General features: G+C 39.4%; 4 protein-coding genes and 1 pseudogene across 13 annotated transcripts; 3 read left to right on the forward strand and 2 right to left on the reverse strand.

Annotated features, from left to right (window-relative positions):
* The first annotated feature begins 2,737 nt into the window (after nt 1-2,737).
* Nucleotides 2,738-18,287, forward strand: CD160 (CD160 molecule). 6 transcript variants are annotated; one of them, XM_038562021.1, is made up of 7 exons: nt 2,747-2,879; nt 3,011-3,156; nt 4,747-4,787; nt 10,623-10,767; nt 11,862-12,188; nt 15,862-15,999; nt 17,889-18,287. In XM_038562021.1, the coding sequence occupies exons 4-7, from the start codon at nt 10,686-10,688 to the stop codon at nt 17,915-17,917; spliced, it is 576 nt and encodes a 191-aa protein (XP_038417949.1). In that variant the 5' UTR covers nt 2,747-2,879; nt 3,011-3,156; nt 4,747-4,787; nt 10,623-10,685; the 3' UTR covers nt 17,918-18,287. The 6 variants fall into 6 exon arrangements, with proteins under 6 accessions (XP_038417948.1, XP_038417947.1, XP_038417949.1 ...); XM_038562019.1 differs by lacking the exon at nt 3,011-3,156 and having other exon boundaries at nt 2,742-2,879; XM_038562022.1 differs by lacking the exon at nt 4,747-4,787.
* Nucleotides 18,288-19,183: 896 nt separating this feature from the next.
* Nucleotides 19,184-89,525, reverse strand: RNF115 (ring finger protein 115). Of its 2 annotated transcripts, none has more exons than XM_038562016.1 (9): nt 89,335-89,525; nt 63,917-63,975; nt 60,263-60,320; nt 45,281-45,492; nt 32,380-32,451; nt 31,135-31,207; nt 30,099-30,192; nt 27,075-27,190; nt 19,184-26,402 (listed from the first exon to the last, which is right to left on the reverse strand). In XM_038562016.1, the coding sequence occupies exons 1-9, from the start codon at nt 89,434-89,436 to the stop codon at nt 26,271-26,273; spliced, it is 918 nt and encodes a 305-aa protein (XP_038417944.1). In that variant the 5' UTR covers nt 89,437-89,525; the 3' UTR covers nt 19,184-26,270. The 2 variants fall into 2 exon arrangements, with proteins under 2 accessions (XP_038417944.1, XP_038417945.1); XM_038562017.1 differs by lacking the exon at nt 89,335-89,525 and adding an exon at nt 63,020-63,071.
* Nucleotides 64,505-65,274, reverse strand: LOC119863981 (annotated as a pseudogene).
* LOC106559922 (40S ribosomal protein S15a-like) lies at nt 74,659-75,112 on the forward strand. The gene has a single exon (XM_038562024.1). The coding sequence runs from the start codon at nt 74,686-74,688 to the stop codon at nt 75,100-75,102; it is 417 nt and encodes a 138-aa protein (XP_038417952.1). The 5' UTR covers nt 74,659-74,685; the 3' UTR covers nt 75,103-75,112.
* Nucleotides 88,877-100,534, forward strand: POLR3C (RNA polymerase III subunit C). Of its 4 annotated transcripts, none has more exons than XM_038561989.1 (15): nt 88,877-89,007; nt 90,930-91,096; nt 92,015-92,270; nt 92,381-92,566; nt 93,612-93,700; nt 94,708-94,812; nt 94,946-95,038; nt 96,597-96,677; nt 96,961-97,012; nt 97,268-97,328; nt 97,757-97,907; nt 99,117-99,218; nt 99,344-99,393; nt 99,782-99,931; nt 100,375-100,534. In XM_038561989.1, the coding sequence occupies exons 2-15, from the start codon at nt 90,950-90,952 to the stop codon at nt 100,454-100,456; spliced, it is 1,605 nt and encodes a 534-aa protein (XP_038417917.1). In that variant the 5' UTR covers nt 88,877-89,007; nt 90,930-90,949; the 3' UTR covers nt 100,457-100,534. The 4 variants fall into 4 exon arrangements, with proteins under 4 accessions (XP_038417917.1, XP_038417916.1, XP_038417918.1 ...); XM_038561988.1 differs by lacking the exon at nt 88,877-89,007 and adding an exon at nt 89,775-89,908; XM_038561990.1 differs by lacking the exons at nt 88,877-89,007; nt 94,946-95,038 and adding an exon at nt 89,775-89,908.
* The last annotated feature ends 1,408 nt before the right edge of the window (nt 100,535-101,942 follow it).

Genomic DNA, 101,942 nt, shown 5'->3' on the forward strand with positions numbered 1-101,942 from the left:
CCCATTCCACAGAGGAGGAAATTAAGAAAAGTTGCATGACTTGCCCAAGGCCATCTACTAAACAGTGGAGTCAGAAGATGAATCTCGCAGTCTGACTCCTGTGCCTATGACTTAACCACCATCCAGACACACGTTCTGTGTGGAGCCCTCAGAAGAATGGGGAGCAATGGTTAGAAGTTAATGGGAGGCAAATCTGAAGGCAACATGAGGAAGAATTTTTAAACTGGAGGTGTTCAAAAAGAATACTGGGTGGGTGCTCTGGGTGGTAATGAGCCACACACCACTAGAGAGATGAAAGCAGAGTCGGCAAGAGGTATTGCATAAAGCAGTTTGCAATGAGCAACTCAATAACAGTAGCACCTAGGAACTTGTTAGAGACACAAATTCTTGGACTCCACTGCCAACCTACTGAATCAGAAACTCTGGGGCAGGGCCTAGCCATCTGCATTTTAACAACTACCTGGTGATTTTAATATACACTCAAATTTGAGAACCACTGGCATAGAAGTTTCTGCACCCTGCCAGGGACTGAACTAGACCTCACAATTCTACAGAAGCAAGATAGGATTTAACATCCAACCTGATCTTCTTTTAATGTTGAGCACTTACTAGTAATACCTTAAACATAATGTCCTAGTTGCTATGCTGTGTAATTCGCTTCATGTGCCTTAGATATCTAAAGGCTGAGAGGATAAATATGTGGGAGGCTGTGGGCCAGGGGCTGCCCCTGAAGCCTCCCAATGGGAGGCAGCCTATATTCCAGCCACTTCAGTTGCTTCACTGGTTTCCAAACAAGCCTGTCAAGTTATTCCTATAACTGAAAAATGTTTACCCCTTCCTTTGAAATCCTACCCTCTGTAAAAGTCCAATTCAAATGTTACTTCGTCCACTAAAGTGCCTAACAGTGTCTGGCACAGGGGCAGTCTCCATTTCCTCCTCCTCTCCTTCTCTTCTTCTGGGCTTCCTCTCACTTGTGGGTGCTTATGGCACATTCGGTCTCATCCCGCACTTTGTTCCTTTCAACAAAGCATGCTCTCTTTGAGAACAGGCCAGCTGGTGCTCAGTCATGTCAACCCCACAGAGCCTAAGACACAATAACATTCAGTGACGAGGGAACAGAGGCAGCATTTTATAGAAATCATGTTCACAGATATTTGCACGATGGACAGACACACTCTGACTGGTGAGAAGGAAGTCCTCTGCCATTCAGTTTCAAGACTGAGGTCTTTGCAGAATTTTGAGGGTTTTGCAAACAACCAGTGTGAACACATAGGTGTCTGCTGGTGCTCAAGGGGCCCCAACCTTGCAGATCCACAGTTTTATCTTCGACTCCTCTTCACATTCAACATCCTCTTCATTGTTGCATAGCCTCTGGCTAATGAGAAAGACTGGCTGTCATGGTCAAACTTGTGGGTGTCCACAAGTGTGAACAAATCTCTATTTCAAAGAACAGAGAAGCCATAAATTGATCACTGTTGTAGGGACTGGGTTAGCAAATACAAGGCCCTGTTCAGCAGTTCATGTCTGTGGGGCCAAGTGTCCTATGGCTGTGATGGACTAGTTCTGTGCCCAGGATGATGGTGAGAGACCTGTAGATGGGAAGAGAGTCTCCCCACACCCTCAGCAAACACTTGACAGTGGTTTCCATCCCCCAGGAATCCACACATTCTATTGCAAAAGCTGAGAAGTCTAACAGAATAAGGAGATGGGGGCTGATGCCCATCTCACCTGATAACACGATGACAGCTTTGGTGGGGCCCTTGAAAGGACCTCAAACACTTACCACTCTGTGGTCCTTAGGCCTCAAACTGGTGGAGCCCTTGAAAGGATCTCAAACCCTAAAGCACTTTACTGGTCTAAGGACCACAGAGTACTAAAAGCAGGAATTCCCTGTCCACATATGAGTGAAAGTGACTCCAGATTAGTCATGAAAAATTTCCCCAACCTCACTTCTTATGACACCCCTTGGGCTCTTGGGCTCCATTGGTTGACAATCATGCTGGGTGTTCGTTTCAGAACCATGGGGCTTCCTGTTGTGCTGAGTCCCCTCTGACATGGGGCCTGTCCCAGCCTTGCAGAAGTTAGAACCCAAAGCTTTTCATTCTTAGACCAATGCTCTTTCCACCAAAGTGCATGACACTAGAATTCAGGAGTAATCACTGTAATCTCCCTAGTCACCAGTGACCAAGGAGGAACAGAACAGAACAGAATGGAAATGGATCGAGGTGCGGTCAGAGGTGCGGAAACAAGGTCAGCAATCCACCCGCTTATCCCTCCATACAGGACCATTTGGACTGCCCCCCGCTCCATCTCCCATGCCTCCCCAGCCTCCCTCACAGCCCCACCATTCTCCGCCTTCAGCCTGGAGCTGCTCTCTATTCTGTCCTGTCCTTAAGCAAAGCCTGCTCTCAGGAAAAGACTTGACACCCTTCTTCATACTTGAGAGCACATGCTGTCCTTATATCTTCTAGTCATTCTATCATCAGTCTTACCCTTATTATGAATTACCAAGTAAAAAATCTGTCACCCAAGGTGAAGAAAACAATTTTAAAGGGTGCTTTTTCTCAGCCCTCTCAGCAGATAGTCAGATAGAGTCTGTCTCTATTACACAAAATAAAGTAAAAAGAGAAGGCAGCAGAGGATAAGGTGGAGAAGAAAAAAAATTCACAGTGGGGGTGGAGGAAAGAGAGGCAGGAAGACCCTTGACTGCTACAAAAACCCATGCTGTGGTTTTCAAAGAACATATATACCAGTAATGAAGGTGTGAGCAGTGACGGAAGTGGGAGATGACCGAAGAATAAGTCAGAGGCTGAGAGCTCATTCAAAGTGCCTTCACCAGAGCCCCCAGCCTGAGAGCAAGAAAGAACTTCTGTTCTGAGGTAATGAGGCCCCCTGGGGACCTGGGATCTGGGAGCAGGGATGGGACAGTTGACAGAACCACTCAGGTAAGGACAGGCTTCCAGTGAGGTCCCTGAGAAACTCTGATTTTTGAAATGACCTTTACCCTCAGGAGCCTGGGAAAGAGAAGTGTTACTGTGCCAGCTGGGCTGCCATGCTCGTTCTTCCCCAGTAGGCTTTCAGGGATACAGGTACCATTCTGACACTTATCTTACATGGGAAAGAACCGTACTGTGCATTCATAGGAGGGAAATCCAGGTGAGTTTCTTCAAGTAACATACTTGATGGAGCATAAATCTCTTATGTTGTTCTAAGTTCTCCAGGCCACTTTTTTGGTTCAGTGTTCATGGGGGATGAATGACAAATGGTCATTCTTCTCAATAAAAAGGAGATAGTCACTAGAGGACAATTACCAAGTTTTGGATCAGCTCTCCTCTGGATCCCTCAAAGCCTGTCCTGGGCTCCATGGAGCTTCAGGCTGGTCCTGTGAGGCATGCCTGAGGGAAGTTTACATCCTAGATGTATGCTCTGGGGGTGATGCCAACAAGAGAGGCTTTGGGCCAACTGGCATGTTTTGGCAGAGTAAATGTGAGAATTCTAGGATGAAAATAATGGTTTAGAAATAGTTTTCCATGGGGTACCTGGGGGGCACAGTTAGTTGAGCATCTAACTCTTGGTTTCAGCTCCGTCATGATCTGAGGGTGGTAGGATCTGCTCGCATCAGCTCTGCGCTCATTGCAGAGTCTGCTTAAGATTCTTTCTCCCTCTTCCCCTGTCTCTATCCCTCCCCCTTACTTTCTCTCTCACTCTCTTTCTAAAATGAATGTGTAAATCTTTAGAAGAAGAAGAGGAAAAGGAAGAAGAAGAAGGAAGAGAAGGAAGAAAGGAAGGAAGATAGATTTTTTTTTTCCTATGAGTTTCAGAGTTATGCACCTTAGTGGAAGATCTTTCATCTAGAAATCAGGAGATCTGGTTGCCTCAGTTTCCCTATTTGCAAAACAAGGAAACTATTCTACAGGTTCTTAACTGGGGGTCCATTCATGGGATTTGTGAATCTGGGGGAAACATTGTATCTTTATTTCCACCAGTCTCTAGCTGAAAGTTAGCATTTGCTTCAATTATGAATGTAGGCAACAAACTACAATAGAATTTGCCATCAGTAGAAATCAGAAATGTTTTCAAATCTCATTACAGTTGTTACAAATTTCTCAAAATGTCACCTATGCTCATCACTACTATGAAGTTATGACAATTACTGATGTTAGATCTAAAGAAGCACTTATACTATTCTATCACATGTTCTTCTAATGTTTGAACAACTGTTTTGATATAATTTGTTTCCTTTGTTATCCTTTGTATTTTATTTTATTAATTCATAAATATTAATGAGAGAGGATCCACAGGCTTCACCAGACAGCCAAAGGTGGCTGTGGTGCATTTATGCTATGGTTCAGAAACCCGGCTCTGTATGTCAAGGGGTTTAAGAGCCACAAGTCTGAGAAAGCAGTCAAGAGCTCCAAGGGCCTCCTGAGGCTAACTTCAGTTTACTTACTAATCTGATTCTATTAAGGAAGCTGGGGTTGTAGTGGTTGGTGAAATCTCATCTTTGGGTCCGGGGTGTCTTTTTTCAGCTTGGTGGGAGATTTGCAAACAAGTATCTGCAAACAAATATTTGTGAAGCTGATTGCAAACCTTCCAGCTCCTCTGAGAGGCTAGATCTGGGCTTTAGTAGCAAAAAGAATAGCCTCTTCCTTACCATCTTGTACCTGCCAGAGATGATCCACACTCCCCAGAAAACTCTGGGCACAGATTCATGTTTCATTTAACTATCACAATATTTATTCACAGGAGCAAGCTTTAAACACAAGAGGAACGTGAGGCTGAGCAAGGTTAGTAACATGCCTGAGATCACATGAAGCTTGGATCTGAATCTGGGACTCCGGGTGCCTCCCACATATAAGGTCAGGAGAAGGAGGGTATTTATCTCCAGAGGCACATCCTCAGAGTCCATAGGTCCTGGGCACCAAGCACAGTTCAGGGGCCCCGAGGAACGCTGAAAGATGAGGATGCCAACCTAATCTGGATCCTCATTCTTGCCAGCCCTGGGGCTCACCACATCTCATGAGGAAGAGGAGACCTGCTTCTAGCTTGTGGGCCCCCCAAACCCCACACTTCCCTCCACAACACTTCTTCCCGCTATGGAGGGCCAGTTGCGACTCTAGCACAGGCTGTGTCCCCAGGACCCACCAGACCTGATCGTGCATCCCTCACACCTCCAATACTACTAGTTCAGGCTTTCCCCTGCAGCCGGCCTGCCCGCCCTGCCCCAGCACCGGGCGGGCTTCTCCAGGGCGTCTCCGGCTTCAACTGGAAGGCAGCGCCCTCTAGCGGTCAGGATGCAGAAGCCGCGGTGCCTGCTCTAACGGGCCCTGTCTGCATCAGGTCAGGGAGCTACCCCTCCAGGCTCCAAGGTCACCTACTCCAAAAGCACCTTTTCCCCCATTGCCACCACCTGCCCCGGGCCTCCTGAACGTCCTACGATCAACTTACACGCACAGCTCGGCCCCGGGTACCGCGAAGCCCGGCCACTCCTGCCTCAGCAACAGTGAGCCTGACCGCCACCGTGCAGCTCTCTTCTTGGAAGCAGTCCTTACCCCGCCCCCTCCCATCCCGCTGCACCAGTCCCTCAGAAGACACGCCTGGAGAAGGAACATGACCTTCCCAACATCTCACAGCTAGCTACTGCATAGCCGGGGCTGGAAGCCAAATCTCCCCAGCCCATTCCCCACCTCACCTCACCACAGGCTAGGAAACATCTGTCAAGGCCCAACTGCACCCCCGTCTTGCAAACTTCAGAATTTCTCTTTTCCTATTCCTCGATATGCTGTATGACTTTATTATTGTTATCACAGCCCTCCTTGAATTGCAAGTGTTCCTGAATAGCTGGATGGCTGTGAGAAATGAGGGACAAAAGACATGCATCTCCAAGAGAAAGACCTGCATAACTTGGGAGTTAGAATCCTAGCTCCTTCACTTAGAAGCTGTGATTTTAAGCTACTCACAATGTCTAAGCTTCCATATGCTTGGGAAAAGTGACAGTTTTTAAAATAACTCTAGTAGCTGTGTTTTATAAGAACTAAACACAATTGTGGATATGGATGTGTTTGGAACACCACAAATTGCCTCAAATATGAGGAAGCATAAAAATAATCATAGCTAACATTCACTGAGCTCTTACTCTACACCAGCCACTATATTGACATTATATCATGTAAGTAGTTTATATAGGTTGCCTCCTTTAACCCAAAGAACCCTGGAAAGAGAATATTATCATCATTTTATAGCTCAGTAAACTGCTTTTCAGAGAGGTTGAGAAACTTGCTTAACATTAAGCAGCTAGTAAGTGCCAAAGCCAGATTACATACCTGTCCTTCTGACCTAGAGGCTGCAGAGAACCACTGAGATAGTCTGCCTCTATTTTAGTCACCTTTCTGTGCACTATGGTGCCTGACACATCATAGTTGTTCAGTGTTTGTCAAATATACCCATTTATTAAGGGCTGAGCATAGTTCCTGCCCCAGGAGCCTAAGAAACTTGTCTGTCACACAACTAGTAAGTTTCAGGACCAGGTTAGACACAAGTAGTCTGCCTCCAGAATCCATGCTTTTAACCACAAATCTAGGCTAAATGAATAATTGCAATTCTTCACTATCTTACTTTTCAAACCAGATAATACTTTGTAGCTAGACACAAAAGGTATCACTAAACATTCAATGTTTCATTTCAAGAGTCAGCAGGATATTCTGGTGGAGACACGGAATAGCATGAAAGTATGACAACACAGGAGAGGAAACAAGAGGTCAAGATGGCTAGAGCAGCAGCACGAGGGGTCAGATCACTGGGATTTTTCATTAGGATTTAACAAATTTATAGATAATACAGGGAAAATTAACAATTTTCTTTATATTTTCTTTTATGTTCTTTAATAGCACTTCAAAGGTTTTATCCTATAGATCCTAATAGAAATCTTGTTACATTTTAAATTCCTGGGCATTTTATGGGAATTTATTGTTATTGTCACTATCAGTGGGATTTTTTTCTTCTATCATATTTTCTAACAGTTATATCTAGGAAAATTAACAATTTCACATGTTTATAAGTGAGTACCTGATTAATTTTTATGTTGTGTTTTCTATATTTATCATTTATATAAATTATAAATACAATTTTATAATTATAAATTTATTATTTTATATAAATATTCCATACTATGGATATGCCATAATTTATTCAACCATTCTCTAATGGGTCTTCACCTTTTTCTAGTTTTTTGGTATTATAAATACTGTTGCAGTAGATATTCTTGTACATATATTCCAGCACACTCATGTTTTTATTTCTGTAATATAGAGCCAAAGTTATAGGGCATATTTTCACCTAGAGTGAACTATTGTACCTATTTCCTCAGATCCTCAGCTTTTCTAACTCTTTAGCTTAAGGTAACAAAAAATATGTTATCATTTTTAGTTCTACTTACATTTATGATATTTCTTCTTTCTTGTTCATAATTTTCACTTTCTTCTTTTTTCCCTATATTCCACTAGTTTATTTTTTTTAAGATTTATTTATTTATTTGAGAGGCAGAGAGAAAGATAGTGTGAGTTGAGGGAGGGGCAGAGGGAGAGAATCTTTCAAGCAGACTCCACTCAGTGGAGGGGCTCGATCTCATAGCCCATGAGACCATGACCTGAGCTGAAACCAGGAATCGGGGCTTAACCAACTAAGTCACCCATGCACCTCTATTTTATTTTATTGTGGTTTCCTCTTACAGTGCTGTGAGTTGGAATTTAAAGGATGAATAGTTTATCAGGCAGAGACAGAAGTCATCTCTGGAAGAGTAGACAACATGGGCTGAAATTGGCACCTGTGAAATAGCTTGGGAGTATTCGGTGAATTGTGTCTTGGATTGGCTAAAACAATGATTGGGGGGTACAGGGAGGAAGCACTAGACTATGAAGGAATCCCACCAGGGAGTATCATTCTACCACCACCTCATCTTTGCAGCATGTCCTCAAGATACAAAGGCCTGATGAAAACATCTCATTAACCCCACCCCAGCTTTCAGAGCATAGGAAGAAAGTGTATCTGGTCCTTTGAGTTCCTGAAGACAGTATCAGCCTTCTGCTTTCTACCAGTACTCACAGAGAGGTACTGAAGAGAAAGAAGAGTGGGGCTGGTTCTACCAAAAGATATTAGTGGTTAGCCAGTAGGAAAGACAAATACCAACTACATGAAGTCACTGAAATCTTTTAAGTGGGGAGAATGTCAGATTCAGATCTGTATTGTTGAAGGTTTGCTTTTTCAATATTCTGAAGTAGACAGCCTCCCCATCCTACAGATAAGGAAAAGGCCAGGTGAGGACCTGAGACAAGCCCAAGAAAACAGAATCATCAAAAGTTGGAATCAGAGTTTCCCCAGGTTTTCTAGGTTTAGGAAAATTTAAGAAATACTATGGAGGAAAGGAATGCAAAGTATCCTTCCCTGAAAAGAGGAGATATCTGTGAAGATTAAATGATTTAATGCATATAAAGTACCTGATATGTAATAGGCCACTACAATTACAGTGGCTTTCTCCCTGTCCTCAATCTCATTTCTAAAATTTTTCTTTTATAGATTACACTCTTGCATATAAATCTATAATTTGAAAAGATTATTTCAAATTAAAATACTTTCATAGGGTAAAATAAATCAAGCAAAAGAGTAATGAAATGAGAAAAAAAAAAGGGCTCCTTATATTTATCTGCCTCCCAATCCACAGGAACCACTCTTCCCCCTCAAATTTCATCACTTTTAATATTTTCCACTTAACTCATGGATACAAGAACAGAATGGTGGTTGCCAGAGGAAAGGGGCCTGAGGGGTGGGTAAAATGGATAAAGGGGGTCTGGAGGTACAGACTTCCAATTGTGAAATGAACAGGTCATGGGGATGTGGTGTGCAGCATGGTGACTACAATGAATGATATTGTAGTGCACATTTGAAGGTTGCCAGGAGAGTGGATCTTGAAAGTTCTCATCAAAAGAAAAAATTTTTTTGGTAAATTTCCATGTGATGGATGGTGACTAGACTTACCGTGGTGATCATTTCACAGTGTATACAAGTGTCAAATCATTACTTGTATACCTGAAACTCATATGATGTATGTCAAATTATACCTCAATGAGAAAATTAGAAATAACCAAAATGCTCACTGGTTGGAATCCATGAGAATAAATACACATAATTATTAATACTGTGCAGCAGTTTTTATAAAGGGAAAGCTGTTTATGTTCTGAAATGGAATGGTCTCCACAGGACAAACTGGTAAATTAAAAAAGCAAAATGTAGAACATAGCACATTGTATACTATCATTCATGTTGTTATTGATGTTTTTCACAAAAGGAAAAATATGTAATCTCTTAAATATGCAGAGAATATCTCTAGAAGCATCCACAATAAGGCAACACTGGTTGACTCTGGGAAAGGGCAATAGATCACTGGGGGTGAGAGTAAGAAGGAAACTTTTAACTGTACACCTCTACTCTTTGAACTCCATGAATGTAATTACCTACCCCCAAATTTATAAACTACAAAAGTGTTTGTTTTTAAAACACTTAGAGAGGATTTTTAAAAATAAAAATATTTATTTTATATGCATAGCTCTGCAATTTGCCTTTTTTGACATAGAATTCTATATTATTGATCTGATCCCCCTTCAGGCTCATATTTAGAGAACTCATTCTTTTTAATATATACTATTCTACTGTATGAAGGAATTATGTAACCATTTCCAACTGATGAAAATTCAGGTGTTATCTTGATTTTGCTTTGGGTTCAGTTTGGGGTTTTGGACATAAGAATTTTTCTTAGCTAGGATTAGAAGATATAAAAGGTAAAACAATAAAAACATTGGAAGAGAAGCAGAACTCCAGCTTGAGGGAGACTTTCTTAAGCAATACAGAGAACACAGGTGACTTAAAAGAAACGATAGATGCACTGTATTTAACTACATACAAATGCGAATTTTCCTGATGGAAAGAAACATCATTCAAGAGACAAACAATGAATCGAGAGAAAGTATTTATTAAAAAAAAAGTCTGACAGGGTAATATCTCTAAATAGAGGAAAAGTGATTTTTTAAAAAGTTGACTTTGAAAAAAAGTGCAAAGAATATGAACAGGCAATTCACAGAAGAGGAAATACTAATGACCAATAAATGTATGAAGAGATCCCCACCCTCACTAATCATGGAAATGCAAAATAAGACAACAGTGAGACCTAATTTTTTATTCATCAAATTGGCAAAAATGTAAGACAATATTCAGTGCTGACAGTGCATTCTTGTTGAACATCTGAATCTCAACCGTATTTCTGGAAAGCAATGTGATTATACATATAGAAAAAAAATTTACTGTTCATATTCTTTGATCCAGTAATCCAACTTAATTTGGAAAAAAATATGTGAAAAAATAGGCTTTAGTGTCTCCCTATGTCTCTTCCCTCTTTTCTCCTTTCTTCTCTCCAGTACACCTCACTTATTAACTGTCTCACTTCCATGCCAGCTGGGCTCTCAGGCTCAAGCCTTCTTCCACCTCACTCTAGCCAACTTGAGCTAGTACCGGGAATGTGGAGATGGTCTTGGAGCCCTGGAAAGCCTTGTCTAGGAGTCCCCATGTGCTTTCAGGAACGTGAGGCCAAGGACATCACTGGAGTCAACATTTCCTGCAAGTTCCTGTGTCTGCTGACAATGTACAGGACACTGATGGCAACTGGCAGAGGCTCCTTGGCCCTGGCCATTCTGCTGGCAACTATGGACATCCAGCTTGGTGGTGAGGACAGGCCGCCCATCCACATATCCCTATGGCAGGGACAGCCGTTAGGGAAAATCCTGAACTCATGAGGAGGAATGGATCCCAAGGTTTTTTTCTCTGCTGGGGAAGAAAGGGATCCACTCCCTCTTGACACTAACAAAAAGGGTGAAAAAGATAGCTTTCCTCTTTTTGTTAAAACTAATACTATTGCCCTCCCCCATGAGACATTCTGCTTCTGCTATGTGTTGCTAAGAGCCTGGTAATCTGCCCTCAGTCTAAGATTCTTTCAGGACCTTATACATTCAAAATTTATGAAATCTAGGCCTGAGATCCACACACTGCAATATGTATCGACTTGGGATGCCTGGGTGGCTCAGTCAGTTAAGAGTCCAACTCTTGATTTTGATTCAGGTCATGATCTCAGGGTCATGAGTTCAAGGCCCGCATCAGGCTCCATGCTAGATGTGGGGCCTGCTTAGGATTCTCGCTGTCTCCCTCTGGCCCTCCCCTCTCCTCTTTCTCTCTCAAAAAACAAAAAAAGAATTATATATATATCTTTAGCAACCCATTTAACCACTATGTACCTCAGTTTATAAAATAAAAACAATAGTACGTGTTTCTAGGGCTATACCAAGGATTAGATGTAGATAAAAGCACTTTAATAAAGGTCCTATACAAGTTCCATTTGGAGAGTAGAAATAAAATATAAACCTTCTCTGAATTGGGGCGCCTGGGTGGCTGTCGGTTGACCACCTACCTCTACGCAGGTCATGGCCTCAAGGTCCTGGGACCGAGCCCTGCGTTGGGTCCCCCACTCTGCTGGGAGTCTGCTTCTCCCTCTCTCCTTACCCCTCCTCCCAACTCTCCCTCTCTCTCTCAAATACATAAATAACATCTTTAAAAAAATAAAACATTTCTGAATTAATGAATAACTGGGATTGCAAGGTCTCCCTCAGACATGGGTATAGCCAACAGACCACTCTTCTAAAAGGTTGGTGTTTAATGTCTATTGGGCAGCCCCCACTTCTGCCTTGACATTTCTACATGAGTGAATTTAGTCTGCCATAGATACCCAGCTTTTCATGGCTAATTCTTCCCCCTTCCCATTCTAGGGTGCATCCACATCCACAGCTCAATGTACCAGAAAGGGAAACAACTAAGCCTGACCTGTACTTTGTGGTATAAGGCAGAAGAGGCTGAGGGGGTTATAGTGTTTTTGTGCAAGGACAGGTCTTCGGACTGTTCCCCTGAGACCAGCTTGAAGCAACTGAGACTTAAACGGGACCCTGGGAGAGATGGTGTCAGTGAAGTATCATCTCATTTGGTGTTCACCATAAACCAAGCCACACCATCAGACAGTGGGACCTACCAGTGTTGTGCCAGAAGCCAGAAGCCAGATATCCGCCTTCAGGGTCACTTTTTTTCTGTTTCAGTCACAGGTGAGCTCTGACATCCCACATGCCACTAGATGAGATAGTAAGCAGGGTTGATAGCTGGAGACAGAAATAGTTACTTCAGGTCCTGGATAGGCAGTCTCCTTGAGGGAAGAGTCCCTCCTATTACTCAATCATTTCCCACCAGTCCCATGGGCAAATGCTCACAGCATGAATACAAAAGCAATCTTGTTTTGTCTTTTATTTTAAAAATCTTACTGAGGTAAGTCATTCCATTTTTGTTGACACTGAGACTGGGTTACATGGAGGTAAAGTGATTTGTTCAATTTGTCTCACTGACCAGTAAAGCATATAGAAGTCTGGAATTTAGGCTTCCTGATTCTAAATCAGAGATCTCTCAGAAATATGGTTCTATTTCTAAATATAGACACTGAGACAGAGATGGATTTGAGATAAAATGGATGTTGTCTTAAAGAGCATTTAGTTGTAAGAAAGAGAAAACCAATCAAGCTGCCATAGGTTAAAAGGAACAAATAATAAAGCAGGAATAAAAGAATAAAGCCCTCATGAGATCCAGGTTCTGGCATCAGAAACTAGAAAGCCAACAGAACCTCAATCTTTCTAGGGCAACAAGGCCTCTCATCTCTGCATATTTCCTTTATTTTGTCCATACTCCCCTACTCTGTTAACCACTTTGACAAAACCTAAATATAATCACTCCAGCCTCAGCTTTATAAATGACTTCCTCATATACCCAGCAGTGACTCCTGTGTTTCTATATTTCTATATTTCCAAAGGAGCAAGGCTTCAAAACAGAGAACTATATTCTAATTGGAATTCTATACCCAACCAAACTACCAATCAAATGTATGTGAAGAAAGAATAAAGACAACAAACATGCAATAACTTAAAAAAAAAAAATTGCCCTCCGTGTGATCTTAAGAAGCCACCAGAAATGCTTGAGAAAAACAGGAAAGCGAATAGATAGAGTGGCTAAAATGGGATCCAGGAAAGTAAGGACTCTAATAGGGGATGGGATATAAGGAAATTCTAGAATGAAAAAATAGGCAATTAGTCCAAAAGGAACAAGAGAAAGAGGGCTCTGGAAGATCTCAAGGAGGTAAAAACAAAATTGATAAATCATCTTTCTAAAGACCTCTGACACACTGGATAAAGATTTAAAGATATGGCTATGGAAAATTCTGCTTGGTTAAAAAAAAAAAAAAGGTGGTTATCATCTCTAAAGAAAACACTAAATTTTGCAAAAGGAAACCTGATCATGGCACACAACTTGGCTCTGTAATAGGTAACATTTACAGAATCCGAATTACATTAAGCATTAATTTAACTAAAATGTGTAATACAATGATTTATTTGTGAAAGATGAAGAGAAGGGGAAGCGGATAGAGGTTTAAGAGAAACATATAAAAAAAATTTAAAAAAAAAAAAGAGAAACATATCCTTATTTTTAACAGATAATGTCTAAACTTTATCATCAAGAAGTGGTAATATAAGCATACTATTTAGGAATACCAGTGAAACATCTCAGAGTTGACAGGGGTTATTTCTGGGGAATAAGCCTAGGAGGAAAAAAAGGAGACTGCTATTATTCTTCATGAACTTTCAAATACTATTGTATATTTTAAGAAAACTAGAAATAAATTACATTCCCTCCCAAATAAAAACTTAGCCCAGAGCCTTTTAACAGATGTTGTAATCATCTCCTGTGCTTAGCCATTAATCCACATTTTCTATGTCAGTCTAGATTGATTTCATTTTCTTCCTTGCTACCTGGGTCTTCTCCTCTGACCTCGTTACAGCATCTAGCACTTCCATTCTCTCCTTTATCAAACTCCCATCTCTGTTGGCTTCTGCAACTCTCTACTTCCCTGGGTTTTCCCACCTTTCTAGCTGTTCTTTCTCTCCTTCTCTGCCTCCATTTCCTCCTCCCACTTCTCAAACATGAGAGAATTCATTTCCCCAAGACTCATTGCTTACTTCTCCAATCTTTTCCCTACCGTTTCTCCTAAGTTCTCACTTACCTTCATGATTTTTAACCAGCATCTTCTTGCAAACTGACCCACAAATCAACTTTTCCAGCCCTAACCCGTTTCCTAAGTTTCAATTTAATATTTTCACTGATGACTGAACTCCTAGCTTCTGACTGCCTTGCCATCTCCTCAAACCTATCCTGAGACCCGTACCTCTGCCCATGATTTACAGTTGAAATCTTGGTGTTTTTCTTTTCCCCATCCAGTCAGTTACTAAGTACAACTAGTTCTCTCCACTTTCATTCCTTTCTTTCCAAAGGGGTTTTCCAAGTCTTCATCATCTCACACTTAAAATATTCCAACAGTCTCCTGACAAGCCCCTTGAGATCTGACTGGGTCTTGTTCATCTTTATATCTCCCCCCACACCTACCTCACAGCCTGGCACTGAGCTGTTGCCTTAAAAATGATCCATCAACTCTAAATATTATTTCTCCAAACCAAGAAGCCACCTGACCTCTTTCTAAAATGCTACTTTGTACACGCCACACTACCATTCAATTTTAAAGGCTTTTCACTATGGGACAGTCTAACTAAATTGCTTTTGCCGAGCATGAGAAGCTCTATAAAATTTCATTCCATTTATGTGAATACTGTTTCAGTTGATCTCACCAGTGGAAACTCTTCTATCATTCTTCTCACACTTCTTATATTGATTGTGCATGCCATAGGCACAGTCCTAAACTTGGAGAATAGAACGGGCGGAGCAGTAAAACCCTTACTCCTTATAAGCTAATCTATACATAGTCTATAATCTAATCACATTCTCTTAATATGCCCTAAGCATTTCTACTTGTGATGGCTCTCCCTAAAATTCCTATCTCATCCTCTCAGTATATTTAAGTATTAGAGTCAGCACATATGGATGCTCACCAAATGCAGAGATGACAAGTCTCCTCTTGGAAGATGAAACTAACAAAGCCGGACAGGTAACATATAATACCAGTAAACGTCTACCATTTACTAAGTGCTTACCGTGTGCCAAGTATAGTGCTCAATGATATATAATTTCATTTAATCTTCATGGCCTTTTTGAGGTTGCCGCCGTTGTTGTCAAGTGAAAAGTTAGCTCTAAGGTAATTTGGGGTAAGTTTATTCAGCTAGTAAATGGTGGATAAAAATCCAAAGCCTGAAGTTGTTGTTGTTGGGGTTTTTTTTTTTTTAGATTTTATTTATTTATTCATGAGAGACCCAGAGATGCAAGCAGAGGGAGAAGCAGGCTCCCCATGGGGTACCTGGTGTGGGACTTGATCCTAGGACCCTGGGATTAGGACCTGAGCCAAAGGCAGATAGATGTTCAACCACTGAGCCACCCAGGTGCCCTTAAAGCCTGAGATTTTAACTAATGCTAAACTTGACACACTCCAGAAGATGGTTTTTAAATGAGGGGGCACCCAAGTCTGAAGTGACCATTTCAGCTGTCTAACAAGACTTTAATGTTCCCTCAAGGTAAGCCTGCTTGCATCTCCAGCATGACACAGATTCTTTAAATATTTTTTGCTGCTTAAATACCTCATCATCACTACCCATAAATGTAAAAAATACTTGGACAATAAATTGTGCTGAGAGCTATCCCTGGATATCAAAAAAGGTATTCTGGGATGATGCAAAAGGAAGTGTTATGATTTCTGAAACCCTCCTCTGATCAACTGATTTTCTTTTGACTCAGAGACAGGGAACTACACAGAGGAAGGACTGAAACATACAGGACAGCCCGAGTTCAATCACAATAAAGGCACTCTCAGTTCAGGCTTCCTGCAAGAAAAAATCTGGGTGATGCTGGTCACCAGCCTAGTGGCCCTTCAAGGTACGTTCAGAAGACACTTAAGCACCTCAGGCAATGAGGCTACTACACCTCTGACATCTTGATTATCCTTCAGGAAGAGAGGGGTAGAATGGAGGCCTGGAGTGGGAGAGGGAAGTGCTGTTCGAGCCCTGGCTGTCTACAGGAAAACATTAAATCAACATGAGGGCAGGGCTGGTCCAAAGGGATTTGAGAATTTATACTAACTAGAGGAAGATGGATGAAACACATTTCTACTGGATAAGGAGGTTAGACCTATTAGGAAAGAAAGCTTTTAGAAGAGGGAAATAAATACAGCTGCCTCTACTCACTGGGTAACAGATGTTTGCCTATTACATGAAGATGAACAAGGCAAGAGACAGACTAAGTCTGGAGGTGGGTTTTAAACATGCAACTCCTGGGCAAAGGGTGATGGTCAGATTGAGTAAAAAACACTTGTAGGTGAGTCCTCTGAGTATTAATATAGATCATGGTTTTCCCTAACAGATAACAGAGATTGAACTTACAATGATTTACCACTACATTTTTGCATAATCAGTAACTAATGCAGCTTTTTACCTGTCCTTGGTATTAATTCCATTTTTTAAGCTTTCCTCTAATCAATAACCACCACTGTTTGCATGCCACCAGAATGTAAGCTCTATAAAAGCAGACAAAGCAGGGACTTTGTCTCATTTACCCCAACAGGCACATAGTAAGTTCTCTTAAGCTCTTAATAAATTTATTATAGAATTTGTATGATGGGCTAGGTTTTACATATGGTGATTCTAACCCTATATAATCCTTCCAGAGAAACATTCCTGATTACTCATCAGGAAACAAGCACAAAAAGCTTACATGCTGCTCCAGTTCACAGGAAATAACACAGGACCTTCTCACTCTAAACTGTCTGCTCTCAGTAATTACCTACTATCTGCTAAGTACCCTTTCTTTCAACCTCTTCACTACCCTCCTCATTATGAGATTGCTTCCTCCCCTTTCCAGAAACAGGACCACCTGACACTCCCTTATTGCAGCTTCTTTCTTAACTGCAAACAATCAAAAGAAAACAGACCTTATTTGTGATCCTTGGCAAAACCTGCCACATGTAAGCCTATGACAATTGTCAGGAGGAAACTGGTAAATACCAAGCAGTCTGACCCTTTAGACCTAATTCTTTATTGAATCTAAATTCCCTCAGATGGTTAGCTACTCTGTTAGAAAAATAAATTGTATTTCTTCATAGAGAAATAACAACTCTGAAAAAGGAAATTGAATCTAACCATGCAATCTGACCACTTACTACCTGACTCCTAAGTTATGCGAGAGCAAAAAAATTCCTCAGCTCGTTCCCCTTTCCAATCAGGTGAAGAGAATGAACTTTTGATAGTTGATGCTTTTTATCCTTCTCCCCCCAACTCCAGGCTTAGCAGAACTATAGAAGAGGTAATGTTCAGTAGAACAAAAGGTGACACATTTTGTCAGGCACAAAGAGATCACGTAGATCAAGTTATGATGCTTACAGGTGATCAAAAGGATGAGGGAATTTCCTGGTTCTCTGGGCTTCCCTCAGCTCATGAAAGCACCTTGAGTGAGTACCCTTGTCCTATCACTGTGTCAGCCTCCAGTGCTACACATGGAAAATCTACCTGGAATGTTTTGGATGGCATCTATTTCTTGTTTGATTGTCCTACCTTCCCACAAGAAGACAACAAAGGTTGGCTTCCTCCCCTCTTCCACCAGGACCAGTCAGATTTACTAGAGGTCACAACTGCAACTTTAGCAGTAAGATACAACTCATACAACCCCTTCCTTTTCCCCATTCCCTCCCTAGTCATCAGGGTCAAATGACGAATTACATCAGGTATCTAAATTGTATGGCAGTAATACAACTTTCCTTTTTCTCTCTACAGCTTTTGTAAGCCTCGTGCCAGAACTTTAAAGAAAAGTTACAGCAAGATAAACTTGACTCTTTAGCTTGCTACCTTTCACATTACAACATACACAGAGAAGAAAACAGCACAGAGGAAGAGATGCTAAATATGCCAAGAATCTGGGGAATATAAGGTGGGACAAATGAATGTATTCCTTGAACTCTCCTTCTCACTGCCACAGCAAGCCTGTCCTTCTTCTCACCTCTGTCACCAGTTGGGGAAAAAAAAATAAACAAACAAACCTGCTTTTCACAAAAGTGGCTGGTGGACAGTTCTCATTCAAATATTGGATAAGTATGTGTTTTTGTACCCAAGAAAAAGTTTTCCCCCCTCCTCCCCCACACAGTAAAATAAAGCCAAACAAAATAAGAACACCAATTTTTTTGGAAGAAATTTTTATTTAACATTATAAAGAAGAGAGAAGAAACCAGCAAAGATAGGTATGCTAGGAAAAGACAGCCAGAGCCAGTGACTGACCTGGCATGAAAATGAAGAAATGGGGATCCCTGGGTGGAGCAGCAGTTTAGCGCCTGCCTTCGGCTCAGGGCGTGATCCTGGAGACCTGGGATCAAGTCCCACATCGGGCTCCCTGCATGGAGCCTGCTTCTCCCCCTCTGCCTGTGTCTCTGCCTCTCTCTCTCTCTCTCTTTCTGTGTCTCTCATGAATAAATAAAATCTTTAGAAAGAAAGAAAGAAAATGAAGAAATGGAGAGACCTTGGCATTCAAGAGCTTCCTCACAATGGCTGGACAAAGAGGAAGCTCTGTGTGCCCAGGTGCACAGAGCATAATCAGCTTCAACCAAGTACTTGTCAGCCTCTTTGGTCATATCTCTTTCCTTTTAAATAAATGCCCAGGGCGGTATCTGCAGCCTTTACTTTTCTCCTAAATTAATAAATCCTCTTCTTTCTATTTGGACAGATGACCTCTTGTCATAGTGAAATGCAGGCAGCAGGGGAACTACATGAATAAAGAAGTTAAGACCACAGACAATTTAACTGCACCTACAGGGCAAGCCATCAAAAGAAACAGACACCTTACCTGTGATACTTGGCCAGAACCTGCCAAATGTGGGAGCTAAGGTTTGTGGGAAGAGAGAGAGAAAAGGCTGAAAAAGATGGGTTAAGACCCCTATTAGTGATGGCACTGACCCTCAAACTAAGGACTTTTTGGGTTTTCTGCCTTATGGAGGTAAAAAAAGACTAGGTATAGAGTCAAAAAACACCTGGATTCAGTTCTGTGTCCTTGGACAAATGAAGTTTTGAGATGGTGTTTCTGTCTACTTATCTTTAAATGGTATCTTGACTACTCTATCTTCTGTTTCCCCAGGGTCACTCTAAGGATCCAATCTAAGACTCTAGATTTTAAACCCACAGCCATTTGAATTCCGACTCCAAAGTCTCCAAAGCTTTCTCCATTAAATTATGTTCACTTTAATCTTTCTCTGTTTTATGTATGTTTTGTGTTTCCAACTAAATTTTAAGCTCATATGGGTGGAGATGTCTTTTGCTTTTTACTATTCAAAGAATCTTCTGAAATTTCTCAACATTACACAATCACTGGAAGTCTCACAAAGAAGCCACATCCTACTATAGAAAAGGTTTCGTCCATTGTGCTACACTAATTATAGTTCACACATAAAAATTTGCAAAAGGATACATGATCACTGTTCAAGCTTATTAAGACATTCAAGAGCATTAGACTATTAGCTCTGACTTGAACTAAGCAGAATAAACAAAGCAACAGTTAGTCAGAAGTCCCATTTCTAAAGAATTTGTTTTATGTATTCTGCTTATCTCAAGACTTGGTTAAGCAGAAATGTGAAATACTTATATCCCGGCTTTAAAAATTATTGATACCACTGATTTCAAATAAGCCTACAAATTTCCATGCAGGTAAGTTTTCTGAACACATGTCTTAACCTTAACCCATATGAGTGATTCACAACTCACACATGGAATTTGAACCTCTGTGGCATGGAGTTATCACAAGGAATCTGTATAAGCACTATTGTTAATCTAAATAAATATATCAATATTTCTTACAAATATTTATATACTATATTTCAACTGGATGCAGATTATGGTGTTCCTGGATAAAGACAAATTGATTTAAAAGCATTACTGAAGGATGCCTAGCTGGCTAATTTGGAAAAGCATGCGACTCTTGATCTTGGGATCATGAGTTCTTGGGCTCCAGGTGGGGTGTAGAGATCACTTAAAAAAAAAAAATTCCTGAAATCACAGCAGCTTTCTGTTGTGTATTTTTTCATCAAAAGATACTAAAAATATACCTATCATCCTATTGTGAGGAGTCTAGTAATTTTTGGACCTTGAAAACAGTACACCTTATTAGAAAAAGTAAAGGACCACACGCCTACATCCCATGAGTCACAGATATCCAGCTGAAAGAAGAAAGACAATAAACGCAGATTCTACTTCTGTGGACACCAACTAAGTGCAATTTGGCAAAACTTCATAAAGTTTATATGCATATAATCTTACAGTTGAATGCCTATAATTCCATATATCTGGCAGGTATGAGAGATCAAAACCTCATGTCCTTTGGTTAAAACAAGGGATCTACCTGGATCCTAGATAATATCTCCAGTTGTACACATTGTATTCTATACATTGTACTTTAAACCCCTGGAGCAGTCCTGTGGTTCCCAGCCTGGGTGCTAAGATGCTGACATTACTGTTTCCTACAATTTCAGCCCACAGGATGGCCACTTGGGATATGTTCTCTTAACTTCCTGCCTCAGAACTTATGTGAGACTCATTCTGGAAACTCTCATTAATAGTACACTCACCAAACTCCCAAATCTCTGTTGGTTTATTCTGATGAACAGCACTTTTATCCTCCAATCTCCCCATCTCAGAGACTAAAGAGGGCTTTCCCTCTCATGCTACTATCTGCTTCTGTGGTATAATTAGTTGACCATAAATACAATTATCTATTTACATATTTTCTAGATAAGTGGAATTATAGGCATTCCACTCTTAGATTATATACACATAATATTTGATTATATACATATATATTTATATATAATTATTAGACCTCTCACAACATGATAGTTGTATTTTTGGTACCTTTGGATAAAAAAATGCGTAACAAAAAGCTGCTGTGATTTCAGGAATGCTTTTTTTTTTAAGTAAGTTTTTCTTTTTTTAAGTAATCTCAAACTCATGACCCCGAGATCAAGAGTAGCATCACCCCTGCTCCTCCTTCTCCTAAAATCTGTCTTCCTTCACAAATGTCAGTGGCCTGCCTAGATCAGCTCTAAAAACCAACTCTGAAGAGCTCCTCCTTTCCAAAAGCCCCAAAGGCTGTTCTGCTGTTGTTTAAAACAGATACAAATTAGGATTCCCTCCTCATTCGTTTTTAAGACTGACATATTTAATTTGTATTCCTTGAGGAAAGAGCATGTAGACACTAGAGTGAAAGAAAATGAAACATGCAGGTCAAGAGAGAAGTTAATTTGATAACAATAATTTATAAAAAAAATTAAAAAGCAATACATAGTTGTATTTATGTTCAACTAATTATACTACAAAAGCAGAGGATGATGGTTATCCTCAAAACCATTTTTTTTCTCAACACTTAGAAATGACTAGGCTTTTACCTCCAGTGAATCCCTTAGCCACACACCATATAGCAGGGTGTCTAGTTGGCAGCAAAGCCAACAATGCCTCATAACAGACAATTATGGAAACATAAGGGTCTGAGGTATATACAGTAAGAGACTCAGACTGAGACTCCAGCCCTCTGCTGTACCTACTAACTTCATCTCAGTGGCTACTATATCTTTCTTCCTCTACTGTGAAATATGCATATGTGTTGTGTCCCTGGACACATACATATTCACACACATGAATGTGGAATACAAAGACACAAACGGGAATTTTTTTTTCCTATTAGCTATTAAACCAAAGTGAGAGCTGTTAGGAAAAAGAAACAATTTCTTCCCCAGAAAACTTTCTTCTAACTTGAAAATTAATTATTGGACCAGTGAGAGTACTGTTCAAAGAAAACAACTAATAAGCACTTGCTCAACTGTTGAAAATGTTGACAACTAATATTTATAGTAAGCTAAGGAAACTATTTAATTTACAGCCATCCCTACATCTCCTATCTAGAGTAATTCCTTTTTCTTACAAATTAGAACATTGTAAGGAAAAGTCCAGGAGCTACAGCAACAGGGACAAAATGCCATTTTGGATTTTCCATGTTTCCCAGCTTTTCAGAGAACTGGCAGTAGGAACTTTGAGGGAAAATGAATTTTTAAGGCCAGAATTATTCTTTCTCTCTGCTCCCGATTCAGTAGCTTAGAAATTTTAAAGATGTTGGAAATCTCAGCTTCACCACTCTGTTCTTTCCACCTAATACCCCAGTCTGTCCAGCTGGATTACCCATATGAACCTGAGTTAGACTAATCTGAAACTACCTGAGAAGCAATGGTCACTTGGAAGCCAGCAACAAGTTGCCCTATATCACTTTCCCCAACTTCTAAATTTACCAATCTCTAGGAGGTTTCTCCTAGTTACGTGCTAACAAAATAGTTTTCTTCCCTCTAATTTCAAATTATAGTGGACAAAGGGAAGATAAGACAAGACATTCATGAATAAGAAAACAATCTGTTGGGGAATCCGGGTTGTTCATTCAGTTAAGCGCCCAACTCTTGATTTCAGCTCAGGTTGTGATCTCAGGGTCATGAGATTGAGCCCCACATTGGGCTCCATGCTGCATGCCTGCTTGAGAGGTCTCTATCTCCCTCTCCCTCTGCCCCTACCCCTGCTCCTATGTGTGTGCTCTTTCTGTAAAAAAAAAAAAAAAAAGAAAGAAAGAAAGAAAAAAAAAGAAAGCAATCTGTTTAGCTCTGCATACCCAAAGGCCTTTTATTTTGAATGTAAAGGCCTCAAGTATAAGGGCTCAAGATCTGAAATTGCAATTGTTTCTTATCCTCTTTGACAATCAGGGAGAGTTAAATCATCTCTCTTTTGAATCCTGTTAAGGCTCCAGATTCCTGAGTCTGTAAACCTTCCAACTCTAAAGGAATGAACACCTGAAAAAATCCAGGCTATGCAGACCTTTGCCTTGAGCGCTATATCTAAAACTTTGAAACATTTAAAAGCAAGACATTCCTAGAAATAAACTCAGCCATGTTCTGATGTTAGGTCAATGAATCTGCAATGTTTCCTCCTAGAATGGGAGGCATCTCAGACTTCCAGGTTAATATAGGTTAATTAAAGAAGAAATATAGGTATATTCCACACAGCAAATTGGACCTCGTTCCCGTATACATTTCTCCAACCTTTTAACCCTAGTACTAAGGTCTCTAAGCAGAGCAGACATTTCTCATAGAGACACACTGTTTATTTGGCAAAACTTAAGTGGAATGGGTATCACTCTGCTGTATGCATTTCTATTTCTTCTCCTGTATTGATTAATTTTATGTGTCAACTTGGCTGGACTAAGGAGCACCTAAATATTTGGTCACAGATTATTTTAGATGTCTGTGATATGAGGATATGTTTGATAAGATTAACATCTGAATAGGTAGACAAATTAGAGCAGATTGCTCTCTGCAATGTCAGTGGGCCTCATCCAATCAGGTAAAGGCCCAACTAGGAAAAAATATGACACTCCAGCTACCAAGGGAGAACTCCTTTTGCCTGGTTGAGTTAGGACATTAGTCTTTTCTTGCCTTTGGACTCAAACTAAAACACTGGCTTTTCAGGGCACCTGAGTGTCTCAGTCAGTTAAGCATCTGCCTTTGGCTGAGGTCATGGTCCCAGGGTCCTGGGATCAAGCCTTGCATCTGGCCTCCTGCTCAGTGGGGAGTCTGCTTCTCCTGCTCTCTAATGCTCTCTTTCTCACTCAAATAAATAAAATATGTATTTTTAAAATACTGGTTTTTCTTGGGTCTCAAAACTTCTACCAGTTTTTGGATTGGAATTTATACCACTGGCTCTCCTAGTGCTCAGGCCTTTGGAATCAGACTAGAACTACACCATAAAGCTCTACTGGCTGGTTGACTGAAAAATCTTGAAACTTCTTAGCCTCCATAATAACACAAGTTAATTCCTTATAGTAAGTCTCTTTACACAGACAGACACACACACACACACACACACACACACACACACACACACACACTCTCTCTCTCTCTCACCTTATTGCCTTATGGATTCTGTTTCTCTGGAGAACCCTACTATATTCTTTAACTTAAATTAAAACCTGGAACTCCCAAGATGCCTCCTAGGAAGAAACACTATAGAATCATTATGTGGAAAGGGTACAGGAAACAGCAAAAGGAGCCTCATGTCCTCTATTAGAGCACAAAAAAGTGAAGAAAATTTCAAATAACTGAGACTGACACTATTTGCCATTCTGTGTATTGAAAAGGTAACTCCCTATCTAGTACTTTGCTTCTGACCTTTTGTGAAGCTATTCAGATCTGTTCTAGTTCTCTAGCTTTCTAGTTGTAGTAAAAATACAACCGTTTGTCCTGACATCTCCAGACTCTAACAGGGAGGGAATAATTTCCAGCTGTCGTAATTTTCTGAGACAGTAGACACCCTTCTACTTGAAAACTATAATGTGCTCCAACTTCAGCACGGCCTTTCGCCATTTATGTAGTGGCCACTAAATATTCAGAATATACCTCTCACTCTTCCCAAGCTTCTTGATCTCACCCCACCCCCACTCCCACTAAAAACCAATGTGTAGTTTTGGGCTACACATCAATACCCATAGTAAATAGCTCACCTTCTCCTAAGAAACAATCTCTGTGGAGGTATAACATGAGAGGCAGAGGAGAAAACATCCTTTATTCCCTCTGGTGCCAACATGAATCACACCTTATGGTCACAACTTTAGAGGCAGGCTGTTAATTCAGCAAGCCACTCTCCCCTTTCTTTCTTCCCTCCCCTATTCCTTTATCCTCTACCAAAATACAAAGATATCTCTAACCCCTTTCCTCACCCCCAAAACCTGTATGATAGTCAACAAAAACTGAGGAAAGACTCCTAGTCAAGAAAGAGACTCACCAAAGAGTGGCCTTTTTGTTCTAATCATTCCAAACTATGAAGGGCTGATGTGACCAGAAAAATGGTGTCCCCTGTTACCCTCTATGGTACGCTGACAGTGGTTATGTGTCCCCATCATTTCCTTTTGAGACTTTGAAGTTCCAACAACATTCTTGATCTTCTTCATTTATTCAACTTTAAACACTTAAATGCTTCAAAGAGCATGTGCATGTGCAATGAGACACTGTTAGGCTGAAAATAGAAGGCCCACCTCTCCAAGGCCAAGCTGTTTCAGGCATGATCACAAATAATCAATTTGATTCCAAGTACAACCAGAACCAAGCAGAACAGAAAGATTTCAGAGATGATAAAAGGGCTTAAAAAATTAAAATGAGACAATGTGAAATCTCAATTCCCGAAGATGAATGAATTACTAAAAACAGTAAACTAAATTGGCTGTAGAAGCAGTAATGAAGTAATTCTATTTCTAAGGGAAATTATTTTAAGGTCTCCATGACAAAAGGCAGTAAACAATGAGTCGGGGGTCATTAAAAAAACTTCAGAACCAAAGAATTCAAATATCTATCCTTCTGTGCCTGTATGCTCCCCAACTCATTTCTAAAAAGGAACCAGAATCAGATTCCCACCAACATAAGATTCCTAAGATGTGTCATGTTAGCTTCTGCAGAAAATGCACCTTGTGAAGTAGTCTTTAAAAATTAAAATGAGAAAACCAAAGAGTACAATGATCAGCCACTTTCTCCTCCCCATTGTAATTTTTCTTTGATTTTCTGAGGATTCAAACAAAACAAAATCATTAGTTTCGGATTTCTGAATTAATCTGATCTTGCTTTGTGGCTAATGTGGCCAAGAGTAGATGCTTTTGTACAATTAAAACAGAAAGACTTTAAACAGCAGGACTTTAGGGCTGTGGTTCCACTGCATCTACTATAAAATACACAAATGGTAGGCTGGAGGTTAGAGAAGGAGGTGGAAACATCCACTACAAGAGAACATGACAGATAGTGGGACCCTAGCTAGACTTTAAGGTAAAGTGATTCTATTCTGGCAGGGGAAACCCACATAATCAAGTTTCACACTTATAAAAGTATCACTCTGAATTCAGGAATAAGAGGCATTTGGTTGTAGATACAATTCCATCTGCAGATACTAACTTTAAATTTAGAGAAGAAAAACACTCACTGCATTAATATTATGGGTTGGGGTTTCTTATGCAATTCCTAAATCCACCTACTATTTTTTTGTTTTGAAACAATTGACAGCTGTGATAAGACTACCACAGCCCTGGCTCAGATGCAGGCTTTAGCTTCAGAAAGTCCATCGGTCATGTAGCTGGCTGTCACTGCTATATCTGTTGCTTGCAGAGGCCTCAGAGCTCTGGGTTTGCCGAGTAGAGTCCTCACCATTTAAGCTCTTCCTACATACAGGACATGTGTCATGCTGAAACAGAAAGATATCAGTCTATATAATTAGCCTGACCTGAGACCTGTAGGAGCTAAACACTTAAGAAACTCTGAGAGCTGGCAGGTGGAAAAACAAAAAGGGCACATATTCTCACACAGTGCACACTGGGCTCAAAGGTGTAACATTAGGACATCTTCCAAACAGAACTTTAAACAGAAATGACAGAAAGAATTCTAGGCCAGCAACTTAACAACAGCTACCACACATCACCAAATAGAACTAATCAGAAACAGTGACCTGAGATGGTCTATAGTAGTGGTCAGCAAACTTTCTATGAAGAGACTGGTAATAAATATTTTAGACTTCACAGGCCATACCACCTGTGTTGCAACCACTCAACTCTGATGACACAGCACAAAAGTTGCCACAAACAACTGTAAACAAATGACCATAGCTGCGTTCCAAGAAAACTTCATTTACAAAAACAAGCGGCAGGCCCAAGACCTGTAGGCTATGCTTTTGTAACCTCTTGTTAGAGAAGTTCCAAACATACAGTGATGATCTAAAAACTGTTAATGGTGCCAGTAGGAATTAGCCAGGAACTAAAATCTGCTCTGCTTGTCTCTATTAACCCCAAACCATCCCCACACTGCCGAAGCTGTGACTGGCAGAGATGGCCTATCACACATGACAGCTGTCTATACTCACCAGTTCTAACCATGGTACGATACAACTGCTGTGGAAGAAGTGGTTGCAGGGTAACTGCCGGACTTCCTCTTCAACTGTGTAATCTTCTTTGCACACTGGACACTCTAAACCCATATCTGTTGGAGGAGGAAATGCCTTCTAAAGTGAGTGAGCAAAAAAGGAAGAAAAAACCAGTCCAGTGTCTTTAACTTAAGTAACATGTAAAGAAAAAACAGAAAGCGCATCCTAGGTGGAAGAGGTAGAAAGCACAAATTTTATTTCAAAATGGGGGAGGAGGTGATAGCAGACAGGGACATGAATGGGCTTTAATTCATTAAGGCCTACACAGAAACTACGTAAGGCCTACTTTTCAATGTCAAGACTTGGAAAAAAAAATAAATTGGGGCTTAGATATCTATTAAGTAAAACAGGAAAAACATCTTCTCAGACATGTGATAGCCTTTTGGCAGTTTCTACATAGAGTAAATACAGGCAATCCATCCACCACAACCAAGGGACACTTCATGGCAATCTTAGCAGTTCCCAATCAGCGTCTCAAGCCACTTTTACCCTGCTATTTTCCCCATTTCACCTCCTCTTTCAGTGTGGTTATCCTAAAGCCCTCTGTACAAGTTAATTAAAAGCTGTACCAGGGGGATCCCTGGGTGGTGCAGCGGTTTAGCGCCTGCCTTTGGCCCAGGGTGCGATCCTGGAGACCTGGGATCGAATCCCACGTCGGGCTCCCGGTGCATGGAGCCTGCTTCTCCCTCTGCCTGTGTCTCTGCCCCTCTCTCTCTCTCTCTCTCTCTCTCTCTCTCTGTGACTATCATTAAAAAAAAAACAAAAAGCTGTACCAGGAGGTGGTGCTATAGAACTGCAAGCTCAAGGATAGCTTAGGCTCCAAGTCCAGAGACAAGAAACACTCTGTGAGGAAATGGCTACAAATTAAATTGGGAGTATGAGGCAGCAAAGTCTGGTTTCCCAAATCTGGCTAATACCAGCTAGTGTCTGTCTCCAGTGGCCAGGACATGCTATGTACCCACAGCAGTCAAGGACTTGGAGTAGGGCTATACTTAATAGATTTACTCCTTCCTCTCCACTTTTCCCTGACACCTTTACCTAAATTCTAGCTTTTATTTCTTATGTCTGGTCTACTGGAATAGCCTTCTAGGTAGTATTCTTGACCTTAGCCTTCAGCCCTCCAAATTTACCTAAGCTTTGAAACCAGCTAATTCTCCCTAATATTGGCTTTACAGAAATCCTCAGCTCATCTTTACTTGGATTCCCAGCTGGTACCTCAAAATCAAAAGTTCAAATTTAAAATAACACATCACTTCTGTACACAAACCAGGGCCCACTCACAATTCCCCAACCCCTGATAGATGGCAGCACAAGCGCTGTAATTCCCAACTGTGAAACCTTAGAGTCCTCTTTGACCCTTTTCCCTCCTTTATCCTATTATGCAATCAATGACAAAAGCCTTTCTTCAAAGCGACATTGAGCCTACACTTCCCTGTTAGCACTGCCACCATCACCTGCGCCCCACCTGGATACTGTAGCAGCCCCTTAAATCTCTGTTTCGGCTTTTTTTGCCTTCCAATCCATTTCAGGCACTACCTCCAAACTAATGTTCCCTAAAGACCAACTAAATTCCCTCAATCCTCCACTTGGGGAGCTATGAAACTTGCCTCCTATCTAAAATATCCAGCCCTAACTACTGTGCCAATTTCAAGGTCCACTCAGACAAGGCCCAACCCTTCCTAACCAGTCATACCTCCCACTACTCCTAAACCAGATTCTATTTCAGGGCTAATAAAGTCACTCTCCTTATACCTGATTCAGATACCATGTCCATGCTGGTATACCATGATACCAGCTCCAAAGGGTGAGCATGTCAGCTCACATTGGTTCATACTTACCCTTGAATAGAATGACCTAAGATGGCTTATCTTGTCTTTAAAATCTTCTCTAACTTAAACTGGAATTTGTGGGGGAAGAAACTCTTAGTTCAAAATAATGTTCCTTGTTATTAAATTCCTTCAATGCTTAAAAATAAGATAATATCTATATCTAAAGTACCTAACTGTATCTGACAGAGTAAATATGAGACAAATTCCCAGCCTCCTACTTTTTCTCTTTCTCTGTATCACCTGCTCAATACTTTTTTAAATACTGTTTTCTCTAATCATCTAGTTGAGTTTTGCTTCCCCTGGTAAGATCTTCAAGAAATCAAGTCTTATCTTGTACCTCTTTGTTTCCTGCATGGCACCTAGAAAAAGGACATGGTGGCTGTTGAGGAAATAACTTACTTGCTGATAAAAGAAATTCTCAGCTTTTAACATCTGCAGGCCCCTAGACCCCCAGGGAATCTATATACTTTAACATTTACCAAGATCAAAATGACCACAAAACCTCAAAGCATGAGCTCTATTTCTGCTCTGAGCATATACTGTACATCTGCTTTGTTAAAAATAATAATAATAATAATAATAATAATAACCAAAAAGGAGCATCCCAAACATAAGGATAAGGAAAAAAAATTCCCTTGTTCCCGTAAGCTTCAAGTCATATAGAGATAAAGTATGTAACTTTCTGAACTGTCCTTTGCTATATTTAAAAAACAGGGGTGTCTGGCTGGCTAAGTCAGTACAACATGCAACTCCTAATATCAGGATCATAAATTCAAGCCCTATGTTGGGCATGCAGCCTATTTTAAAACCAACAAACAAAACATATATAACCCTTCACCAAATGGTCTTTCCCTGGAGCTCTTTCTTCTTTATGAAGATTGTGCAACCTGGCAACTGTCTTAACTTAGGCTTGAATAAAACTCTCTTCCTTTCTCTTTGCAATTTAAAAAAAGGTTTATCCACTTTGCATCAACATGACTAACCCTAATGAAAAGGTAGACACCTTCCATATATGACATCTAGGTAGAATTTTAGGAGTGCTAAAGCTTCACTTGAAGATCTGCAGTATAGGAAGGTGCTGGAATTTTTGAATAGAGATCAGAAGTTAACAGAGTAAGAATAGAAATGAACTTACCAACTTGTTCCTGAGTTACTGTCACTGTTGGAAGAGATGTGATCTTTTCCTTGTCAGCTGGGGGAGGCCCTGTGTTTTCCAGTTGTCCTAAAAGCTACAAAAAAGGAAACAGAAAAAGAAGAAGTGGCAGATATCCCACTATCCCTGGGGAGGGAGCTGCTCCAGCTGAGAACAAACAATGCATATATTAGAAAATGTTAGTTGCTCTTACTTCTGCAAAGCTCTGAGAGGCTTGGGTTTCCCCTTTCCTGCTGCCACAACTCTCATAATTCCTTTACAATTTCAGAGTGACATTCGTAAAAGTCTACAGACAAACCTATCATTGCAAGGCCCACCTCCAGGCATAAAGCAACTTCAGAGGCAGCAAAAAGGTTGTGATGTCAGGAATAAAACTACAACCGAACAAAAGGTAATACTTAATTGGTCTAAAAACTTCATTCTGCTAGAAGAAAAAAAAAGGTGGAAGTATGGAAAGTAGCATAAAGTAAGCCAAGAAATAGGTAAATTACTGCCTACGAGAAGATTTGGATATAAATGACATGCTTTCTATTCTCAGCATTCCACAAGGGAAATGAAAAACCAATTAAATTAAAATAAACATAAATATGTGGAAGCAATTATATATGGCATGGGAATACCTTTTTCTCTGCTTCCTTCCCCTACTTTGCTCCATCTAGCAGAAATCCCTGCTTCAACATGTGAGGAGACCCTCCTTTTTTGTGTAGCATCTATTAATAGGATCCTCATAGGACTGAACAAGAGGTCAAAAATACAAAATACTGTTTGTTATAGGAGAAGTCTTCCCTTCTCTGGAGGTGAAGCCGTCTCCTAGAAAGTCCCTAGGACCTAAAAGGTACACGGATGCTGAACTAAACCCCATAAACCGTTTATCCCCTCAGTAAAATCGAAACCCACAAGCTCAAAATATTAGAGAAAGCAGAGTGACTGCCATTTTAGAAAGTAGCAGAAGGAAAGCAGGAAGCCTGTGGAGCCATGAGACACACTGAACAGACACCCTCAAAAGGCAGCTCCTCACCTGGGTTACAATGGCATCAAGCCCTGTCTGACCCCAGGCATAGTCCCCAGGGTTGGAGTGCAGCATCCCGCTCCTATACATGAGATGAGACAGACAGCATTAGATAGAGTGATCAGGCTCTGCCTTACACCACAGAAAAAACTGGCAGATCCTGTTCTCTCTCAGAGCTGGAAAGTCACTAGTTCCCTAAAACCAAGTAGCAAAGAATTAAGGTCAAACAGTCTCTTATCCAGAAGCAGTCTCTTATTCTCTTAAGTAAGGAATTTTTACTTAATCGAATAGAACATAAAATGTGAAGCTACCTAAAATACCACATGACACACCAGAGCAAAAAGAGTGACTCATTGCCTATTGGCTAAGAAAAGTTTGTCTTCTCTGTGCCCACTTACAGTAAACATAGATGGAGCTGCTTTTTAAGGAGAGTTTTCCCTTTGTGACTGGCCAAAATCTACAGCAGACTTCCCTCATTCTAAGAGGCTGCCCATAGTCCTGGACAATGAGGAGCTTTCAAGTAGAGAAATAGCCACAGAAGTCTGATAGCAACTTAGAGCAATTACAAAAGGGACTTGGCAATGTCACTTTCTGGAGCTGCCGGTGCACTACCCTGGATGACAGATGTCCAGACTCTTTGGCTGGAATATGTTAAAAAGAAACAAGAGGCTGGAAAATAGGGTAACTGTGTGGGAGGACTGAGGTCCCTGTGAGCAAAGGAGACTTCTGGGGCAGAGTCAGAAGTGGCATGTAATTGTTCAGACAAGAGGAAATTCCATCTTAACCCCTTCCCTACTTAAGTGTCACTCTGATACTGAATTACAGCCTTTGTTTCTTCTGACAAACCTTCTTACTTTGAGAAAAGGAAGTTAAGCAATATGTTTTTAATTTCAGAAATTCTTAAGGAATACAATCTTCCCATATGATCTACAGAAGAAACCTGCAAGTCCAGATACCAGGCGTGGTGGGGACCATCTCATTCCCCTCTCAACACAACTCTCAGACCAGAATATGAACCAAAACCAACACATCCAGTGCCGAGACATCCTGTGGGACTAGGATGGCCCTCAGGAGACTGAACAATAAAAGATAAGTTCTGATTAAGTTTGGGCTCAGCAAATAAAGACAATCTAACACTCTGCCAATCAAACTGTTATACTCACCTATGTAGCTCTTGTTCTTTCTTGCAATGGTACAGATACCTAAAATGCTGCTACTCCAGCAAAGTAAGACAGAGGGTAATTAGTTACTTACCAGGAAAAAGGATGTGAGGATCCAGGAATTGCAGAATTTGCAAAGAATCCTGCAAAGATCTGTTGAATTATTCTGTTGGAGGAAAAAACAATTAGGTAAGACAACAGACCAATGACAGTATTCTACAGATATATACAGCTGGCCAATCACCAACTCCTTCTCCAAACCATCCATGGGTTTTCAATGACCATTATACAGTAGATAACACCAGAAATCAGTCAGCTACCTGGTAAAGTGCTATTTTGCTATTATGGCTATCTTCTGAGCTCTGTGATCTTATGTATTAATAGATTTTTTGGCTTGAAAGGGACCTGATTACATGGTGTAGTTTTCAAACTATGTTCCTTGGATCTCTGGCAGCAACACGAGGCTGCGATCTGAGCCCATCCTGTAACAACAGTAGTTCCATTTTCATGTGTTTTACACATTGGGTTTCTGTGTAAGATACTATTCAAAGAGCCCTTTAAAAAATATTTTTTGAGAATAATTCCATTTTACTCACATTCATCAACGTGCTCTATTGGCCCTCAAAAGATGTTTCAAATGCCTATAACACAAACTCATTCAAACACATACACACCTGACACTTGTCACTCTGAACACTTAGGATGGCACATCTACCCAGTCCTTTATATTAGGAAGTTGATCTTTGTTACCCAAAGAGATAATGGGCAAAAGAAAAAGACTGAAGAGGGTGCCTGGGTGGCTTGGTTGGTTAAGCTTCTGCCTTTGGCTTAGGTTATGATCCCAGGGTCCTGGGATTGAGCCCTGCTCAGTGGGAAGTCTGCTTCTCCCTCTCCCTCTGCCTCTCTCTCTTGTTCATACTCACTTTCTCAAGTAAAAAAAAAAAAAAATTTTAAAAAGGACTCTTTGTAAAAAAGAAAAAAAAAAGACAAAAAATGTTTCTCCTAGATCTCTTTGTTTTGTGAATGATAGGCATTTTCTCCAGCTTTATTGAGATATAATTGACATGATACATACTTTTAACCCCCTGGTTCCCACTTATCAGGCCAAGCAATAGAATAGTGGCAGTAGCCAATATTAGACTCTCTCTATTCCTAAAATTCAACAGTAGCTAACTAGACTGTGTGTTTTAAAATATGTCCACAGGGATGCCTGGGTGGCTCAGAGGTTAAGCGTCTGCCTTTGGTCTGGGGCCTGATCCTGGAGACCTGGGATTGAGTCCCACATCGGGCTCCCTGCATGGAGCCTGCTTCTCTCTCTGCCTGTGTCTCTGCCTCTCTGTGTGTCTCTCATGAATAAATAAATAAAATCTTAAAAAAAAAATAAAAAAAAATATGTCCACAAATTATTTTATGATCCTCCTTTGAGTATAGGCTGGCCTTAATGACTTTTTTTTTTTAATTGAGGTATAATTCACATGAACATTAGATTAGTTTCAGGTGTACAACATGATTTGACATTCATATATAATTGTAAATACCACCACAATAAGACCAGTTAACATTCATCCTACATGCTTATAAAATTTTATTTTCTTGTGATTTTAACTCTTTTAAGATCTACTGTCTTAGCAACTTGCCAATATGTAACATTAACTATAATACTGTAGTTACCTATAATTAACTGTAATGAACTATAATATCTTTGCAGTTTTAGTTTGCATTTCTCTGATGCTGTGGTCACCATGCTGCACATTACATCTCCACTATTTATTTATAACTACAAGTCTGTACCTTTTGGACCCCTTCATCTATTTTGCCTACACCCTACTCCCTACCTCTGGCAACCACAATCTATTCTCTTTATCAATGAGCTTTTTTTTTTTTTTTTTTTTTAAGATTCCACATATAAGTGAGATCACATGGTACTTGTCTTTCTCCATCTGACATACTTCACGTATTACAACGCCTCAAGGTCCATCCATGTTGTTGCAAATGGCAAGATTTCATTTCTTTTGGCCAAGTAATATATGTGTGTGCGTGTATCTGGTGTATATTCATACAAATCACATTTTCTTTATTCATTATCCATCAATGGACACTTAGGCTGTCTCCATTATTATAAATAATACTGTATTAACATAGGGGTGTATATATCTTTTTGAATTAAGGTTTTCAATTTCTTTAGATAAATACCCAGAAGTGGAATTGTTGGATCATAGTTTTATTTTTAATTTCTTGAGGAATCTCCATACTGTTTTCCACAGTGGGTGTACCAACTTACATTCCCATCAGCAGTTCACAAGGGTTTCCTTTTCTTCACATCCTCGCTAACACTTATTATTTCTTGTCTCTTTGACAAGAGCCATTCTAACAGGTGTGAGGTGACATTTCACTGTGGTTTTGATTTGTATTTCCCTGCTTAGTGATGTTAAGCACATTTTCGTGTACATTTTGGCCATCTGTTTGTTTTCTTCAGAAAAATAGCTATTCAGATCTTCTGATTCATTTTTTAATCAAAACAGTTTTCTTAAAAAAAAAAAAGGTTTTCTTTTTTTGGTATCACATTATATGAGTCCTTTCTATATTTTGGCTACTAACCCCTTATCAGATCTGCAAACTCTCCTATTCAGCAGGTTGCCTTTTCATTCTGTTGATGGCTTCCTTTGTTGTGCAGAAGCTCTTTAGTTTGTTAACTTGTCTATTTTTGCTTTTGTTGCCTTTGAAGTCAGATCCAAAAAATCATTACCAGACAGTCAAAGAGCTTACTGCTTATGTTTCCCTCTAAAAGGTTTATGGTTTCAGGTCTTACATTCAGTCCATTCTGAGTTAATTTTTATGTATGGTGTAAGAAAGTGGTCCAGTTTTCCCAATGTCACTTAAAGAAATTGCCCTTTCCCCATTGTATATTCTTGACTCCTTTGAGTTTATTTCTAAGTTCTCTATTCTGTTCCATTGATTTAGGTGTCTGTTTTTATGCCAATACCATACTGTGACTTACTTCTTAACAATGGAATATGGCACGATAACCTGTGACTTCCAAGATTAAGTCATAAAGAGCACTGTGGCTTACTCCTTGCACTCTCTCTCCAATCATTTTTTGGAAAAGTGGCATGGCACGCAATTCTGCAAAGTTCCATATGATAGGGTACTGAAGCTTCCTCCCAACAGAACAAACTTGCCAGAATATGAGTAAATCTCAGCTGATCCTTCATGTTACTGCAGTAATAACCAATGTATTGACTATAAGCTAATAAGACACTGGGCCAGAACCATCCAGCTGAACTGCCCCCAAATTCCTGACCCAATGAACTTATGAGATGATTAATGTTTGTTATTTTCAGCTACTAAGCTCTAGTGTAATTGTTACATAGCAATGGAGGTGTGTTTGATACCTGGAGGTGTGTTCTAACAAAAACCTAAAATGTGGGAGTAGATTTAGAACCCAATAGAGTTGGAGGGACTTTGAGGAAAATATCAGCGGAAGTCTGGGAGCTTTGACGAAATAGACGCATGAAGGCCTTTGAGGAATTTATGGGTGAGAGCTTAAGTGAGAAAAATCTTCTTGGAAACCAGAGGGAAAGGGATCCTTGTTATGTAATTGCAAAAGCTGCTGCCTGCCATAATATGTAAAGTAGAAGGTGTGGCTCATGAACTGGGTGATAGTCTAGCTAACAAGATGTACAGACAAGAATGCTAAAGGTACCTCTAGGCTTCTTCTTGCTGCTTACATTAAAATGGAAGGAAAGAGGAATAAATTAAAGGATAGTTAAATTTTATTTTTTTTTCAATTTTTTTTAAAGTAATCTCTACACCCAACACAGGGCTCAAACTCACAATACCAAGATTAAGGGTCACGTAACTCTTCCAAGTGAGCCAGGCAGGTGCCCCAAAAGGGAAGGATAAACAAAAGGGGAGTTAAGACGAAATAATTCTGAAAATTCTCAGCTTCTCAAGATGGTAAACGATACTAAAATTAAGAAATGGGTTCCAAGGAAAGATTAAACAAATCCAGGGCACTCACGAAAGAAAGTGGTTAATGAGGAACCTGGAATACAGCTTAAAAATTATTTGTTAAGACTTCAGAAAGATCTGTATAGCCTAAAGAACTACTGAGTTAAACAACTGGGCTTCCAAGAAGCTTAAGGGTGTTGTCTTAGTCCCCATGGGCTGCCGTAACAAATTCCCACAAACCATATAGTTTAAAAAGAAAGGAATTTATTCTTCTATTGTTTTGGAAGCCAGAGTCTGAAATCAAGATATTGTTAGGGTTAGTTCCTTCTGGAGGCTCTGAGGGAAAATCTGTTCCATGCCCCTCTTCTAGCTTCCCAGCAATATTTGTGTTTTTTGGCTTGTGGACACATTAACCTCTGCCTTGGTCTTCATGTGACTTTATTTCTTGTGTCTACTGTGTCCAAATTTCTCTATTCTAAGAATACTAGCCATTGCAATTGGGCCCACTCTAACCCAACAGGATCGCACCTTAACTTGATTACATCTGTAAAGACCTTATGACAAATAAGGTCACACTCACAGGTAGTGGGGGTTAGGACCTAAACATAACTTTTTGAAGGATACAGTTCTACCCATTGCAAGTACTGCCCCTCAGCAATCCCAGCAGAAGCCCAAGGGAGAAAGGAGATTATCTGGAAGAGATTTGTGGGTGCGGCTTTTGCTTATGGTATGAATCTCAGTAACATCCATGAGACTCTGAATTTTAAAAAGAAACACTGCCAGATTAAACTGAAAGGTACAGAGGTAAAACAAAATGAAAAGAAGTCTCTTGGCCCTCAAAATTCTACTGGCAAGAAGCAAAGGAAACTGCGCAGCTGCAAATCTGGACTACTTTTCATGGAAAGAAAAAAAAAAAAAAGATAACTCACAGGGTGAAACCAAGAGCCTAGAATGAGGAAACAAGAGCCACAGAGCAACATTTCCGTGCCAAAAGAAAACAAAGTCCTAATCAAGAAACTTCCACTATTTATCCAGATAACATCAGAATTGCTATGAATCAGTGACTTCTTTGTGTCTCCCATCTTCTCCCTTTTTAAATAGGAATTTCTATACCTATTTAGTATACACTTCCCATCACTCTATGTTGGGTGAGTGAGGGGCTGAAAACTTGTTTCTTTAATTTGTAAGTATTCATATCAAAAGAAGTAGTACTTGAGGAACTATACCCAAGGAGCCTCATCAACACTTGGACCTAACAACTGGATTTCAAGTTGATGCTATAAAGGGACAAGGCTTTAGGTGGGTGTTGGGAAGATGTGAGTATATTTTGCACATGAGAGAACCGTAAGTAATTTGTGGCCAGAGGGTGAAATAAGGTAGTTTAAAACATGTCTACAAATTTTTTTAATACTTCTCCCTTCAAGGAGTGGAGTTTAATTCTTCTCCCCTTGACTGTGGACTGGACCTAGTGTCTCACTTCTTACTGACAAAATATGGCCGAAATGACAGTGTTTGGCTTCCAAGATCAGGATATAAAAGGCATTATGGTTTCTTCCCTTTTCCTTTCTCTCTTAGATCACTTTATTCTGGGGAAGACAGTGGTCAAGTCACAGGGACACTGAAGGAACCCTATGCAGAGATCCACATGGTAAGGAACTAAGGCCTCCTGCCAACAGCTATGTGAGTGACTTATCTCGGAAATAGATCCTCTAGCCCCAGTCCAATGTTCAGGTGCCTGCAACCACAGCTGACATTTTGATTACAACAAACTCTTTACCAGAACCACCTACCTAAGCTGCTCCCAAATTTCTGACCCTTAGAAACTGTAATAGATGTCTGTTGCTTTATGCTGCTTAATTTTGGGGTAATCTGTTACACAGCAATAAATAATATACCTTCTTGCTTGCTAATAACTGGAAAAGCAAAATTACCACATGCTTGAACTAACCAATAAGTAAATGGTAATAAACAACTTTGAGAGAGAGCCTAGTTCCTGACTCTGTAGCTGACCCTACATAAATAAATGCTTAGGGAGTTGCCAGGGACACCTTGGCTAATGAGCTGCTGATTCCCCTCTCTTGGCTGCTTACTTCCTGGAAGTCAGATGCTGGTTCCATACCTCTGCAGCAGAAACAAAGAGAGGCTGCTCAGGGTGGACTCAGTAAGTGTAAGAGATGTTGTGAGGAGACTGTCTTCAGCTGATAAATGCAGTACTTACAATGAATTTTCTTGTTGTTAAAAACATAAAATATTGTCTTGTCAAAGCAATAGGTAGCTAAAATGGGAGTGGGTGGGAGGGTGATGTGTGTATTTAACCCACAGGAGAGAAAAACCAATCCATACAGTCTAGAGGGGAAAATACAAGTTAAGATGAGATAAAAGACTTTATGAGTTTCCAGAGATGTTCTCTCTCTAGGTTTTCTTCCTTGTTCCTTGGTTGTCCTTTCTGTCTCCTCTGTTTATTCATCTTTATCTTCCAAACTTCTAATAATCAGGGCCTATGGCTCAATTCTCTGATCTCTTCTACTTTCTATATTGACTCTTCTAGCAATTTCACCCAGTTTTATAATTTTAAATCCATATACAAAGCCACATTTCCAAATTTTATCTCACCCAAGATCTCTGCCTACTCAATACCACCACTTGAATGTATAATAAGCAGCTCAAACTTATTATGTCCCAAACTGAACTCTTGTATTGTCTCCCCCATATCTGTTCCTTCTAGTGTTCATTTCAGCTGATGGTGACTCCATTTTTCAAGCCGCTCAAACCAAAAACCTTAGTGCATTCTTAACTTTTTTTTCATCCATAGCTTTTCTTTCTGTTATATCTCATATCCAATCTGTCAGCAAATCCAATTATGCCCACTGTCAAACTGTATCTAGAATCCACCCATTTTTCCCTACCTCGTCCAAGCCACTGGCATCTCTAGTTTAGATTAATGCAACAGCCTCTTAAATAGTTTCTCTGTTTCTGCCCTTGCCCCTGTACTCCTTGCAGCCCCCCATTCTATTCTCAACATAGCAAATAGAATGATCTTTTTTTTTTTAAGATTTTATTTATTTATGCATGAGAGACACAGAGAGAGAGAGAGAGAGAGAGAGAGAGAGAGGCAGAGACACAGGTAGAGGGAGAAGCAGACTCCATGCAGGGAGCCCGACGTGGGACTTGATCCCAGGTCTCCAGGATTACACCCTAGGCTGAAGGCAGCACTAAACCACTGAGCCACCTGGGCTGCCCTAGAATGATCATTTGAAAACTGAAATTAGACCATGTCATTTCTCTGCCCTAAACTTTCCACTGGGTTTCTATCTGCATTCAGAATTTAAAGCCCTTACAGTAATCTACCAGGTTCTACCCAATCTGATATTCTCCTCCCCATCCCCACACCCTGCCAACTTCTCAGTGACCTTATCTCCTATTATTCCCCCTCTCTTACTCTGCTCTAACTGGCCTCTCCTTGTTGGCACATTCCTGGCTCATTCCCTCACTTCATTTATGCCTATTCAATCAAGCCTTTGCTGATGACACTTTTTGAAAGTTCACTTCTCCCACACTCCCCAATCTTCCTTCTCTACCTTTTTTCCCCATAGCATTTACTACTGCTTAACAGTTTATTGATTTAACTTATTTTGCTTATCTGATGTCCCCCCCTTATTTTTTTTTTAGTTTGTCCCCCCCTTATTAAGCTTCACAAGGGTAATCAACTTTTAACTATTTTGTTCCCTACCATACAGTCAATACCTGGAATAACACCTGGCAAAGTAATATACAAATGTCTGTTGAATTAATTAAAAGACCCCAAGACAGGGCCCAGAAATACACTGAAAGGTATATAATCTATTAAGATAAAAAAGGGGGATGACAAAATAAGTATGATTCCATTTCAATTATATATATGAAGGAATCGTATGTTAAAAGTTTCACAAAATTATACATTAAAGTTTAACTGGCTTTTCTTGTTGCCTTTTTAATTTAAAGAAAAAAACTAATATTTTTAAATAATCAAAGAAGTCAATTCTCAAAATGTGAGTAGTGATCAGTGGTCAGAAAACTATGGTCTCAGAATCTCCTTCAGGGGAACATATTTTAGGAAGCAAACCTCAGATGTACCCTGTCCTACAAAAGTGATTCAGAGACAGCTGATCAAAACACCAGGCTAAAACATAAAAATAAAAAACAAATGTTAAAGGAGTTAAACACACTAAAATAAAGGCAGGTCTTAATGTAATAAGTGCAAAGTAATGGGTAATAACCTCTATGAAGTCTGGAAAGTATGATTGTGTTGGTGTTCATCCAATATAGACAACTGACAAATATAAATATTTTGCCATCCTAAAAAAAACATTGTTTAAGGTGAAATATGAATAATTCCTTAGACTTGTCACAATTCTACTGAAATTGCTCCTAAAGACTATACAATCTGTTTATTCTATACATACCAAGCAACCATCGGATTGCTTTTAATTTCTTGTTATCTGGGAAATTCAAAGATAGCATTATGTAACAAGCAGAAATGAGCTTTCCAGTCACTAAAACAGAATACCCCCAGTTGCAAATTAATAAATTAGTCTTCTGGCACAGGTCAGATTCATTTAAGGTTAGATAAGATGAGCTAGTCTATTCAGGACCTGATTACATCTGGAGAAACTATCATTTGAAAGCTGCAGATTAGAGGACAGAGTGCACACTTTAGGCATGCCTACAAGTATTTGCAGAATGAATGAACAATGTGAGGCTTACCTTTCTTTACATTTGCAAAGAGGTTTCATTCATGTCATTAAAAAAGCCAAAGAAAATAGATCTCATTTCAGGGTAACTCCCTAAATTGGTGTGAGGACACATTAATAATCCCACAAAGGTAATTAATCTCTGACATCTGATTTTTTTAAATGACAAAGTACTCTGTTTATAGTGGAATCAGTGGAATGAACAGGAGCCTGAGATGTAGCCCAGGGAACCACCAGTTGAAAGCCTGATGAGCAAAATAAAAAGCTACACTCCTCAAATCAATAGGACAAACTATCATTAGGAAGAAAACAAGATAAAATCTAATCAAAAAGCAATCTATAGGGCATCGGGGTGGCTCAGTGGTTGAGTGTCTGCCTTTGGCTCAGGTCATGATCCCGGGATCCTGGGATGGAGTCCTGCAGCAGGCTCACCACAGAAAGCCTGCTTCTCCCTCTAACTATGTCTCTGTCTCTCATGAATAAATAAATTAAAAAAAAAAAAAAAGAAATCTATAAAATAGAACTTGTAATGTGCTTTCAAAACACTGGGTGACACATAATGACAACTACTGTAAGGGAGTAAGTATCACATGGAAGAATCAGGGTAGACCTACTAAAGCAGGCAGAATAATATGATCCATAGAGAATATGACTAACAAAGAGATGTTGTGCTCCATTACATGAGGGAAAGGGAAAGGAAAGTGAACTAAAAACTTGTAAGTACTACTTCCTGACATAATGTGCTTTGGAAGGAAAGTTTTTGAGAAAATTAGGGAAATGTTTAGTTCTTTTTTTTTTTAATTGGGAAGATTATATGATACTGTTAGACTGATTTAAAATATTTGAAACATATATAATCCTACCAAATAAAAATATCATTAGTGTGACATCCTATATTTAACTGGCTCCAATATTTAACTGGCTTTATAATCTCAAACAAAATACCTAACGATTCTATACCTCAGTTTCTACTGTAAAATGGAGATTCACAGTAACTTCTCCATAGGGTTATAGTGAGATTAAACAAATTAACATCTGTAATACACTCAGAGTAGGGCCTGGCACAAACTCTTAGCTATAATTACCACTAATACATATATTCCATATACCACTTAGAAACATGATTACAATTATCCATTCATTCAACACAAATATATTCAGTATCCACTAAAACAGACACTACCAGAAGCTGGGAATAGAAATGAATACAACAGCACTCCAGACCATTAACCCCAGAAGTAACTTTAAAGGTTGTAAGTGATCTGGTCCATCAAAAGATGGCAGGCCCAGACATGTAATTTTTTTTAAGATTTTATTTATTTATTAGAGATACAGAGAGAGAGAGAGAGAGAGAGAGAGAGGCAGAGGGTTAGAAGCTGGCTCCATGCAGGGAGTCCGACGTGGGACCTGATCCCGGGTGTCCAAGATCACGCCCTCGGCTGAAGGTGGCGCTAAACCACCGGGGCTGCCCCCAGACATGTAATTTTTATCAAATCTTTAAGGAATAGATAATTCCTGTGTTACTGAAACTGTTAAGTGTAAAAAACAAAACAAACAAACAAAAAACCCCAAAACAGCAAAATTTCCCAGTTCGTTTTATCAAACTAACATAATCCTGATACTAAAATGTGATAAAGACAACATAGCTCAGCCCCGGTGGCGCGGCGGTTTAACGCCGCCTGCAGCCTGGGGTGTGATCCTGGAAACTCGGGATCGAGTCCCACATCGGGCTTCCTGTGTGGAGCCTGCTTCTCCCTCTGCCTGTGTCTCTGCCTCTCTCTGTGTGTGTCTCTATGAATAATTAAAAAAAAAAAAAAAAAAGGCAACATAAAAAAAATTACCCTTATGAACAGATGTGAAAAAAAAAAGATTGGGAACAAATCAATGCCAAGAATATATTAAGTTTAATGCTTCTTGACAATGTGTTTTTATTTTTATTTCTTTTAAAGATTTTTTTTTAAGATTTTATTTATTTATTCATGAGACACACACACACAGAGAGGGGCAGAGACACAGGCAAAGGGAAAAGCAGGCTCCACGCAAGGAGCCCAATGCGAGACTCGATCCCGGATCTCCAGGATCACACCCTGGGCTGCAAGCAGCGCTAAACCGCTGCGCCACCGGGGCTGCCCTATTTTTATTTCTTCTTTTTTTTTTTTTTTTATTTTTATTTATTTATGATAGTCACAGAGAGAGAGAGAGAGAGGCAGAGACACAGGCAGAGGGAGAAGCAGGCTCCATGAACCGGGGGCCTGATGTGGGATTCGATCCCGAGTCTCCAGGATCGCGCCCTGGGCCAAAGGCAGGCGCCAAACCACTGCGCCACCCAGGGATCCCCTGAGGCCCCAATTTTCAAAATGAAGAATACAAGTCAGCTGCCGAGAATTAGCTACCAGATTGGAAATTTGGAGTGAATTTTGGCAGAAGTTCAAAATATGTCCTGAGGGGAATTGCAAATTAAAAGACTAATCAAACGCATTGACAGTCTAATGGAGATTAAATACACTTTGCCAGCTCCATGGGCATCAATAAGCATATTTAATGATTTTCCTCCAGCAGTACTCAGCCATCCCTTAGGGGAGGAGCAAGGAAAAGCAGACCACAGCACTGATCCAAAATTGGTAGTTTAGTGAGTGGGAGAAAACAAGTGCACAAAAGGTAAAATTTTAGATGAACTGTAGCTGAGGAGTTCAACAATGGGGTCCATGTCAGATAGAGAAAGGAAAGTAATTTTCATGCAGTTTAACTGGCAGAGGTTTGCCTCTGAGCATCAGATATTGTTATAATTGTCTAAGATTTTTTGGCTTTTGTCCTGGACAATCCTATTAAATCATATTTCCTATATCCTATTATTGTCCTAAGAAGAAATGTTTACAACTACTTTTGAAATTCATAAGACATGATATGAACTAATGGACAAATAGATCGACAGATATGTGATAAAGCAAGTACAGTAAGCTATTAACAGTAAAATCTAGAAGCTTTATGTATGTGAAGGAGTGTAGGCTCTAGAACAGTACTGTTCAATAGGCCCTGCTAAGATAATGGAAATGTTCTATAATCTGTGCTATAAAATATGGTAACTACCAGCTATCTGTGGTTACTGAACCTTTGAAATGTGGCTACTGTGATTAAAGAATTTTGAGTTTTATTAACTTTTAATTAATTTAAATTGATATAATCCCGTGGCTAGTGACTGCCCTATAGCACTAGATTCATATATCCCTGGATTCAAACAAATCCTGGATCTACCACTGATCCAAGTTATTTTATTTCTCTCTCAGTTTATTCTTATATAAAATGAGAATAGCAGGGGCACCTCGGTGGCTCAGTCAGTGAAGCATCTATCTTTGGCTCAGGTCATGATCCCAGGTTCCAGGGGACCCATATCAGGCTCCTCAATGGGAAGCCTGCTTCTCCCTCTCCATCTGCCCTTCCCCTGCTTGTGCACGCGCCTCTCTCTCTCTCTTTCTCTCAAATAAATAAAATCTTCACTTGATCTTAGCCAAGAGGCCAAGAAGCAATTCAAATAAATAAAATCTTAAAAAAAAAAAAAAGGATAGCAATAGCAAAAAAAAAAAAATAGCAACTACTAATTTATATGTATTAAATAAGATAAGCTGATAAAGAATGAAGTACCATCCTATGCTTATGGCAAACATTTTTAAAAATTAATGTTTACGGGGGGTGGGAGTGAATGGGTGACGGGCACTGGGGGTTATTCTGTATGTTAGTAAATTGAACACCAATAAAAAATAAATTAAAAAAAATTAATGTTTATTATTCCTACAAAATGGGCTCTATGAGATCAAAAGCCAGCATCTATTTTGCCCACCACTGTATCCCTAATGTCTAATACAAGTCTTCCAGCATAAAAGACACTGAATAAACATTTGTTGCATGAATGTTTTTACAGTCACACGACTCTGTATTTATTCCTATTAAATTTTGTACTAACTCCATTGCTCCAATCTGCTGAGGTCTTTTTGAATCCTAATGACATCCCATATATTGGATTTCCCTTTTAGTATCTTCTGAAATATTGAAAAACAAATGTATAACCTATATATTAATCTGAGACAATAAAATTAACCAGAGACCTGTATCATTAGTTTTAGCATCCTTTAATTTATCATCAATTCTTAACTAGTCGCAGTTAAGAAACATTCAGTTTAACTTCACCTTCATTCTGTTTATATGTATCTCTATCTTGTCCATAAAGGTAACAAGTATGAGAACCTTATAGAGATTACATCATGCCAATATGTCCTTTGCTGACACTACCCTTAAAGAGAACTTAAAGAAAAAACTCACCCTTCAATAGCTGGGGATCTATCGGGACGAGTACTTCCTCGCGATCTGTATCTTCGAGTCATTGGCAGCCGCGGAGGCCGACTTGGTCCCCAGAAGTCAGTGTGAGTTTGGTGACCCCTCTCATTGGTTCTATTATCTTGGTCCAGTGGATTGCTACTTAGAAATGGTCTAAAATCTGGAAAAAACATCGTGTGGTCCAAATGCTCCCAGAGCTAGTAAAAACCAGAAATAAACAACATGTTACTGGTTTAAAGATCAGAAGAAAGAGGAAATGGTAAGAATAAATACTGAAAAAAGAGAGGAAAAATTTCTGGAACAATTTTTAACACTTTGAAATTCAGAAGCTCCAAACTTAAGAAGTATACATTTCCCCAATTTCATGGAGGAGAAAATAGAGGTCTTTCAAGTGCAGGCATCGTGTGTGTGTGTGTGTGTGTACACATGTGGAGGAGGGGCACTTACATACTGAGAAACTTAATTTCCTTCATACAGAAACAAGCCAACAGCTGGATCCTTTCCTTAACACTGAGCTCATATCCACATGCTTCTGAGCAGTTTCCCCTTCTGAAGTAAAAATGTGAGCCAGACATGATCACGGATTTCTGTCCTAAGCACAATCATTTGGATCTTCATATTCTTGTGCTTTGTCACAAATAACATCCACATTTTTACTATATAAAATCTAAGATTTAAGTAAAATGGATGTATTTACACACTTTTTAAAAAGCATAATTACCACAAAGTGGAGACAGAGATCTACAAAATACTTCTATCGACCTAGAAGCTGCATCAGAAAGGGGCACTGTCAAAGTGCTGCCAAAGCAGTACAGGAATGTCTGGTAAGATTATTCAGTTGTATGTATTTTATTTTATCATTAAAAGGGTGTTGTTGGGGGGACACCTGGGTGGCTCAGCACTTTGAGCATCTGCCTTTGGCTCAAGTCATGATCCTGGGATCTGGGATCGAGTCCTGCATTGGGCTCCCTGCATGGAGCCTGCTTCTCCCTCTGCCTGTGTCTCTCATTGAATGAATGAATGAATAAATTAATTAATTTTAAAAAGGGTGTTGTTAGGGATGTGGGGAGAAGAATGGGGATTTGTGTGTTTGGAATTATTTAACAGGGGCACCTGGGTGGCTCAGTCGGTTAAACATCTGCCTTTGGCTCAGGTCATGGTCCCAGGGCTCTGGGATCGAGCCCCACATTGGGCTCCCTGCTTAGCGGGATCCTGATCCTCTGATCCTCCTCCCTACTTGTGCTCTCTTTCTCTGTCTCAAATAAATCAATAAAATCTTTAAAAAAAATTTTTTTAAAAAGGAATTATTTAACAAAGGATGAATGGAAAAAAACCAACCACCACTAAAATAATTTAAATTTTATTTATCAGTACACCAGGTATTTTAAGAGTTCCATAGAACACTACTTATTTCACTTGGTCCAACCAAGAACATAATCCTGGTCACATCCTGGTCTTTTTGTTTTGTTTCATTTCAAAGTTTTAAGTCAAACAGAAAAAGGTTTTATGTGTATATAATAACAGGGACACAAAACTGCTCAGCATATTATCTTAGGTCTTAAAATCCTCATAGCCTCTCTGCTCCAAACTGATCGTTTCTTCCAGAGACCCAAACTAACAACAGTCTCCTCTAGAAACACGCAGGGAAGGGGTCAGTTGCTAGCTACATGTTAAAGTTGAGCCCACTATGGTCTCAACTCTAACATCCAATACTTTGTCAAATAGAATTCTTGAAATTAAGAACTTTGTTTAGTTTTGTCAATAACGTTGTTTTTTCCAGTTTACATTTTGATTTTTGATTTTCAAGGATGTTTCCTCCCTTTTTAACTAAAAAATACACAGTAAACATATTACAAAAATGTGAACACAATATAAAATAGGAAATGCAATACAGTCTCGATTCATTCAGCCATGACCAATCTCTACCCCTAATCTACCCTCCTATCCAGGGGTTAATTTGGTGTGTAGAATTCCAATCTTTAACACACACACATACATTCTTTCATTCAACACATGCTTATTTAGCATGTACTGTGTTCCAATCACTTTCTGGGAACTGTTTAAGATATAACAGTGAATAAGATGTTACCAAAAACAAAAAACAAACTTTGCCCCAAAGGATTTCATTTTTAAGTGGGAAAAGATACTATCCCTTCCCTCAAAGGGAAGGCAAAGGAAACTGTAGATATTAGGGATAAAAGCCATACAGGAAAAAAGGCTTGCACTGACTCAGAACACACAAAATCCTATCATTCTTTTCAATAGCAGCATAATATGGATGTTTTATATTCTATGTTGTCTTCAACATCTTTATTATATCTAGTATTTGATACATGTAAAACATAATAATTGAGGCATAAGAAAATAAAATATAGGGATGTCTGGGTGGCTCAGCGGTTGAGTGTCTGCCTTCAACTTGGGGTGTGATCTGGATATTCCAGGATCGAGTCCCATATCAGGTTCCCTGCATGGAGCCTGCTTCTCCCCTCTGCCTGTCTCTTTCTGTATCTCAAATGAATAAACAAATAAAATCTTAAAAAAAAAAAAAACATATACCCATGTAACCATCTCTTAGTTCACATCATTAAAGCCACTGAAACACTGTGTGTCCCTCCGTGCCCCAACCTCCAAAGTTAACCACTACTCACAATTTTTCATCATCCCCTTGCTTTCCTTTATAGTTTTATTAGAAATGTATATATCCCTAATAAGATGTGACTTGTGAATTACGGAAGTGCCTTTTGAAAGCACTTTCTTTTTTGGTTGCACGTACTGGTGCATTCATTTTCACATGCATTTTTATACTGCACTTTTTAAAATATTTTCTTCTCTCAATAAATATCTAGATTGAAAAATAAATAAATAAATAAATAAATATCTAGACTGTTTCCAGGTTTTTGCTATCACAGCCAGTATGAACATTCATATATGTGTCATTCTGCTGTAAAGATAGAAGAGTCTCTCCATTTAGCGGTCTGTACAACTTTATATGGTTTATGTATCTTCAACTTTACTAGGTAATGCCAAATTGTTTTGCAAAGTAATTATCAATTCACACATCCACCAAGAGTTGCCATTGTACCAAATCCTGGCAAGCACTAGATGTTACAGGGCTTTTGTTTTTGCTTTTAGTTTTTACCAATCTGCTAGCCAGAAAATGGTATCTCATTGTAAGGTTTTTGTTTCTGGTGTATAAGAATAACTAGGAGGGTTTATTTAAAATGCATATTCTTTAGCCCTACTCCAGAAAGTAAATTCAATAGGTCTGCAGTCAGTCTGAAAGATTCCCTTGAGCATTTCTTGTATGGAAGGTCTATCAGCAATGAAATCCCTAAAATGCTGTTTATCTGGGAATGTCTTAATTTCTCTTTCATTCTTAAAAGATACTTTTGCCAGATTTTGAATTCCTGGTTGGCAGTTTATTCTTTCAGCACTTCAAAATGTCATCACTGACTTCTAGTTTTTAATATTAATCCGACCTTGAATTCTTAGAATGAATACAAGTTGGTTTATAATACATTGTTGCATTATTTTCTGGGGTTTGGGTGAATTTCTGCATCTATGTTTATGAATGAATTGGCCTCTAATTTCCGTTTGTGTACTATCCTTGTCTGGTTTTGCTATAAGGTTATCCTAGCCCCATGAAATATATCAGAGGAAGCATTCTTTTTCATAGGGACATCCTGTAGCACAGAAATAGAATTACTGGGTATAAGCACTTTATTTTTTTATTTTTATTTATTAGACAGTGAGCACATACACAAGTGGGAGTGGGGGGAGGAAAAGGTGGGGGAGAAGCAGACTCCCTGCTGAGCAATCCTAGGTCGCGGAGATTATGACCTGAGCCAAAGGCAAATGTTTAACCAATGAGCCATCCAGGCACCTCAGTATAAGCATTTTAAATTTTGTTAGATAATATCAAGCTACCCTCCAAAGGGCATATATATAACAATTTATACTCCTATCAGAGTATAAGAGCTTACATCGTCTTGTACTCTTGCCAACACTGTTTTTAAATAACTTAAAACTTCTAACATTCAATTGGATGACAGAAAAATATGCACACTAAAAAAAAAAAAAAAACATCAATAAGACTTCTCTAAATGCTAATGAGATAAAGCACCTTTTCATTTTAACTGCCATTCGTACTTATCATATCAGACTTATTTTCCTTTCTTTTCTGGCGACAGCCCCCCTCTAGTAAAGATCATGGTCTGAAAAGTGGTCTATAACACAAAGTTTTTCTTGACCCCAAATTCCAAAGTAAATGCAACATTTAAATATCCAAAACTATACTTGCCTTTAATAAGTGAAAAATTATGATCCCCTCCATGTTTTCCATCATCCATCTCATTTACATAACTATAGGAAATGTACAATTCCCTGACTATGTGAATAAAGTTCCACAAAGCTTGCTTACAGAACTCTTCAAAGCAATCATTATAATTAACGTAAAAACTATGTATTCAAAATTTTTGACTAGAAGAAAAATCAAGCACCAAGATCATAATATCAATAATCTGTATTGATAATTATGCAAATTGTTATCACACCTAATACATGTGAAATTCTGAAGGAACCCAAGTTTAAAATCAGCTTCAGGAACACCTGGGTGACTCAGTGGTTGAACGTCTGTCTTCAGCTCAGGGTGTGATCCTGGGTTGGGGAATGGAGTCCCACATCGGGCTCCCTATGAGAAGCCTGCTTCTCCGTCTGTCTATGTCTCCACCTTTCCCTCTGTCTATGTCTCTGCCTCTCTCTCTGTGTCTCTCATGAATAAATAAAATCCTTTAAAAAATAAATAAAAATAAAAGCAACTTCAACATCAGCATGAGGCATTTTGCTACTTGTTTGGAAGCCGCAAATGTAATAACCACAGACAAATAATAGCAATCAATGTATTTGTCCCAAAATAATAGTACTGCCTGGTCACAGAACACAGGATAAAAAGCACACTACATAAATTTATATCAAATCATCACTAAGTATATGAACAGCTTCACGTCATTTCCCTCTAAGAAGACTTAGAAAGTATCAGAAAAAAAATAGTTCATATATAAAACTGGGTATTTAGAACATGGCTTACATAAGTAAAATCAGAGAATACTATTACAAAGTTTTGGTAAACATCCAAATGTTTCAGAGAGACTGTTTATTTGACAAGTTTTGCTTGAAAAACTGAAATGTTACTCTGATGGGAGGTAAAAAGACAATGCTTCTGAAAATACATGTGAATTATTTATAGATTTCAATATTAAAAACAGGATGGACAATACTTTCCATTTAGCAGAATTTGCTATTAGCTAACCATGATCACACTAGCCTCTCTTAAAATATTATGGTCTATTCTTCAAAAGCTAAACAGAGTTACCATAAGACCCAGCAACTTCACACCTAGTTATTTAAGAAAACATATGTTCACACTAACATTTATACACAAATATTCCTTATTCATAACAGCTAAATAGTGTAAACAACCAAATGCCCACCAACTGATGAGTGAATAAACAAAATGCAATACTATATCCATACAACTAAAATATTATGTAGCCATAAAAGAAGAATAAAGTACTAATACATGCTACAACATGGACGAACCTTGCAAAGAATATGGTAAGTGACAGAAAACGGTCACAAAGGTCACATAATGTATGACTTATACAAAATGTCCCAAATAGGCAAATTCACAGAGAATTTTAGTAGTTGCCTAGCACTGGGAAACTGGGGAGAAAAAAGGAGTGACTACTAATAGATACAGGGTTACTTTTGAGGGTGATAAAGAAGTTCTAGAATTAGTGGGGATGGTTGTACACTGTGAATATACTAAAACCACTGACTTGTACACTTTAAAAGGTTAAATTACAAGGTATATGAATTATATCTTAAAAAACATTATAGTCTCACAGAGATCAGAGATCAATGAATTGAGAGTACCATTTTGAAAAGGTTCACAAGCAACTTGATGAAAACATTAAATCAAGATACGGAACACTCATCACTTCTAAAAGTTTTCTAGTGTCCCTAGGTAATCCCTTCCTCCTGCCTCGCCTGACCCTAAGCATTCACTGGTATTTCTCTGGTTTGCATTTTCTAGAATTTTGTATTTTCTAGAATTGCATGTAAAAAAAGATCACATTGTACGTACTCTGGCTTCTTTTACTCAATTATTTTGACATTCATCCATATTTTTACATGTATCAATGGTTTATAGTGAGTAGTATTCCATACACTTTATATTGCTAAGTAGTATTCCATAATATGACTATACCACAATTTGTCTATCCACCTACCTTTGATGGATGGATATTTGGGATGTTTCTAATTTTTAGCTATTAGAAGTAAAGTTGCTGTGAACATTTGCATACATAATTATAGGTGCACTTTTTTTAAAAAAACAGCTAGTGTGTTTTTTAAAGTGATTGTACCATTTTTACAGTCCATTTCAGTTGTTCCAACAGCCATTAGTAAGGGTCAGTCTTTCAAATTTTAGCCATCCAAGATAGTTGTACAGTGGTATTTCGTTGTGGTTTTAACTTACATTTTCCTAATGATTAATGATGTCGAGCATTTCTTTCTTTCTTTCTTTCTTTTTTTTTGATGTTGAAAATTTTTTGCGCGCTTATTTGCCATCTATGTATCTTTTTTGGTGAAGCGAATTGTTCAAGTCTTTTCTCATTTTCAAAAAATGGGTTGTTTTCTTATTATTCTATTTGAAGAGTTCTTTACATAGCCTGGATACAAGTTCTTTATAAGATAAATGATCTGAAAATATTTTCTCCCAGACTGTGGCTTGTCCTTTCACTCTTACTTAGAAGAGTAGAAGTTTTAAATTTAGATGATATCCAATTTATTAATTTTTCTTTTATGGATCATGCTTTTGGTGTCATATCTGAGAAATCTTTGCCTAACCCAAGGTTATAAAGATTTTCTCCTGTGTTTTCTTCTTCAAGTTATATAAAGTTTTACATTTAGGTCTACTATCCATCTCTTGAGCTAATTTCTATATACGGTTTAAAGTTATGTATCTAAGCTCATATTGTACTGTTAATACACAAATGTTTCAGCATTTATTTATTTTAAAGATTTTATTTTTAGATTTTTATTTTAAATATTTATTTTAAAGATTATTATTTTATTTTAAAGATTCTATTTATGTATTCATGAGAGATACAGAGAGAGAGGCAGAGACACAGGTAGAGGGAGAAGCAGGTTCCCTGTGGAGAGCCTGATGCAGGACTTGATCCCAGGACCCCAGGATCACGCCCTGAGCTAAAGGCAGACACTCAACCACTGAGCCACCAAGGTGCCCCTCTTTCAGCACATTTAAGAGGCCATTCTTTTACTACTGGATTGCCTTTGTACCTTTGTCAAAATCAGTTGTCCATAATGTGTGTGTTTCTGGACTCTGAGTATTCTAGTCTTTTGATCTTTGTGGCAATCATCACAGTCTTGATTACTGTAGCTTTATAATAAGCTCTGAAATCAGTAGTATTAGTCCTCTAACTTTTTTCTTTTTTTTTTTCAAAGAAGCTTTAGCTATTCTACATACTTTGCATTTTCAAGTGTATTTTAGAATCTGCTTGTCAATTTCTATAAAAAAAGCTGCCTGGGATTTTTACTGGAATTACATTGAATTATAAATGACATCCCAACAATATTAAGTTGATCCTGAGTGGGGCATATTTCTCTATTTATTTAGCTGTTCTTCAATTTCTCTAAGTAACATTTTGTAGTTCTCCTGTTCAGATCTTATACATCTTTTCTGAAATTTGAAGTATTTCATATCTGTATACTGTTGTAAATTTTTTTAACTTCAATTTAAAAGTTGAGTATTTTTTCAACTGTTGCCAATATGTAAAAATGATTTTGTATGTTTTTGTTATATCCTGTAACCTTGTTAAACCTTACAGATTCCATCAGGTTATCAACATAATATGCCAACTGTGACTAGACAGTTTTATGTCTTCCTTTCCAATCTGGATACCACTTATATCTGTCTCTACCTATCTCTTACCTCATACACCGGCTAGAACCTCCAAAAGAATGTCAAATACAAGTGATAAGAAAAGACATTCTGGTCTTGTTCCTGATTTGCTAAAAAACACTGTGTTTCACCATCAATTATGATGTCAGTTGTAGGATTTTAGATGATTAAGGCTGTTCTCATCTATTTTAGTTTGCTGAGAGTTTTTATCAAAAATTGATGTTGGTGCACCTGGGTGGCTCAGTCAGTTAAGCATCCAACTCTGGATTTCAGCTCAGGTCTTGATCTCAGGGTTATGAGATCAAGCCCCATGTTGGGTTCTGTGCTGGCCGTGGAGCCTGCTTAAGATTCTCTCTCTCTCCCTCTGACCACCCCCCTGTAAGTGCACGCTCTCTCGCTCTCTCTCTCAAAAAAAAAAAAAAAAAAAAAGCTGATATTAGATTTTTGTCAAATGCTTTATGGGCATCCAGTGAGATGACTGTATGGTTTTTATGGTGTACCATGGTGAATTATGTTATTCGATTTTTCAAATGTTGAACTAACATTCTGAAATAAATTTCACTTCTGAACTAAATCCCATTTGAGCATATCTAACTCTTCTTATATACTGTTGTGTTCTGTTTGCTAAAATTTTGTTTAGGGCTTTCACATCTATGTTCATGAGAAGATACTGGTCCATAGTTTTCTGTTCTTGTAATATCTCTGTCGGGTTTTAAGGACTAAGTTGCTTTTATTTTTTAGAATTGGGGGGGTTAAGTTTGTTTAAGTAATCTCTATACCCAATATGGGGCTCAAACTCACAACCCTGAGATCAAGACTCACATGCTCTTCTGACTGAGCCAGCCAGATGCCCCTGCTAGAATTTTATTTTCAAAAAGTGTTTGAACACAATTGTTTAACAAATCCACCAACATAACAAAACTGATCTTTGGGCCAATAAATAAATTTCCACAAAATTATAAAGTTTTTATTATTTTTAGTATAACTTTTCACAAGTATCCCATTTTGGAAGATAATTATATGGTTATTATATGATTATAACGGCTGTAGATGCATTCTACCTTTAATCTGTTATCGGCAGCAGAGTTAAATGGAATTAGATTAGCAGCTCCAAACACCTCTTTATCTTATTTTGAAGTGTGTATGAACCCAAAAGAACTTTTTAGAGAGGCTCATTCTTGATGCTTGGTTTTTAGATACTGAACACCAAAACTATATCTTCATCTTGAGATAGTTTTTATTAACAAACAGGCAAAGAAGTATGGGGATCCCATGTACCACAGAAACAAAGCTTCTACTTAGAGGTAAGTGGAAGGTTGAATAAAATTATTGTAAACCTAAAAGCTAAGAGGACAATTTAAAAGACCTATACTGAGTGCCTGGGTGGCTCAGTCAATGAAGCATCTGCCTTCAGCTCAGGTCATGATCCCAAGGTTCTGAGAATCAAGCCCCATGTTGGGGGGTGGGGGAAGTCCTCTGCTCAAAAGGGAACCTGCTTCTCCCTCTTTCCCTATTCTCTCTCAAATAAGTAAATTCTTTTTAAAAAAATTAAAAATGAAAAAAAAATTAAAAATGGATGCCTGGGTGGCTCAGTGGTTGAGCGTCTGCCTTTGGCTCAGGTCGTGATCCTGGGGTCCTGTAATTCAAGTCCCAAGTCCAGCATTGGGCTTCCCATAGGGAGCCTGCTTCTCCTTCTGCCTATGCCTCTGCCTCTCTCTGTGTGTCTCTCATGACTAAATAAACTTAAAAATAATAAAAAATAAAAGACCTAAAACTTTAAAAGGTCTCCCAGAAATAGATTTGTTTAATAAATTAAGGAAAAACTGGAAGAGTTTTTTTTTAAAAAGAATAATAAAACAGTAAATGATTATAAGAAGCAGAGAGGATAACTGAAAGTAAGAAACTCATCCTCAAATCAACTCAGGGGTGCTTGGAATATAAGACTTAAAAGTAAATGGAAATTCAGAAGTTTTATAATATACTGCCTAGGCAAGAAAGGGCCCTCAAAAAGAAATCTCAAAACTATGGTTGCAACCATGGCAAATTCCTAAATTTTACCAAAATACAGAGCTCAAATGCCATTCACAAAGAGAAATATGATATACAATCCCCTATTCCTCCAGTAATATAAACACTGCGCCACAAACAATTTCTTGAAAGGTACCTTTTCCCAAATGAGTTTAAATTTACAAGCCATGAACTCTGGGCAACTGGCACTCACTGACCAGAAAACTGGCAAAGCTGACACCAAGAATATTTTTTTACCCTTCTTCCTTTAGTTATCATTAAGTTTGTGGTCCTTGCTTGACAACAGCATTATTGGTGTGAACTTAGTATGCACTCAATTATGGAAACAGAGTTATTTTTTGAACAACTGTGAAAAGCTCAGAAGTTTTACTTGACATTTCCAAACTGACTGGATATGAAGCATGTACCGTGAAATGAGCCTGTTTAAGTCTTCATACTAAAAAATGAAACATATGAAAGATTTGGTTGAATTAATTCAAACTCTAACATTCAAGCCAGGTTGCAACTGCTCAAAGAACCCAAACTCTACCAGGGATCTGAGTGCAAGCTCTCTGGTTGAGACTGACAATAGCAAAACATATAAAGGATGGTTAGCCTGGAGAAGAATGATTTATAATCTTTAACTTCTTTTTACTAGATTGAATAAAGCTAAATTTTTATATCCATCTGTCTGGCTTCTATAGATTCAGAGGTGGAGAGAAGAGATACAATCAACAATCAACTATAACATATAACCAGACATGTTTAAGATAACAGTTTAATAAGTACAGTACAAACATAAAACAATATGAACTCATAAAATTTATAATTCTTTTAACTACAAAGAGACAAAAAAGATGTTTGACATAATCCTATTAAATGTTAAAAAGCAGAGACACAATATGGTATACTCTGTGAATGCCTCTGAAAACCGTTATGTAATCATGCATGCAAAAAATGTAAAATACATGCAAAAACATAAAGCTAAAATAAGATAATGAGGACACAAATTTTTCATTTTTAAAAAATCTTACTATTGTTATAGAATCTTTTGGTACCAATGACTCAAGATAAAACCTGAAAGGAAATGTGTGGAGAAAAGGAACGCTTGGAATAGTGGGACTTCAGATGTTTTTAATACCTTTTTATTGTCATTATAATGCTACATCGTGTACCAAAACAAATTTTATTTAGGGGCGCCTGGGTGGCTCAGTCAGTTAAGCATCTGCCTTCAGCTCAGGTCATGATCCCAGGGTCCTGGGATATAGCCCCAAATCAGGCTACCTGCTCAGTGGGAGTCTGCTTCTCCCTCTCCCCTCAGCTCGTGCTCTCTTTCTCAATTGCCCTGCATTCCCTCAAATAAATAAATAAAATCTAAAAAAAAAAAAAAAAAGAAAGAAATTTTATTTAAATAAACATAAACCAGACTGCTCAGAGCACCCTACCCTCTTGTGGTATACCTGGGAGTTCTGTTTCTAGGAAGCCATCTATCTATATTCTGCTAATTGGAGGCAGCAGCCACAGCCACTCTTGCACTGAAGTGATCCATTTAGGTAAGCTGAGACTCTAGGATCAGATGTCTCACAGGTACAAGGTCACAGTCAGAAGCTTTCCAGTAATCAATGAAACCCTCAGGTAGACATGGGCTCAATTCCCCAGGTTACCATCAGGAACCTCTATACAGCAATAGCCTTCCTTTCTATAAACTGCTAGCAATATTTTTAGATTCATTCTCCAATGACCCTCACATGATACTCAAAGTTCCCATTTAACTGGTAACCCTTCTCCCATCCTCACTCCAACTTCACCCACTCTATCTCCCCACCCCAGATCCACTTATAAAAAAATTGTTTTAAATCAATACTGATTTTGTTAAAAGTTTTGCTTGGACTAAGGCTCTTCTAACATATCTAGTATTTTAAGAATTCAGAAAATAAGCTCTTCTTTGTACAAGCAACCCTGGCTGAAGGAAAACAGAACAAAATTGAGTATAAGCTTTTGCTGAAATTACAAACTAAAATGTGGAAAAGGAAAATAGCTTTAGTTTCTATTCATAGTTTTGTAAGTGTTTTATCCAGGGACATGAGTATAAAACCTTATAGCTTATGAATATTATTTTGAGGTAGTTTTTCTCACCTCATTCTATATCTAAATTCAATCTTTGCTGTCAGGTTCCAATACCCAATGTCTTGTTTTAATTTCCCCATGAAGGAGTTTTTTTTTTTTTTCCTTTCTTTATTTTTTAAAGATTTTATTTATTTTACACAGAAAGAGAGAGCGCACAAGCAGGGAGAGCGGCAGGGAGAGGGAGAAGCAGACTCCCTGTGGAGTAATGAGCCCGATAAAGGGTTCAATCCCAGGACCCCATGATCATGACCTGACCTGAAGGCAGACACTTAACGAATGAGCCACCCAGGTGCCCTAGGGTTTTACCTTTTCCATGAAGTTTTAGTAATGGCTAAAATATGTTAAAACTCACTGCATGGAAGGCACATTGACCTACATACCTAGCATGTATTAATTCATTTAATCCTCACACCCCTATGAGGTAGATATTACTTTCCCCAATTTACAAAGAAACAGATTCTCAGTAATTCTGCCCAGTTACATAGCCAGTTAAGTGGTGGGCCCAGGATTGAATGCAGGCAATCCTGCCCCAGGCATACTACTATGTCATTGGACCTCTCCTCCTAAACACTTTAGCCTTTCCAGAGACTGGAGCCCACCAATCTCTCCCTTCTACTGTACTTCTTACATACATACATAATAAGCTTATCACACTCTATAATCTTTGTTGTTTTCTTATTTGTTTCATGTGTTGGCACTTGTTCCACAAGTACATTTTTAAGTTCCTTGCAGGCAAGGCAACCATAACATTTGCTTCTTGCCCCTACTTCCAGCAGAATGCTGTATATAAAACATTCAGCTAAGAAGCTGATTGATTTAAATCCCTGACAATTTCTATAATACCATAAAGACAAATTCTTGGGACTCCTGGGTGGCTCAGCAGTTGAGCGTCTGCCTTTGGCTCAGGTAGTGACCCTGGGGTCCCAGGATCGAGTCCCACATTGGGCTCCCCACATGGAGCCTGCTTTCTCCCTCTGCCTGTGTCTCTGCCTCTCTCTCTGTCTCTCATGAATAAATAAATGAAATTAAAAACAAAGATTCTTTTCTATTTTTTTTAAATGCAAAATATAATTTAAAAAGGAAAAAATGACATACACAGGCATGATGACAAGGGAATTCCACAGAGGGAAAACTGGGCATAATCTTGCCCTTGCTATAAACTCTAAGGGACAAGAAACCACAGGCTATGACTCAGCAAAATTACTTTAACACCTGAAGGATAACTAATGCCATCAGTGACAGACTTAGCATTACTAAAGTTAGGAAAATGACTACCTGCATTTATTTTTCTTCTTAATGCATCTCCCCTGGTGAGTCATATCTATAAAACTGACAGACCAATGTTTTTTCCATTTCTTAAGAGAACTAACATTTACAGAAAATCAAATGAAGTTTCTTCAGCATATGTATAATCAATAAGTGACAATCTGTGTTATCAGGAATAGCACACACGGGGAAATACATAATAAAATCAGAAAGGCTTCCAGGCCTGGGAAGCATAGTAAATTTTAAATAATGTTTTTCAATCCATCAAAATGAGAAAATAAAAATGGGAGTTCAAAGACATGAAATGTTTTGTAAAGCACACTCTAATTGGCTCATGTATTAAGGCACCTCAGAGTTAATAAAAAAAAAAAAAAAACTTAATACTGGATATTAAGAAGTACACAGACATAAGTAAAAGAAAATACTCAAACATTTTGTCATGCTTCCTGGCTATAATTCTAATAACATATAAATCTGGGGGGCCATAGGTCTTAAGATAATTTTCAGAGGATAAAGGAGAGCAGCTTAGGGTTTTATGAGCTCCTTAGTGAATACCAATTGTCTAATGCACTGCTAATAGTTTTAATTTACACACAAATAAATATCAAAAAATTCTGCTAGCTCTTAGCTGAGATATCTCTAGAAAAGACTAATATGATTCTGAAACACACGCACACAAAATCATGATTATGGGATTTAATTTTTTTTCTTTTAGTATCTATTAGCTTTCTAAAGCCAACCAAGTTGTGTGGCAACAGAAGCAAAATCAAACCAGTGTTTCCTGTAGGGTGAAATAGATGGTCTGTCCTTTATGGGGTATGGTCTCTAAATGATTAAAAACAGAGCATTTAATGCCACTTACTTGTACAATTAAAAATGGTTAAAGAAAAAAAAAAACCACACAACAAAAACTAGAGATTTTAAGTCAATGACTAAAACAAAAAAGAAAATTACTCTGAATTTAATGTAAAAGGATTCCAAGATGCAAACTAATACCTTATTTTCAAATCATAGTTAAAAATTTTTTCCCCAAAAAATAAAGACACTACATTACATATAGAGTTAGAAATTAATTACAGGTCTCACCTTGAGATCTGGAAGGCAAATAAATACCATATCCTTAATCTAGCCCTCAATTCCAGTCATACCAAACCACCATGTTTGTTAGAGGCAATCTCCAAAATCCAGTACCTCTGTGTAAAGCTGAATGTGACTTCACTTACAACTCAATTCTCTTCTGCTCTTTACTTGGCTGTCACATCACCAAAGCACAGTGTATAGCACTGTATTTCACAAATAACACAAACTTTTTTCATAACACACACACAATTAAGGAAGTTGAATACACCACCAGGTTTACAACAGCATAGATCAAGGAGGTCCTCTCTTAATCAAGGGTTTACCAAAAGTAACATACCAAAGGCCCAACTACTAAAAACACAAAATCTTTCTAAGAGCTACTCTTGTTCACATTTTTCTTATACATTCTGATGTTTTACTGCACTGGGAGGTGAAAATCGTCATGATTTTAACATCCATCCACCCATGACCTACAGAATCCCTACAGTCAAAAGAAAACTTACCTCTGCAAAATGTGTTGATGTGCTATTGTCTATCCGGCTGCCACCACCACCTAAAAAACTGAAGAGAAAAAGGAATGAGTACTGATTCTATTCCTAGGAACAAGCTTCCCTCCCAGAAGCTATATATAGAATGGTACAATGAGAACAAAGCCCAATAAGGAAAAATAAGTCATCCCAATGTGACACCTATGAAGGAAATTATGAAGAACTGGCATGTAGATTAATCTATGAAAAATATTATAACAAACTACAAAATCAAGTATAAATCAAGTGAAAAATTGGAAAGTGGGGCCACCATAGAGTAGGAAGAAGGACCAAAGCCAGTATGCCATTTAAATTTGACCTAGCAGAGAAGATAAACATTTATTCTCCAGGAGGCAAAGAAATGAAACAAGATTCTCAAAATAACGTTTCACTAAAAAAATCATTCAACCATCAGAGGAACACAGCATTTGAGCCTACTTGATCCCATGCCTACTTGGGAATGATTAAATATAGTACTACAAGGGGTCTAGTACTATAGTTATTAGCACATTATAAAAGATCTCAATAAATATTTTTTCTTCTGATAGTTTATCCTATTTTTTTATTATCCTACCCATCCTTCAAGGCCCATCTCAAATGCTACCTCCTCCATTCACTAAGTCTTTTCTGAACTCATCAACCAAATAAGGATTCACACCCCTCTGCACTGACTCTGATTCTAAATTCTACCTTATTATAAATATCTAGAATTTGTCTCATCCACTTCTAATGCTCTCCCTCCTTTCATAAATATAAATCCAGAGAGTAAGGACTGTATTAATACCACAAATATATATGAAGTGTTTACTGTGTGTCAGATATTGTACAGAGCACTCATCACTTTTGAAAACCCTAAAATGTCATATCCTGTAATGATAAATTGAAAATAAAGGTTGTTGAGTTAATGTTGAATGCATCAACAGGGGCACCTGGCTGACTCATTTCGAAGAGTATGTGACTCTTGATCTCAGGGTTCTAAGTTTCAGCCCTACACTGGGTGTAGAGATTACATAAAAAAAAAAAAAAAAAAGATGTGTAAACAATAAATAACAATAAGAACTATTCTTGGAGACTGGGGAGAAATATTAGGTCCCGTTGTCCCATGAAATCTGCAAAAAAAAAGAGAGGAAAATGGCTAACATTTTGTGGAGAAAGGAATGGAAAGAATAGATATCACTTTTACTTCAAGAGAAAGTCTATGAACATGTACACACACTCACCCCAAATACAAGTCTACAAACTACTACAGATAGCTTTTATTTTCAGAACACCAGTGCAGGCACCAGCTCATTGAGGAAACAAACACACTTTGGTTAGTCTGGAACCAAAAGTGAAAAAGCAAAGCTAATGCCATTCTCTATGCAGTCATGCTCAGGCCTTTTTCACTAATTAGAAACCATTTAACACTTGCATTTGTTTCAGAAGTTAAAAACACTTCAAATGTAGAACAAGCCCAGAAGTACTGGCACATTTATGCTAAACAAGTAAATAATTTAACTACCACTGTGTATCCATTTTATCGCTCAAGCCTAACCAGACAGGCTTCCGGGCTCCTTCCTGCTTTTTACTACATCATTTCAGGAATTCATATATCCTTGGTAATTAAAGCTATCAACTCTATCTTTTACAGTTCTGCTCCCCCTAAAACTTCCTCAGTATTCCCTTTCCTTAAAATTCTTCCATATTTTAAAAGTTAAAGAAAGGGCTAATCATAGAGAAGGGATAATAAATACTACCACATTACAAAGCTTAAGAAAACTTACAAGATGCTCCTCTGATCAAAGTCTAGCAGCATATGAAGCCCATTTTCCAATATTTACATGTAAGGACCGCCTCTCATTAATTTTTACCACTAACTTCTCACCACTGTAATCTCTACGTATTCAAATCAGCAAATGTTTATGAACTTTATAGAAAGGGAATACCATGCTAACTCTAAGCTACTGATTCTAAGAAAAAGATTTCTTCAACCATTTAAAACACTGATCTTTCAAAAAATATAATCTGTACATTTGAGTATTTGCTACCAATAGCAAACAGGACAACCTCTGACCTACAAAGGCACAAATAAAAGAATTAACTCCAGTGAAAGCAGGATCCATAAAATTCATAGTTCCCTTCCATAAAGAGACTCATCCTGCAGTTAATTACTATCTACATTTATAACCATACTGCATACAGGGCTAAAGAAGCCAATATTACCACTTAAAAAGTTAGAAAAAAATAATAAGCACATTAACTGCCTCCCAACAACCAATACGCTCTTTATTTAACACATGCAGAGGGATCCCTGGGTGGCTCAGCGGTTTAGTGCCTGCCTTTAGCCCAGGGCATGATCCTGGGGTCCTAGGATCAAGTCCCACATCAGGCTCCCTGCATGGAGCCTGCTTCTCATTTCTGCCTCTCTCTCTCTCTCATGAATAAATAAAATCTTAAAAAATAATAATAATAACACATGCAGAGCATAAGTGTTTGAAGTATTTGATGCCATTATGACAGCACAAATAAAAAGCTGCCCCCAAATTAGCACGCCATTCATACAAAATTGCTCATTTTGCTGTCATGCTAATCCTATAGTTTTAGAGCTGGTATTGCGTTATTTAAAACCAAGATTATTAGATCACCATGTATTTGTACCGAACTTGATCCCATGCCATATACTGCCCCAGAAGCTCCAGTTCATTTATATGTATAATTACCAATCATTAATAAAGTTAAACTAATAGTACATACTGTAAAATGTGTAGTTTTTCCTGGTTGTGGAAGGGACCTTCAACTTTAGAGTCTGCCAACAGCAATAGTAAAGGAATTATTTACCGCCATTAAAATCTCCAAAGTCACTCCAAGATTAAAAGAAGCTTCAGATTCTTTCTATCCAGTCATATTTCTTCAATTGTCCAACCACTGCCTAACCATATATCCACAAAAGAACAAATGTGCCATTATGTTCAGCCAAAAAAAGCCATCCTACCAATGCTATTCTACTTTTCATTAAGTTTTATAGTCTTATTTGTATTAATCAAGAATACAAAATACTATCACTTTCAGAAATAGTTCCCCCTTTTATAAGTTTTACATCTTTAGTAAGTAGTACATCATAATTTCAAGCATTATGAACCCAATGAATATTATAGCGATAAGATGGCATAAGTTTGACTACCGTAATTTTAGTATGAATTAGGACCCTGAGGCTTCCTCAAAGCAGTTTCCCTGGCTAGACTAACCTTATTAGATATCTTTGTCAGAAGTCTCTCCCCAGCCAACCAATGAGGTATAACAGAGATTTACCTTTAGGCAACAGAGTGGTCATTAAAACCACGCAATAATCTAAAAGAACACCAAAGATTCAGAAAATAAGTGAAAACTTACGAAGAGTTACTTTGATATGGATATAAAATTTTCAAAGGAATGCCACAATCAGAAGCAGTGGATCTCATCACACCCATTATCACATCTTATCCCAAATTTTCCCATTTTTATTACCCTTCTTCATTCCCTTCCTCCATCTCTCTCTCTCTCAGCAGAGAGCATAAGTTATAAAACACATTTTTTTCTATTCATTCAGTCAATGCTGATAGAAAATAACTTTGATAAAAGAATGCCAGATTTATTCACAAGCTTGTACAATACCTGGAATCATCTGTCACTTCTTCAATAAAGCCTGATTCACATCTGGGACAAATATATTCCTATAAAAAAAAAAAAAGAAATAAAAGTCTTTCATTAGAAAGCTAAGCATGCAGTTTCTAAGTAATATGCAGTATACAAGCTGATGCGATGAAATGTCAATGCGCCAAGGATAGTTCTGTTTTTTGTTTTTTGTTTTTTTATCACACTCTGGCAAATAAATTCCCTAAGAAGTTTGCAGAATAGCTTCATAAGAGGTTTCCCCTCCCCCACAAGAGTTTCCACTGGGAGGGAGAATGTCAGATTTTTGTTTTTTAATTTGGGTTGATTTTTTAAAAACTGGAATAAATTCATGATCTAATTTTCTCTTCAAATCAAATGAAAAATCTCCACTCATTATCAGAGCAGTAAACGATTATAAAATTGACAGATACAAAAACTGCTATTTTTTACTATTTTGCATGTAGGAAATACAAACTGAATCACAGTATAAATCAATTGGTAGACTAGGAATTTACAGTGAAGTTTCACAATATCTCTAATCCATTTTTTGACTACCAACAGTTCCAAATAAAACAGTATTCTCAGGTATTTAACAGAAATATTAATTCAAATAACTGGAACAATTCCATTAAATCAGCTTCTAACTCCTTCAGTACCATGACTCTTTCCTTTTCTTTTTTTACAATCCTGAGGTCTTTTATTTTCTTTATGTTTACCATGCCATGAATTCATAGGGAATGAGTTCCAGCAGTTCAGGCTCCTTTCCATTGGTTCTCACAAAGTGTGCTTCTTTGAGTGGGGCAGGCTGGCGCTTCAGTTGAACCCAAGTACCTTTCTCTTTGGCTTCCTTCTTTTTCTGATCATTTTCCTTCACACACTTCAGGAAGCCATCTTGGCTCTTTGAGTGTTTAATATGTTCAATGCAGACATTAATTCTCTTGGCAAAAATCTTGCCCTTGTTTGTTTACAGCAGTGCCAACAGCATGCTGAGTAACACTGTAGACTCTTCCAGTTTTGCCATGGTAACATTTGTGGGGCATTCATTTTTTAACCGTGCCCATTCCCTTGATGTCCACAATATCACCTTTCTTATAGATTCCCATGTATGTGGCCAAAGGAACAACTCCATGTTTTCTAAAAGGCCTAGAGAACATATATCGGGTACCTCTCCTCTTTTCCTTTGTGTTAGTCATTTTGGCGAATTACTGAAAGATGGCGGTTCTGGCCAAAAGGCTGAATCTTTCTTTTAAATAAATATCAAGCATTGGCACTGATAAGAAAGAATACACTTTAAGGGCTCCTGGGGGGCTCAGTCATTAAGCATCTTTAGGTCAGGTCATGATCTCACGGTGGTGAGATCAAGCCCCCAGTAGTCTGCTAGAGTTTCTCTCCCTCTGCCCTTCCCCCAGCTCAGTTTGTGTACTCACTCATGTGCTCTTTCTCCAACAAATAAATCTTAAAAAAAATATATATATATATATACTTTAGAGACTGTCTTATCATACTTTTATTTTTTTACCATCCTAAAGTATTTTTTATCATCCACTTATCATACTTCTAAAAAATATATTTTAACTACCTATTAAAATAGATCTAGGGCAGCCCAGGTGTCTCAGCAGTTTAGCGCTGCCTTCAGACCAGGGTGTGATCCCGGAGACCTAGGATCAAGTCCCACGTTTGGCTCCCTGCATGGAGCCTGTTTCTCCCTCTGCCTGTGTCTCTGCCTCTCTTTCTGTGTCTCTCATGAATAAATAATATCTTTTTAAAAAATTTTAAATAAAATAACATAGATCTAGAAAGACATCTTCATATCTATGAATAAATAAAATCTTTAAAAATTCTCTTTGCCCCTCCCCTGCATTCTCTTTCTCTAAAAAATGAAATAAATAAATCTTAAAAAAAAAAAAAAAAAAGAGGGGCACCTGGGTGGCTCAGTGAGTTAAACAGATGCCTTTGGCTCAGATCATGATCCCAGGGTGCTAGGATCAAGCCCCATGTCAGGCTCCCTGCTCAATGGGGAGTCTGTTTCTCCTTCTGCCCCCTGCTTGTGCTCTCTCTCGCTGTATCTCTCTCTCAAATAAATAATAAAATCTTTAAAAAAAAAGAGAGAGAGATATAAAGAAAAAAAAAACAATCCTTTCCATCAAAGAGATTAGTTTGGTGAGGATATAGTCAAGCCAAGAAAGAGTAAAACTTCATAAAATAATTGCTATAATTAATGCATACTGAGAATATAAGGAAAGGCCAGGGAAGGCTTTCTCTGAAACAGTGACTTAAATTATTAGTCTGTTTGCTCCATGAAAAAAGGAAATTATGGGCTAATGATCATAACAATAGAATATAACATGCATGGAGGTTGGAGGGGAGTGGTGTGAGTGTCAATAGGCAGGCAGGGCCCAGACTGTGGAAAATTTCAGATTTACCGTAAACTTTAACCTATGAATCAGAAGCTATCAAACTTTTTTCTCTGGTATACACATGAAGGCTGAGAAACACTCATAACAGGCATACTATATGCTCTAGAAATAAAATAATCTGGAGACCACATAAATCCCTGAGCCCCTCCCTCTCCTCTTTCATCCCCCACCCTCCCAGGTAGCAGTAACTCTATCCCTTTCTCTCCTGCTAAGAAAGTTTATCTGAGTGCAAATGAGACTGATTTTAGAAGGCTAACGTTAAACCTTTTCTAATGTCTAATGTTAAGAAAAAAAGGAATCAATTACAAAGTGTTGTAATTTGTCCCAATCACAGGCTGCGCCCTATGATTTCCTCCCTCTCCCTCTTGCTCATTCGCAAAACTTTAAATATTCCCTACGTGGAACAACTCCCAAATGTGTATCTCCAACCCAGACCACGTTTCTGAATGTTTTTTCTCTCTCTTACTTACACACAAACACACACACATACCCTCAAGATATGGCATACCAGTTCACTCATACAGGAAACTTGGGAGTCATTCCTGACACCTCCCTCTCCACTATCTTCCAACATCCAACCATCAAATCTGGCACTTGTAGCTCAAACACATTTCTCAAATCTACTCCTTGTCTACTGCCACACTCTTAACCTAAGCCAGCACCGACCGTAAACACTGAAATACATTATCTTCCCTAAGTGTCATCCAACTTCTCTTCCAGCATTTTCCTATCTTTTCTGCATACTGAAGTCAAAATGATCTTTTTTATTTTTTATTTTTTTAGAATGATCTTTTTTAAAACATAAAAATGGGGCAGCCCAGGTGGCTCAGCGGTTTAGTGCCGTCTTCGGCTCAGAGCATGATCCTGGAGACCCGGGATCAAGTCCCATGTCGGGCTCCCTGCATGGAGCCTGCTTCTCCCTCTGCCTGTGTCTCTGCCCCCACCCCCTCTATGTCTCTCATGAATAAATAAAATCTTTAAAAAAAATGATAAAATAAAACATAAAAATGGACCATGTCATTCCCAGCTTAAAACTTTCCACCTCTTTCCCCAAACACTTTGTATAAAATCAAACTCTTAAACATGACTTACAAAGCCCAGTTTCGGCTAGTCTCTATTCAACTGGCCCACATCACTTCAAGCTATTCTCCCTCCCTCAGTATAGTCCAACTACATGGGCCTTCTTTCAATTTTTCTGACTGGTCAAGCTCCTCGTGCCTCTAAGTTTCTATGTATACTGCTTCTATAACTGAAACACTATTTCCCAACTTTATTAAGGCAAGGAATTTCTAATCCTCTAGCCGCCATTTTAATACCATGTCAGAGAGTCCTTCTTTCATCACTGAATCTAAAGTGATCTCCTCTTAGTCTTTTCTTTTTTTATTGAAGAATAATTGATATAAGATATTAGTTTCAGGTATACAACATAGTGATTCATATTTGTATACATTATGAAATTATTATAAGTGTAGTCACCATACAAAGTTGTTACCATTATTGACTATATTCCTATGTTGTACTTTTTATCCCTGTGACTTATGTTGTAACTCTAAAATTGTACCTCCTAATCCCTTTTACTTATTTTGCCCTTCTGATCCCCTATTATTTTCTTCGACGGCACCTTGTTCATTACTTTATAGCACTTATCACAATATGTAAATATATATATATATATATATATATATACACACACACACACACATATTTTTTTTTAATGTCTGTCTCCAGTAAGCTTAACATTTCATAACAGCAGGGTGCAGATTCATTTTGTTTACCACTATATGCCTATAAGAGACAGGTGTTTGGTATTTACTGGCTACGTGAACATGAAATTACTTGTCATACACGTCACAAATAAGAGTCAAAGTACCAGAACCCAGAACCTGATACAATCAGAAAATAGGTGGAGTGGAAATAAAGAAATAAAATGAAATTATGACTGGATCATAAGATAGTGGAGCCTGAGAGGTTTCAGAGGAAGAACTGTTCTGGATGATAACAAACTTCAAGATATAGCTGTAGGAGGAGGTAACTAAAATGGAGTAGGGATGAAGGTCTTTAGAGTTAAACAGTCATCTATACTGATACTGAACTTCCAAAATGATGTTAAGAGATGTGGTGGAGAGAAAATAATTTCAAAAGGCAGATACCACAATTAGAAAGACAAAAAAAAAGGTTCTGAAGCAAGAATCATGGTGACTTAGAGTGGAGAAATGTACAAGTCTTCTCATAGTGATCCCAGGCATGGTTATAAGAACCAGGCTGTCAGCTACCACAGCTGCTTCAACAGAACAGGACACTTTAGAAGTATAAACCAAATTGTGGAAGTACCACAGAGTTCCACCTATCCCTAGGTACTCCTTCCACAATCAAATCTTCCTATATAATTCTATTTTAACTACAGGGAAGAGAACCACAATTCTTTCTAAACGCATTGTAAATTATTCTTAATAAAAGGTTTGTAAGAATTGCTTCAAACTAACCTGGAGACATGATGTTGATTTAGGGTGGAGATGAATGAAATAAGATTGGCTTGAATTCATAATTATTAAAGCTGTGGTTTAATAATATGATATGATAATATGTGGATTTCTCGGGATCCCTGGGTGGCTCAGCGGTTTGGCGCCTGCCTTTGGCCCAGGGCATAATCCTGGAGTCCCAAGATCAAGTCCCACATCAGGATCCCTGCATGGAGTCTGCTTCTCCCTCTGCCTGTGTCTCTACCTCTCTCTCTGTGTGTCTCTCATGAATAAATGGATGAAATCTTTAAAAGAGAGAGAGAGAGAGAGAGAGATGGGATTGGGCAACAGAGCAAGAGGGAGAGAGAATCCCAAACAGACTCCACACTCAACGTGGAACCTGACTCGGGACTTGATCCCACAACCTGAGCCAAAACCAAGAGTTGGACACTTAACCGAATGTGCCACGCAGGCACCCCCATATGCTCTTCTGCAATATGACTTTCTACTCTACCCCATTTGAATCTAGGGTCTCTAGGACTTCTCTGGCTGAAAGAATACTGGGCCAGTTCCAGAGGAACCCATTAACTAACTGCCTGACAGCTTCTGCCTCTTGACTCTTTTTTTTTTTTCTTAAATTTTTTATTTATTCATGATAATCACAGAGAGAGAGACAGAGGCAGAGACACAGGCAGAGGGAGAAACAGGCTCCATGCACTGGGAGCCCGACGTGGGATTCGATCCCGGGTCTCCAGGATCGCGCCCTGGGCCAAAGGCAGGCGCCAAACCGCTGCGCCACCCAGGGATCCCTGCCTCCTGACTCTTAACACCCTGAGCAGCCACTTAAGTCTGGGCTACTCTGCTGGACAGAGAGGCCATACTGAGACATCAGACAAGGATTGGACTGAAGAGGAATATATCAGCTTGGAGGTCCAGTCCAGTAGAGCCTTCAGATGGCTCCATCTCCAAGCACTATCTGACCATAACTGCATGAAAGATCCCAAGTGAGAGCTGACTAATTGAATTCTGTAAATCCAGACACATAAGAGATAATAAATTACTGTGGTTTTCTTCTTTTTATAGATTTATGTTTTTAGAAAGAGAATGCAGGGGGCAGGGCAGAGGGAGAAGGAAAGACAATCCTCAAGCTGACTCTCCACTGAGCACAGAGCCCAATGTGGCTCAATCCCAGGACCCTGAGATTATGACTAGAGCCAAAAATCAATTAAGAGTCTGCCACTCGAGGGATCCCTGGGTGGCGCAGCGGTTTGGCGCCTGCCTTTGGCCCAGGGCGCGATCCGGGAGACCCTGGATCGAATCCCATGTCGGGCTCCCGGTGCATGGAGCCTGCTTCTCCCTCTGCCTGTGTCTCTGCCTCTCTCTCTCTCTCTCTTTCTCTCTCTCTCTCTGTGTGACTATCATAAATTAAAAAAATAAAAAAAAAATTTAAAGAGTCTGCCACTCGGGATCCCTGGGTGGCGCAGCGGTTTAGCGCCTGCCTTTGGCCCAGGGCGCGATCCTGGAGACCCAGGATCGAATCCCACGTCAGGCTCCCGGTGCATGGAGCCTGCTTCTCCCTCTGCCTATATCTCTGCCTCTCTCTCTCTTATTCTCTCTCTCTGTGTGTGACTATCATAAATAAATAAAAATTAAAAAAAAAAAAGAGTCTGCCACTCAACAGAATGAGCCAACCAGGTGCCCCAATTAATTATTTTTAAGATGTTAAATTTTGGGTGATTTGTTAGGCAGTAACAGAAAGCGAGAACATTGCCCAACTATTGGAAAAGAGCTTTGAATTTTGGTCTTTCTCTCATATTCTTTTCACTACACCACATTGATTAAAAAATAACTATGCTTTTAGAGAAAGTAAAAGAAACTATAATTTCCTGAGGACAAGAAGAAAAATTTATGGTGAGGCCAAATGAGGCCTTGGAGAATTCAGCAGCCATTCAGCCTCCCCCCTCTCTTATAGGGGAGCATAATCCTGATAAACATACAACTCAAGGTTGGAAACTTTCAATCTAACAAACTCAGAAATCTAATTTAGCAGACCAAGAGAAGATCTGTCTCTCAGAAAAAGATTGACATAAAAACCAAATTCAGAGGGCACCTGCATGTGGTGATCCCGGCATCCTGGGATCCAGTCCTGCTTCTTCCCATCTATGTCTCTACCTCTCAAAAAATAAATAAATAAATAAATAAATAAATAAATAAATAAATAAATAAATAAAATCTGAAAAAGAAAAATTCAGAGGCCACGTATATAAAATCTGAAATGCTGATTTACTTAATTTCAATGAAAAAATAATTATCAAGTGGCCCATTTACTTTTACTTTCAACACAATATTTCTCAATAAACAAATCTACCTGAAAAGCATTATAGCATAGAGAAAATGTTTTAAAATCAGATTCTAAATTCTCATATTAGATATGAGGGGAACTCACATCAACTTTCTGAGACTCAATTTCCTCATGTGTAAAATGGAGATGCTTGCTTCACTGTTGTATACTGTAAAGATTAAGATGTTTGCAAAATACCTAATTCAGTAACTGGCACATTACATAGCAGATATTTAATAAATACAGCTATTATAGTTATTACAGATTATAATCACTTGCTACATAAGAAGAGAATCTTATATCCACAATAAAACATGTGGATATATAGCTTGTGTCATCACGCTACAATAAATAGCCTAATATACCCATCCCCACCATGAGCATAAACCAAATCCTCAAAATCAAGGTCCTGGGATTCCTCTCCCCCTGGGCAGTACTGAGAAGAGCACAGCTAATGTATGCCTCTGACTTTCCACTCTTTCACTGTTGACCCAAAATTCCCACACCTTCTTCTAAGAGACATGCTGTTTCTCCTCATAGAATATAATAAATTACTTGGCTATGTTTTTTTAGTTAAAATCAGTTTAGTTGAGGCCTATAATGAGATACAGCCAGATTGGATTTTCAGTGCTTACTTCAAGTCACTTCTAAGGACAGCTACTTTTTACATTTTAATTTTCCCAAATTTTTTCCAGAGGTAAACTTAACTTTAATTTGGGGGAACGTCCGTGAATTAAGGTAAATTTGTAGAAGGGTCAAAAAGGAAGCAAACACAGTCTCTACCTCTACACTCCTCTCACAACCAGGCCTTAGCCTTAGAATCATCCTAATATATTCAGATATTTAGATACAGAGTTTTGAATTTTAAGTATAACGTGTTTGTGTTAGAAGAAAGGAGGAGGGGTAAATCAAGGATAACATTAAGCACCCATCTATGTCTGGCACTATGGAAATCTCTCTCCTCTGTTTTAACATTAACACATCAAATCATCACACCAACCTCCCCACACCAAAATACTGCCAATATATATAGTTCCCATAGTCACAAAGTCTTATAAAAAAAAATTCATTAAGTCATTTCTATCATTTCATCTGTAAAAGAGAAGTATAACAAACCTGAGTTAATTACTCAGAATCATTGCAAATAGGAACCTAGTTATTTGCACCAAACTAAACTGCTTTCCCCCTAGGGTCTAAAAGTTTATTGTATAAAACTTTAGTGAAGATATTTAGTAGCAGGTACACTTGAATGAACTGCTTCAGAAGTTCCACTGCCTGTTCCATCTAAAAATACCCACAAGCAGAAATATTTTTCACTGTTAATAGTCTGAATCAGGAACAACTCCTTAAGTATAGCCTAGCCCTGATGCTTACTTACCCACTTAGAAGAACAGCACAACATTGCACCTGGGAGGCACTTGGATGGCTCAGTTGGTTAAGTATCTGCTTTCGGCTCAGGTCATGATCTCAGGGTCCTGGGATCAAGCCCAGCATGGGACTCCCTGCTGAGCAAGGAGTCTGCTTCTCCCTCTCTTTCTCTGCCCCTCCCTCCAACTTGTGCCTGCTCACTTTCTCAAATAAATAAATAAAATCTTTTTTAAAAAGGTGCATTTGGAATACTGAAGACAACATGAAAGGGTAGTTATATTTTTTTTTAAGATTTTATTTATTCATTCATGAGAGAGAGACAGAGACATAAGCAGAGGGAGAAGCTGGATCCTTACAGGGAGCCCGATGTGGGGCTCGATCCCAGGATCACTCCCGGAGCCGAAGGCAGATGTTCAACCACTGAGGCACACAGGAGTCCCAAAAGGGTAGTTTTAATGCATTATTTTCTTTTCCTTCCTACTGTTCAAGGGATCAACTAGCAAAAAATGTGAGGTTTTGGCAGGACAACAAGCTACAAGCCAAGACTTATTTATATCAAGTCCCGCACTGAAATGTGCATACTCTTGAACTTTATGCAAATTTGTATCCAATATTTATTCATAACAAATTTTTTTTTTCTGTGAATAGACTTTCTACTTATTTGCTAATTTTCACAGCTTTGCTTCTCTACAAGTTCACTATCAGTATCTAAGTATTTTTTTTCTTTTATCTAAAACAGAAGCCTAATTATTTACCCCAAAGACACAAATGTAGTGATCCAAAGGGGCACCTGCATCCCAGTGTTTACAGCAGCAATGTACAGAATAGCCAAACTATGGAAAGAGCCCAGATGTACATTGACAGATGAATGGATAAGATACGGTATACATATGCAATGGAATACTACTCAGCCATCAAAAAAATGAAATCTTGTCATTTGCAACAACGTGGATAGAACTAGAGAGTATTATGCTAAGCAAAATAAGTTAACCAGAGAAAGACAACTACCATATTATATCACTCATATGTGGAATTTAAGAAACAAAACAGAAGACCATAGGAGAAGAGAGGGAAAAATAAAACAAGATGAAATTAAGGAGGGCATATGATATAATGAGCACTGGGTATTATATAAGACTGATGAATCACTGAACTCTACCTCTGAAACTAATAATACACTATGCTAATTAAATTTAAACTAAAAAATAAAACAAAGGCCTATTTTATGTCTTGTCTGACAGTCAAAAACTAAGATCACAATGTTTATAATCCTCTCCTTCATATTCTCTTTTTGAGTATCACCTGTTCAGAAACTCCTTCCTGGAAAAATTAGGAACACACTCTGCTTAAAATACATCATATCTCCTAGACCAGAACCCACCACATGCTGAATTTCATGCCAGCTCATATCTGTAGGTCAAAGACACTGCTTTTGTCTAGAGACCTTTTCCATAAAACCTCTATGATTATTTCTTTTCAAACCAAAATACACTTCTTCCCTTTTTTTTTTTTTAAGATTTTATTTATTTATTCATGAGAGACACACAGAGAGAAGAAGAGAGAGACAGAGACACAGGCAGAGGAAGAAACAGGCTCCATGCAGGGAGCCTGATGTGGGACTCGATCCTGGGGCTCCAGGATCATGCCCTGGGCTGAAGGCAGGTGCTAAACCGCTGGGCCACCCCACCCAGGGATCCCACTTCTTCTCTTTTCAAAAGCATCAAGTGAACCCCAAAACAAACAACAGAATTCTAGAGTTCTGTTTCCAGTTCCATCATTATCTTCATGGTCTTTATAAAGACCTATTTCTTCATCTGTAAAACTAGAGCACAAATGTTGTCCTCATTTACTTGTCTCCCACAACTCTCCTTCAGGAAAACAAGAAAGTCTCATTCATGTGGACAACTACTCATTTAAAAAGAAGATGAGCGGGGCAGCCCGGTGGCTCAGCGGTTTGGCGCCACCTTCAGCCCGGGGCCTGATCCTGGACACCCCGGATCGAGTCCCACGACGGGCTTCCTGCGTGGAGCCTACTTCTCCCTCTGCCTGTGTCTCTGCATCTCTCTCTCTCTCTCTCTCTTTGTGTCTCTCATGAATAGATAAATAAAATCTTTAAAAAATGTTTAAAAAAAAAAAAAAGAAGAAGAAGATGAGCTCTTTCCGCCATCTCTCCAAAGCGCCACAATGGTGCGCATGAACGTCCTGGCAGATGCTCTCAAGAGCGTCAACAACGCTGAAAAGAGAGGCAAGCGCCAGGTTCTTATCAGGCCATGCTCCAAAGTCATCATCCGATTTCTCACTGTGATGATGAAGCATGGTTACATTGGTGATTTTGAAATCATCGATGATCACAGAGCTGGGAAAATTGTTGTGAATCTCACAGGCAGGTTAAACAAGTGTGGAGTGATCAGCCCCAGATTTGATGTACAACTGAAAGATCTAGAAAAATGGCAGAATAACCTGCTCCCATCCCGCCAGTTCGGTTTCATTATACTGACAACCTCAGCTGGCATCATGGACCACGAAGAAGCAAGACGAAAACACACAGGAGGGAAAATCCTGGGATTCTTTTCTAGGGATGTAATTCATACGTGCAAATAAAATGCCTCAATGGAAAAAATAAAAAATAAAATAAAAATACAATAAAAAAAATAAAAAGAAGATGAAAGTTTCCTAAACTGGAATTCCAAAAATCTTAAGCAATTGTTCCCTTGGTTATTTATCAGAAAGAAAATCAGTTTACAAAAAAAAAGAAAACATCAGGCTACAGTTTTAGTGTTATACAAAGATATCTATACAAATTTAAGTACTGTTTGAAAAGCTGTGATTCAGTTCCAGGCCAATAAAACTGCTCTGGTTTATGGTCTCACTCCCTAAGAATAGTAACATATACAACCTTCATCATTTTGTTCCTTCATTCCAGGCCATGGCTGAACACTGATAATTATCAGGGGCTCTAAACAGAAGTGTATAATCAACCAACCTTCTTCAGCACACTTTGTAACAAGAAAGAAAATCAGGTCACACAGGACAAAACATCACTTGATACAAGCTTGATGAGATGAACAAGATGCCAAATTTTCTAAGAAAAAAACAGACTAAACTAGAAAAATTATCAGAGAAAAAGTTAACTTCATATGACACAATACAGTCAGAATAGATTTTGTTAAAATGTTCTGTGCTTTCTCCCACCAGAGGCAGCAAGAAGGAGAACAACCCAAGGGCATAGATTTAAAATGGTAAATGATCCAAAAAGTGTCTTTAGTTCTGATGTGTCCCACCAGTTTAGAGGATAACTTTTATCTTCTTGCATTCAGCTTAGGCTAACAGAATCTTCTTACGTAAATTGACAACATTCATTCTCCCAGAAAACATTTGAAGCTCTACATTCCAAGCATTGTGGAGAAAGAAAAGCGTGCTTGGTAGGGAAAGAAAAATTAATTTGGGATTTAAAAATTAACTGAAATCATGTACAAAGTGTATGTTCTAATGAAATCATACTTAGGGAAGTAAAGGCCAATAAAACGAACTTCTCTGAGTATCCTAATCTTAGGTACTTAGCCTTGAAATAAGAACTGAACAGTATTTCAGAAGACCCTAAGTGGTTAAAAGTAATGAATCTCGGGGCAGTGCAGGTGGCTCAGCGGTTTGCCACCTTCAGCCCAGGGCCTGATCTTGGAGACCCCGGATCCGGATAGAGTCCACGTCGGGCTCCCTGCATGGAGCCTGCTTCTCCCTTTGCCTGTGTCTCTGCCTCTCTCTCTCTCTCTCTGTCTCTCATGAATAAATAAATAAAATCTTAAAAAAAAAAAAAGTAATGAATCTCAAGTTTAAACAAAACTGAACTGGAAGCATAGAGAAACAAACCAACTGTATGATGTTGGGCAAGTCACACTTCATGAGAATTAGTACCTGGAACATAAATTTTTCAACAAATTATAGATTGTAATAAACTCCTCTGAGCAATTTTAATGTGGAGCATTTCTCAAACCATGTTCCAAGATACTAATCAGTATCTTAAGACTAATCAATCTCTTCAGAAAAAGAAAAATTAAATCTGGAAAAGGCTGGGTTAAACAATATTATTAAGTGTGTTGCCTTACTGAATGATTTTTCAGAAGCACTGATATGCCATTCTGGTTGGTAAAAGGGGAAATGGAGGAATGGAGACAGAAGATTTAGCATTTAACATTCTACCATGATTCTGAATTCATAGTTAAGTCTCCTAGCACACAGTTTTGAGAAAAACTGACTTAGACTGATCTCCAGATTTTTAGATTCCATAAAGCAGTTCAATTTTACAGCTTTTATTTATTTAGGTAATCTCTACACCCAACGTAGCGCTCAAGCTCATGACCCAATGATCATCTTCCGACTGAGCCAGCCAGGCATGCCAAAGCAGTTCAATTTTAAAATTTAAAAATTAGGGATCCCTGGGTGGCGCAGCAGTTTAGCGCCTGCCTTTGGCCCAGGGCGCGATCCTGGAGACCCGGGATCGAATCCCACGTCGGGCTCCCAGTGCATGGAGCCTGCTTCTCCCTCTGCCTGTGTCTCTGCCTCTCTCTCTCTCTCTGTGACTATCCTAAATAAATAAAAATTAAAAAATAAATAAAATAAAATAGAGATCCCTGGGTGGCGCAGCGGTTTGGCGCCTGCCTTTGGCCCAGGGTGCGATCCTGGAGACCCGGGATCGAATCCCACATCGGGCTCCCAGTGCATGGAGCCTGCTTCTCCCTCTGCCTGTGTCTCTGCCTCTCTCTCTCTCTCTCTGTGTGTGTGACTATCATAAATAAAAATAAATAAATAAATAAAATAAAATAAAATTTAAAAATTAAGTACACAAGATTGTCAACTTTTGTTTTACCAAGTAAATACATTAAAAAAAAAAATCAAAAAAAATCACCAGATAATATCACCATCACTTCATTTTAAAAGTGTCATTTTAAAACCAAAGATAGGAATAAAGAAGACTTTTAGATTACGTTAAATGACAGACTTCTAAACAAAATAATTCAGCACTGTCTTCCATTCTACCATGTGCCCATCAAGCAATCCCTGAACCTCTTATGTATACCTCTTCATCAAAATACAATAGTACAAACAGTCCATCAATGAGATAAGAGATAAGAGAACTTTACAAATATGATCTAATTCACATCAGGGACTTTTGATGTATTTACTTGGTCAGTAGAGATCACATACAGGCTGATAAAAGCAATCATTGGACCTTTACAAAGTAAGAAAATAATGAGTTAACTAAAGAACTTTAAAAAATAAAAGATTAGTGGGCAGCCCCGGTGGCCCAGCGGTTTAGTGCCGCCTTCGGCCCAGGGTGTGATCCTGGAGACCCGGAATGGAGTCCCACGTCAGGCTCCCTGCATGGAGCCTGCTTCTCCCTCTGCCTGTGTCTCTCTGCCTCTCTGTGCCTGTCATGAATAAATAAATAAAATCTTTAAAAATATAAATAAATAAAATAAAATAATAAAAGATTAAAAATACATAAAAAATAAAAGATTTTATAAAAATAGCACTGAGAAAGAAATTCTCCCAAGTCAAATTTACCTGTCACAGAATCCCAAGTCTTAAAAAATGAGGTTTTACTTTATTCAATCAACATTAATTATCAGCATTAAGAGTGTACTGTTTTGTTTCATTTAACAAAGGCAAATTTCAGCATTGCCTTATATTATGATGTCCCCAATCCTAACATTTTCAAAACTGTTCATTATCATAAAACAAGAACAGAGTTTATAACTTACAAAGAGATTCATTTCAGAAGTAAAATCTATATCCCAGTAAGAATAATTCAGTGAAAAAAATAATAATAAATAATACTTCAATGGGTATCACATGATCTTTGTGGGAAAACTATAGAACAAAATTCCTTCACACAGAGGTGGTTCAGTCAGTGAAGTGTTTGCCTTCTGCTCAGGTCATGATCCCAGGATCCTGGGATCAGGCCCACGTGGGGCTCCCTGCTCAGCAGAGAGCCTGCTTCTCCCTTTCCCAGCCACCCATTTATGCTCTGTTTCACTCTCTAATAAAATAAACAAAACCTTTAAAAAAAAAATTCCTTCACACAAAATCCAAAAATACCAGGTCAAATCACTAACCAACAGAGAGGAATAAACACAACTGCCTCATTTTACAGAAGAGGAAAACTAAGGCACTTGAAAGACTGAATAATCTGTTTAAAAGTTAAAATGAAACTTTTTTTCTCACAATGCTATATTATTTACATATAATAAATAAAACCCACTTATAGAAAGGTCTGATAACAGTTGCAAAAGGAGGGCTAATGGTTAGTTCTATAGCTTGCAGGCCAGTTTGTTTATTCTGAAAGTCCTATCCTTTTAAACAGATCTCAGACCTAAAATGGGCAAAAATGCATTCGCTCTAATATTAAGATAATCACTTAAGATTTTTATTTATTTATTCATGAGAGACACAGAGAAAGCAGAGACATAGGCAGAGGCTATACACACACACACACACACACACACATACTATATAGTAGGCTCCCTGTGAGGAGCCCGATGTGGTACTCCATCCCTGGACCCAGGATAATGCCCTGAACCAAAGGCAGCCGTCTGCTCAGCTGCTGAGCCACCCAGGCGTCCCAAGATAATCATTATTTTAATTTTTAAACAGAAAGTCAAAAGGAGGAGGAAATATTTAAAACCTCAATCCACTACTCATTTATCCCAACATTTTATGAATCTCCTTACTTCTCGACATAGTCTTCCTAGTACAGCCCCTAACATATAGTAGGCACCAACAGTTCCTGAATAAATGCAAATACAGTACTGTTACTACTACACGATCTAGTGCCTATATATTTTGATATTATTATCAAACACAAACCGATTTCTAAGCGCTATACTTCACAAATACAGTATACATGTGTAACTGTATATTTTCAAAGAAAATATCCAGACTCAATTATACTCAGGAAGAGAAACAGACATACTTCTGGAACCTTTTTATTTTATAGCAATAATGTTGCAGGATGAGATAGATCTACCTAATGAATTGATTAAAAACCTTGAGAACTCAATCTGCTCATCTAAAGCTGACTGTATGTTAAAAAGAATACCAAATCTCCCTTACTGAATCAGCACCTACACGTGGCACAGAAAAATAAACCAGTAATTTTAGTGATTGATAAGGCTGAAAATTTTAGGGAATTAAACACTTTTATGATTCTCACTTGTCAATATTACATCCAACCACTTATCTTTTTTTTAAGATTTTATTTATTTATTCATGAGAGACACAGAGAAAGAGAGAGACACAGAGACACAGGCAGAGGGAAAAGCAGGCTCCACGCAGGGAACCCGATGTGGGACTCGATCTCGGGACTCCAGGATCACGCCCTGGGCCAAAGGCAGGCACTAAACCACTAAGCCACCCAGGGATCTCCCATTCCAACCACTTTTTAATCTAAAACATATAAATTAAGCCTAGCAGTGAAAAATAATTTGCTGATTTTTTTTTGTTGTTATTTAACAAAAAGTAATTGTATCATTATCAATACTTTTCACACTACATCAGCAATGGAAATTAACAGCAATTTTTTCCAACCAATAGGCTTAAGGTATAAAACTTCCTTTCCTCAACCTAACTAATGCCTCTAAACATTCAATAGTGACCAAATTACAAGATCAGAACCTAACAGATTAATTAAGTTTGTCTGAGAATAAAATACCTCACACTAACCACTTAAATTACAGAAGCTTCCCGAGGAGCAGCTAATAAGTTCCATCCAACAAATTCAGTTACAAATGATTACTTTGCTTAAAAAGTCAATCAGGTGTGGGGCACCCAGTGACTCAGTCACTTAAGGGCCTGACTTTGGCTCAGGTCTCAGGTCGTGATTTCAGGGTACTCCTCGCTCAGCAGGAAGTCTGTTTGTCCCTCTGCCCCTCCGCCTGCTCAGGCTATCAGGCTAGCTCGCTCTCTCTCAAATAAATAAATAAAGACACTCAGCTGCTCATAAGGAGAGCAAGTAACTATGGGAAGCTCCTCTACTTATAAACTGTCAGATATAGAAACAAAGCTACATTCCAAAAACACAAGAGGTTCCATTTTGTCCAGCCCCTAACTAATGGTAAGTGGTCCATCAGACCACTGCTTTGAGCCAAACTTTAATTCAGTAGTCTACAGGTTTGTGTTTTGTTTTAGGATGTTTTATGAACACTAGTACCTCCATGATTTTCAACATGTATAAAAGCAGAAAGTGGTAAGAAAAACCTACATTTAAAATTCCTTCGTTCAACAAATACTTTAATGCGTACTATGCACCAGGCACTTTTCTAACTCCTGATGAAAAAGGAAGTAGTAATAGTAAGAGTGGTAAGGAAATGAGAAATTTAAAGGTATACAGGAGAAATTGTCTAAAGAAAAGTAGACCAAATCTAAAGGACAAACTCTGAATCTTGCAACATGTGGAAAGTATTGTACTAACATAGGAAATAATAAGAGAAAGAGGGATCCCTGGGTGGCGCAGCGGTTTGGCGCCTGCCTTTGGCCCAGGGCGCGATCCTGGAGACCCGGGATCGAATCCCACGTCGGGCTCCCAGTGCATGGAGCCTGCTTCTCCCTCTGCCTATGTCTCTGCCTCTCTCTCTCTCTGTGTGTGACTATCATAAAATAAATAAATACATTAAAAAAAAAAAGAGAGAGAGAAAGAAAGAATAAATGATAAAATGTGTGTCTCTATGAATAAATAAATAAAATCTTTAAAAAATAAAAAAAAAAAAAAAGATTACACAGCTCCATTTCTCTGAATGCTCATTCAGGCTTCCAAGAGGTGCACCTCAATATTATTTTACAGTAGTACATACTAAGGTAAACAGAGGGTCGGGTGACTCAGCTCTAGTCACCTGAAATACCAGAACAAGAATTGATAATTCGGGATCCCTGGGTGGCACAGTGGTTTGGCGCCTGCCTTTGGCCCAGGGCGCGATCCTAGAGACCCGGGATTGAATCCCATGTCGGGCTCCCGGTGCATGGAGCCTGCTTCTCCCTCTGCCTATGTCTTTGCCCCCCACCCTCTCTCTCTCTCTCTCTCTCTCTCTCTCTGTGTGACTATCATAAATAAAAAACAATAAAAATTAAAAATTAAAAAAAAGAATTGATAATTCGATTCACCCTCTCAGCCTAAGAGTTTAAAGAAACTAAAAGTTTAAACACAAAATCTCCTGAGCTCATGAAACTTCCAAAAGAGCTATAAGAGAAATAAAATCTGATTAATGCTAAGATGAACTATAAAGAAACTAAAAGTTAGCATGTGTCTGCTTTTTGCTTTGTTTTCAAACTGGAACTTCCAGAAGCCTTACTAAGTTACAAGCGGTGTTATTACCTCAATTAATTCTCAACTGACAAAAAATTTGGATACTTTTCTTTTAGAAGTTGCCCTACAATGTGTAACTTGAGAGGAGTGATCCAATTCCTCTGGGCTCAGTAACCACAAGGGGAGAAAGTGACCCTAAAAGATACAGCTATAATGGAACAGCAGCCACTAACTACTGTTCTAAATAATCCCTCCCATCAGGGCTTTGGCTAAAATTATATGGTCTCAATTATCTTAACTGAAAATTATCCTAGGATCCCAAAATTAGAAATCAAAGCTACATTAGAACAAAGCTTTACACACCATGGACACAAGAGGACAATCTCTTTATCCTGCTATACCAGGGTTCTTCAACCTCACCCCTATTACTGTTTGGGGCCCAATAATTCTTTGCTGTAGGGGGGTGTCCTGTGCAATGTAGCATGTGAGCAGCATCCCTGGCCCCTATCTACTAAATGCCAGGACAACTCTCCCCTTCCTTGCAATTGTGACAACCAAAAATGACTACAGACATTACCAAAAGTTCTCCTGGGGAGAAAATTGATTCCAGTTGAGAACCACTGCTTTATGCTACCTCCTTCATTGCTCATTAATAAGCTGTGAAAAGATGAAAAAGAAGTCAGCATCCACAGGCTTATTCTTAGACCTCTTCTAATTTGACTATAGAGAATGAGAAGCAATCCGCATCTTCTTTCCTCTCCTAATAAGATGACTGTCTGAAAGACCTTAGCATTTTCTCCCTGAATGTACGTAAAGGTCATAAAAAGCCAAGTAGGGATCCCTGGGTGGCGCAGCGGTTTGGCGCCTGCCTTTGGCCCAGGGCGTGATCCTGGAGACCCGGGATCGAATCCCATATCAGGCTCCCGATGCATGGAGCCTGCTTCTCCCTCTGCCTGTGTCTCTGCCTCTCTCTCTCTCTCTGTGACTATCATAAGTAAATAAATAAAAATTAAAAAAAAAAAAAAAAAAAAAGCCAAGTAAACATAAAGAAACACAAAGTGTTAGATTCCAGTTGGTACTTCCCAAAAAAAGTACAAGGGGTTTTATCTGTAGTGAGTTTAAAATTTTTGTTCTTCCTCATACTGAAAAAATCCCAGATTTCCCCAATATATACATATTTATATATCAGTAATTTTTTTTAAGATTTTATTTATTTATTCATGAGAGACACAGAGAGAGAGAGAGAGAGAGAGAGAGGCAGAGACACAGGCAGAGGGAGAAGCAGGCTCCATGCAGGGAGCCCGACGTGGGACTCGATTCTGGATCTCCAGGACCACGCCCTGGGCCGAAGGCGGCGCTAAACCGCCGAGCCACCCAGGCTGCTCAGAATTTCAAGGCCAGAATCACTTCACTCTTCTAGTTATAAGAATATATACTTCTGGGCAGCCCGGGTGGCTCGGCAGTTTAGCGCCACCTTCAGCCCAGGGTGTGATCCTGGAGTCCCGAGATCGAGTCCCACATCAGGCTCCCTGCATGGAGCCTGCTTCTCCCTCTGCCTGTGTCTCTGCCTCTCTCTCTCTGTGTCTCTCATGAATAAATAAATAAAATCTTAAAAAAATAATAATAGTTTTTAAAAAAGAATATATACTTCTTATTTCTAGATCCTGGCAGGGAATATATTTACCGACACTACATATTCTTTTTTTTTTTTTTTAAATATGGCTTTTATCTTGTCAAGTTACTCACTCATAGAGACAGAGAGGGGGGCGGGCAGAGACACAGGCAGAGGGAGAAGCAGGCTCCATACCGGAAGCCCTACGTGGGACTCGATCCCAGGTCTCCACGATCACACCCCAGGCGGCAGGTGGCGCTAAACCACTGCGCCACCGGGGCTGCCCAACACTATATACTCAAACTTCACATGGTAGTATCTATATTTTGTGCCACTGGAACCAATTTGATAAAGATCTCACAACACTAAAAAGCCACTACTTTTAAATATAACTACTGGATATCCAACTTGTCATATCATTCAAGCAATATTTAATAAGCAACTGCTACACAGTACCAGAGAGATGCTAGATAATCAAGCAGACTTTTTAGCTGGGGAGTCACAAATAGCAGAATATAAGATATCGAATAATTAAAACTTCTCCCGTCCAGCTCAAATCACTAAATTCCTCCCCCCAAGTTCAATAACACTACTAACATTAGTTGGACACTGCTCTGTGATCTTTCTATGAATCATGCAATTAAAAAGTGAGGTCAGTGAGCTTACAGTTTTAAGAGTCACAAAGTCTTTAAGAAATGTACTTCAAGGGAAGTCTGGGTGGCTCAGCAGTTAAGCGTCTGCCTTTGGCCCAGGGTATGATCCTGGAGTCCCAGGATTGAGTCCCACATGCCAGGCTCCCTGTAAGGAGCCTGCTTCTCCCTCTGCCTAGGTCTCTGCCCCTTTTTCTCTGTCTCTCATGAATAAATAAATATTTTTTTAAGTACTTCAAAAAAAAAAAGTTTAATTTAAAAAATGTAATTTTTAGCTACTCTTATTATGAGGTAGAGAGTTTTCCCAGATTTGGGGTACCTGCATGGCTCAGCTGGTTAAGCATCTGACTCTTGGGTTTGGCTCAGGTCATAATCTCAGGGTCTTAAGATCCAGCTCCTCCTCAGGCTCCTCATTGAGATTCTCGGTCTCTCCCTCTGCCCCTCCACCCATTTGCAAGCACACAAACACTTTCTCTCTCTTTAAAATAAATAAACAAATAAAATATCTTTTTAAAAAGAGGTAGTCTTCCTGTATTAGTCATTACAAGCAGAACACAATGATCATCACTTGTACAGCACCGCACCTGGTAAAGAACCAAAGCCAATGACGTTACTCACTGACAAGGATGACATTTTATTAAATCAAAGGTGATAGAATAAGGAGATGTGAGAGAAGCTTATTAGTTCCTTTGGGCAGAGTCTCAGAGTTAACACCCTGGCAGTCCTTAATTAGACTTGTCTCTGGTCTGGATCTGGATACTCTGATCTCCATAAAATACTTAGGAATCACCCTAGTCTCATCAATATCAAAAGTAGTTTACTCTGCACATGATTTTCTCACCCATTTAATGAATACTCTACCAGATACAATCTCAGGTAATATTCTCTGTCCTTGATTTAAAAGGAGGGCAGGGTAGTGTGGGGATGGAATGACACCTTTACATTCCATGACACAACCTTCTATGGTCATCCCTTAATACATAGCATAGTATCTCCATCAGTTTGGGCTTCACATTATCTCACAATAGGACAGTCAAGTGAGGTAGAAGATTCTGCTGTGTTTTGAAAATAATTTTAAGTTACCCAAAAATACACAATGCCATTTACCCAATCATATGTAAACTGAAATCCTAAGGGTTTTAAAGCATGTAATAGGGCAGCCCCGGTGGCTCAGCGGTTTAAGCGCCACCTTCAGTCCAGGGCGTGATCCTGGAGTCCCGGGATCAAGTCCCACATCAGGCTCCCTGCATGGAGCCTGCTTCTCCCTCTGCCTGTGTATCTGCCTCTCTCTCTCTCTGTGTCTCTCATGAATAAATAAATAAAATCTTAAAAAAAATAAAATAAAATAAAATAAAATAAAGCATGTAATAAGTCAAATTCTCTTTACTAAAATTATTTTCACTGTAAATAGGAAAATACTTTTCAATAAGAGAAAGAAATTCCTAATCAATAGTTACTTCTAGAATAGAGAGTCTTTTTTTTTTTTCTTTTTCTTTTTTTTTTAATTGGAGGCAGGGGAGAGGTAGACTCCCTGGCTGAGTAGGGAGCCCAACACAGGACTCCATCCCAGGACCCCTAGGATCATGGCCTGAGCCAAAGGTAGATGATTAACCAACTAAGCCACCCATGTGCCCAACAGATTCTTTTTTGATGTCTAATGATAACAGTAATGGTAACAGTACCACTAAATATATTTTCATTCTAAAATTCTCTTCTTGCTTGATTTCTCATTTCTTTGTATCTTTATTCTAATGACTCTCTTGTTCTCTTATCTAGGAGGATCCAAACCAAAGACACACAAAGTTAAAATGGATGGATCAGGATTTAGCAGTAAGACGTGTTACTTCACCAAATTAATTCAACTGAATTTGGCTTAATCTACATAGCATTAGGTGTACTCTCTCTCAGAAGTTATAACCAAAATTATTTTTTTTAATACAGACATTAAGGTTAGTTGGGCATGTAAATCTTTCAGAGTAGTACTGACAAGAAAAACAATAAACAGCAACCTAAGGAGAGTTTCAGGGCTGAACCACTGGGTAAGCTATTGCTATTGCCTGCACACACTTCCAAACATATCAAGAAGGGCTATACACTAGAATTGAGGAAGAAATAAGAGTTCCAAAACCTTGCATCTTAATCCCAGTGAACAGCACTATGATTCTATGGGGGAATAAACTGGTAAAAGATGAGATGGCTCTGAAGGAAGCAGTCCTTTCCACTGACGGAGTCAAGAAACCCACCTAGCAAAAGCTCATTAAAAGCTGACAGTAAAACTCAATACTCCACCTCTGGTGTTCAGAGTTCTTGTGATCCAACTAGCACAAGAGTAAGCACCCTTTTGAGATGCAAATTAAATCAAAACAAAGAAAAATTAATTCCAGATAACCTGGGTTGGCTACCCTCAAAAAGACATCTGGTTTCCCATAACATTTGTCCAATTCAAGAAACAATGAATGCCTACTGTACACTGAGAACTTATAGTGAAGGAATCTCAAGTTCACATAAATTACTTTCATAAAACTTTCAACATTTTCCTATATGTATGAAAATCATATTACTGACTTTCCAGGGTTTGAGTTGGTTTTTCAATAGCAGTCAGATTTGTCCTGAACCAGATACTTACTGACCTGATCATTCTTACAACGAACATGTTCAAGGTGACAGCTTAGGCTTAAGGATCTAGAAATGGCCATGAAACATGAAACTTACTGGCTCATATATGAATCAAAATTATAATCTTGACCTCATTGCACCTTTTCCTAAAAATGCATGACAACAATGATTTTACTAAATATTTCCTCCTTCTCCCTCAATTTACTCTTTTCTACAGCAGTCTGTGCTATTCTCAATTTGAATTCTACCTATCCTTCAAAACTCAATTTAAATCCTATCTGAACTGTAACTTCTTCCCTGCACATCACCAATGCTACCGTATCCCTCTCTCACTAAACTCTTAACCACATACTATATCCACCCTATTCATGTATATTGTTTCTTTTTCCATGTTTGTCTTGTCTTTCCGACATAATTATGAGGTCCTTGAGGGCAGAAACCATATATTCCTTGGTATTGTCTCCAGGACCTTCAGATGAGAACCTTGTATGTATGCAGTATTCAACTTAGACATCAGGTATGACAGATAATAAACAATACTAAAAAGATCAAGAACTTCTCTTGGGATGCCTGGGTGGCTCAGTGGTTAAGCGTCTGCCTTCGGCTCAGGGTGTGATCCCAAGGCAGGGGATGGAGTCCACATTGGGATCCCTGCATGGAGCCTGCTTCTCCCTCTGCCTATGTCTCTGCCTCTCTCTGTGTCTCTCATGAATAAATAAATAAAATCTTTAAAAAAAAAAAAAGAACTTCTCTGGGCATTAAACTAAGGCTTATAAAAAACTCCTACCACATCTTTCAAACTATCCCTTTTCAAGAGCACGAAGTGGGGACTTGAGATGTTAAGAAGATATAATAAGTTGTGAAAAGTTAGACTTATTTTTAAAGGCAAAGTGAATAGCACTTAAAGATCAGAAGACTGCAATGTTCAACAGGGCATCACATTCAGCATGTCACTAGTTACACAAGTACTGGCTGAATTCAAGACCCTCCTCTCTGTGGTTAAAGAGAGTTCTGGAGGCTCTACTGTCCACTAGCAAAAGAAAAAACAAAAACAAACAAACAAAAAAACAAAAAACAAGACACCAAGGCACCTGCTCTTCTTAGCACTGAAACATGGCAAAAAAACCTGCACACACACAGAGCTGAACCAGCAGGCAAAAGTAACATAGCACATAGATGAAACTATGACCCTGGATGGGGTGGGGCAAATGGAAAGAAAATGCCCTAAAAGCATGAAAAAGCACAACTTTTGGTGAAGAAGCTAAAATACCATTGAGGCATGTATTCACTAGACTCCATTTGTGTTTCTAGAAACTAAGACAGGGATCCCTGGGTGGCGCAGCGGTTTGGCGCCTGCCTTTGGCCCAGGGCGCGATCCTGGAGACCCAGGATCGAGTCCCACGTCGGGCTCCCGGTGCATGGAGCCTGCTTCTCCCTCTGCCTATGTCTCTGCCTCTCTCTCTCTCTCTCTCTGTGACTATCATAAACAAATAAAAATTAAAAAAAAATTAAAAACTAAGACATGCATGCAGACACATTTAGTAGGATTTCTCACAGGCTGTATCTGAGACACAGTAAATACAGAGGTGGGTTGTTATATAGCCCCCCTGTCTTAAGGCTGAGGCTGGATAGTTCCAAGAAAAAGAACAACCATAACTAATTCTAAAGATGGCTGGCCAAGGGTAGAGTCTACATTCACTCTTGTGGGTCTCCCTGTAGTAGCTTATAACCCAACACACAAGAGCTGGGTTTGGAGGGTTGTAGCTGGCTAGCCTGCTGTAGAAGCACATTCTTCACAACGATTGCACCACTCTCCAGGGGCTAACAGACAATCTGGCAGAAACTGGTGAAAACCAATCTTATGTCAGAGGAGCCAGTCCCCAGCATTCTATCATGGGTCTTTTTATTAAGTGAAGAGACAGAATCGGGGAACGGGGCGGGGAAGGGAGGTGATGCTAAAACACGGGCAGCAGGACAACATGTCCTGACTTCTTCCTAAAGCCATTTCCTTCAATAGTGATAGGACGGACAAGGCAGTCTGCAAGTCATTAGCACACTTGTTTTCACTTTCACAAGAACCCTGGAAACCACTGAGGAGCAAAATCCTCACCTCCCCACAGTTACCTTCCAACCCTCTCTCTCTCCGCGCTTTCTTCCTTCCTTCCCTAGAGACAAGCGAACAGGGACAACCCTCAGCAATCCGCTATTTGGCTCCCCTGGGGATTGGGGGGCGGGGGTGTCCGATTAAAAGTGAAAAAGGCCGTAGAGGAAGGTGAGAAGTGCAGAAGATATCGAGAGGGGGGAAAGAGAGGTCATTGTGGGATAGAGACAAGGTAAGAAAGAGTGAAAGAAAACTAAGGGGAGAGTTGTCAGAACTTGCTGCGAGAGGAAAAAAAGATGAAGCGACGCAGGTGAAGGGCCGGGTGGGAGCGAGGGGCAGGTGGAACATCCGAAGGGGAAAAGGGCTGGGCGGGAGCTCTGGAGCCAGGGCCGGGACGCCCAGGATTTGGGGCCGGAGACCAGAAAACAGCGGGCAGCGGGCATTTGGAAGGCTGGTGTCAGAAAAATCCGGGCTGTGCGGGGCGTTGAAGACCCCTTCGGGGACTGCGGGGCGAAGGATCCCCGCGGATGCCCAAGCGCAGGGGCCACGGGGCTCTTACCGGTAGTTTGGGGCTGACCTCGCCCTTGCAAAAGTGGCAGAAAAACCGGTGCGCGGCGACAGCGGCGCCTGCGCCCGCGCCAGCCGCGGAGGCCTCCGCCATCTTTCTCTTCCGCCGCGGCCGTCCGAGAGGGCAGCGGCCCGTCCCCCGCCAGGCCGCTACCTCCGGGCTGCGGTCGTCGCCTCGGCCGCCGCCGCTTCCTAAGTGCGGCGGGCCGCCGGAGGCCGCGTCGGTCACGTGAGTCGGCCGGGCCCAGCGAGCCGGCGGCGCGGACGGCGACCCCGCGGCCCGCCTCCCGGCACCAAAGAGGCGCAGGAAGGAGAGTCCGCCCGCCGCAGCCTGCCCGCCGGCTCCTCAGACAGCGGCTCGCCGGTCCTCCAGCTTTCCAGCGAGAGGAAAGAAAGAGCGTCACCGGAAACCACCGAAACTCCGGGGTAGAGCGGCACGCGTGGTTCCCCTTTCCCTCCTCCTGGCTGCCCGTCCGCCTGCGAGGGAGGGCCGTGGGCTCCCCCTCTGCCCCGGCGGCCGGTGGGACCCGCAAGAAGCCGCATTGTTAGATTGCGTTGACCCCGAGGTTAGTGGAAAATGCTCCCCTGACGAAGCGGCCCTGTCTGTGGACCAGGGGACCGAGTCTGGAACGGGGACCTGCGTGAAGGGAGTGAAGAGCCGGGAGCTAAGTAGGCTCCCTGGAAGTCCTGTTGCAGGATGGGACAGGGTCCGGGATGCTTCCCCAAGCACATGCGGATGGGAATATAGAGCTGAGAGGCGGAGACTTGGCCTCTGGGGATTTGGGAGACTAACTGAACAACTCGATGCTTGGTAGCCCTTGGGATAATAAGTAATTATACTTTAGGGTCAGCTGTGTCTGTTTCTGTGTATGTTTACTTTCTCAAGGAGTAGAAATTTCAGAATTAAATACTGCCTTTCAGACAACATACTTCATCTCCTGTTTGAAACACCCAGTTGAGAAGCTTTCCTTTGCCTCCTTTTCTTCTTCTAAGTTGTCATTTCCTTTATGGACTGAGGTGACACTACCTGTTCATTCCCAACGGCCGTGAACAGTGGCCTTAATTCTTCCAAGCAATGGAGTATTGAATCTAAAGTCCGTGACATCGCAAAATCATCTACACCCAACTTTTAAAGAAAATTAGAATCACTCATAATCCCATTAAAGTAAATTTGACATATAGTCTTCCAGTCTTTTTTTCTATGCATTTTTCTTGCGGTTTTGTTTGTTTGTTTTTCATTATGATTTAATTGTCCTCTACGTTTTGCTTTGTGACCTGCTTCTTTCACTTAAGGAACAATTTTCTATGTTCATATGTATTATACTTTGTTTTAAATGGTGGCTAGTATTCCAATGTATGGGTATGCCATCATTTATTGAGTTAATTCCTATTGTTAGACATTCAGTTGTTTCCAGCATATCAGTATAATAAGGGAAATTACAGTGACTTTTATTTTCTTGAGACAGTATCTAAAATGAAATTTTTTAAAGATATACTGTTAAAATTGCCATCTAGAAAGTACACGAATTTGCACTACTTCCAACAAAAGAGGAAAACTATCCATCATATGGCCTTTTTTCCCTCTAGCTCTGAGACTTCTCAGTACAATGACTCAAGCAGAAATTAAACTTTGCTCTTTGTTGCTACAAGAGCATTTTGGAGAGATTGTAGAAAAAATTGGAGTCCACCTAATCAGGACTGGCAGCCAGCCACTAAGAGTAATTGCCCATGACACAGGAACATCACTGGATCAGGTATGTGTGGACGGCATTAATTTGCTTTCATTCTTTATCTACCTTTAAATATTATTCCTCCCCACCCCACAAAACAAAAAAAGAGAGAAAGTCTGCCCTAGGATCAGAACAGTGTTATTTGGGGAATGAGGGGGGGATAAGATGTAGGCCTCAAGGTTCTGCTCTCAAGGTATTCCTGGTTCATCATGGCTTCTTAGGCAAATCTTTGCTCCTAATATGCTACACCTTGCTTATTCATAATAAGTCTATTAATCTCAGTGCTACCTTTAAGGAATAAGAATAACGGAGGGGAAGTACATTGTACTTCGAAAGGTTTTTTTGTTTTGTTTTTAGAGAGAAGCTGTGCACACACACACATATTCCGGCTAGGGTGAGAAAGAATCTGAAGCAGGCTCCACCCTCAGCCTTTGTCTTGATGTAGGGGCTCTATGTCAAAACCCTGAGATCATGACCTGAGCTGAAATCAAGAGTCAGATGCTTAACCAACTGAACCACCCAGGTGCCCCACATTATACTTTGAATGATCAGAGGAAATGAGTGTCAGAGGGAGGAATCTTACTGTTTTCTTCCATTCACATGTGATTCTTTTTTTTTTTTTTTTAAGATTTTATTTATTTGACAGAAAGCACAAGCAGGGGGAGTGGGAGACGGAGAAGCAGGCTCCCCGCTGAGCAGGGGGCCCCATAAGGGACTCAATACCAAGACCCAGGGATCACAACCCCAGCCAAAGGCAGACGCTCAATCTCTGAGCCACCAGGTGCCCCTTGACATGTGATTCTCAATAGCTTATCCAAATGGAGGGAGGGAAGAAGCACAGAGATCCTTAGCCAGCTCTTAGTAAATTATTAGACAAAAATTGGCAACAAAAATGAGCTATGACTTCAGATCTTTTCTTTCTTTCTTTTGCGTCCTATCTAGGTAAAAAAAGCCCTCTGTGTGCTTATCCAACATAACCTGGTGATATATCAAGTGCACAAACGTGGTGTAGTGGAGTATGAAGCCCAGTGCAGCCGCGTATTGCGAATGCTTAGGTATCCCCGGTACATCTATACTGCCAAAACACTGTACAGTGACACCGGAGAACTCATTGTTGAGGAGCTGCTATTGAATGGCAAAATGACAATGTCAGCTGTTGTGAAGAAAGTGGCAGACCGGCTCACAGAGACTATGGAGGGTTAGTACTGTACTCATAGCTGTTAGCAAAAGCGTAGATTGGCTGGCTGCAGGACTGGAACTTCAGCTAACTTAGGCAATCTCATCTGCCACTTTCATCCTGTTGTACAGATGGCAAGACCATGGACTATGCTGAGGTATCAAACACATTTGTGCGACTAGCAGACACACACTTTGTACAGCGTTGCCCCTGGGTGCCTGCCACTGAGAATTCAGACCCAGGGCCACTGCCACCTGCCCCCATTCTTGTGATCAGTGAAAAGGACATGTACCTGGTTCCAAAACTGAGCTTGATCGGTAAGGAATTTTGACCCCTGAAACTATGATTTGCCCTGGTTGTGGATTCTTCTTCAAAGATTGTTAAATTAGTGAATGAATCGATCAAGCAGTTACCAAATATTTACTCTATGCCAGATACTGTGGTGTAAAATGAAAAAACAAGTCCCTGACCTTTTGGGGCTTAAGACTAATATAAAAAAGACTTGAGTTACATTACTCAAATAATCAGATAGATGTATAACTAAGAAACTGATTAGTACTATGAATGAAAAGTATGAGATGTTATGAAAATATGTAACAGGGAACCAAATTTTTCAGGATTTAGAGCACACGCTTCTCTGAGAAAGTAGCAGTTGAGCTAAGATTTGAAACAGAAGCAGGAACTAACCAGTGAGGTAATGTATGAAGGAGTACAGAGGATAAATATTTTTACAAAAGGAATAGTGTACAATGAGAAAAAAATAGGATATTTGAGGAAGTAAAAGATGGGTCAGTGTAATTAAGGCATGGTGAGCAAAGAGAGCCATGAGATGAGGATAGAAAGATAGGGGCTAGATCATACAAGACGTTATACAGACAGCATCTGTTCTTTATCCTAAGAGCAAAGGAAAACTACTAAAGGATTTAAAGGAAGTGACATGATCTAATTTGCATTTTTAAAAGATTTTCCTGCTTGTAGATAGGATAGGGCAAAGGTAAAATGTAGACAAACCCAGTGAAAAATTAGATACAGAAAGGGTAAAGGAGACAGAAGTACTAAATGACATTTGTGTGTCTGACTTGCATGTGGGGGGAGGATGAATGGTCCTACTCACTGAAAGGAAGCGTTTGGAACAGGAACAGTTTGAGGTAGAAAGATTAGAACTTTCTTTTTTGAATATGTTGAGCTTCAAATGACTTCATCATTACTTCGAATTTCTTGGAGCTCCTCAGCCTCCCCAGCCACTTTAACCTAGAGGCAGCTGGAGATGTCTTGGGATAGAGGGAAACCTGCTCTCAGATTCAGTGATTTCCTGTCTTCATATGAGATGTAGCATAACTGTTTGCCTGTTTTATTTATCAGGGAAAGGTAAAAGGAGAAGATCATCTGATGAAGATGCTGCTGGGGAGCCCAAGGCCAAGAGACCAAAACACAACACAGATAACAAAGAGGTAATGGGGCTTAGGGGTCCTCACCCTAAGGCAAGGCAGAAAGATAACAAAGGTAACAGGCCCCAAGAGATTTACAAGGTCCTTGATTGAGAAGTAGTAGGATTAGGGATCCCTGGGTAGCACAGCGGTTTAGCACCTGCCTTTGGCCCACGGCGTGATCCTGGAGACCCGGGATCCAATCCCACGTCGGGCTCCGGGTGCATGGAGCCTGCTTTTCCCTCTGCCTATGTCTCTGCCTCTCTCTCTCTTTCTCTCTCTCTCTCTCTCTGTGTGTGACTATCATAAATAAATAAATAAACATTTAAAAAAAAAGATTTATAAAAAAAAAAAAGTAGTAGGATTAGTAGGATTATGAACTTCATTCAATATTGACCAAGAATGAACTAACAAAGTGTAAACTCCATTACTTTCTCCTTTCTGAGGCTTCATCATTAAACAGAGGTCAGATCTTATGCCAAAAAAGGGCCTTCTGTTTTCTCTCTGAAATAAGAGGCAAGGTCATGTGCTGAGAGTGGGAAGAGAGGGGTAAATAGAAAATTTAAGGATACTGGAGAAGAGTTCAGATAGAGAAAGATTAGGTAAATTCAGAGGTGAGTTTAAGGGATGCCTGGGTGGCTCAGTGGTTGAGCGGCTGCCTTTGGCTCAGGGCATGATTCTGGAGTTCTGGGATTGAGTCCTGCATCAGGCTCCCTGCATGGAGCCTGCTTCTCCCTCTGTCTACGTCTCTGCCTCTCTCTCTGTGTCTCTCATGAATGAATGAATGAATGAATGAATGAATGAATAAATAAATAGAGGTGAGTTTAGAGAATCTGAATTGGGTATTGTAAATTTGTGTCATCAAGGCCCTGATCCACATGATTGAATGATTTTTTTTTTTCCACCCCACGTGGTTGCTACTGAATAGGAAAAAAAATAGTGAACAGTTAAATCCAAGCTCCTCGCCAGAAAACTCTTCCCCATATTCACGGTATCTAAATGTTTCTCTCTAATCCTTTTCTCCTCCTCAGCCCATTCCAGATGATGGGATTTATTGGCAGGCCAACCTTGACAGATTCCATCAGCACTTCCGTGACCAAGCCATTGTCAGTGCAGTTGCCAACAGGATGGACCAGGTGGTATCTAAGTGGGTGGGACGGTGTCCCAAATCAGGAGCATTCACTTATTTGCCAGATGTAGCCATTGGCATATAGCCAGAGTCAGCACAGTGGAGTGAATTCTGAATTGTAGTTCACTTTTCAAACCCAGACCAGCAGTGAGATCGTGCGGACTATGCTTCGGATGAGTGAGATTACTACTCCCTCTACTGCCCCCTTCACCCAGCCGTTGTCTTCCAATGAGGTGATCTTCATGTTCTTGTACTACTTTTCTAACAGACTGCGGATGTGATGATTCTTATACACAGAGCCTGGGATTAGGTTGAGATCTGAGCCTTTGAAAGAGTTTTTATTGTTTGAGGTGGGACAGGGATTCTCTTCAAGTGTTAGGTACTGAAATATTGGTCTCTGGGGATCCATCCTTAAAAAACCTAAACCATTCTCCTAGCCAAAGTACAGCTATTCCCAGTTGTTCTAAGAATCCACTATCTGGAATCTGAGAACCTTTGTTGGTACTCAGAACATCATTTGGCTTCTTGTATTGCTTTTGTTCAGTATACTAGTTTTATGTATCTTAAATTTGTTTTTAGTATATCTGTTTCTTAAAATATAAATATTTAATGTACCAAATACATTTTATTTATATTCTATTTCATAATTATATTTATCCATATTATAGTTATATTTTCAGTTCATATTATTTTTAAAATTTTAAACTTATAACAAAAATTTCAGGTTTTTTTTCTTTCAATACAGTAATTATGTGACTTCTATTCAAACAATAGAAATGTATAATTTTTTCAAGTTGTAGCCCCCTATATTTTTAGAAATGGCGTTCAAGTTCTATATCTTATTGTGGGTGGTAGTTACAGGGATATACATAATTGTCAACACTCATCAAACTGAACCTCTAAAATCTGGGCTTGTTATTATATGTAACATACCTCAGTTTAAATATATATATATATAGTTAGGACACCTGGGTGGCTCAGCAGTTAAGCATCTGCCTTCTGCTCAGGGAGTGATCCTGGAGTCCCGGGATCGAGTCCCACATCGGGCTCCCTACATGGAGCCTGCTTCTCCCTCTGCCTGTGTCTCTGCCTCTCTATCTCTCTGTGTCTCTCATGAATAAATAAATAAAATCTTAAAAAAAAAAGTTTAATAAATAAATATGTATATAGTTTCATGTGATCCCAGCCACAGGGATTCTTGTTAATAGTTTGATACCTAACTTTATTCAGACCTTTTTTTTATGTATAGTCTCACATTTAAATAGATATATGTATTTTTTTCAGCAAAAAAAAAAAAAAGAATTCTACATACTGTTCTAAAGTTGTTTTTGTGTGTGTGTGTGTGTGTGTTTTTTTTTTGTTTTTTAAGAGAGAGATTTTATTTATTTATTCATGAGAGAGGGCTTCCCATGGGCTTCCCACTGGGAGCCCAGTGCAGGACTTGCTCTCAGAACCCTGGGATCATGACCTGAGCTGAAGGCAGATGCTCAACCACTGAGCCACCCAGGCACCCCTAAAATTGCCTTTTTCATACAACAGTGTATCTAAGCCACCTTTTTCATGTCAGCATATATAGATCTTATTTTTTATGACAGCATCATGTTCCACTTAGTAGCCATGTTGTACTTTATTTTAATCAATTCCTTATTATTGTACATTTGGATTGTTTCTAGTTTTTTTACTCTTACAAACAATGCTACTATGTATTTATGTATTAAACATCTATATTTCAACAAAGTCAGCAATTCTAAGTTCCCAAGCCCATTTTTACCTTCTCTTTTTGCTCCATAGATCTTCAGATCTCTGCCTGTTGGCTATAACATCTCTAAACAAGTTCTTGATCAGTATCTCACTCTACTGGCAGATGATCCAGTAAGTGTTTTGCTTCCTTTTTGGGGTTTTGTTTTTTTTGTTTTGTTTTGTATTCCTTTTTTTCCTGCTGTGTTTACAATTTATTTCTGCCACTGAAACCTGGTATCCTTCTGTAGCCTCATTTTCTACCTAGCCCAGCTCAGACAGTTTCTCTACCATCAGCTGATAGGAAGGCTATCTGCTACAGACTTTTGGCCATATTTGCTCCTTTGGAAACAGAATCACTGGACTTGCCATCCAGTTAACTCTCTCTCTTTCTCTCTCTCTGTGTTTTTTCCAATAGCTAGAGTTTGTTGGAAAGTCTGGCGACAGTGGTGGAGGAATGTATGTCATCAGTATCCTTACCAGTTATTTCCTTATAGTCAGGCAGCCTGAACTAAGAAGAAGAATGGTGACTTATGAAATAAAAGATTGGATAATATTTAGTATACTAAGTAAGTCAGAAAATTGAACTCATACATTGATGATAAAGAAGTAAAAAGGACTTTGAATTAACCGAATTTTAGTTAAGCAAAACCCTGTTTTAGGAATAAAACTAAGATCACAGTGACCAAACCAAAACATTACTGACCATAACCCTCTACATGAAGACCTGCATAAAGCTCTAGGATCCCTAGCCACAGCCACTCTGGAGTCTGTCGTGCAGGAGAGGTAAGAGTGTCACCCTGCTCAGGGTTGGGGCCATTTTTCCACACTTCATTTGGATAAGCAATTTAATCATTATGTAAGCACCCCATGTAGATACATCTTGGTGCATCTTGCCCGTTTTTCCACTGGACTGCTACAGATCCCATCCACTACTGCTCTACTACTTAACTCCCAATGGTGCCAATTAACCAGCCTTCCTAAAGCCTTTACTTATAAATGCAGGAACTCGGGTACTCAAATGAGTCAGCAGTTGGTGACTCTTTTATGATTAGCAGTACCATCATTAATCTGTGGAGTTGTGAAAGAAATCTCTGACCACTGTTCTTCTCTCTGGTCCTGGCTCCATACATGGAAACAGAGCAACTGCCATCTGTGACTAGGAGCTAAAACTAATCTATGTCATGCCATTTGCTTTCTTTATTCCTTTCCAGGTTTGGGTCTCGTTGTGCCAGAATATTCCGTCTAGTTTTGCAAAAGAAACACCTGGAGCAGAAGCAGGTAGAAGACTTTGCAATGATTCCAGCAAAGGAGGCAAAGGATATGCTTTATAAGATGCTCTCAGGAAATTTCATATCACTCCAGGTAACCAGTAGCATAACAATCACCAACCAGTGGAGCTGGTCAAGGGTGAAAGAAACTTCTGAGGCAAACCTCCTGAACCTCAAACAAACTCTCACTTCAGCTCTAAGACAGAAAAAAAGATTAACAGAGACCTAGCAAGCACTTGAAGAGAATAGGGAAGCCTTTTTTTTTTTTTTTTTAATTTTTATTTATTTATGATAGTCACAGAGAGAGAGAGAGAGAGAGGCAGAGACATAGGCAGAGGGGGAGAAGCAGGCTCCATGCACCGGAAGCCCGATGTGGGATTCGATCCCAGGTCTCCAGGATCGCGCCCTGGGCCAAAGGCAGGCGCCAAACCGCTGCGCCACCCAGGGATCCCCCTAGAATAGGGAAGCTTTAAGTGGCCTTAGTTAAATAGAGGCACCTCAAGAAATCACCCCAGAATTCCCTTTTTCCTTAGCTCCTACTCCTTGTGATTTGTCCTTTCCCCAGGTGTTAAATCTATTATATAGATTAAATCTGCCAACATCATCTATTGGGTCCGCAAAGCCAGGTAGTATGCCCTATGAGGAAATAGACAGAATGGATTTGGGAGACAGAATCACAGTTCTGCTGCTGACCCAGTTACACTGAGCAAATTATCTACCGTCATTTTTTCTTATCAATACAATGGTGATGGGTGGTGGTAATAAAAATAATAGTTTGTCCTAAAGATCAAATACAATCTACATGGCACATAAGAGTTGCTCAGTAAGAGCAGCCTGGGTGGCTCAGCGGTTTAGCGCTTCCTTCGGCCCAGGGCATGATCCTGGAGACCCAGGATTGAGTCCCATGTCGGGCTTCAAAGCATGGAGCCTGCTTCTCCCCCTGCCTGTGTCTCTGCCTCTCTCTCTCTCTCTCTCTCTCTCTCTCTCTCTCTCTGTGTGTGTGTGTGTATGTGTGTGTGTGTGTGTGTGTGTGTGTGTGTGTTTCTCATGAATAAACAAATAAAATCTTAAAAAAAAAAAAAAAGGTTGCTCAGTAAATGTTAATTGCCTTCTCCTTCCTCCCCACTGAGGATGCTGACAGTCAAGTAGAAAAAGCTCTGCATGTGGCTGATTTTGCTATAAACACAGATGCTGAATGACTGGGGAAGAGGAAAGGTTGAGTTGCTCTGGATGGAACAAGTGTTTACCTTGCCATTTTTTGAAGAACAGTGTGATTTCTCTTTTTCTTTCTGTGGACAAATAGGAAATTCCCAAAACCCCAGACCATGCCCCATCCAGGACCTTCTATTTATATACTGTGAACATCCTATCAGCTGCCCGAATGTTGCTGCACAGGTGCTACAAGGTAATTTCTTTGGACCTTCTCCCCATTTCCTCCACACAGAAGAGTCTAACTCTAATGCCCCAGTTAGCCGGTACAAGAGCTACTTAAATAGAACCATGTGCATTTCTTGTCTTCTCTTCCCTCAGAGCATAGCCAACTTGATAGAAAGGAGACAATTTGAAACCAAAGAGAACAAGTGAGTAGCATTTTCAGTTGAGTAATTACATTTTTCAAGGTCAAAGTCTTAAGGGAAATTTCATATGGAAATAGAAAACAATAGAGACAATAACCAGTCTAGTTGCATTGAATTATTGGCTTAGGTTGACCTAAATTGTACATTAGTCTAAACTGTTCTGATGTACCCCCAGTGAAATAATTTTGCAGTTAAATTTATTTAAAAAGGCAGTAAAAGTTTCTGGAGTGAAGTCGTATTTCTAGTTAAACTTGTAAAGACTGTTCTTGGATGGTGGCAATATCCACTTTGATCAGGAATGTGGAAGAAGAGGGAGTTATGCCTTAGGGCTGATGGGTACAAGAATCTCCAGAGCTAGGGGACATACCTCAGAGTTGTGTTTGTCTGACAGGCGTCTACTAGAAAAGTCTCAGAGGGTAGAAGCCATCATTGCATCTATGCAGGCTACAGGTGCAGAGGATGCACAGCTCCAAGAAATAGAGGAGATGATCACAGTCCCCGAACGCCAGCAGCTAGAAACCCTGAAGCGCAACGTCAACAAGTCAGCATCATGAATCTCAAACCTATGTTTCAAAACACCTTCCAGACAAGTCCACCTCCATACCCAGCCACCCCTCCAAGTTCACCCAAGCAAACCTAAACTCACTCTCTTCTTTCCCGGCTCAATTGGCAGAATTTAATCCATCTATTTTCTTAAGCTTAAAAACTCTGAAAGCATTTCAGCTTCTACTGCCTGCTCACACACTCTTATTCACCAAGTTTATGGATTTAACTTGAATAATGTGTCTCAAATCTGGCCTTTTATCTTGGTCCTCATGCAGGCCCTCATCACTTCTTTCCCAGACCTTTGCCATCACCTCCCCTTTCAAACCATCTCTCCATTTCAAACCAAGTAATGCTCTCAATGCCATTCTCTATGGCCTCTAACCTTATATATGCTAATGAATGCTCAATCTGAGCAAATGCTTTCACTTTTTCACTCAGGTTGGATGCCAGTGAGATCCAGGTGGATGAAACCATCTTCCTGCTGGAGTCCTATATTGAGAGCACCATGAAGAGACAATGACCCAGAAGAAGAGCCTTTCTCAGAAAATCTGAGGAGATTGGAAGGAAAAATAAAGGAGGTGCCTAGGTGGCTCAGTTGGTTTAGCGTCTGCCTTTGGCTCAGGTCATGATCCCGGGGTCCTGAGGTTGAGCCCTGTATTGGGCTCCCTGCCTGGCGGGGCATCTGCATCTCCCTCTGCCCTTCCCCCCTGCTCCTGCGCTCGCCCTTTCTCTCTCTCTCTCCCTCTCTCTCTTTCTCTCCCCCACCTCAAATAAAAATAAAAGAGGTGCCTGATGCATTCTTTGCAGTTGGATACATTGCAGATTGTTCTACTGAAATGCCCCTCTATCCCTACTGCCCAGAATACACCAGAAAGAGTTTAATATGTTTTTTTAAAGTTTGCTGATCCTGTCTTAGGCCCATCACTGTATTTTCCCCTCATCTGATCTTGGCAGGGGAAAGAACTTTAAATCAAATAGATTAATAATCGATCAAATGCATCATTTCCCATCAAGAAGTCAGCCAAGGAGGGATCCCTGGGTGGCGCAGCGGTTTGGCGCCTGCCTTTGGCCCAGGGCACGATCCTGGAGACCCGGGATCGAGTCCCACATCGGGCTCCCGGTGCATGGAGCCTGCTTCTCCCTCTGCCTATGTCTCTGCCTCTCTCTCTCTGTGACTATCATAAATAAAAAATAATAATAATAATAAAAATTAAAAAAAAAAAAGTCAGCCAAGCCTGTGTTTGAACATCCCTGGCAGTGGAAGAAACTTCTTCCTAAGCAGTTCATTCTATTCTCAAAAGGCTACACCTTTTCTTTAATTTGTTAAATTGTAATCTGCCACACACAAACAGTGTAGGGAATATGTAGGGAAAGACAACCACACAGAGGGGAATAAAAGCAATTTTCAGGGCTAGCAGGTGGACTGGCCCCAGCATTCACACTAGAATCTATGGATAGAAGCCACATTTGCCAACTCCAGGCTTCCTAGCACATCTGGAACTGTACATATAAGACACTTAGCACAATGCCTGGCATATGGTAAAGCCCTCAAGAAGTCATTGCCTTCCTCTTCTCCATGGTTTCTTAAAAGCTGCAATTCTAAGTTTTCTCTCTCCGTACCATGGATAGATGATTAATATAGTTGATGTAATTTGTCCCAGCAGCTTCCACTCACTTAAAACAGGTAGGTGCTGTTAAAATCTCTTCAATTTTGGGACACCTGGGTGGCTCAGTGGTTGACTATCTGCCTTTGGCTCAGGTCATGATCCTAGGGCCCCTGGGTTCAAGTGCTGCATCAGGCTCCCCACAGGGAGCCTCCTCTGCCTATGTCTCTGCCTCTCTCTCTCTGTCTCTCATGAAGAAATAAATAAAATCTTTAAAAAAAAACATAAAATTAATCTCTTCAGTTTCCTCTTAGCAAAGTCCATTCTCTGTAATTCATCAAGATTAATGAACCAATCCAATTCACCAATTAAATGCCAACTAATTACTAGCCATTATACTGG

This window comes from Canis lupus, chromosome 17, assembly GCF_011100685.1.
Source record: "Canis lupus familiaris isolate Mischka breed German Shepherd chromosome 17, alternate assembly UU_Cfam_GSD_1.0, whole genome shotgun sequence".
Taxonomy (NCBI): Eukaryota; Metazoa; Chordata; class Mammalia; order Carnivora; family Canidae; genus Canis; species Canis lupus.

What these genes read in the sequence shown, in the direction of transcription:
- LOC106559922 (XM_038562024.1), top strand. Translation starts at nt 74,686, where the DNA reads ATGGTGCGCATGAACGTCCTGGCAGATGCTCTCAAGAGCGTCAACAAC.
- RNF115 (XM_038562016.1), bottom strand. Translation starts at nt 89,436, where the DNA reads ATGGCGGAGGCCTCCGCGGCTGGCGCGGGCGCAGGCGCCGCTGTCGCC. An exon ending in AGGTCAGCCCCAAACTACCG is followed by an intron (nt 63,976 to 89,334) that starts GTAAGAGCCCCG and finishes TTTTTTTTATAG; the next exon opens with GAATATATTTGTCCCAGATG. An exon ending in TTGATGCCATTGTAACCCAG is followed by an intron (nt 30,193 to 31,134) that starts GTGAGGAGCTGC and finishes CCTTTTTTGTAG; the next exon opens with CTTTTAGGACAACTGGAAAA.
- POLR3C (XM_038561989.1), top strand. Translation starts at nt 90,950, where the DNA reads ATGACTCAAGCAGAAATTAAACTTTGCTCTTTGTTGCTACAAGAGCAT. An exon ending in TGGAGGAATGTATGTCATCA is followed by an intron (nt 97,013 to 97,267) that starts GTATCCTTACCA and finishes CTCTACATGAAG; the next exon opens with ACCTGCATAAAGCTCTAGGA. An exon ending in TGCTGCACAGGTGCTACAAG is followed by an intron (nt 99,219 to 99,343) that starts GTAATTTCTTTG and finishes CTCTTCCCTCAG; the next exon opens with AGCATAGCCAACTTGATAGA.
- CD160 (XM_038562018.1), top strand. Translation starts at nt 10,563, where the DNA reads ATGTGGAGATGGTCTTGGAGCCCTGGAAAGCCTTGTCTAGGAGTCCCC. An exon ending in TATGGACATCCAGCTTGGTG is followed by an intron (nt 10,768 to 11,861) that starts GTGAGGACAGGC and finishes TTCCCATTCTAG; the next exon opens with GGTGCATCCACATCCACAGC. An exon ending in TTTTTCTGTTTCAGTCACAG is followed by an intron (nt 12,189 to 15,861) that starts GTGAGCTCTGAC and finishes CTTTTGACTCAG; the next exon opens with AGACAGGGAACTACACAGAG.